Below are 144179 nucleotides of genomic sequence, written 5' to 3' on the forward strand. Positions count from 1 at the left end.
GTTCCATTGGTCAGTCTGCCCAGGACCCAATGACATTGATAGTGCCCTGTCCTGGGCTGGGCCCCAGCAAGCCTTCTTGACTTCAGCCCTATTCCAAGCCTCAGCTATGAGGAGACACACCAGGTCCAGATCTTCTCTCCTGGCTCAGGTCTCTAAGGCTGTGTCAGCCTGGACTCACTGGCATCCATTTTGGTGCTCACTGAGCATCCCTCCATGGCTTTTCCAGGGAGCCGCCCTGGGACATCACAGGATGCCTCACCTGTCCACAGACACAGCTGAAAGTAGTGACCTCACCCAGACCCGCTGTCCTGGTCTGACCTCATTGAGCATTCCAGGGACACAGCAAAGGCAGTCCTCAATGGTCAATTTATAGCAATAGATGCACACATCAAAAAAGAAGAAAGGGACAAAATCAAAACATTATCTACACAACTTGAACAAACAGAAAGAACAGCAAAAGAAGCCCAAAGGTTTTGGTATAATGTGTTTTCATTCTCGCTTGATTCCAGGAATTTTTTTATTCCATCTCTGATTATTATATTATATTATTATTACTTGGTATCACCTTGCCTTCCTCTCCAGTGGAAAGTTCTATACCTACACTGTTTATTCCCTCTTTTATTTTTCTGATGTTGTTGTTGTTTACAGATTAACCTCTCTGGTTCCTAGTGGCAATTATTTTGGTTGGGGGTGATTCAGCCTTGGTCTCCTCTACTCCAAGGAAATAACTTGGGGGAGGGGCCCAGGAAGTGGCATATCCCAAGGAAGGGTGTCTCTTCTTACCTCCCAAACCACATCCTCAGGCTACTCGGTCCCCAGGGAATGTCAGCAACACAGTGAAAGGGAACCTTTAGAGGAATGTGGCCGGCAGACTCCAAACCCACAGAAGAGCCCCAATCACCTCTGACTTGTCTTCTAAGAATGGCGGAGCAGTGGTTGCTGCAAGGGACAGCGCCTCTGTGGTGTGACCCAGCATCCCTAACCCCACCAAAGAGGCCAAAGGAATCTCCCTCAGTCCCTCCCCCTGTCCCCCGCTGGGGTCTCTGTGGCCAAGCTTTTCCCCACCTTTTGCTCCTCCTCTCTTCTTGTCAGAGTCAGTAGGTATGACTCCTGCTCTAGAGTTGGATTTGGAACCCAGACTATTCTAAATGCATTTTCTGTTCTGTGGAAGTGGCTATCCCTGGGACAGGCAATCACTGCTTCAACCTCACACTAATGGCTCTGTGTTACAGGTCTTGTTCTCTGGGGATCCAGATGTGGATTGGCCCTGCCCTGTGACTGGTGCCAGGGAATCCTGGGAATTGCCAGCGGGGGAGATTGAGTTAGGACCCCCCAGGTCTAACTTCCTGTGATGTTAATGTTAAGGTTATGATTCTCAGTCATTTGGCAGACATGTAATCACCTTCTGTTTTGTGATCTGATGTGAGCAGCTGATCAGTTGAAAGGGGAGTTTTCTTGGGGGTGTGGCATGCCTCCAGTATATAAATGGATGTTCTGGCAAAGCTCGCCCTCTTTCTTGATCTTGCACTCTTTCCGGCCTGACCTCTGGTTCTTGGGATATAAGCCTGCAGGAGTCTCTGGCCTGCAGATTTTGGTTTTACCAACCCTGGTAACCCCATAAACCAGCAGAGGCCCCTGCCTGCTACCTGACCTACAGATTTTGGGTTTTTCAGCCCCTGTAACCACGTTTGCCAGCAAAAGCCTTCAGTTTGTTGTCTGATCCATGAATTTGGAACTTGCCAACCACCACAATTGAGTGAGCCATTTCCTTGAAGTAAATTTCTCTCTGTATGTGTCTATACACACTTCTCTAGTTTTGCTCCTGTACAGAACTCAGACTAACACACTTTGTCAAATAACTCACTTCCCCTCAAAGATTCTGGCACCTTCCCATTTTCCCTTCTCTTTACACCTCAGTTCTGTCTCCTCATCACTTAGAAGCATTTTCTGGAAGCACCTGCCTTCTCAGTTGAGCTCACCTTCCATCTTGTCATCTTTGTCTTCTCACAGGGGCGGCTCAGTGATGTTGACTGCCACTGCTGCTGTCTATGTACCTCAGACATTGCCTGGGGGGTCTTTAGCATAGGGTGGTGAAGAGGATGATAGGGTGTGATAGAATGGAATATTGATCCTGTGTGACAATAAAATCCAAGTGCACAGTGTTGTATGCCTGCCTACCTGTCCTGCCCACATTTAAAATCACATTCATTGCCATTATCTCATTTAGTTCCCATATCCCCAGGATTACCGTGCATGGTTGTACACTGCGCAAGGGCACTCAGGACAGGGACAAGTGGGAGTTGAAATCCAGTCTGTTCTCTATTTGCCATGCCATGCACCCTGGCATGGTGCTACATTTGCCTGAAGAAAGGGGGTGGTTTTTACAATTGTCACTAAGACTCCATCCACTCAACAATCCATGCACCAGTGGGGCTTTATCAGCTCAGAGGGGGTTCTTTTTATAAAGTTCACACCAGGGGTCAGCAGGCTATCAGTGTCCATATGACACTCCTGGACTATGAGGAAGTTGAGACCGGGAAATTTTAAGGGACTTGCCCAAAGCCAGCCAGTTCGTGATATAGCATGGTCTGACTTTGGATCTCTTTAGCCCACTTTCTGGACTTGCACCCTAAGCACTTCTCTCTGGGCCAAGCATGGGCAAATATAGCCTCTGGCTCCCTGATTTTCTTTAAGCCCAGGCTTCATTCTGTTCCTGCTCAGATTTTGTTCCTTGGTAATCCCCAGTGGTGGAGTGGAAGAAATGTCTGAGTTTGGACCTAAGAGCAAGCATATCATCCTCCACAGGCCTGCGGGTCCCAGCAAGAGGCCCTCCTCTCATCTCCAGTGTATTTTTTTTCCATTTTATTTTCTTTCTTAGATGCTGGAGGTCTACAATACCAGCAAAACTGCCCTGCTGGAAGTCACCAAGTCCTTGGCTATAGAGCTGGCACCAAAGGGCATCTGGGTGAACTGCCTGTCACCAGGACTCATCAAGATGAACTTCAGCCAAGTGGTGAGGATTCAACAGCTTCCAGCTGCTTCCTACCAAACACGCTTGTGCTTTCCCCAGCCTGGCCAGGCCCCTTGAGACTTGCGTGCTCAGGCCCATCCTTGAGGCCCTAGCCCCTGAGACCACTGGCCTCTCACTTCTCTGCAGGTTCAGGGCTTCATCCTCTGGAAGCAGCCCAGTAGAACCTCCACCCTCAGCACTGGGCAGGGTCCCACAAAGGCATCGGTCTGCATGGCAAGCCTCTCTCTTGTCCCTTCACAATCCATCTAGCACTGACCCTCTGAATTTTTTCAGGTTTGAGATAACATGGCTCTGAAAAATTCTTTTAAAAGTCTCTATGGATGGCAGCAGTAGGTGGTCTTCTCAAGAGGAGATAGGACTCTCTGTATCCTGGTTACTGGCCCTTCCTCTCACTGAGCTAGGTTCTGGAGGGCAGGAGTAGCCCTACCATATCCCCCCATGGAACCCAGTTCATGGGAGTAGCAGGATCCAGGGGTGGAGGGTGTGCTGGGCCCTGTGTCCAGAGCAGCAGGGCCAGGAGTCAGAGTTCTTTAGAGCATGGCTGAAACTTAGCCCTGTTCTCTTTCTGCCCAGGACAGGGAAGCCAGAGGACTGTATGGTGATTGTGTCCCTTCTGTGCTCTCCAGCTCTAGCTGTAACACCAGGGAAAACATCATTGGTAGCCAGCTTCTCCCTGAGGCCCTGATGACTAGAGGCTGTAGCTCTGGGTATAAATACCGCATTTAGCCTTGGAAACTAGATAGTGATTGGATAAGATAATGAAGGCCAGGCCAGGAGATGTCATAGCCATCAGAGTCTAGTTAATGAATAGAATTCTAAGATACATCTGTTGAATAGAATTCTAAGACAGATCCAGTGTAGGTAATGACAGGTGATAGAATCTAATTGCTACCGAGCAGTTACTATGCCTAAGTCTGTGTTTGATCCCTTTTTATTGGCAGTAAACTTGTTTGGAAAATCCCAACCCAGAATTCTTCTGTATGGCTGGCAAATATGACCAGACTTACAGGCTCCATCCCTGAGCCAGTGGCCCATCTCCTCACAACAGCTCCCATTCTCAGGAACTCCTTCTTTCATGTCTGTCATCACCACTGAGCATCCTGAAGGGCAGGAAAAGAGACAGTCTTTGCCTGGGTAACCAGGGCAATGGACAATTAAATGGCATTCTAAAATGGCCAGGAGCATGGGAGCATCCCTTAGAAGGTCAATGACTCTAAGAGGAGATTCAGTCAATCTTCTCCCTCCCTATCTCCCCACCTGGGAGTCATGGAAATAATCTTAGATTCAGAATGGAAGATCTGCTAAGACTTCCTCCTTTGTCACTGAGTGTGTGTGGACAAATCACTTTACTCTCTGGGCCTCAGTTTCCTCAGCTATGAATAAGGAGTTGGAGTAATGCCCCCAACACCCTCCTTCTCTGGCTTTCTGTGAGACACCACTCAGTGTTTCCAGATACTCTGCCCTCCAGGTCCCAATGGTATTAGTGGTTCCAGCTCTCCTCCAGTATGTGCCCGCCTGAGTCTTTTCACTATCGTAAGTCTCCTGGGTAGCAACAATCCTAACCAGGTTCCTACTAGGGAGTAAAGGAAGCTGGGAAAATCTGGGGCCCAAAGGGATGATTGCTTAGACCCCAAACTTCACCCCACATAGGGTGTGACCATCCAGTCCAATCAATTGCTAAAGTCCAATCCTCGTCCACCTCCTTTAAGCTCACACCATCAGCTCCACCATCTTTCATCAACATAACACCATGACCTTTCCCTCACACTCTTCCCTTGGCTGGCCCATTCTCCCACGTCCCTCACCTGTTTTTCCCAATGGCTATTTTAACCTGTTACCTCTCTCCTCTGGCCCCACAGCTTCACTTCTATTCACTCTAAGCAACGATCTTGCCTCACTTTTCACAGAGAAAATAATGGCAAGAAGATGGTTCTCCCTCAATTTTCCCCACTCTGGTCCAAAACTTACTTGTGTTTGCTTCTATTTTTACTTGAAAGCTCAAGTATCAGTGGAAGAGGTGTATCTTGTCCTCTCCAATACAAATCCTCCCATATCTACTTGGGATCTTATCCTCTCCCACTCCTGAGCAGGAGCGGATTATCTAGGCAAGGTAAGCCTAGATTGTTCATCTGTAATGAACAATTTCACATATTTTCACCATATCAAAGATTCTGCTTCTTAGCATACCTGGTATCTCTCTCTCTCCCAACCTCACAGCATCTTCCTTCAGAATCAAAGCCTCTTTTCAAATTTATAATTCCTGACAGGGGCTGATGACCCAGTAAACTAGGTTAGCACGGGCTTCCTTGAGCTTACCAACTAATCAAAGATGTGGTAAAACCCATGTGAAATTGTTCACTACAAATGATCTGGTAAGTAATATAAGTGCATATTTAACCTGCTATCCTCCACATACTCAAATACTTAGTAGGGTCTTCAAGCTTGCTTCCCACCTCACAAAGTAAGCCTCTAAGCCTTTCACTATCTTATTGGTTTTTTTCTGTCTCAGAAATTGGCCATTTCTGCAGTATTCCTGTAATGTGGCTGCTATCATGGGCTTCACTGCCTGCCCAGTCCCCTATCCATCATTTCAGTCCTGCTCCAAGGAGATTTTTTCCTAGGTCTGTGGGAAGTGAAGGGAGGGGGCTATTCTTTTCCAGGTCTGGAAATAAGTCAGTGTCCATAAATGTAGACTTCCAGATGAGCTTCCAGTGCACACTCCTGATCCTTTTCAACAGAACTGGGTAGCCCTCTCTCTGCCTGATCTATTCAGACCCAGTGGTCTACCCTATGACTCTAACCAGTCTAAGTAGTCTCCCCAACTCTTTCCTGGTGGTATCAAGGCACTGCACAGCTCATGAAAGGGCATTCTGTATCCCATGGCCCCAGCTAGGAAGCATTGGGCCACCAAGGTAAGGAGACATACCTGCTCTGAGAAGTGGAAAAGCCTGTCCTAACCAGGGGAACATGAGAATGTACAAAATTAGAACTGTTCAGTAGGGATTCCAAAACATGGATTAGGATTTCCAAGCTATCTACATAGCTGTGTGTAGAAAAAGGGACATAATGAGAGTCACAAATTATAGTGTGATGGATTGCTTTTGTGTGGCCTTTCTCACCATGGTCTTGTAACTCCCAATCAGGAGATTGGGTGAGACTGTGTAGATAGGGTAATTGTAGCCCATCAAATGGATTGGTTCGTTTTGCCATTCTGCTGGGCTTGAAATGAATGACTCCAGAGGCAGGCAGGAAAGAGAGGACCTTATCACCACCAAGGAAGAACAGCAGGAGCAGACAGGACCAGGATTGAACAGGATCAGACAGGTGCAGACCCGGAATCTCTGTGCTGAGAAGCTTCTAGAACCAGGAGATAGACATACAGTGAGCTGTAACCCTGAAAATGGCAAGAAGTGGTAACAAAGAAGAGGTGGCAGGAGAGACTGCACAGTGGGCTTCCTGGGCCACGGAATGAGAAAGCTGAGTGCCTTTGGTCAGAGACCTAGGGCTAGGGAGAGGCGTGCCTGTGAGCATGGCTGGGAAGAGGCTGTCCTGATAGAAGACCTGTATCCTGAGCATTCCTTAACCTGATTTGTAACCTGTTACTTCCCTAATAAACCCCATAATCATGAGTATTGTCCGTGAGTTCGTGCAGACATTGTAATGAATTATCAAACCCAGCAGAGAAGTAGAGAGTGCTGTGGGAGGGACAGTTGATGTCAGAATTGGTAAAGATGGTGGATAGAGGAGGCACGTCTGACCTCTGCCTCATAAGAATCAGCCTTGGGCTGTTGATCTTGATTCTCCTGCCCCATTGTGAAGTGAGAGGTCAGACATCGCCCCCACATTGTTTGTTACACGAATCTTTATTTCTTTGGTTCCACCCCGTCTGTTCCATTTTCATCTCCATTCAGATTTCCACCACTTGGATCTTAAGTCATTAGCTTCAGTTTGTACATGGGCTTCACAGACTTATGCAGAAGGGACCTTTGTGCCCTCGCTCTACCTTCTTGCTTCTGCTCATAAAAGAGGGAAATTTGTGCAACAGTTCGACCCTTTCGGCTGAGGAGCAGGTTTGAAATTATGGAAGATAGGGTCAGCAAAATTGAATACAAACAATTGGATACAACTGTTTGAGGAGAAATCAGAAAAAAGAACAAAGAAAAATGAGGAAACCCTGAGAATTATGCGGGATACAATCTAAAGCAAAAATTTGCAAGTGACTGGAGTTCCAGAATAGGGAGAGAAAACAGAAAACACAGAGAGGATCATTGAAGAATTGCTAACAGAAAACTTTCCTAATATCATGAATGATGAAAAGCTGACCAAAGAGCCCCATACAGGATAGACCCCAAAAGAAAAACACCAAGGCATATCATAATCACACTCTCTTAAAAAATCCTGAGAGCAGCTCGAGAAAAACCAAAAGTCACATACAGAGGAGAAACAATAAGACTAAGCTCTGATTATTTGGCAGAAACCATGCAAGCAAGAAGGCAATGGGATGTCATATATAAAACCTTGAAAGAAAAAAATTGCCAACCACAAATAATATATCCTGAAAAACTTTCATTCAAATATGATGGTGAAATTAGGACATTTCTAGATAAACAGACTCTAAGAGAATATGTAAAAACCAAACCAAACCTACAAGAATTGTTAAAGGGAGTCCTTCAGTCTGAGAACAGACAACATCAGACCACAGCCTGAATCTAGAATGTAAGATTGTAGCAGCCAGTTATCAATGTAGGAAATGAACTCTTAAGGACTATCTGAAATCAAAAGAATTGCCACAAGGAACCAGAGAGGTTAATCGGTAAACAACAACAACATCAGAAAAATAAAAGAGGGAATGAACGGTGTAGGTATAGAACTTTCTACTGGAGAGGAAGGCAAGGTGATACTAAGTAGTAACAGACTGGTTCAAACCTAGGAAGATAAGGGTAAATTTCAAGGTAACCATAAAAAAGTTAACAAACCTACTCATCAAAATAAAGAAGAAAAACAAAGTCTCAATAAAAACAAAATCTACAAAAACAAAAGAAATAAAAAAGAAATCCACAAACAAAAGGAACTCAGCACAAGAGAGTAAGAGGAACAAAGAAAATGTTAGCACCACAAAAAAAAGCACTACAAAATGACAGTAATAAACACACCTATCAATAATTACACCGAATGCAAATGGCTAAATGTACCAATAAGGAGACACAGAGTGACAGAATAGATGAGAAAAACAGGCTCCATCAATATGCTGTCTATAAGAGACACACCTTAGAAACAAAGACATAAATTTATTAAAAAATCAAAGGATAGAAAAAAATATATCAAACAAATAACTATCAAAAAAGAGCAGGAGTGGCAATACTAGTCTCAGATAAAATAGACTTTAGAACAAAATTCCCCATAAAAAAAAGATGAGCACTATATAATAACTAAAGAGATGATCCATCATGAAGACTTAACCATAATAAACATCTACACACCCAATGACAGGGTTCCAAAATACATAAAACAAAATCTAACAGCACTGAAAAGAGAAATTGACAGTTCCACAGTTATAGTATGGGACTTCAACACACCACTCTCAGAAAAGGACAGATCATCTAGAAAGAAACTCAGCAAAGATACAGAAGAGCTAAAGAGCACAATCAGCCAACTTGAGCTCATAGATATATATAGAACACTCCACCCACAGCTCCAATGCACATGGAACATTCTCCAGAATAACCACATCTTAGGCCAGAGAGCAACCCTCAACAAAATCCAAAACATTGAGATAATACGAAGTATCTTCTCTGACCACAAAGCCGTCAAAGTAGAAGTTAACAACAGGAAGAGTAAGGAAAAAAAAAATTACATGGAAACTGAATAACATCCTGCTTAAAAACCACTGGGTAATAGACAAAATCAGAGACAGAATAAAAAAATTCCTAGAATCAAACAAGAATGAAAACACATCATACCAAAACCTACAGGATACAGCAAAGGCAGTCCTCAGAGGTCAATTTATAGCAATAGGTGCACACATCAAAAAAGAAAAAAGGGACAAAATCAAAACATTAGCTACACAACTTGAACAAATAGAAAGAGAACAGCAAAAGAAGCCCATAGCCACCAGAAGAAAGGAAATAATAAAGATCAAAACAGTTCAGCTCTTTCAAAAGTACTGGGGAAGAAACATCCACCTCCAGCCCACCCCATATTTACTTCTCCTTATAGTATGTATGAGTCAGAATCAATTCAATGGAGCACAGGTTTGGTTTTTTTGGTTATATTATGAAGTGATGTAGTGGTTAAGAGCTTGGCTGCTAACCAAAATGTCAGCAGTTCAAATCTACCAGCCACTCCTTGGAATACTATGGGGCAGTTCTACTCTGTCCTATTGGGTTGCTATGAGTCAGAATGGACTCGATGGCACCCAACAACAACAACATAGTATGAGGATGGGTCAGTGATGGTTCAGTGGTAGAATTCTCATCTTCCACACAGCAGACCTGGTTTGATTGCCAGCCAGTGCAACTTATAGGCAGCCACCACTTGACTGTCAGTGAAGATTGCATGTTACCATGATGCTGAATAGATTTCGGTGGTGCTTTCAGACTAAGAAGAACTAGGAAGAAAGGCCTGACCATCTACTTTCAAAAATCAGCCAGTGAAAACCTTATGGAGCAGAACAGTTTGATCTACAACCAATCGTGGGGATGATGCAGGACTGAGCAGCTTTTCCTTTCATTGTATATGGAGTCATCATGAGTCAGGCAGCTAACAACATAGTACAAGGAGTAGCCAATCTACTTCTGTGATTGGTTCACATTGCCAATGGTGACATAAAAGATGGCAGCCATCTCTGTCTCTCTTTTCCGTTGGACCTCCTGCACTTAGGTGTGGAGGATTCAAGTGAAATTTCTAGTCTCTTTGTGATAAATGACCCAAGCAGGACTTGCTTCTACTATGCCCAGCCAGGTCTTTGTTCTGGGTTAAAGATATTTTACCTGAAACTTGGCGGGTATGTCTTGTCAGCCCTACTCTGCCAGTTACCTTCAATTTAGAGAGGAGGTAATGGAAAGTGCCAATTTGACTTCAAGTATAAGCCTCATTCTCCACTTCAGTATTAACAGCATTAAGGTGATCCTGGCTTTTGATTCTCATTCATCCATGCTACTCTTCACTTCTTAGAACTTTTAGGGAAGGAAGTGGTGAGTGATTTGTTCCTTCCAATGACTATACTGTGGTAGGAAACATTTCCTTCCTTTCTACTCCAGTTTGAAGTGGCTCTGCCAATGCTGTGCCCCTCAAAGACGCACCATTTGGCAGCTGATGTTGGGAAATCTGGCTCTAAAAGGGAGTTCAAGGGCCTGGGCATCATTAAGTCTGGTTAACTTCAGAGTATACATCAAGGATTCTAGTTGTCTAGATGTGGCATCATGATCTATAAATGCTGCTCCAAGGAGTCAACAATGAAACCATTGGGGCATGTACTCAGAGCCCCAGAAGAGCAGTGTGTGAACTTGGAAATTTGCTGTGGTATAGCACAGCTGCAAATGTTGATTCAGTTGGTATGGAAAGGATCTCAGGTCCTGTGCTTTCAGACATTCTACCCTGGGATCAAGACAGCTAAGGATGAAGGTAGCAAACCATTTTAAAAAGGTTGCACGATCTAGCGTTCTTGGAAGCATGGGCCTATCTTTTATGTTTCTCTTAAGTGATGAATTAAAGAAAGAAGCTTAAATGCGATGGAGCTGGATATGGAAAGAAAGTGAATTGATCGGGTATAATACTGACCATACATCATCAGGGACCATTGACCAAAAAGAAATTCCTTTGTGTTTTTATTCCGGTCATATCCTGTTTGTATAGTATTTAGTGGAAACTCTGTAAGAGGAAACTCTGGTCAATTGTTTATACATTTTAACTAATGGTCCAGAATAGTTCATATTTCAGTGTGGGAGAGAGTGATAAATAATAACTGTGAGTCCATGGGGGCAGATTAGCTCAAGCAAGTTTATAAACCATTGCATTTATGAGCTATTTTACAAAACCCTAAAATGTGTTCACGGATTCTTCTAAGACAAAAAACCCTGGTGGCATAGTGGTTAAGTGCTGTGGCTGCTAACTAAAAGGTTGGCAGTTCAAATCCACCAGGTGTTCCTTGGAAACTCTATGGGGCAGCTCTACTCTGTCCTATAGGGTCGCTATGAGTCGGAATCTACTCGACGGCAACCGGTTTGGTTTTTTTTTTTTTTTTTTGGTTTAAAACAAAATATCCCGTCTGTACCTAAGCAGTATATACAGTTTTGTACAGTTCCGTTTCTGACCATTCTGATCTGTTAGGTATTTTGCTATAAAATTGAAGTGATGGCAAGCTATGGATAGGGTTTGTAGAATACATTGGCTATATCACCAATGCTGATATTGCTTCCAGAGACGACTTCTGCCCATTTCATTCCTTCTCCCCTGAACTCCCTAAACCATTCTTTCCTGGCTAGGAAGAGACACATGTGCCTCAAATAATTGGTGCATTTAAAAAAAAAATTGTAATTATCTGTACAAGCCTATCTATTTTCATATCTACCTAGCTGTATATATTTCTACTCATCAATCGTATCTATGTTTCCATCTGTCTTTCTAGATAACTGGCAATTTCATATGGTTCCACTAAATATCTAGCCCTCCATCCATCCTGCTATCTGTTCAGGTAAGGGCCTGTCTGCTCCAGGAAGTCACCTCATCCACTTCTTCAAGTCCCATGGAGGGTGAATAGTGAGTGCCCGGTCTGAGTCTGAGCCCCTGTAATCCTGCTCCGTCTGCCTATCTTACAGCTGCCCCTGCCAAGCACATGTGTTTGGCACTGAGATGACAAGTGTTCCATCAGGAGTACCAAGAATGAGCAAGGAGGGATTCATAGGCTGGACGGCTATGGGAAGAGGAAGCTGAAGGTGTGTGTGAAAGGCAAAGTGGTGGGTGGAAGCGTCTTCAAACCTCAATTGTATTCCTTCCTTTTGCTGATTTTGGCTATTCCTGGGGGCAAACAGCCGAATCTCCAATAAAACAAACAAACCAAAAAAAGTTGAAAAACCATTGCCTTCCAGTTGATTCCAACTCGTGGTGACCCCATGTGTTATAGAGTAGAACTGCTCCATAGGGTTTTCTTGGTTGTAGTTTTTACAGAAACAGATCGCCAGGCTTCTTTTGAGCCCTGGTGTCGCCAACGGTTAAGCACCCAGCTGCTAACAGAAAGGCTGGTGGTTCAAACCCACCCAGCTGCTCTGAGGGAGAAAGACCTGGTGATCTCCTTCTGTAAAGATGACAGCCAAGAAAACTCTATGGGACTGTTCTGCCCCGTCACATGGGGTTGCTATTAGACGAAATCAGTGGGAGAGCACTGATAAGTGGGTTTGAACTGCCAAATTTTTAGGTTAGTAGTCAAGCGAATACTGTTTGCACCACACCTAAACCCATTGCTGTCGAATTGATTCCAACTCATAGCGACCCTATAGGATAGAATAGAACTGCTCCATAGGGTTTCCAAGGAGCAGCTGGTGGACTCAAACTGCAGATCTTTTGGTTAACTGTCGTAGCTCTTAACCACTGCACCATCCCTAAAAGCAGCCAGCTAAACAAAACCATAGCTACCGTCTGGCCCTCCCAGAATGACCATCTTCCTATTCCCTGGTCACTAGTCAGGCTGCAAGAGCTCGAACCAGGAGTGTAGGAGTTGAGGCGGGGCTACTTCAGTCTTAAGGCCTACTCCCTATCCTTGATGTTAGAAGTGAGGTTAAAGTTTCCACTGTGATTCTGGGTTATAGGTTTCCATTGTCATTTTTTGGAAAAGAGTAACCCAAGAGCTACTGCTGCTCACCAAAAGGTTGGCAGTTGTAATCCACTAGCCACTCCTTGGAAACCCAATGGGGAAGTTCCACTCTGTCCTATAGGGTTGCTATGAGTCAGAATTGACTCAACAGTAATGGGTTTTGTTTAGTGTTTTTTTTTTTTTTTTGAGCCAAAAGGAGCCCTGGTGTTGCAAATGGTTAAGCACCCAGCTGCTAACAGAACGGTTGGTGGTTCAAACCTACCCAGCTGCTCTGAGGAAGAAATACCTGGTAATCTCCTTCCGTAAAGCTGACAGCCAAGAAAACTCTATGGGACTGTTCTGCTCTGTCACATGGGGTTGCTATCAGCCGAAATCGACTCGAGGGCGCCCAACAACATCTGAGCCAAACTGGCCAAATGCACTGCTGGTTCAAAAGCACTAGATTTAAGAAATGCATTTTACTCATCTTTGCTATTACAACTTTCACAATTGTAGCCAATTTGTATATTCCAAGACGGAGACATAGACTTCTAAAGTTTTAGGTGCTATGACATTTCCACATATTTTCAGTAGGGGTAATTTTTAAAACATGTTTTTAGGTCAGATGCTTGGTTAAAAATAAAGCTGCTTAACAGGAGTCCTGGTGGAACAGTGGTTAAAGCACTCAGCTGCTAACCAAAAGGTTGCTGATTCAAATCCATCAGTTGCTCAGCTGGAGGAAGGCGTGGTAGTCTGCTTCCCTAAAGATTTACAGCCTTGGAAACCCTCTGGAGCAGTTCTACCCTGCCCTGTAGGGTTGCTATGAGTTGGAATCGACTCGATGGCAGTGGGTTTTTTTTTTTTTTTTTTTTTCATGAACTTAACCTACTATTCAATGCTGGAAATGGATATTTAACAAAAATCACATTTTTTTTTTTCAAACAAAGCAGAGACATATGGTCTGAAAATGTATGCTTATTTGTGGCGAAAATGAAACAAAACACTTGGAAATGGGACTTTTCTAAGAAATCTGGGTCATATTATTGTGTACTTTTTTAGAGAATCCATGTGTCAGCGGCAGAACCCAAACAGTGCAAGTGTTGACACTTCTCACTTTGCTTTGTGCCGGCAACTGGGAGCCACTGTCTCTGTTGCTTCCACGGCTCACATAGAACTGAGGATAGTTTGGCTTTAAAGGCAAAAGGAATAGACTGTTCTTCATCTGCTGCTGGGAACGTAAATTCAACATGTTATTGTTACACATGAAACATCATTTTTTTTTTTTAATTTTTATTGAGCTTCAAGTGAACGTTTACAAATCAAGTCAGTCCGTCACATATAAGTTTACATATACCTTACTCCATACTCCCACTTGCTCTCCCCCTAATGAGTCAGCCCTTCCAGTCTCTCCTTTCGTGACAATTTTGCCAGCTTCCAACCCTCTCTACCCTCCCATTCCCCCTCCAGACGGGAGATGCCAATACAGTCTCAAGTGTCCACCTGATACAAATAGCTCACTCTTCATCAGCATTTCTCTCCTACCTACTGTCCAGTCCCTTCCATGTCTGATGAGTTGTCTTCGGGAATGGTTCCTGTCCTGGGCCAACAGAAGGTTTGGGGACCATGACTGCCGGGATTCCTCTAGTTTCAGTCAGACCATTAAGTATGGTCTTTTTATGAGAATTTGGGGTCTGCATCCCACTGATCTCCTGCTCCCTCAGGGGTTCTCTGTTGTGCTCCCTGTCAGGGCAGTCATCGGTTGTGGCCGGGCACCAATTAGTTCTTCTGGTCTCAGGATGATGTAAGTCTCTGGTTCATGTGGCCCTTTCTGTCTCTTGGGCTCTTAGTTATTGTGTGACCTTGGTGTTCTTCATTCTCCTTTGATCCAGGTGAGTTGAGACCAATTGATGCATCTTAGATGGCCGCTTGTTAGCGTTTAAGACCCCAGATGCCACACTTCAAAGTGGGATGCAGAATGTTTTCATAATAGAATTATTTTGCCAATTGACTTAGAAGTCCCCTTAAACCATGGTCCCCAAACCCCCGCCCTTGCTCCGCTGACCTTTGAAGCATTCATTTTATCCCGGAAACTTCTTTGCTTTTGGTCCAGTCCACTTGAGCTGACCTTCCATGTATTGAGTATTGTCCTTCCCTTCACCTAAAGTAGTTCTTATCTACTAACTAATCAGTAAAAAACCCTCTCCCACCCTCCCTCCCTCCCCCCCTCATAACCACAAAAGTATGTGTTCTTCTCAGTTTATACTATTTCTCAAGATCTTATAATAGTGGTCTTATACAATATTTGTCCTTTTCCCTCTGACTACTTTCACTCAGCATAATGCCTTCCAGGTTCCTCCATGTTATGAAATGTTTCACAGATTCGTCACTGTTCTTTATCAATGCGTAGTATTCCATTGCGTGAATATACCACAATTTATTTAACCATTCATCCGTTGATGGACACCTTGGTTGCTTCCAGCTTTTTGCTATTGTAAACAGAGCTGCAATAAACATGGGTGTGCATATATCTGTTCGTGTGAAGGCTCTTATTTCTCTAGGGTATATTCTGAGGAGTGGGATTTCTGGGTTGTATGGTAGTTCTATTTCTAACTGTTTAAGATAACGCCAGATAGATTTCCAAAGTGGTTGTACCATTTTACATTCCCACCAGGAGTGTATAAGAGTTCCAATCTCTCCGCAGCCTCTCCAACATTTATTATTTTGTGTTTTTTGGATTAATGCCAGCCTTGTTGGAGTTAGATGGAATCTCATCATAGTTTTAATTTGCATTTCTCTAATGGCTAATGATCGAGAGCATTTTCTCATGTATCTGTTGGCTGCCTGAATATCTTCTTTAGTGAAATGTGTGTTCATATCCTTTGCCCACTTCTTGATTGGGTTGTTTGTCTTTTTGTGGTTGAGTTTTGACAGAATCATATAGATTTTAGAGATCAGGCACTGGTCGGAGATGTCATAGCTGAAAATTCTTTCCCAGTCTGTAGGTGGTCTTTTTACTCTTTTGGTGAAGTCTTTAGATGAGCATAGGTGTTTGATTTTTAGGAGCTCCCAGTTATCTGGTTTCTCTTTGTCATTTTTGGTAATGTTTTGTATTCTGTTTATGCCTTGTATTAGGACTCCTAATGTTGTCCCTATTTTTTCTTCCATGGTCTTTATCATTTTAGTCTTTATGTTTAGGTCTTTGATCCCCTTGGAGTTAGTTTTTGTGCATGGTGTGAGGTATGGGTCCTGTATGAAACATCATTTTTAGTTGGTAGTATTTTTTGAATCAAATATCTGTAAATACCAACGGAGTAAAACAACTCTTTAGCATACACAGTTGTTGCTGTACTCATTAGGGTTTAGATTCATATTAATTCACTGATTTATTCATCAGACCAATATATTGAGAACCAAATATGTGCCAAGTATTTAATCCCAAAACCAAAAAACCAAACCCGTTGCTATTGAGTCAACTCCAACTCATAGGACAGAGTAGAACTGCCCCGCAGGGTTTCCAAGGAATGGCTGGTGAATCGAACTGGTGACCCTTTAGTTAGTAGCCATAGCACTTAACTACTGCACCACCAGGGTTTCCAGTACTTAATCAGTAGCCCAGTAATCACTGAGTCCTAGGATTTGGGGATATGGAAAACAGATCAGTCCCTGACCTCAGAGTACATGCAGTCTAGTAGACAGACAGGTATATTGACACATCAGAAAGTGTTAAGTGCTGTAACTGAGGAATGAGCTAGGTTTGTAGAATTTTGGAAGATAAGCATGTAGGAGTAGTGGCACCTCTTAGTCTATCAGGGGAACAATAAGAACTGGAAACTGAGATGGCAGGAATTACGCCAGGAGTTATGGATTAAATTGTGTCCTCCCAAAATATGTGTTGAAATCCTAACCCCCGACCCTGTTTGGAAATAAGGATTTTCTTTTGTTATGTCAATGAGGTCATACCAGGGTAGGGTGGCTCCTAAACCTAATCACTCCTGAGCTATAAAAAGACCAGAATAGACACAGAGACACATATAGGTGGAAGACAGACACAAAGGAAATGCAAGGACCTCCCAAGGGTACCAGGAAGGATCCTCCCTTAAAGCCAATGCCCTGGTTTGGACTTCTAGTCTCCAAAACTGTGAGACTATAAATGTCGCTTCTTCAAAGCCAACCACATAGGTATATTTTGTTATGGCAGCACTAGGACACTAAGATACCCTAGGTGGGGGACGAGAGAGAAGCAGAGCAGCTCCCTCCCCTGGTAAAGTCTTCCGTGGTAAAGCAGACTCAAGCTGGTGAGGGAAGAAGCTTTCACTTAGAATAAATTCTAAAATTTTGATTATTGTATCGGATAGGACAAATTAAGTCCTAAAGCAAGACTATTCTTGTGACTGAGAGGAACTAGAGGGCTTTTATCATCTAAGAGCAATTTTATCCAGGAGTGGGAGGGATGGCACAGTGAGTGAGGTGAGGAAAGGGATAAAGCTGTTTTTCTCATTTCATTCTCTGAGTCCTGCTTGTTCACCTTGCCAGTAATATTTGCAAGTACCGGGATCCACAGAGTTAGTTTAAACAGAAAATGAATTTATTAAAATGTTATTAGGGAGCTCATAGAACCTTGGGAAGCTGGAGAATTGGCTGGAGGCTGGAGGGTAAACTTCCGGGGGCATTGCTCCAGACCAAATCACAAAATTGACTCAATAAGGAAACTGTTGCCACCAACAAATCCAAAAGTTTCAGTTTGCATTGCTGCAACAACAGTGCTGTACCCTTGTCAGGAACTCAACCTTGAAACCACCACTGTCTCCAAAGCCAGTTGTCTCTGCAGCCACCATAGCCGGCAAAACAAGGAACCTGTGTAATGCCTGTTTTTTCACATTGTTTACTTCTGGGTCCAAGTCTTGCACAAGATCCTCTGATTGGTGGAGATGATGCCTGTGCACTAGCTGCTAGGGGGGCTGCTAAGGAGAATAGTTTTCTGGCTAGAGACACTGGGGTGTGTGTAGAACAGACTCACTATTCAGGAAATTCTTCAAACATTAGGTTGTCTTCAAAAGTTGCTAGGCAGCCAGAAAGCATTCAACAGTCCAAGTTTTAACACACATTGGAAAAAAAAGAAGAAAGCATTTGTTTGGAATATGTTGGAGACAGTCACTACAATGCAAAGATCCATGATTCTAAACCTGAAGAGCGATGACCTTGGGCAGGTTATTGAACTTCTTTGCACCTCATTCTTCTTACCTATCAAATGAGAGACCGAGCTAAGTAATTTCTAAGCTCCCATCTTTGGAAAGAAAACCAGCCCTTCCATAAGTTTTGAGCATGGGAAGGTGACTTGGAATCAGACATGGAAAGGGGACAACTTCATTAAAGAGCAGTATAATCCCAGACTACACTATGGGACACTGAATTAGAAGGACTCACTGAATTTCAATTTGCACTTCAGGGTAGCAGATGGTAGTGGCTGATAGACTCTAAACAGGCAGACTGGGCTTACTGAGTTTAGTGGTCTCACCATCGTCTCCCCCTGTTCCCAGCTCCCTCACCCTCTCCCACCCTCTAGAAGACAGTTTGTTCCCCCAGGTAATATTAGCTGCTGGTTGCTAGAAACTCAGACATACATGACATCATTACCTTCAAAGATAATTTTAAGACACTACAGGGGTAGTGGGTAAGTGCCCCCATAAATGCTAGTAAAGATCCAGAAAGGGCTAAATATTTGCTTTTGTTTTTTAAATAAAATCACCCTGAACTTTCCTGGTTCTAGAACAGTTCCCTTGGACTAACGTGTACAGTAAAACCTGCAAAAGCCAGAACTTGTGTAAGGTGGAAACCCATCAGAGAAGGAAAACTCAAATAGTTTCCATTAAACAGAGAGCTACAGAAGAGTGGTGATTGTACCCTGTCAAAGACGGAAAACTTTCGAGACCAGGTAAAAACAAAGCAGTCCCTTTGAGTTTCAGCTCTCACAGGCTTCACCGTATTACCCCGATGGTCTCTGAGTTCTCTAGACAGTAGGTAACAACCCAATCCATGTTTCTCAGACAGATGTGGTAAAATGAGTTTCTAATATACAGTCGTCGCCTTCCCTCATGTACCTTCAGTTTCAAACTTTAACTTTGGGTCTAGAGAAGAGAGTGGAATGAATGCCTGAGAGCAAGAGACAAATGACAAAGATCCATTTATTATGGTTAGGAAGAAACTTAATGTCTCGATTGAGGGTAAGACGTCAAAATGGTTTTTCTATCAAATGAGTTACCTAGCAGGTGTGGGAAGCAGCAGAAAAGTAATGACAGAGCATGTAAAAGCCACTTAGGACAGTAGAAGTCTATTAGAAAATGAGTGAATTTGAAAACAGCGCCAAGTGAGGTCCTTAGAATTTTAAATATGTGGCAGTAGACTTAGAAAATGGTCTCCCTTGATGGAAATGGCTGTAGTTACTTTATGTTCAAAGTATTTTGAAGGAGTAGAAACGCAGCAAAACTATCTAAGATCATGTCTGTAGTGAAGTCATGGGAACTGACAATCCAGGGCTACGTAATTCATTGGGTTCAAATTACTTCTACCTTTTCTGTGCTTTAAACGAGAGGCATCTCAGATAAGAAAGATGATCTTGGTGGATTTTGGATTTCTGAAGACCAAAAAACCTGTCGCTGTTCAGTCATTTCTGACTCATACTGACCAAAAGGACAGAGTAGAGTTGCCCCATGGGGTTTAATCCACTCAACAGCAGTGGGTAATCTTTTACTGACGCAGACTGCCACATCTTTCTCCTGTGGAGTGGCTGGTGGGTTTGAACCGCCAACCTTCTGGTTTGCAGCTGAGCGCTTAACCATTGCACCAGGAGGGCTCCTTGGACTTTGCATAAAAAAATAGGATGGAGAAATTTGTGTGTTGGCTTTGAAGAGTGGAGCCTGGGGTCTTCAACACTAGCAAGCAGCCATCTAAGATGCATCAATTGGTCTCGACCCACCTGGATCAAAGGAGAATGAAGAACACCAAGGACACAAGGTGATTATGAGCCCAAGAGACAGAAAGGGCCACGTGAATCAGCGACTACATCATCCTGAGACCAGAAGAACTAGATGGTGCCCAGCTACAACCGATAACTGCCCTGACAGGGAACACAGCAGAGAACCCCTGAGGGAGCAGGAGAGCAGTGGGATGCAGACCCCAAATTCTCATAAGACCAGACTTAATGGTCTGACTGAGACTAGAAGGACCCCGGTGGTCATGGCCCCCAGACCTTCTGTTGGCCCAGAACAGGAACCATTCCCGAAGCCAACTCTTCAGACATGGATTGGACTGGACAATGAGTTGGAGAGGGATGCTGGTGACGAGTGAGCTTCTTGGATCAGGTGGACACTTGAGACTATGTTGGCATCTCCTGCCTGGGGGGAAGATGGGAGGGTGGAGGGGGTTAGAAGCTGGCGAAATGGACACGAAAAGAGAGAGCGGAGGGAGAGAGTGGGCTGTCTCATTGGGGGAGAGTAATTGGGAGTGTGTAGCAAGGTGTATATGGATTTTTATGTGAGAGACTGACTTGATTCGTAAACTTTCACTTAAAGCACAATAAAAATTATTTTTTAAAAAATTTATGTGTTGGGAGGATTGAGAATGTGGTGTAAACAGGACCATAAGGGGCTGGTACTTCCTCTGAATTCATACTTACCTTTGAAAGAATTTGTCATGTGACTCTAACAAACAGAAGAAGGTGTCATTGACAATGTCCTCAACAACATCCCTACAACAAATAGAACATCTGGTCTCATAACCTCCAGTATGTTGGTTGACCATAGGATAGAAGGTCAGATCTCAAGCCTAGACAGAGAAAAAGGGTAACAACATTATAATCACAAAAGGCATTTGTCTAACAAGTCTGGTGGAGAAATAAAGAAGGGAAGATAAGTCCTTCCACAGTTATGAAATGGCTGTCGCCCTCCCAAGGGCTCCTATTACTCAGCTCCCCATGGCAGGAAAAACAGATGTCTCACCTTCAGTCTTTTGTGTGTGTGTGTGAGTGTGTGTGTGTGCTTTAGGTGAAAGTTTACAGAACAAATTAGTTTCAAAACCCTGGTGGCATAGTGGCTAAGTGCTACGGCTGCTAACCAAAAGGTTGGCAGTTCGAATGTGCCAGGCGCTCCTTGGAAACTCTACAGAGCAGTTCTACTCAGTCCTATAGGGTCGCTATGAGTCGGAATTGACTCAATGGCACTGGGTTTGGTTTGGTTTTTGGTTTGAATGGTTAATACACAAATCGTTTTGTTACATTGGTTGCAACCCCGTTCGATGTGTCAACACTCTCCCCTTCTCCACCCTCAGTTCCCTGTTTCCATTCATTCATCTTCTCTTTTGGCTGGTGTGCCCATTAGTCTCCTATACATGATTGAACTAGGAAGCACATTCCTTGTGTGTTATTTTTGGCCCTACGCACCTGGCTAATCTTTGGCTAAAGGGTGAATCTCAGGAGCGACTTCAGTACTGAGTTGAAAGGGTGTCCAGGGGCCATACTCTCAAGGTTTCTCCAGTCTCTATCAGACCAGCAAGGCTGGTTTTTTTGTTTGTTTGTTTGTTTTTAAATATTTGTTCCATGTTTTAATCCTGCTCTGACCAGGACCCTCTATTGTGATCCCTGCCAGAGCAGTTCGTGGTGGTAACTAGACATCATCTAGATGTTCTGGGCTTAGTCTGGTGGAGGCTGTTGTATTTGTGGTCCATTAGGCCTTTGGCCTAATCTTTCCCTGGTTTCTTTGGTTTTATTCATTTTCTTTTGCTCCAGATGGAATGGAACCAGTAGATGTATCTTAGACGGTCACTTGCAGGCTTTTAAGACCCCAAATGCTACTCACCACAGTTGAATGTGGAACATTTTCTTTATAGACTATGTTATTATGATTGAGCTAAATGTCCCCTGAGACCATAGTTTCCAGCCCTTAGCCCAGAAGAAGCTTGGTCCCTCAGGGTGTTTGGATATGTCTGTGAAGTTTCTATGACTTTAACTTGGTCAAGATGTGCTGACTTTCTCAGTACTGTGTACTGTCTTACTTTTCACCAAAGTAACCACTTATCTACTATCTAGTTAGTGTTTTTCCCTCTCCACCCCTCCCCTCTCTCATAACTATCAAAGATTGTTTCTTTCTATATGGAAACAATTTTCATGCATTTTTGTAACAGTGGTCTCATACAGTGTTTGTCTTTTTGTGATTGACTTATTTCACTCAGCATAATGCCCTACAGATTTCATCCACGTTGTGAGATGTTTTGTAGATTCATTGTTCTTTATCATTGCATAGTATTCCATAGTGTGTACGTACCATAGTTTGTTTATCCATTCATCCGTTGATGGATGCTTAGGTTGTTTCCATCTTTTTGCTATTGTGAATGATGCTGCAATGAACGTGTGTTCACATATGTCTATTTGTCCGATGGCTCTTATTTCTCTAGGATATATTTCTAGGAGTGGGATAATTGGATTGTATGGTATTTCTATTTCAAGCTTTTTAAGGAAGCTCCAAATCATTTCCAAAACGGTTATACCATTTTGCATTTCCACCAGCATTGCACAAGAGTTCCAAACTCCCTGAAACCTCTCCAACATTTGTTATTTTCTATTTTTTTAATTAGTGTCAGTAATGTCGGGGTGAGATGGTATCTCATTGTAGTTTTGATTTGCATTTCTCTAATGGCTAGTGATTGCAAGCATTTCCTCCCATGTCTGTTAGCTGCCTGAGTGTCTTCTTTGGTGAAGTGTCTGTTCATATCTTCTGCCCATTTTTTAACTGGATTATTGTCTTTTTATTGTAAAGGTGTTGGATTTTCCTAGAGATTAGACCTTTTGTCAGATATGTCATAGCCAGAATTTTTTCCCCCAGTCTGTAGGTTCTCCCTTTACTCTTTTGGTGAAGTATTTTGATGAGCTTAAGTGTTTAATTTTTAGAAGATCCCATTTATCTAGCTTATCTTCTGGTGTTTGTATGTTGTTAATTATAGGTTGTATCCTATTTATGCTATATATTAGGGCCCCTAGTGTTGACTCTATTTTTTCTTCCATAGTATATTTGGGTCTTTGATCCATTTTGAATTAGTTTTTGTGTATGATGTGAGGTATGCGTCTGATGTCATTTTTTTGCAGACGGACATCCATTTTTGCCAGCACCATTTGTGAAAAACATTGTCTTTTCCGGTTTAATGAACTTTGAGCTTTTGTCAAAAATCAGGTGGCCATGGGTAGGTAGATTTACATCTGGGTCCATCTTCAGTCTTGTACCCACTTCTGTTAATGGATCAGTTCCCATCCAGCAAGTACTATATTAAAAATCTCAGTTCTAACTGATCTTCCCAGACGCAGCTGCAACCACTCTTATTTTACTGCCCATATCTCCACCTTTGCCAATCCATGAGAGCATGTAGCCAGTCCTCCCTCTGCCCTTCCTTCCCTCCAGGTTGGCCTAGCCCATCAGCCAGAGTCTTTGGTTTCTAGGTTTCAAGGTCTAGGCACTGAACAGATCACTGGTCCAGGACCCCAGGGCCATCTAGGCCTAGGGCCTGACCTCAATCCCAAATAAGTGGACAAGATCCTGCTACCCAGGGCAGGTATCCTGGATCACAATCACCTGCCCCATAGAATCCCTGGTCCTGAAAACAACCAGGATAGATATTCCCCCACTGATGTGCTCCTCTCCCTATCCCCAAAATACCTGGCCCACACCTGCGTTTGCCATGTGCTTTGCACTCTTTACTTCACACACTGAGCTGAACTCCCAGAGTCTTCTCTGGGTAGTCTTCTCATGTCAAGAATTTACCTACCCTTGTCTCCTGATTACGTCTGACATAACTGCTCATTACATGAAGAAATTCTCAGACTGTAGACAAACGAGATCTGCTACAGATCCCCCTACCCTACATCTCACTACAGGTGCTCACCATCTACACCAAAGGAAAGAGCCTGTAAATCTATTGCTCTATTTGTAAAGTGGTCAAGAGTGTCCAGCTGCCCGTCATTCCTTATTCAGCCACGCAAGTGTCAACTGGTATTCATTAAAATGAAGCCTCCCTGTTTGATGGTTGTCATTCTGTGTGGTCTCTTTATGTTAACAACAACAACAACAAAACCCTGTTTACTCCCTTTCCTCTTATCCATATTGCAACTGTAATGAATTGAAGTGAATATTACAACATTCAGAATGAACCAGGAATAAAAGGGGTAAGAAAATAATTCAAGAGAAGTTGTAAATTTGGAGATCTAATTTCCAAATAAAAGGAGTTTCTAATGGTGAAAAAAAACAGGCCAAAGGATCAAAATTCATACTCAAAGAAAACATAATACATTTGGAAAAAAAAAAATCACAGACTACTACAAAAGTCTCGAGCAAAATCATTAACGAAAGCAACACCATGACATAGTTTCATAAAAATTTTAAACTATAGGGGAAAAAAAATAAAGAATTCTGCAAGTTTCTAAGCAGAAATAATAGGTCATTTTCAAAGAGCAAGATATCAGACTAGCTTTGGCTTTTTCCACTGCAATGAGCAATGCCCTGATGACAATGTGATGACATTTTCTTTAAGAAGGGATAAACTACAACAGGAATAATGGACTACATTAAGTCATATGTATGGGGAAGGCAAGAGAGCAATTTCTCAGACATGTCCTATCTCAAAAGAGGTGGTAACCAAGGGCCCTTTGCAAAGATTGCTTAAAGCTGCAGTGTTTAGTATGCCATGCTAAAATTAGAGAATAAAAATTGAATGGATAATAGCTAAAAAATAAATCCGTGATAATTATTGATACCAACTATTGTTAAAGAAGTAAGAATAACTGTGGAAGGGTTATTTTTGATACTGATATAATTATTTAAAGAAAAGCAAAATACAAAAGGCAGAAAAGAAATACGAAAAAAGCAAAAGTGAGAAATGCCAAAATTAATTATGAATGGGAAATTAGATGTAGGGAATAAGAGGTACAGACAAAAAGAGAAGTATCCTTTGTCTTCCATAAAGGGGAGTAGAACACACTTTTGACTGGGGCAAGAGAGAGCTAAGAATGTTTATAGAGTTTTCTAAGGTATTCACATGTGGCTTTAAAATAGGTTTTTTTAACCTTCCGAACATTTTAAAATATAAAGGGGAAAAATACAGTCTCTGTAATGGAATAGACAATAAAGATGCCTACTAGCCATCAAAAGGATTAAGACCAAATGTACCAAATACCAGATTTAATATCATTTAAATCCACCATTAAAAGTTCATTTCTAACTAATCAATAAAAATATTAATAGTTAGAAAGGTTGGCCCAAGATAGGCCATTTAAAAGTATAAAAAAAGAAATTAAAGTTGATGAACACTAATATCAAACAAAACAAAATTAATTTAGCATGATATAAAGTTTCAATAATGAAAATTACAGTTACTGCAGTTACTTAAGTCTAACTGTAAAACAATAGACATTGGAAATAAAAGAAATTTTCCATTGCTATATTTTCTTTCATCTTACGGAGACGTGAACTAAGCACAACAAAAGATTATTTTTTACTCTCCAGACTTTTTTTTTTATTCTACAGACAAAAACTGATTATATTTCAAGACGAGTATTCTTGGGTATAAATATTTCTGCAAACTTGCATGCTAACTTAATACTATTGCAAAAATTAGAAGGCAAAAATACATAAAATTTTAATTGGCTACTGTTATGAATAGTGTCCTCCAAAAATGTGTGTCAAGTTGGCTAGGCCATGGTTCCCAGTATTGTGTGGTTGTCTTTCATTTTGTGATCTGATGTAATTATCCTATGTGTTGTAAATCCTAACCTCTATGATGTTAATGAGGCAGGATTAGAGGCAGTTGAGTTAATGAGGCAGGATACAATCTACAGGATTACGTTGTATCTTGAGTCAATATCTTTTGAGATATGAAAGAGAGAAGCAAGCACAGACTGAAAGGGACTTCCTACCACTGAGAAAGAAGAGCCAGGAGAGGAGTGCATCCTTTGGACCTGAAATCCATGCACTGAGAAACCCCTAGACCCAGGGAAAGAATGGACAAGGACCTTACCCCAGGGCTGACAGAGAGAGAAAGCCTTCCCCTAGAGCTAGTGCCCTTAATTTGGATTTCTCACCTCCTAGACTGTGAGAGAATAAATTTCTGTTTGTTAAAGCCATCTACTTGTGGTATTTCCATTATAGCAGCACCGGATGACTAAGACAGGTACATTGACCAGAGATAGTTAATCCAGATATAAACTGTTAAAACATCACTAGATAATGTTTACCAGGTCTTTGGTAAGAATTTCCATGAATTCTAGTTTAGTTGAGTGTAATGGTGAAAATGAACACTAAGTTTGGAAATAGATCTTTGCTATGAATCATTATATAGGTACTAATTGTGTCATTTGATGTAACTGAAAGAAAAGTATCACTTGTTCATGTTTTTTTTCTTTTTGACAGAATAATCTATCCTTATAGAAAAACACACCTTCCTTTTACTGAGATTATAAAAGAATAGAAATTCAGCAGAAGAATTTGACCCTGCCCTTCAAATAAAGAGAAGCTTTCATTTTAAAGGACAGGTAGCTGTGGAACCCACCATTTTTCAAGTCTACATCATCCCTGAGGCATGTTCTGAAGAAGGAGGATGAACAATGGGGACTATACAGGGGCTGCAGTGCTGATGTTACAATCTAGAAAATGTTTCTCCCTATGAATATTAATGTAAGCTCCAATATATCTGAGAATGAGCATCTGGCTTTGGGAGGTGTGTGGCATGAGTGTCTGTGGTCAATAGTCATCCACTAGATGACTAGGATTAATGAAAAGACAATGACAGGGGCCTCCAGAAGAATGGGAGTTGGAGGTTTACCTGGACATTTCCAGTAGACTTCCTGCTGTGGTCCTTGTGATTATTTTAGACAGAATAACACAACCTTTGGGAAGTGGACTGTGAGGTTATTACTATGTCTCACTGATAAGGGTAGGAAGGGAGTCAGGCCCTAGAGCCAGGTCAACCTCTCATTGGCTTTCTAACTAAGACTCAAAATTCAGAGGCAGTAAAAGAAACCAATACTAGAAACCAGGGCTCCTAGCAGAAATGGCTGATTCTAGGGGTGAGACGGAAACATTTTTTGGTGTCAGAACGTAAGAAAGTGCTCAAAAAGGGCTGGGAATGTAAAGGACACAGAAGCTAAACTTAAGGAGCTCCAAATGGCCAAAGCGAAAATAACTTGAGCAAGAAAATGAATGATGATAGTATTGGATTATAACTCATGTTGTTGTTAGGTGCCATCGAGGCAGTTCCTACTCATACAAACACCATGTACAACAGAACAAAACACTGCCTGGTCCTGCACAATGCTCACGATCGTTATGGTTGAGCCCATTGTTGCAGCCACTGGGTCAAACTATCTCGTTGAGGGTCTTCCTCTTTTTCACTGACCCTGTACTTTACCAAGCATGATGTCCTTCTCCAGGGAATGATCTCTCCCGGCAAACATGTCCTAAAAATATAAGATGCAGTCTCAACATCCTTGCTTCTAAGGAGCATCCTGGTTGTACTTCTTCCAAGACAGATTTGTTCATTCTTTTGGCACTCCATGGTACACTCAATATTCTTCACCAACACCACAATTCAAAGGTGTCAATTCTTCTTCCGTCTTCCTTATTCATTGTTCAGCTTTCGCATGCATATGAGGCTACTGAAAATACCTTGGCTTGGATCAGGCGCACCTTAGTCTTCAAGGTGACATCTTTGCTTTTCAGCACTTTAAAGAGGTCCTTTGCAGCAGATTTGCCCAATGCAATGCATCTTTTGATTTCTTGACTGCCGCTTCCATGGGTGTTGATTGTGGATCCAAGTACAATGAAATTCTCGACAACTTCAATCTTCTCTCCATTTATCATGATGTTGCTTATTGGTCCTGTTGTGAGGATTTTTGTTCTCTTTATGTCGAGGTGTAATCCATACCGAAGGCTGTGGTCTTTGACCTTCGTTAGTAAATGCCTCAAGTCCTCTTCATTTTCAGCAAGCAAGGCTGTGTCATCTGCATAATGCAAGTTGTTAATGAGTCTTCCTCCAATCCTGATACCCCATTCTTCTTCATATATGCCAGCTTCTCGGATTATTTGCTCAGCATACAGATTGAATAAGTATGGTGAGAGGATACAACTCTGACGCACACTGTTCCTGACTTTAAATCACGCAGTATTCCCTTGTTCTTCATGAACAACTGCCTTTTGCTCTATGTACAAGTTGCTCATGAGCACAACTAAATGTTCTGGAATTCCTATTCTCTGCAATGTTATCCATTATTTGTTATGATCCACACAGTCAAATGCCTTTGCATGGTCAATAAAACACAGGTAAACATCCTTCTGGTATTCTCTGCTTTCAGCCAGGATCCATCTGACATCAGCAATGATATCCCTGGTTCCACACACTCTTCTGGATCTGGCCTGAATTTCTGGCAGCTCCCTGTTGATATACTGCTGCAGCCACTTTTGAATGGTCTTTAGCAAAAGTTTGGCTGTGTGTCATATTAATGATTTTGTTCAATAATTTCCGCATTCAGTTGGACCACCTTTCTTGGAAATAGGCATAAATGTGGATCTCTTCCAGTGGGTTGATCAGGTAGCTGTCTTCCAAATTTCTTATCATAGACAAATTAGCACTTCCAGAGCTGCATCCGTTTGTTGAAACATCTCAGTTGGTATTCTGCCATTTCCTGGAGCCTTGTTTTTCAACAATGCCTTCAGTGAAGCTTGGACTTCTTCCTTCAGTACCATTGGTTCCTGATCAAACACTACCTCTTGAAATGGTTGAACATCGACCAATTCTTTTTGGTATAATGACTCTGTGTATTCCTTCCATCTTCTGATGCTTCCTGCGTGGTTTAATATTTTCCCCATAGAATCTTTCACTATTGCAACTCGAGGCTTGAATTTTTTCTTCAGTTCTTTCAGCTTGAGAAATGCCAAGTATGTTCTTCCCTTTTGGTTTTCTATCTCCAGCTCTTTGCAACGTCATTATAATACTTTACTTTGTCTTCTCAAGACGCTCTTTGAAATCTTCTGTTCAGTTCTTTTACTTCACCATTTCTTCCTTTTGCTTTAGCTAGATGATGTTCAAGAGCAACTTTCAGAATCTCTTCTGGCATCCATTTTGATCTCTTCTTTCTTTCCTGTCTTTTCAATAACCTCTTACTTTCTTCATGTGTGATGTCCTTCATGTCATTCCACAACTCATCTAGTCTTTGGTCATTAGTGTTCAGCGCATCAAATCTATTCCTGAGAAGGTCTCTAAATTCAGATGGGATATACTCAAGGTCGTATTTTGGCTCTCATTGACTTGTTCAAATTTTCTTCAGTTTCAACTTGAACTTGCATATGAGCAATTGATGGTCTGTTCCACAGTCAGCTCCTGGCTTTGTTCTGACTGATGATATTGAGCTTTTCCATCATCTCTTCCCACAGATGTAAGTCTATTTGATTTCTGTGTGTACCAGCAGAAGCTGATAAAAATCTTCAATTTCTTCATCTTTGACTTTAGTGGCTGGTGCATAAATTTGTATAATAGTTGTACTAACTGGTCTTCACTGTAGATGTATGGATATTGTCCTAACACTGACAGCATTGTACTTCAGGATAAATCTTGAAATGTTCTTTTTGATGATGAATGCAATGCCTTCCTCTTCAAGTTGTCATTCCCGGCATAGTAGACCATATGATTGTCCAATTCAAAATGGCCAATACCAGTCAATTTCAGCTCACAAATGCCTAGATATAGATGTTTATGTGTTCCATTTCATTTTTGACGATTTCCAATTTTCCCAGATTCATACTTCGTACATTCCACGTTCTAATTATTAAGGCATGTTTGCAGCTGTTTCTTCTCATTTTGAGTCCTGCCACATCAGCAAATCAAGGTCCTGAAAACTTGACTCCATCCACATCATTAAGGTCCACTCTACTTTAAGGAGGCAGCTCTTCCCCAGTCTTCTTTTGAGTGCCTTCCAACCTGGGGGGCTCATCAGCCAGCCCTCTATCAGACAATGGTTTGCTTCTATTCATAAGGTTTTCACTTACTAATTCTTTTCAGAACTAGTCTGCCGGGTCCTCCTTTCTAGTCTGTCTTTGCCTAGAAGTTCAGCTGAAGCCTGTCCATCATGTGTGACCCTGCTGGTATCTGAATACTGGGTGGTGATACGCAAGCCACCACAGTACGACAAACTGACAGACGTGGGGGGTTCTTCTGGTAGTCCATGGTATATTCAATATTCTTCCCCAACACCATAATTCAAAGGCATCAATTCTTCTTCAATTTTCCTTATTCATTGTCCAGCTTTCACATATATAGGAGGTGATTGAAAATACCATGGCTTGGTCAGGCACACTGAGATAGTTATGGTTGCCTGTCAACTTGGCTGGGTGATGATTCTCAGTGATTTGGCAGTTATGATGTAGCTTGGCAGTCGTATTTTGATGTAAACACCTCCGTGATGAGATCTGATATAAAGTAATCACCTCCATGATGGGATCTGTTGTGAGTAGCCAATCAGTTGAAAGGGAGTTTCCATGAGGGTGTGGCCTGCCTACAACTTTCTGGCAAGGCTCACAGGCTTTTGCTCACTCTGGACTCTGAAGTGGGCTCCAGTTCATCTGACTTCTGGTTCTTAGGACTTTAGCTCGCAGTCTACCTGCTGTCTTGCCTGCCAATCTTGGGTTTGCTAGTTCCTGCGGCTACGTGAGTCAGGAGAAGCCTCCAGCCCAACCCATGGAGTTGGGACTGTCCAGACTGTACAACCCTGTGAGCCATTTTCTTGATATAAATCTCTCTTTATATATATTTATATGCTTTACTGGTTTTACTTCTCTAGAGAACCCAGCCTAAGACATTTAGTACCAGAGTAATTTCAGAGAAACAAAATCATAAGGATGAGTTTTCTAAATTGGTTCTCAAGTCTACTTAGTCTTAAGATTTTGATGACTCTGCTTCCAGTAGTAAAGAGGGCACTGCTAATCCTTGACGTGAGGTGGCAACAGAAACACACAAAATATCACCACCAATAGATCAGGTATTGGTGAAAGGCAAGGCTCCGGGTGATCACGTTTGATACCTTTCTACAATTTTGTCATAATGAGACATATAAGGAAGCTGGTTGGTTGGTTGGTCCTACTTTCACTAGACAAAGTGAAAGAAAAAGATGAGCTCAGGGCATCAGTGTAAATCTCAAGTGCCACATAAACAGCCCTGAAAGTTTCCATTTGTACCCTAAAAGACAGCCTTATTTCTTGTATTAACAGAGCTGATGTTGCCGAAAACCGAACCCAGAGTCTTACAGTAAGAGTGGCTGAATTACAATGCCAATTGAATTCCGAACCTTGAGTGTTGCTGAAGTTAAAGTTAGGACATTGATCGGGAAGAAATGGGATCCTGAAACATGGGATGGGGATATATGGGGAGATAATCAGGAAGCTGGGGACACTGAGCTCTTAAGTTCTGTTGAATCTCTCCTGCCAACAGAACCAACCCTCTCACTTCCATCTGAAGAGACTACTCCATGTTTGTCTGCTGAGCCACCCTCCCCAGAAAAAGCATGAGCCTCTCCACCCTCATCTGATGAGATTAACTCTGCTGTGCCTGGACAGCCTTTGTCTGAGTCATTACCTGGGGCTTAGCCTGAGGCTTATGCCTTACAAGACAATGCTGAATGTTCTCAAAACACATCCCCACCACCCATTTTGGTTTCTAAACCTATAACCAGGCTTAAGTCCCAGCAAGTGCCAAAAGATGAAGTACAAACTGTGACCAAGGAGGACATACACTACACTCCAAAAGAACTGCTTGACTTTTCTAATATGTACAAACAGAAACCTAGGGAATATGTGTGGGAACGGCAATTAAAGGTGTGAGATAATGGCGCAATGAACATAAAGATGGATTGGTCTGAGTTTATTGATACAGGCTCAGTAAGCACAGATACTTCATTCAACGTTTCAGTTTGAGAGGTAAAGAAAGGGTCTAATAGTTTATTTGGTTGGGTTGTGGAAGCATGGATTATGCAGTGGCCTACACTAAATCAAGTTGAAGTACGAACCTGCCTTGGTATACTATAGAATAAACTATCCAAAGGTTTAGGGAAATTGGCGTATTAGAGATGATTTATAAGGTTAGACCTACAGACCCACAGCTGGAGTGCCCAGAGGACACACTTTCTACCACAACTGTGAGGAACAAATTTGTGAAGGGAGCCCCAGCATCCTTGAAGACTGCTGTGATTGCTATTTTACGTAAGTTAGATTTGACAGTGGAAACTGCACTAACTGAATTAAGACACCTATCTACAATGGGGCTGATTGGACCTCGTGGTAGTAAGGGTCAAGTGGCATCAACCAATTGATAAAGACAAGGTGGGCATGGTTACTGTAATACACAGCAGAGTCAAAGAGGTAATCAGAATAGTCTGACTCATATGGACTTACGGCGTTGTCTACTTAGGCATGGTGTCCCTAGGAATGAAATAGATAGGAAATCAACTAAATATGTATTTGAGCTGTACAAGTGGAATAATTCTAGGCCAAGTGAACGGCAGCCTAATTCGAATTGCCAGAATAGAGAGTTATGGCCCCTCAATCAACTCCCACGCTTGAGTGAGTTTACAGACCCCACAACCCCTTGAATGTTAATGTTTCTCCCAGCCTTCCCCAAAGGGATCTATGGCTTTTTAGGAGAGTGACTGTTCACTGGGAAAAAGGAAATAATCAGACTTTTGGGGGGATTACTGGATACTGGATCTGGACTGACACTAATTTCTGGAGACCCCAAACATCACCAGTCAGAGTGAACCCATCCTGTAGTGACTTCCCCAGTTTCAGAATACATAATTAGAATAGATACACAGCAACTGGTGGAACCCTCACACTGGATCCCTTAAAAGTGGAGTAACGACTATTATGGCAGGAAAAGCCAATAGAAAGGCATTAGAACTGCCCTTACCTAGGAAAATAGTAAGCCAAAAGCAATACCACATTCCTGGAGGGATTGCAGAGATTACTGCCACCATCAAGGACTTGAAGCATGCAGGGGTGGTGATTCCCACCACATCGCCATTCAACTGCCCTATGTGGCCTGTGCAAAAAACAGATGGATCTTGGAGAATTGACAGTGCATCATCAAAAACCAGGTGGTGACTCCAATTGCAGCTGCTGTTTCAGATGTAGTTTCATTGCATAAGCAAATTAATACATCTCCTGGTACCTGGTATGAGCTATTGATTTTGCTAATGCCATCAGAAGCAGTTTGCCTTCAACTTGCAAGGCTAGCAAAACACCTTTACTGTCCTACCTCAGAGGTATATCAACTCTCCAGCCCTATGTCATAATTTAGTGTGACTGCCTTTCTCTTCCACAAGATGTCATGTGAGTCCATTACACTGATGACTTTAGGATGATTGGACCTAGTAAGGAAGAAATGTCAATGACTTTGGAATTAATGGTAAAACATTTCCATGCTATATTTTGCTCATAGAATCCTTAAATATTGCAACTTGAGGCTTGAATTTTTTCTTCAATTCCTTCTGCTTGAGAAATGCCAAGAGCGTTCTACCCTTTTGTTTTTCTAACTCTAGATATTTGCACGTGGAGTTTTTTTTATTTTATATTTTATTCTATAACCCACAGAAGAAAATAACTACCCATGAGTCCACAGTAATATAAATAAATAATTGAGTAAATAAATGGAGAGAAGAAACAACTTTTTCTTATAGAATAATGCAATTAATATGTGTAGAAGAAATGAGGAGAATAAAAAATCACCATTAGGCAAACATTACAGTAACAATTACTATAGGCAAGATCCACTAGAAAAAAAAAAAAAACCACTGATAGATGCTAAAATTAGTGATCAAAAGTTTGCATAGAAATGGGATTTTGGCATAGTCTCAAAGTATCTCTGCACAAGATATTTATAATTACAGACGAGAAATTGTTCTTCTTTACTGTGGGGAAATCTGGCAGACATACTCCTAATCAAGTCAGCAATTATTGGTGAACATCACCAGTACTAAGGCATGTCACCACCACAGACCCCCTGCTATGATGGGGATATCACTTCTATGGTATTCTTGCTAAAAATGAGTAACCTTGATCTAATTACGAAAAACAGCAGACAAGCACAAAGTGAGGGCCATTCTACAAAATAACTGACCTGTAGTCTTTAAAAGTATCAAGGTCATAAAAGAGCAAGAAATGCTGAGGAATTGTTACAGATTGGAGGACTCTAAAGAGATAGGTTAACTAAAGGCAATATAGGACCCTGGATTGGATCCTGGATTGGATTAGTGGAAAAACTAGCAATATTTGAATAAACTATGTAGTCTAGTTAATAGCATTGTATCAATGTAAATTTCCTGGTCTTGATAATTTACTATGGTTATGTAAGATGTTGGAGCCCCTGAGTGGGCAAACAGTTAATGCCCTTGGTTGATAACCAAAAGGTTGAAGGTTTGAGTTCACCCAGAGGTGCCTTGAGAGAAAGGCGTGGTACTCTACTTCTGAAAAACCTGTCATTGAAAACCCTAGAGGTCACACAGTTCTATTCTGATACACACGGGTTCACCATGAGTCAGAATTGACTAAACGGTAACTGGTTACGTAAGATGTTAACATCAGGGAAAGTTAGTTGAAGGGTATATGAAAACACGCTGTATTATTTTTGCAATTTTTCTGAAAATTTGAAATAAGTTCAAAATAAAAAGTAAAAGAAATCAAAAGGAATAAACTCTTCTTCTAATTGGCTTTTTAAAACAATATTAATTTATTAAGCACTTACATAAATAGAAGAACAAGAAATTCGATTCTTAAAAATGCCTTTCTACATCTTATCCTTTAAATATATTGTGCTTTAAGAAATTTTTTTCTTGATACAGCTGTAACAACAACAAAAGGGATTTTAACTGTGAGTTTAATTTGTAGCCTTGGTAACTATGTTACAACAAATAAATATCTTATAGTTTCAAAGTTTTTATATCTGCTATATAATTACATAATTGTACCAGAAAAAAAATCATGTAATAGTTCTAATCAAGATGTCTCTTTGGACAAATTTGACTGATATAAAAATTTTGATTTAAAAACAGCTCTATATCTTCTCCCTGAGTTTCATCATGTAAAAACAATGTTAGCACAATATTCTGGTTTATGAAAACCTTGGGTTTAGTTTCTCATGAAAAGCTTAAATTAATTGGAATTTCCTAAATTTTCTCTACTAGTTTTGCTCATCAAATGAATTAATGTCACTTTAAGCTTATAAAATTCCAGAATTCTGTATTCAACTAAATTAGTTGCTAACACATAATGTCTTTATAAAAAGGGATTAATCTTTATGATCTACAAATAATGATTTAATGCGTCAATTTGAGTTTCTAGATCCTTAGTTAATTTTCAGTCCTTAAACCAATATAAATCTGAATTAACTAATCAGTGATCTTTGGACAACAAAATTTTAATATGCTTGTGATCTTATTGAATTTGTTACACAATAGGGATCGATTAACAGATTAAAAAGGATGGGTTAAAAATACATATTTCTAATTGTACTCTAACCAATTTGAAAACCTAGAAGAAAAGGATGAATTCTTGGAAAAACACTACCTACCTAAACTAACACAATCAGAAGTAGAACAACTAAATAGACCCATAAAAAAAAAAGAGATTGAAAAGGTAATCAAAAAACTCCCAACAAAAAAAAGCCCTGGCCCGGACGGCTTCACTGCAGAGTTCTACCAAACTTTCAGAGAAGAGTTAACACCACTACTACTGAAGGTATTTCAAAGCACAGAAAATGACAGAATACTACCCAACTCATTCTATGAAGCCACCATCTCCCTGATACCAAAACCAGGCAAAGACATTACAAAAAAAAGAAAATTATAGACCTATATCCCTCAAGAACATACATGCAAAAATCTTCAACAAAATTCTAGCCAATAGAATCCAACAACACATCAAAAAAATAATTCACCATGATCAAGTGGGATTTATACCAGGTATGCAAGGCTGGTTTAATATCAGAAAAACCATTAATGTAATCCATCACATAAATAAAACAAAAGACAAAAACCACATGATCTTATCAATTGATGCAGAAAAGGCATTTGACAAAGTCCAACACCCATTTATGATAAAAACTCTTACCAAAATAGGAATTGAAGGAAAATTCCTCAACATAATAAAGGGCATCTATGCAAAGCCAACAGCCAATATCACTCTAAATGGAGAGAACCTGAAAGCATTTCCCTTGAGAAAGGGAACCAGACAAGGATGCCCTTTATCACCACTCTTATTCAACATCGTGCTAAAAGTCCTAGCCAGGGCAATTAGGCTAGACAAAGAAATAAAGGGTATCCGGATTGGCAAGGAGGAAGTAAAGTTATCACTATTTGCAGATGACATGATCTTATACACAGAAAACCCTAAGGAATCCTCCAGAAAACTACTGAAACTAATAGAAGAGTTTGGCAGAGTCTCAGGTTATAAGATAAACATACAAAAATCACTTGGATTCCTCTACATCAACAAAAAGAACACCGAAGAGGAAATCACCAAATCAATACCATTCACAGTAGCCCCCAAGAAGATAAAATACTTAGGAATAAATCTTACCAAGGATGTAAAAGACCTATACAAAGAAAACTACAAAGCTCTACCACAAGAAATTCAAAAGGACATACTTAAGTGGAAAAACATACCTTGCTCATGGATAGGAAGACTTAACATAGTAAAAATGTCTATTCTACCAAAAGCCATCTATACATATAACGCACTTCCGATCCAAATTCCAATGTCATATTTTAAGGGGACAGAGAAACAAATCACCAATTTCATATGGAAGGGAAAGAACCCCCGGATAAGCAAAGCATTACTGAAAAAGAAGAAGAAAGTGGGAGGCCTCACTCTACCTGATTTCAGAAGCTATTATACAGCCACAGTAGTCAAAACAGCCTGGTACTGGTACAACAACAGGCACATAGACCAAGGAACAGAATTGAGAACCCAGATATAAATCCATCCACGTATGAGCAGCTGATATTTGACAAAGGACCAGTGTCAGTTAATTGGGGAAAAGATAGTCTTTTTAACAAATGGTGCTGGCATAACTGGATATCCATTTGCAAAAGAATGAAACAGGACCCATACCTCACACCATGCACAAAAACTAACTCCAAGTGGATCAAAGACCTAAACATAAAGACTAAAATGATAAAGATCATGGAAGAAAAAATAGGGACAACCCTAGGAGCCCTAATACAAGGCATAAACAGAATACAAAACATTACCAAAAATGATGAAGAGAAACCCGATAACTGGGAACTCCTAAGAATCAAACACCTATGCTCATCTAAAGACTTCACCAAAAGAGTAAAAAGACCACCTACAGATTGGGAAAGAATTTTCAGCTATGACATCTCCGACCAGCGCCTGATCTCTAAAATCTACATGATTCTGTCAAAACTCAACCACAAAAAGACAAACAACCCAATCAAGAAGTGGGCAAAGGATATGAACACACATTTCACTAAAGAAGATATTCAGGCAGCCAACAGATACATGAGGAAATGCTCCCGATCATTAGCCATTAGAGAAATGCAAATTAAAACTACGATGAGATTCCATCTCACACCAACAAGGCTGGCATTAATCTAAAAAACATAAAATAATAAATGTTGGAGAGGTTGCGGAGAGATTGGAACTCTTATACACTGCTGGTGGGAATGTCAAATGGTACAACCACTTTGGAAATCTATCTGGCGTTATCTTAAACAGTTAGAAATAGAACTACCATACAACCCAGAAATCCCACTCCTCAGAATATACCCTAGAGATACAAGAGCCTTCACACAAACAGATATATGCACACCCATGTTTATTGCAGCTCTGTTTACAATAGCAAAAAGCTGGAAGCAACCAAGGTGTCCATCAATGGATGAATGGGTAAATAAATTGTGGTATATTCACACAACGGAATACTACGCATCGATAAAGAACAGTGACGAATCTCTGAAACATTTCATAACATGGAGGAACCTGGAAGGCATTATGCTGGGTGAAATTAGTCAGAGGCAAAAGGACAAATATTGTATAAGACCACTATTATAAGATCTTGAGAAACAGTAAAAACTGAGAAGAACACATACTTTTGTGGTTACGAAGGGGGCAGGGAGGGAGGGAGGGAGAGGGTTTTTTATTGATTAATCAGTAGATAAGAACTGCTTTAGGTGAAGGGAAAGACAACACTCAATACATGGAAGGTCAGCTCAACTGGACTGGACCAAAAGCAAAGAAGTTTCCGGGATAAAATGAATGCTTCAAAGGTCAGGGGAGCAGGGGCGGGGGTCTGGGGAACATGGTTTGAGGGCACTTCTAAGTCAATTGGCAAAATAATTCTATTATGAAAACATTCTGCATCCCACTTTGAAATGTGGCATCTGGGGTCTTAAATGCTAACAAGCGGCCATCTAAGATGCATCAATTGGTCTCAACCCACCTGGAGCAAAGGAAAATGAAGAACACCAAGGTCGCATAACAACTAAGAGCCCAAGAGACAGAAAGGGCCACATGAACCAGAGACCTACATCATCCTGAGACCAGAAGAACTAGTTGGTGCCCGGCCACAACCGATGACTGCCCTGACAGGGAGCACAACAGAGAACTCCTGAGGGAACAGGAGATCAGTGGATTACAGACCCCAAATTCTCATAAAAAGACCATACTTAATGGTCTGACTGAGACTGGAGGAATCCCAGCGGCCATGGTCCCCAGACCTTCTGTTGGCACAGGACAGGAACCATCCCCGAAGACAACTCATCAGACATGAAAGGGACTGGTCAGCGGATGGGAGAGAGATGCTGATGAAGAGTGAGCTAATTATATCAGGTGGACACTTGAGAGTGTGTTGGCAGCTCTTGTCTGGAGGGGGGATGGGAGGATAGAGAGAGAGGGAAGCTGGCAAAATTGTCAAGAAAGGAGAGACTGAAAGGGCTGACTCAATAGGGGAAGAGCAGGTGGGAATACGGAGTAAGATGTATGTAAACTTATATGTGACAGACTGATTGGATTTGTAAACGTTCACTTGAAGCTTAACAAAAGTTAATAAAAAAAAATACATATTTCTTTTCATAATGGAGTTCTTTGTCACCCCAAGTATTTGAGAGTAGATCTTTCCTGACATCTTGCATTTATACTCCTATATGGAATATAAAACAATTTATATAACTTGAGCATTTTGGTACATGAATCTTGGATTTTGGAAGGACACTCAAATATTTATAATAGTACCTAATGTCAGGAAGCCTGTATTAACTGATTTGAAATATTCAGAAAGGAAGCATTTTTTGCCTGTATTTTACTTCACAGAATGTCAAAGAAAAGATAAGGCCCCTAGCACGTGAACATCAAAAGCCTCTCCTGAAAACAGGTGGTGCCCACCTTAGCGTGAGGATGGAAATCAGCATAGCATTGATGGTGAGCAATTTGACAATACGTATTCTAACTGGCTCTTGAATTACAGGGTTGGTGAAAAATATTGAATATACCTTGGACTGCCAGAAGAATGAACAAATCTGGCTCGGAAGAAGTACAGCCAGAATGCTCCTTAGAAGGGAGGATGGCAAGAGTTCATCTTATGTACTTTGGACATGCTATCAGGAGAGACCAGTCCCTGGAGACGGACATCATGCTTGGTAAGGTAGAGGGTCAGTGAAAAAGAGGAAGACCCTCAATGAGATGGATTGACACAGTGGCTGCAACAATGGGCTCAAACATAACAATTGTGAGGATGGTGTAGGATCGGGCAGTGTTTCATTCTGTTATACATAGGGTCTCTATGAATTGGAACTAACTCGAGGGCACCTAACAACAACATTCTAAGTGGTTATTGGATACATGTACTGGCCTTAGTGGGGTGCAAACAGCAGGAAAAAAGAGTTATTTATTCGTAACACTACCTTTCTTCCATGGTATGTTGAATCTCCATTCTCTACACTTGGGTAGATCTGAAAGTTTTTCTGGCCAGTTTTCAGTTAATAGTGAATAGTCTCATTTTCCCGGTATTACCAAGTTTGGCTCAGTTTCATATCAAAGCTTTAATCTCATCCAATTTCAACCTTCTCCCTAACTCCTGGCTCAGTCCTGACTCAGGCTCAGAAACCTGAAGCCCAGAACTGGTGTCCTGATGCACTTTTCACTATTTCCTCCTTCCTCTTTTCCTCTATTTTTGGCTTGCTCTGTGACCTCCAGGTCCCTGAGGGCTGGTGCAGGGGAAAGGAGGAGAAGTACAGGGTGGAAAACAACCTTCATGACTGGGACAGTGGTAATCTGGCTTTGATGTCCTCTGGCTGTGGCCAGTGTACAAATGGTTGTCTTTTTATAGGGTGATTTTTGGTTAAGACCATCATCACTCAGGAGTTCCATGTAAATGTTCCCAACCTAGCCAACACCCTTCCTGCCGACCATTTGCAACTCATACACTCAGACCTTGGCACCCTGCGTTCCACCCCACCCCAGCTCCTACAGCCTGTTCTTGGTTGAACTCTTTCCAATTTTAGCCCCTTCCACAGGGCCTACATCAGGCCACAGGAAGCACACGCCTTTGCCCCATCATTGGAGAAGATACAGGTGCCCTCATGGCAGCCTTTTCTCTCTCTGCCACAGAAACAGCTTTGCCAAGATTGTGGGCTTTACCTGCTTTCCCAGCTATGACCCAGGAACTATTCCCTGCATTCCCCAAATTCCAAGGGCAACGTGACAAGCTTTCTGGATGGCTCTTATGAATCCCTTCACTTGGATTAAAGCAAGATTGGAAGCAAGCTCCAGAAAAAGGAGAAGCAATACACTGCCCTGACAACCTTCGGTCTCAAACTCACTCTCTAAAGAAATTCTCTCTGCTAACTTTCCACCTCTCAATGAATTCTTAGCCTTCTCTTATATAACCTGGAAGCAGTAGCACAGCTAAAGGTGGGAAGAAACGAGGTATCACAGTCTCTTTACATGTTTGGTCCTTGGGGCCTTTGCTGAAAATCTAAGACAACAGGAAAAGTCACCTTTGATATCCTATTACTTAATCAACATTTAAAATGTACATTTCCTTGGGCACAGAAATTCTACTTCTATGCATTTATCTAGTAGATATGTTTGTACATGTACAGAAAGACCTAAGTACAAAGATATTCATTGCAGCTTTGTTTATAAAAGCAAGAGTTTGGAAACAATACGAATGTCTATTGAAAGGGTATGTATTTTGGTACATCCATTCAACAGCATACTATGAGGTATTAAAAAGAAAGGGGCAGCTCTAATTTGCCGATGCAGAATGATGTCCAAATACATGTCTGAGTGGAAAAAACAAGGCACTAACATGCAAAAAATTGTACCATAAACAGACTATGCATATGAGTATATGTTAGCAAAAGCACAGAATATCTTTCAAAGGATAAACAAGACTTCGGTAACAGTGTTTGTCATCAAGAATGCAAACTGGGATCAGTGGAAAGGAGATTTATTCTTCACTATATATACCCTGGTGGCATACTGGTTAAGTGCTACGACTGTTAACCAAGACGTCGGCAGTTTGAATCTGCCAGGCGCTCCTTGGAAACTCTATGGGGCAGTTCTACTCTGTCCTATAGGGTCGCTATGAGTCGGAATCAACTCGACGGCAGTGGGTTTGGTTTTTGGCATTGGACACTTCGGTATGATTTGAATTTTTTACCATGTTACATATATATCCTTCCAATATACAAATAAGTAGCTTCCCCTCCTATACCTTGCTGAGATATCCCTTGTAAGGTTCTGTACTGTGTTTAAGAGAAGAGCTTTTTGCTCGCAACCCTTGTCTATTTTCCTACCCTAGTGGCCTGGGCTGAGTAATGGTAGAAGGAAGACCCAAAGTCCATTTTTATCTTCAGCCAAAAGCCTAGGTTCTAGGGACAATTATAATCACTGCTGTTGGGTCCCCCCGGTACCATCTATAGTTTTACAGAGCTGTGGGACCCTAAATTACACCCCCTAAGCCTTATCACTCCAGAAGGCAAAGAGGAGGAAAGAAAGTAGAAATAATCTACTCACTCCAAGAATTTCCAACACTCCCCACTCCAGGCCTGGGCCACTATCCCCTGATGGCTTCGCTGCAGGTTCTTGCTGACAGAGTACTCCTCTTCTCTTCCCCCCAAGAAGGAAGTTGACCTGTGGAGGAATGGAATATGGTGCCAACCCTCCATTCTAGTCCTGGCTCTGCCTCGAGTTAGCTGTAGGACCTTGAGTTAGCAATGCCACTGAAACTCACCCAGTCCAGCCAATATGCCAGGTGTCTTTCGTGCATTACTCAACTAATCCTAACAGTGGCCTCATAAATGGCACCATTATTAATTCTGTTTTGTAGGTAAGTTGACTATCCTGCCACAGCAGAGCTAGGATTCTAAAGCCTAGCTGTCTGATGTCTAAGACAGTTTTCCCAAGCTCTCTTCCCAGGGTTTCCAAGGTCCTTCCCAGCCGGGATTATGCCAAGAGTCCATAATGCTATGACTCTGTAGAACTTGGACCTTGTTTCTCTTTTCTGTCACCAGGGACCTCCCCAAATATTAGACCTGGGGCTTTCCTGCTCAGCCCTGGTACACTAATAGCTCATCCTGAGACTTCACACCTCTAGACCTACTGCCACTTCCCTCTGTGCTAAGTCAGTCAGCCTGGTACTCCACCTCATCTTTTTTGTCAACACTGATGAGCAGTCTTTTCATGTATGTCGGTAAATACTTTTTCCTTTTCCCACAAGGGCTGTAGCATACCTCCACACTCTCTTCAAATCCTCTACTCACCCCACCCCATGGACTCCATCCTTCCCCTGCCCCAGAGTCACAGAGATATTTGAGGCAACCCCACGTGAAGTTCCTCAAGTTTCACTTCCCCTTGACCTTCTCTGTGAATTTCTCTGATTCCCAAGGCAGAATTAGGTGCTCCTTCTTCCATGAAGGAAACCCTGGTGGTGTAGTGCTTAAGAGCTATAGCTGTTAACCAAAAGGTCAGCAGTTCGAATTCACCAGGCACTCTTGGAAACCCTATGGGGCAGTTCTACTCTGTCCTGTGGGGTCACTATGAGTCAGAATCGACTCGATGGCAATGGGGTTTTTTTTGTTGTTGTTCTTCTATGACACTTGGGACCTCAACATTCTAGAAGAAGGACTCTGGGGATTATTCCTTGGATTGGATCACAGTGAACTATAACTGTCTATGAGATAATTGGGATAATTGAGGGTCATATTTATCTTTCTATCACTGGCAAATTAGCATAGAGCCTGACACACAGCACAGCCTCAATAGATGTGGCAGCGTGTTAACCAGGGTAACACTACTTGACACATGTGTTTTAGGAGGATTCCTCTGGTAGCAAGGTGGAGGATGAAATGAGAGAACTGTGAAGAGGCCATAGCGCAAGCCCAAAATGACTGAGATCCAAGTCAGGGCAATGACAGCGAGGAAGAGGAGCAGAGGGTAGATTCGAGAGATTTTTAGAAGGTACACTTGACAATTCATGGAACTAATTTGACATCAGTAGTAAGAGAGGTGGTGCTGATATTTTGGCCCCTGGTTTGGGCAACTGAATGAATGATGTTGCCATTGATTGAGATAAGAAAGAGTAAATCTACAATAAAATATCAAGGTCAGTTTTAGTCAGGTTGATTTTGAGGTATCTACAAAACAGTCATGTGTCCTTTTCAGTAGATAATGAGCTATTTGGAATTTAAACAGAGAAGAGAGGTTTGGGATAAAGACATATGTGGAAGACACCAGGAATATTTCAAGCTGGAAGAAAATAAAGGCACAGAAAGTAAGAAATGACAGTATTTGATGGAAAAAACAAGAGTTTTCTGCACTGCCCTTTTCTTGCTTATTGGACAGGCTTCCATTTTCTACAAGGCTGCAGCATAAACCACCGAAAAACTATGCGAAATACTTGCCTCCTCCTTGAAACGTTTTTTTAAGGACCCACAGTGCAGTGTTCTTAGTTGGACAGAGGATAAAACCAGCTGTCATCGATTCGACTCCAACGCATGAAGACTCGGACTCGTGGTGACCCCGTGTGTGTCAGAGTAGAACTGTGCTCCACAGGATTTTCAACAGCTGACTTTTTGGAAGTAGATCACCAGGCCTTTCTTTCTAGGTCCCATTGGGTGAACTTGAACCTGCAACCTTTAGGTTAGTAGCTGAGCGCATTAAACATTTGCACCACCCCAACAGGGGATACCAGACAGTACACCCAGAGTGCCAATGGGCAAGGCCCTTGCTGCTAGATATTCAAAGAATCTCCCTCACAAAGGGAATGTATAGCTGTTAAACTGAGTCAAGCTATAACACTGAAAGGATTTTTTCTGTCAGATCTGGGGGGGAAAAGAAGGATATTTTAAACAATTTCTGGCAGACAGTATGGTTGCTTTGTAACAATAACACAACTGCGGCAGCCAGCAGGTTGTCCCAGACTTTGTGTGCCCTGGACAGCTACAAGCTTTGTAATTTACCCAAATAATTTAAATTTCACTATTAGCATCCTGTCTAAAATTGGGCCCACGAGTAAAAATTTTCCAAGATGGATGTTTCCATTAGTGGGTGGTATCTTGAGGCAAGAAAGAAAGACTCAGAGAGTATTTGCCTTTGGCCTCAAAGAACCAATGAAGGAAATGTCCGTGACCTCAGGACATTTTCTTGCGTCTGCAGGTAGAACATACACAAGAAGACAATCTGGATTTCCAGGATCTGAAGATAAGGGAGTAGAATAGCTGTGCATATGATCATTTCGGTCTCCACACTAATGCCTATTATCTCTCCATCCTTAACAAGTAGAAGTAGTCAGTTAAGAGGAAAAGGATCCTGATGAACTAAGAAAACTGATAAAATAGAAGAATTTTGAAGGCTAAAGAAAAAGACGAGATTATGGACTCTCTTTGATGAATCATGGATAAACTGTGGAGTACCAAATCATGTCTGGAAGCTGTCTATAAAAAGTTGGAGATAGACACTAATTAAGAAGAATTTATTTAGAACCTTGAACATTCAGTCACCATGTATGGCCTTAATTTATTACTACAATGTCAGTCAAAGCTGCAAAACTTAGAAAAAGGAGACTCTGATATACTAACAGATGATGATTTTGGTAGACAGCAAAAGGTGACAACAAATCCGTATTGTTAAATTAATTTGAGAAGAAATCCCAGAAGGAGATCATCTCACTAAGGTTCAGAGTAGAACAAGCAACAATGCCTGGGAAGAAATGGCAAATATTCTGCTATGGACAAACACTGGATTACACTCCAAAGAATAAAGGCTCTAGGACAACTTTCATTTCTTCTGAATTACAAGTTTCTCTTACAGCCTTATACAGGGCAGGTCATGAACCCTTGGTGCTAGTCAACATGCATGCCACACAGGAACACAGGCAGCCCAGGCTGCCTTATTGAGATAAAAAAAAACAAAACAAAAAGTCTCTCCCTCTAAAAAACTAAAGTGGTCTCCATCTGGTTACATTAGTCTATACATAGAGAATGTTTTTAGTATATTTGACTATCTGCTTCTGAAAGATCACAGCCTTGAAAACCCTATGGAGTGTAGTTTTACTCTGCACATGAGCGGTTGCCGTGATTCAGAATCGTCTTGACTGCAATGGGTTTGGTTTCGGTTTAATTTGAAAAAAAAAAGGATAAAACTAAATATATTGTTTTACAACTCATTTATATTGTACTTGGTTGTATGGGTACCATAAATCACTAAACCTTTCATCCATTGTTAAATTTCCAAGTTGTTTCTACTTTTTGCTATTGCAACAATGATAATGAACATCTTTGTACATATATGGCTGCATATTTCTGTAAATTCTGAGCAGAGCCATTGCTGAGTCATATGATAGTCATATAAATTTAGATGCAATTTTTTTTTCCCAGGTCATCTCACTGCAGTTGAATAATATTTGCTCAACTTTAACTAAGGATTTTGCATTTGAAATATTGTTTGTGAAAGAACTATGCTGCTATAAATAGAAATTGTTTTTTGTCATTCTTACACCCTGATTTTGATTATTAAGGAATTATACACACTCTCTAACAGTGTGCTGATAGATATATAAAATGTAATTTTATTTTATTTTTCTTGAAGAAAAAATAAAAAACCAAGACTATGAGATAATGATGTAGAAATGACTTGTCATTTTGTGTATTAAGTTTTTTGTTTATTTTTTGTTTAAATGTGAGAGACAGAAATGAAATCTTTAATTATAGATGCATTAATTAAATAATTCTCCAGTGAGGCATTACAATAAACCCTAATGATACCTAGGCATGAAACGTTTTTCTCTGACTTTAATTTAAAAAAAAAAAAAAAAATTTTTTTTTTTTTTAAATTTACCAAAGCTGTGTTTTATACACAGATGATGAAAAAATAAATAAATAAGTTCAGGGGAGATACAGGTCTAGAATTACTGGCATTTAATGTTTAAACAAAAGCTAACACTGTGTAAATATTGTTGACTGGTCCTTATAAGTAAGAATGAAATTACTTTCAGTGATTAAAGTATATTATCCTACAGTAAATTTGACATTTTTCTATTTACAGAAAGGTGACTTTTCTGATAGTACCCTTGAAAGAAGATTCAGAAGAAATCATGTAAGCTCTTAGGTAAGTGGCTGTTACATTGATGTAAAAATAGTCAGTTGCTTAATTTAATCTTTGTTTATACATATGAAATCAAATTACATCACACATAAATTTCTGTTATTAAGATAGAGGGGTTAAACTTAAATGGAAGAAATCACATAGTAAATGTTTGACTCTTAATGTATTCAAAACTAGTGCATGTGATAAAACCATAAATAATAAAATACTCTGGCATTGGTGTAGGAACAGAAAAAACAGAACCATCAGAACAGATGAGAGATTCAAGAAACAGACCAAAGCGTACATGGAAATTTAATAAGTGATTAATGTGGCATTTTAAGTAATTTTAAAGAAATGGGTTATTTGTTTGGGGAAATTGACCATCAAATGGGAAATCAACCAAGTTAGATCCTTACCTCACATCATATGAACAAACAAATATAAGTGGGTTAAATATTTAAATGTGAAAATACACAGGAAAAGTAAAAGGACAAATGACTAACTTGCAACACATGTAGAAGCTAGTGTTATCACACAGGGAAGTCAGAGCCCGTTCTCGTTAGTGCTCACAGCAAGTTATAAGGGGAAGTATGAACTTGTTGGGCAAATCTCCTGCAAAAGAGCTCTTGAAAGTTTAAAAAGCAAAGATGTTACTTTGACGACTAAGTTACACCTGACCCAAGCCATGGGCTTTTTAATCACCTCATATTTATGCAAAAGCTGGAGGATGAAAAAGGAAAACAGGAGAAGAATTGATGTAAGAAGAATATTGAATAACCATGGACAGCCAGAAGAATGAACGAATCAGTCTTAGAAGAAATACGAGAATGCTCCTTAGAGGCAAGGATGGCAACACTTTGGCTGGCTTACTTTGGACATGTCATCAGGAAAGACCAATCACTTGAAAAAGACATCATGTTTGGTAAAGCAGAAGGTCAGTGAAAATGAGGGAAGCCCTCAATGAGATGGAGTGACATGATAGTTACAACAACGGACTCGAACATACCAACAATCATGAAGACAGTGCAGGACCAAGAAATGTTTCATTCTGTTGTACATAAGGTTGCATGGGTCAGAGTCAACTCAATGGCCACTAACAACACCACCATGAACTCAGTCCAGTTTTCACTCCACGTCTGTTTATAGTGTGTATGCTAGGTGCCCTCTGTGATCCAAGGCTCTGGGACCATGGAACTGGTGATGTATACCTTGTTAAGACCTTGAACTTTATGGTGAAGGCAGTAGGTTCATGCTCATATTTTAATTTTAGAACAACTGTGCCTGGCTACAGTGTGGAGAACTGATCTGAAGGGTAGCTGATTTGAAGGTAGGAAGGCCCATTGGGAGGCTGTGGCAGTAACTCAGGTGGAGATGATGGTGGCCTGATCTAAGTACAGGAGTGGGGATAGTGAAAGAAAATGGACTGGAGAGCTATTTAAAAGGTACACTAGACAAGACCTTGTGAATTGTATATGGGGATTAAAGTAGGTCCAGGAATAAAGGATGATACACAGGTTCTGGCTTGAGCAACAGGAAGAAAGTGGTGCCATTTCACCACGATAAGGAAGCCGGGTGGAGGAGAGGAGTGCAGAGGAAAGAAAATGAGTTCAGTTGTTGTACACTGAACTTTTGATACCTTGGAATATCCAAGTGGAGATGCAGCTACCCATGCAGCTTAGTAGAAAAATCTGGGCTAGAGAACTATGTATCCCAAATGTCTCGGACTTCACCACCCAGTGAGAATAGACTTAGTTAAGTCACTACTATTCCCCAATTCTCATATGTTCAGATTCCCTCACTTACATGATCCTAGGAATCCTAGTCTCCCCAAGAATTTCCAGAAATCCTCACGGAATGCTTACAAGTGTGCAGGAATTGAATCCAACCTTGCTTTCCAAGGTTGGAACTGTTCCCATCACCCCGGCATTTGAATGTTTAGTCAAGCTGCAAATCTGCAACACCCAATGCTTGGGGAACTGGACACACCAGGGGCCATACCACACCACTGGTCACACTCAGGCTGCAATGGGGTATTTGAGTGTATTTGTTTCACAGGGTCTCTGCCCCTCTTTTTTAGAGTGCATATATGCTGGGAGGGTGATCAGGTTATGAAGAGTCAGCCTCCCCTCTGATCTTAGGCCCAGCACTGATGCTGGTTCTCTTTCCTGACCCTATCCCTGCAACTTGCCTCCTCCAAGGCTCCCTCAGCCACCAGCCTTCAGCTCTAGCTGTTGCCAGGACAGGACTTTCTTATATATTCAACACTACAATGCCTTTGTCTAAGTGTAAGCCCTGCTTAAAAACTTAAAATCCTCCAAAATTCTTATTCAAGGTCCTCCATATTCTGGACTCTATCTTTACAAACTTCCATCCCTTTCACACCCACCTGGTGTCCATCAACACCAAATTCCATACCCTCCCCTATCCCAGTACCCAGTGTGTCTCATATTCCATTGACGTGTCTTTAGTTATTGACAGCACGGTCCTTCCATGTCCATTCCCCGAAGTCTCACGTGCTTGTCTGAAATACTATAGCAGGCAGCCACATATAAAACCAAATTGTCTCATTCCATATGCCTGTAGCACTTTGCTTGAACTTTTAGTATGACCCCCATTGCTTATTCTTGCCACAAATATTCATTGAACAAAATTATGGAGGCATTATAGCATAGTGGTGAAGAGCATTGGAGTGACATTATCTGGGTCCACATCCTAGATTTGTCACTTACTCTGGCAAGTTACTTCATCTCTCTGTGCCTCAGTTTTCTGATATGTCAGAATAAGGAACAGGGAGGATAATTATAGCATCTCCCTCTTGGTCTTATTATGAGAATTAAATCAGTTTATTCATGCAAAGCACTTAAAGTAGTGCCCACACACATGAGTGCTCAATAAGTTTTACTTATTGTTATTATATACTTTATGTTTAAAATATAGCACAGCTCCCAGTACATTAAGTTGCCTCTCCATCACTGCCTCTGGGTCAGCACATAAGACAAATACAAAAGCGTAACACCTGCCTCTGATCACAATTGAAATTTGCAGGCTTTCTGGAAGAATGCCTTCCTGCCTTCATTTTTAACAATTTTTATCCAGCAGAGAATTGTTCCAGGATACGAGATCTAAACACTTTTTTTTTTGTCCTGACTGCATCAATTTTTCTTGCCTTCAATTCTCATTGAATGATAATGAATTGGTGGTACCTAGTATATACCAGGGCTATGCTAGGACTAGATATGCCATCATGAACAAAATAGATGTGATCCTGTCCTCAACGAAACGTAAAGGGAGACAGACACTAAATAAACATGAAAATAAATATATAACACAAAACTGTGATCAGTGCCGTGAAGAAAGACTGATCAGGTGGCAAAATAAGAAGCACCTAATTCACATTGGAAACCCTGGTGGAGTAGTGGGTAAGTGCTACCGCTGCTAACCAAGAGGTTGGCGGTTCAAATCCACCAGGTGCTCCTTGGAAACTCTATGGGGCAGTTCTACTCTGTCCTATAGGGTCGCTATAAGTCGGAATCGACTTGACGGCAACGGGTATTTTTTTTTTTTAATTCACATTGGTGGTCCGGTGGTAAAATTCTTACCTTCCTTGAGGGAGACTGGGGTTCGATTCCTGGTCAATGCAGCTCACGCACAGCCACCACTAGTGGAAGCTTGAGTGCAGCTATGATGCCAGACAGGAGTTTCCAGACTAAGATGGACTAGGAAGGAAGACCTGGCCATCTACTTCTGCAATGTCAGTGAAAACCCTATGGATCACACGGTCTGAGCCGCAACTGATCACGGGGATGGCACAGGACCGCGCAGCGTTTCTTTCCATTGTGCATTGGGTTGCTGTGAGTCGGGGGCTGACCTGATGTCAGCTAAAAAAAAAGCAACAATTACACTGAATGTTTAGTGAAGATCTATTTAAAGAAGTGATACTTAATCTGAGAGTGTGGTATGAGCAGGAATAACCTGCTAAAAATGAAGAGTGGAAGGAAGAAGATTCCAGGGGTATGCAAAGGTCAGAAGGAAGGAAAGAGCTTCTTGAGATCAAGAAAATGGGAGGAGAGTAGTGGTGTGACCTCAGCCTAGGAAGTAGGCGAGGCCCAAGAAGGAAGCAGGGAAGGTCACATGTGGTGAGGTCACAGGTCACACAGGGTGAGGTCATGAAGGGCCTCTTAGGTCACCCTAAACCAAACTAAACCAAGCCATTTGCCATAGAGTGGATTACGGTGACCCCACGTGTTTTGGAGTAGAACTGCACTCTATAGAGTTTTCATGGCTGTGACCGTTGGGAAGCAGATTACCAGGCCTTTCTTCTGAGGTGCCTCTGGGTGGGTTCAAACCACGAACTTTTGGGTTAGTAATCAAACACTTAACCATTTGTGCTACCCAGGGACTCCTTTTGGCCACTCCAGGGGTCTGCAATTTTATTCCAAGAGTATTGGAAAGCCACTGAAGGGTATTACGCAGTGGAGTGATGAATAACTGGACTTATACCTTTAAAAGACTGTTCTGGCTGCAGTGTGAAGTATGAATCGGAAAGCAGTGAAATGAATGAAATACAGCTCCCTGCAACAACATCGATGAATTCCAAAAACATATTACTAAGCAAAAAAAGCAAGTCACAGGACAATGCATGCTGATTGATTCTATTTATATAAAGGTCAAAAAACAGGCAAAACTAAACGAAACACTAAGGATCCACATACATATGTTAAAACTATAAAGGAAACGGTTATCTCAAAATTTCGGATAGTGGTCACTTCTAGAAGGACATGCAGAGTGTGATATATTTCATTGTACACATTTAGGTCACCTAACTCCAAAAAATGTTGCAAAATATTAAGATAAGAAAAAGTTGGATGCATGGGTGTATGTTATATTACTCTTCATATTTTTATATGCTTGAAATATTCCAAAAATAAAAATAAATAAAGGGAAAAACAGATCAGAGGAAGGAGAAAGCAGGAGGGAGACCAGCAGGGCCACTGTGCTGGGAGACCCCCGGGGCACCTAGTCATTGTGACCCATTGTGTGTGTGTAGAGTTGTGTTCCAGAGGCTGTGCTTACCTAGGCTACAATGTAAATGTCACTTCCTGGAACTCTGCAATGCACCTGTCAACCAGTGAGGAAGCAACCGCAGAAGTCTAGGGTACAGATAACAATGACTTGGACTAGGATAGTGGCAGTGGGGTAGAGAAAATTAGGCATATTCAAGTTATATTTAGGATAAAAGGACATGATAATAGACTGGATGTCCCAATGTACCAAAGGGATGGAGCCACACCTGCCCCTATGTCATTGGCTTTTCACAAAATGCTCTTTCCAAGAGCTGAGAACCAGCTGGGTCATAAGTGCATCTTTTTTTCAGATCTGGCAGTTTTTCCAAAGTCACCTCAAAGATCATTGAGTTCTGTTTTCATGCCAGATTGCCCAGTATCCACTGCCAAACCGCATGGAACAGAGAGGGGACGCCTGCTACACCCCAGAGGCTAGATCAGTTCAAAAATACCTCTAGACCCGTGTTTATATGTCCACTCCTGCCAAACACAGCTATTCATACTCACATAAGCAAGTTCCTGAATTCCAGGTTTCACTCAGGAAAACAGCCTTGGCATTTGCCACAATGCCTGGCCCTCTAGAACATGTACCACACAGTCGATTTTCACTTGGTCCTGCTTCTCAGCCACAGTCAGCCAGCCTGCCTGATGCACCTACATCAGCAGTCACCACAGGACAAATCATGGCAGCTGTGATGGCCCTCCCTGGGAAGATGCTGTCTGTTCTGCCCTGGTTAGAGTGGAGGCAGCGCTAGCGAAAGAGGGCCCAGGTATCCCGTCTCACCAGCACAGCTTCTCCTGGAACCAGTTGCCATTGAGTCAGTTCCAACTCATGGCAACCCTATGCGTGTCAGAGTAGCTCCATAGCGTTTTCAACTGCTGATTTTTTTCAGAGGTAGATCACCAAGACTTTCTTCCAAGGCACCTCTGGGTGGACTCGAACCACCAACCATTAAGTTAGCAGGGTAGTGCTTTAAGAGCTTGTGTAACCCATGAATTTTATTTAGTATCATAGTCCAACCTCTTTCCATGAGGGTGGAACTGTGTGGTTCTCAATTATATTCTTGAGCCCCAGTGCTCTGTAGGGTGACATGTGAGCACTCAGGACATCTAAGTGATTATCTGACAGATCAACTGAACGTGTGGAAGGACCCTGAACAATCATCTCTCCATTCATTCAAGGTTTGTCCATTCATTCATTGAACCCGTGCTTGCTGAGGGCTTCTCAGCTGTGAGACACGGGGTTGAAATTGGAACAAAAGATGAACAAGACAGTAAAAAATACCAGCCTTGAAAGCATTTATATCTACTTACAATTTGTGATGGTGTTTTGAGAGCTAATTTAAATGGGCATTGTCTTTCCTACTCACACTAAATTTTTCTGCCTCCCTTAAAAATTCTATTTGAATAACCATCTTTTGTCCATTTTGCTGGGAGGGTTTATATTCAATTAGTTTTTATTTGTAGTAATGGAATACGATTAAGGTGATTTTCAAAAGTCAACTAGATATTTTCTATCAGGTATTTCTACCAGGAGTATCTTAAAGCCTGTGGGCTTAAGCTGATGCTAATAATATTATGGTATTTCTCCTGTCTGGTCTTACCCAGGAGCAAAGAATATTAAAGGTATGTGTTCTTGGAATTCCGTGTGCAAGTGACACAGGGACCCGAGTGTGAAACACCACAACTGGCAGATTCAGTTTAATTCACCAACATGTATTGGTCAACCTATCATGAGAAATATAATGATTTATATTAAGATTTTGATACAAAATCTGACAAAGAAAGTAAATAAAATTGTGGACCAATTTTCCTCATAAATATAGATGGAAATAAATAAAATGCTAGTAAGATTATCCAGTGTTGCCATAACAGAAATACCATAAGTGGGTGGCTTTAACAAACAGAAGTTTATTTTCTCACAGTTTAGGAAGCTGTTAAGTCCGAATTCAAGGGTGCTCGCTCTAGGGAAAGGATTTCTCTCTGCGTTGGCTCTGTAAGAAGGTCCTTGTCTCTTCTGAGCTCCTGCTCCTGAGAAAACTTCATGTGGCTTGGATCTGTCTTCCCCTATCTCTGCATCTCTCATGCTCGTTTAACCTCTTATATCTCAAAAGAGATTAACTCAAGACACACCCTACACTAGTCTTGTCTCATTAACTAAGCACAAACAACTCATCCCCAAACAGGATTATAACCACAGGCATAGAGGTTAGGATTTATAACACATATTTTGGGGGGACACAATTCAATCCATAACAAACATTATGTTGAAGGAATAATATACAGCAGTAAGGAGATTTTATTTTTAAACTGCAAGTATATAGTTTATTGTAAAGAAATGTATCACATTCATAAATTGAAAGAGAAAAAAGACAAATCATTTCCAAATATGTCCAAAATGGACTTAATGTAATTTAACAGGCATTTCTAATTTAAGTAAAAATGATTAGTGTATTATGATACAAAGATTATAACAGAAACCAAAAGCAATATTGGCTTAACAATGAAACACTAGCTGCCATCCCATTAAAGTCAGGAAGAAGACAATGATAGTCACTATGATCACTATTTAATATTGCAGAAGAAATCAATTTAATAAGCAAAGTAAAAAAATAAATTCTAGTAATATCAGTAGAGATAAAATTCTCATTATTTTCAGATGTTATCACTGTCTTTCTAAAAAATGTTTAAGAAAATGTACTGAAAAATTATTAGGAAAACAAAAGATTGTAGCATGGTAACAAATTACAAGACAAATGTTGTGAAATAAACATACTTCCTATATACACTGGCAACAGCCAGTTAGAAATAAGGCTGAGAAGAATTCATTCATAATTGCAACAATAAAATATTCAAGAGCAAATGTAAAAAGAAAAGAAATATATAAGATCTATATGAAGAAAACTGTACAGCATTGCTGAAGGACAGAGACGAAGCCCTGAATATATGGAGTAACATACCATGTTCATAGACAAGAAAACTCAGTATTGTCAAGATGCCAATTTCCCCCCAAATAACTTTTTACATGAATTGACACAGTGGCTGCAGCAATGAGCTAAAACATAGCAATGATTGTGAGGATGGCAAAGGACCTGGCACCCCATTTCACTGTTATTCATAAGGTGGCTATGAGTCAGAACTGACTCGATGGTGCCTAAAAACAACAAAGCTTTTTTCATTTAAGAAAATTCCATTTAATGCACATCCACATTTGAAATTCTAGAAATTTCAAATCCACAGAAAGACTTAAAAATAGTGCAATAAACATTTGTACATGCCTCACTTTAATTCAAGGAGCCCTGGTGGCTCCAGATGAAGTGCTTGATTGACAACAGAAAGATCAGTGGTTCAAATCTAACAGCCACTCCACAGAGAAAGTTGCGGCAATCTGCTTTCTTAAAGATTAATAATAAAAAAAATTACAGCCTTGGAAACCTATGGGGCAGTTCTACTCTGTCCTATAGGGTCACTATGAGTCAGAATCAACTTGATGGCAACAGGCTTTTGGCACTTCATCAGTTGTTAGTATCCTGCCACATTAACTTCATCTCTCTCCTATGCTTTTTTCCTGAACCATTTAAATGAAAATTGCAGATATCATGGCACTTTGCTCCTAAATACTTCAGCATGTCTCCTAAGAATTAAAGCATTTTTGACAGAGCAAAAGTGTCATTTTCACACTTGAGACAATTAACAATAATTACATAATACCATCTAAAACAGTGCTTACCAAACTTTACTGTGTATACAAGTCACCTAGGGATTTTATGAAAATGCAGATTCTGAGCAAATCTGGGCTAGGGCTTGAGGTCCTGAATTTCTAACAGGCCCCCAGATGATGGTGACACTGCTGGCTGCAGACCACACTTTGAGTTGCAAAGGTCAAAACAGTAAATATCTAGTTTTCTCTAATGATCCTCTAGTTTGTTTGTTTGTTTTTAATTCAGGATCAAATCAAGTGCACACATTGCAGTTGATTGCTATATATAAGTCTTAAAATCTAGAACCGTCACACAGGTTTTTTCTGTTTTTGAAGAGTCCAAACCAATTGTTTAGTGTTGTTATTAGGTACCATTGAGTTGGTTCCAACTCATAGTGACCCTGTGTACACCAAAACAAAACACTGTCTAGTCCTGCACCATCCTCACAATCATTGCTACGATTGAGCCCATTCTTGCAGACGCTGCGTCAATACATCTCCCTGAGGGTCTTCCTCTTTTTCTCTGACCCTCTACTTTAACAAGCATGATGTCCTCCAGGGACTGGTCCCTCCTAATAACATGTCCAAAGTATGTGAGACCAAGTCTTGCCATCCTTGCTTCTAAGGAGCATTCTGGCTGTACTTTTTCCAAGACAGATGTGTTCATTCTTCTGGCAGTCCATGGTATATTCAATATTCTTCACCAATGCCATAATTTAAATGCATCAACTCTTCTTTGATCTTCCTTACTCATTGTGCAGTTTTTGCATGCACATGAGGCAATTGAAAACACCATGGCTTGGGTCAGGTGCACCTTAGTCCTTAAAGTGGCATCTTTGCTTTTTAACACTCTAAAGAGGTATTTTGCAGCAGATTTGCCCAATGCAATGCATCGTTTGATTTCTTGACTGCTGCTTCCATGGTGTTGATTATGGTTGCAAGTAAAATGAAATCCTTGACAAATTCAGTATCTTCTCCATTTATCATGAGGTTGCTTACTGGTCCAATTGTAAGGATTTTGTTTTCTTTATGTTGAGGTGTAATCCATACTGAAGGCTGTGGTCTTTGATCTTCATCAATGAGTGCTTCAAGTCCTTTTCACTTTCAGCACGTAAGGTTGTGTCATCTGCATATCGCAGGTTGTTAATGAGCCTTCCTCCAATTCTTCATATGGTTCAACTTCTTGAATTATTTGTTCAGCATACAGATTGAATGAGTATGGTAAAAGGATACAACCCTGATGCATACCTTTCCTGATTTTACATCACACAGTATCCCCTTGTTCTGTTGGAATGACTGCCTCTTGGTCTGCATAGAGGTTCCTCATGAGCACAATTAAGTGTTCTGGAATTCCCATTCCTCACAATGTTATCCATAATTTGTTATGATCCACACAGTCAAATGCCTTTGCATAGTCAATAGAACACAGGTAAACATCTTTCTGGTATTCTCTGGTTTCAGCCAAGATCCATGTGACATCAGGAATGATATCCCTTGTTCCATGTCCTTTTCTGAAACTGGCTTGAATTTCTGGCTTTTCCCTGTTGATGTACTCCTGCAAGCACTTTTGAATGATCTTCAGCAAAATTTTACTTGCATGTGGTACTAATGATATTGTTTGATAATTTCCACATTCTGTTGGATCACCTTTCTTTGGAATGGTCACAAATATGGATCTCTTCCAGTCGGTTGGCTGAGTAGCTGTCTTCCGAATTTCTTGGCATAGACAAGTGAGCACTTCCAGTGCTGCATCCATTTGTTGAAATATCTCAGTTGGTATTCTGTCAATTCCTGGAGCCTTGTTTTTCACCAATGCCTTCAGTGTAGCTTGGACCTCTTCCTTCAGTACCACTGGTTCTTGATCATATGCTACCTCCTGAAATGGTTGAATATCAACCAGCGCTATTTGGTGCAGTGACTGTGTATTCATTCCATCTTCTTTTGATGCTTCCTGTGTCATTTAATATTATTCCCGTAGAATTCTTCATTATTGCAGCTGGAAGCTTGAATTTTTTCTTAAGTTCTTTCAGTTTGAGAAATGCCAAGCATGTTCTTCCCTTTTGTTTTTCTAACTCCAGGTCTTTGCATATATCATTATAATGTTTTACTTTGTCTTCTTGAGCTGCCCTTTGAAATCTTCTGTTTAGCTTTTTTACTCGTTTCTTTCTCTTGCTTTAGCTATTCTATGTTCAAGAGCAACTTTCAGAATCTCTTCTGACATCCATTGTGGACTTATCTTTCTTTCCTGTCTTTTTAATGACCTCTTGCCTTCTTCATCTATGATGTCCTTGATGTCATTTTACAACTTGCCTGGTCTTCGGTCATCAGTGTCCAATATGACAAATCTATTCTTGAGGTGGTCTCTAAATTCAGGTGGAATATACTCAAGGTCATACTTTGGCTCTCATGGACTTGTTCTAATTTTCTTCAGTTTCAACTTGAACTTGCATATGAGCAATTGATGGTCTGTTCTTCAGTCAACCCCTGGCTTGTTCTGACTGATGATATTGAGCTTTTCCATCATCTCTTTTCACAGATATAGTCATCAGTTCTCAGTTCTATTCAGCTTCCGTTTAGGATTAAGCAATGGAAGAATAGCCATATCATGTTCTCTGGGAGCTTAGGGAGCACTATTGCAGCTGTATTTTCCCGAAAACTCTGAGGTTTGAAGGTCTAGTGCTGTAGGATCCTGAGTGCTGGAAGGAAGTGGGCTGGAATACGAGTTTAAAAGACCCTGGACAGTGAAATCAGGGCAAATGGAAAAAGCTGTAGAACTACGTGCAGAGTGGATATAACAACTATCCTAAATTCCCTGTGGTGCTCAAAGTCTCATTAACATCATTTGCAATAGTTGTGTAATTCACATATAATTTGGAATAATTCTGTCATTTCAGAGGAAAATAAACTTAGGTTGAAGGTCCTAGCCCATATTCTGTAGAAATACAAAGCCTATGCCCCAACCCCATCTCTTCAAATTCCTAGTAGCTTGGGTTTACCACAACAGTTTCTGTTCTTGGCCCTAATCAGAGCTCTCCTCGTGAGACTAGCTCATCTTTTTTTCTGCTTTAATGCCTTCCCAGATGTATAACTCAGCCACCATGCTATCATCTAGAGACAAATGCTTTTTAGGGGAAGCTGGGGAAGAAAATTAGAGTAGTCCTGAAGGGAACTCTGAGGGTTTAACCACCAGCTCAAGGGAAATAAGAGGTAAGAGTTTGCCTTTAATCTCTTTTTATGCAGCCTCCTTTTACTCTTCCTCTTCCTCCTTCTTCAAGGGAGTCTCACTGGGTAGGAGTGTGGGCCTCATTGGTGGGAAATAAGCAGGACAACAATCAGCAGGACTTGACATGCATAAATATTTTTGAGTCAGCAGTTCTTGCTTCCTCCTCTTCTTCTTCACCAGATTGTGATATGTTTTTGTCTCCAAAAGCAGAAAAACTTGTTTTGCAAGTGTGTGTCTGAATCTTTCTGTCTTATACATGGACCAAACATTTTTGAAATTAACTTCCAAGTATTTGGTGCCTTTGTCTACTGATTCTGCAGTGGGAGTCTCATTTCTGGCTGTACAAGTTAAAGATAGGGGAGAGTGAGATGAGACTGTTGGGAATTCTAAGTAAAGGAATTCCAGGAGCACTGGCAGGGTGCGGAAAGAGTGGTAAAACAACTAATAAACACTTCAAAACATCACCCCACCACACAGAGATACAAAAGATAGAGTGGATTATTTTTTCTTTCAGTTAAGAGATTATCTCTGCACAAATACATTTTAAAGTATTTATGTAATGGATAATTTTAAATTCAAGCACAATTGAAATTTACAAATTAATTTTACAGTTAAATTTAAATACAAATTTTAAGAAACGAAGTCTAGAAGAGGAAGAATGGGCATATTTGAAAATGGTTCAAAGTGCTATCCCCAGAAGGGTACAAGACTTATAAGGCATAACAGTGTAGGATACTACTCAAGAAGAGCAATAGAACAGAACATAAAGCCCAGAAATGTGTGTGTGTGTGATTTATACATATACATGTATATTTATATGTGCTAAAAATAACATTTCAGATCAGTACTAAAAGGACGAATTAATAAATCATGTGAGACAGCTAATTTATTATTTTTCTAGGGCTGCCATAACAAAACACCACAAACTAGGTGGCTTTTAAGAACAGAAATTTATTCTCACAGTTCTGGAGGCTAGTAGTCCACATTCAGGCTGTCAGCAGAGCCATGTTCTCTGTGCAGGTTCTAGGCAAAATCCTTTCTTATCTCTCTCAGCTTCTGGTAACCCCAGGTGTTCCTGACTTTCAACTACAGCATAACTCAGTACACAGATGGCCGTCATCCTTCTATCTGTCACTCTGTGTCTCTTCTGCTCTTTTATAAAACACTAAAAAAAAAAAAAAAAAAAAAAACTACTCAGATTGAATTAGGACCGATTCTACTCCAGTATGACCTCATGTTAACTTAAATGATACATCTTCAAAGACCATATTTCCAAAAAAAGGTCAGTTATAGTAACAGGGGCTAGGACTTCAACATAAATTTTAGGGGAATACAAGTCAACCCATAATGATTAATTATTAGAAAACAGAGTTTTATCATACAAAATACAACTGAATAAATTCTCGATGGGTTAAATATTCAAAGAAACAAATCCATGTTTTGGCACCCAATAATGGTAGAACTGCTTATACCAGACTGACTCTCCTGCTGATTACAATGATAAACTCTAAATAAAATTTGATACAACTGTTTGAAAACATTGGAGAGGCACCAAAAGTAAGCAGAAACTAAAAGGAATTTGATCTTTGAAAGAAGTACATCATGCTGGGTGAGATTCACATTTATTCGGTGCTTCCTTTGAGGATGCTCCCCAATTCAGTAGTGCACAGGAGATACAGCCAAGGAGACAGCAACAAATTTTCTGGGCTTGGAAGTCAGAGACTGGATTTCAAGACTGCCAGAGTAGCTGGAAATTGAAGGGGGGGTGTCATGGATTGAATTATGTCCCCCCAAAAATGCGAGTATCAATTTGGCTGGGCCATGATTCCTGGTATTATGTGACTTTCCTATATGTTGTAAATCCTGCCTCTGTGATGTTAATGAGGGAGGATGGGCGGCAGTTGTGTTAGTGAGGCAGGACTCAACCTACAAGACTGGATTGTGTACTGAGGCAATCTCTTGAGATATAAAAGAGAGAAGCCAGCAGAGAGACAGGGGGACCTCATACCACCAAGAATGCTGCACTGGGAGCAGATTGTGTCCTTTGGACCCGGGGTTCCTGCGCAGAGAAGGGGTCCTAGTCCAGGGGAAAACTGATGAGAAGGATCCTCCTCCAGAGCCGACAGAGAGAGAAAGCCTTCTCCTGGAGCTGATGCCCTGATTTTGGACTTTCAGCCTATTTTATTGTGAGAAAATAAACCTCTCTTTGTTAAAGCCATCCACTTCTGGTATTTCTGTTATAGCAGCACTAGATGACTAAGACAGGGGTAAAATGTGGAAAGAAGGAAGCTACAGAGGGGAAACCTCCAAATCTGCCCCCCCCAAAAAAAAATTCCTCCAATCCTTGGCTGTCTCTAGAACTGTGCATTCATAGGACAAGAATCTAAGGAACTCAAGGGAAAGAAACAGCTGGAGGTGGCATCAGATACGCCAACAGTTGTCTGATGCTCAGGAGAAGACCTTTCCGTTGACTCCCAGAAGAGCCATGTATTAGGAGTTAGGGTCGTGTGCAAGGACTCTAGGACAAAAGGCAAAACGGAAGTAGGCCACACACTCAAGGAAACTCCCTTTCAGTTGATTGGCTACTCACAGCAGATCCCATCATGGGGGTGATCACATGTCAGATCTCAATATGGAAGTGATCACAACATTTATACAACTGCCAAAACACTGAGAATCATGGCCCTGCCAAGTTGACACACAATCTTAACCATCACGGCAATAAGAGCAACAACAAAATATTTATTAAATATCAGGGTGGCAAAGCCTTAAAAGCAAAGGTGCAAAGACAGAATCCAAGACAGACAGGTCTGACTTTATAAGAATTTAATCTTTGGTACATTAAGAAAAAGAAAACATAGTCAATAACATTGAAAAATTACAAATTAGAAAAAAAATTAATACCTATGAAAAGCAAAAGATCCTGGGCAGAGTCCGGGGACATTATCAAGTCAATTGCTCATTTCAAGAACAGTTTCAAACTGAGGGCCTGTACCTGATCCCATCCCTAGACAGACCATGTGATGACTTCTCCAGTGATAGTACTTGCTTGACCACTATAGAACCATCACAAGATTTGTATCACTTAGCTACCATTCCAAAACTTAGTGGCTTAAAACAACATTTCCTATTTCTTAGGAATGTACAACCCAGCTGGATGGTTCTGCTACTCTGGATTGGGCTTGGCTGATATCAGCGAGGCTCACTCATGGGTCTGCAGTCATGTGGCAGGTAGGGTATAAGCCATCCTGGACCATCCAGCCCAGCCAAGACAGCCAACACACAGAATTGTGAGCTAAATAATAAATGTTTCCTATTTTTTAAACCACTAAGCTTTGGGATGGTTTGTTAAGCAGCAAAAGTTAACTAGTACAATGTTAGAAAAAGCTTTCTGACTCTTCACAAGTTATATGGTTAACAAGATGATATGTTAACATAAGCATATCCCTTCCTTTAAGAACCTTATAGTTTCCTAGCAGAAATAGTAATAATCATGTAATTAGCTGAAATGTTTAATTACAGTCATAACAAAAAGGCATTTTAGGGATAAAATTGAGCCACAGATTCTCTTGGTCACTTGAAGTGTAGGTTAGAATTCATAGAACCATCCATAGCCCTTCAGTATATTTCATGCTGGGCTCTTTTTTCTCCCTCTTTGAAGCCCTACAAACTTTCTTTTAGAATAGGAAGAGCTAACTAAACTCAGGGGAGCCTTAAAATCATCCATTAGAATGTAGGAAAAAAACTATAACTTCTTTTTATATTTATTTTTATTGCATCCTTTAAAAATTTATGTTTTTATTTAAATTTTATTATACACAAAATATATTAGTTCAGTACTATAAACATATAATTTAAAAATTCATAAATGCTCAAAATAACTTTTATCGATAGTATCATAGACATCTGGAGACCCCTAATGTAGGCCTACCTCTAAATTTCTGTATGCCCAGATATTTACCACCAGCACACAGAATATGCTAATTTATCATCTTCGAGGAAATTCTCCTCAGTTATTACAACCATCAGATAGCACTCTTCTGTTTCTCTCCAGAAAGCTTCTTTTTCTTGTGGGTCTTGGAGCTCTTCTTGAAAAATAATAATTAATGGAGAGCTTGCTGTGTGCTGGTGCTAGGCACTAGGCGTAAGTAATAAACAAGAGGCATAGCTCATGGAAATCGCAAGCTCTCTCTTGTCACGGATCCTCATGACTCTTCCTGGAAAAGATGATATATCCATTTTCATAATGCAGAGTGTCTGCTCCTGAATCTGTGTCTGATCCTGTGAGGGAAGAACCCTATATGGTTTCTCTACAGAAAACTCAGATCAGTTCTGATGCTTTGATGAATCAGCAAACAGGATGTGGAGAGAGAGACAAGAGAGAGTCTAAAGGGGTGTTTGCTGAAAGAGGAGGGCAAATAAGGACATTCCTCATTGTTTAAAACATAGGGTGAGTCTGACTATGCTTTGTTCCGTGGTTAGGGCCAGCCTTTCCTAGTCAAAGCTGGCTGAAGAAGGCAGAGAGGGGAGTGCTTCAGGCAAAAGAGGAACAAGAGAAAATGCCTATCTCCTCTACCTTCATCCCTTTCTTCCCTCAGAGTAAGATGGTGCTAAGTACTCTTGATGGTGAAAAAGAACTCTTGCCTACACCCAATCAGGCTGAAAAAAGGAAGGAAAAGAACTTAATGTCATGAAGAAGGGGTGGAGAATGAAGGAGATGAAGTGCCTGTTCTTTTGATGGCATTAATTTTACACTCTTCTTTTGAAGGGTACAAATGGCTCTTGAACCATTCTGTCACCGCCTTCCCTCTCTCTCTCGTTTTTTTTTTTTTTCCTCTGCTACTTTCCTTCTCCTTTGTTTTCCCCCCAGTTTTTTTTTGTTTTGTTTTGTTTTTTTACCAGGGATGGAAGAAAAGCTTATGCTCTGGTAAGATGCACTTGGTGATTGTTGGTAGGAAAAGAGACAACTCGTTTTATTTTGTTTTCTTCCCATATGCCAAGAATAAGTAAAAAGTAGAGCAGGCAACCCACCTGGAGCAAAGGGGAATGAAGAACACCAAAGACACAAGGAAAATATGAGCTCAAGAGAAAGAAAGAGCCACATAAACCAGAGACTTCACCAGCCTGAGACCAGTAGAACCAGACTGCTCTGACAGGGAACACAACAGAAAGTCCCTGTTGGACCAGGAGAAAAATGGGGTGCAGAACTCAAATTCTAGTAAAAAGACCAGACTTAATGGTCTGAGACTGGAGGAACCCCAGAAGACATGGACTCCAGACTCTCTGTTAACCCAGATCTAAAACCATTCCCGAAGTCAACTCTTCAGACAAAGATTAGACTGGACTATAAGACATAAAATGATACTCATGAAGACTGTGCTTCTGAGTTCAAGTAGCGACATGAGACTAAATAGGCAGCTTCTGTCCGGAGGAGAGATGAATAGGCAGAAAGGAGCAGGAGCTGGTTGAATGGACACAGGAAATCCAGTGTGGAAAGGAGTGTGCTGTCATATTACAGAGAGAGCAACTAGGGTCACATAACAATGTGTGTATCAGTTTTTGTATCAGAAACTGACTTGAATTGTAAACTTTTGCTTAAAGCACAATAAAAAAAAAAAAAAGTAGAGCAGGGGTGAAGGAGAGAGGGTTAGGATATATACTCTGGCAACCTCATCTTCACCTCTCCTGGTTTGCTCTCCTGGCCCAGCCCCTTCTCACAGGGAGGATCTCAGTTCTCCCCCTTTCCTCCATCAATGTCAGGAGTGGCAGACGGCATCCAATATCCAGATTCCTATGGCACCAGCTGCCCCCCAAACCCCAGGGCTTTGGTCATAATCCTAGGCCTGCATCTGCCATCTCACAAGCTCTGAAACTGCAATAGAAGTAGGGAGGAAAATTAATCACATGGAGGAAGAAGGTCTCATCCTACACCTGCCCTTTCCTCACCTCTAACCCTTACAGATGTGGCCAGAGCCACAGGACAAATGTGTGATTGGGGAAATGGACTCATCCTCAATACCTGGGCGTGAAGGTCCAATAAAATATAAAACTAGAGCTGCAAATAAGCTCCATGGTTAGTTCATGAAATTCAGCCATTGAGCCAGGCAACCGAGTCTGGATACAGTCCAGATAAAGTTATAAAAAATTTTAAAAAAGGCAAAGATGCTTATAAAGACATGGAATCAGAGAAACTTTCTTCTACCACTGAGCCTCTGCAACCTCTCCAAATTTCTAGCCGCCATCACCATCTCCCAAGAGACAGGGAACTTTGGATAAGCCAATGTTTCTTTAAATCTGGGCCTGGTGCTTTACTTACTTTAAGTAAACATGAGTCTGAATGTCTCAGTGATAACTGAATTCAATTTGGAAAGCAAGAGTTATATAAAGTATATTAAGTACTTAGTCCCAACATGGTCCTTGGAACACAGTGTTTTTGAACTATTCCTTATTCTCAGTTCCACTCCTCCCCAGATACAAGGAACCCTTCTCCACTTATTCTTGGCCCGTGGTCTCCCTGAAAATTCTAGTATTGCTCTGCCTGCCTTTGGAGCCAAGTCTTCCTCACGGTTTAGGTAACACTCACCCTACATGAATTCTCCCAGCAGAGTACACTTTTGCATCTCTTGGGCAGTCTACTAAAGAGTAATGAATTCATCATGTAGAACATGAAAATCCATTAGACAATTTTATGTACATTACTTCATTTAAGCCTCTGAACAATCTACTGGATGAGAAGCACCATCCCCATTTGAAAGATAAGAAAACTGAGGTTCAGAAAGCCAATTACTTAGCCTGGATTCCCAAACAGCAGAGCCTGAAACAGAGGGCTTATGTGCCGTTACTTTTACTTATCAATACAATCCTGGGGAGTAGGCATAAGGGACAAGGGGAGTGAAGCTGAAAAAGAGGGAAACTAATACAGAGATGCAATGTTGAGCTGCAGTGAATTATGACTGACTGCTTGATTCCGTGGGAATGTGTCCTGAAGAAGCTGGAAAACTAAGTCTTCGGGCCATCCACTGCAAGGAGAATGAGGGAGTGCCAAGTTGTGCCTGGAGTTACCGAGTTTGACAGCCTCATATTAGACTAAAATGGCAGTTACTTTTTGTTTCATCTCTTCCTATTCAAGAAACTGCCTGCCCATCCTTGTCCCAAACTTAAATCTGACACACCTGGCAAGGTGCATGAGCAATTTCTGAAAACCCCTAGGCCTAGTCTGCATTAGGTCGTAGGTGCCTACTTACCTTCATTAAACGGAAGGGAAGGAATCCTGGTGGGACAATGGTTAAGCACTCGGTGCTACCCAAAAAGTCAATGGTTTGAAGCCACCAGTGGCTCCACGGAAGAAAAGACCTGGTGATCTGTCCCCATAAAGATTACAGTATAGGAAACCCTATACGGCAGTTTTATGCTGTCTTATAGGGTCACCGTAAGCCTAGGGATCTCATGTAAAAAGGGACAGGATAGTTTGGTTCCCAATTCCATCTGATTTCTGGCTTTGCCAGCCAAATACCAACAAATGATCTGTAAAATAAAGTCTCTTGCTTATCTGTTATTATAATTCCGCCAAGTTTCACAATTCTAGGTCATTTCAGGATGAAAAAGGAATAAATAAAGGTATGAAAACAATTCAGAAGATGTTGTCAACATGGAAATACAACAAAAAGATGCAACCCTCAAACAGCAGAAGTTGTCAAAAAGAATACGCAAGAACAAAAGAAGAATTAATTTTTAAAAAAGGAAAAACTCTAGATTTTGGGGAAAAAAATCACAGATTGAAAATTGTGCCAACAGAGTTTGGAAAAGTTAACATCAAATGAAACTCCAAGATATAGCTTATTCAACGTTTTAAACAACAGGCAAAGATAAATTGGCAAGTTTTCAGGCAGGAAAATACAGGTCATGTTCAAAGGAATAAGCTATCCAGTTTAGCTCTGGATTTCTCGCCTCTCACTAGCAATGCCAGAAGACCATGGGGTGGTATCTTCCACTGGAGACTGAGTGGAAAGGGGTGACTTAAAAGTGATGTGCCAGGGGTTTGGGGACCATGGTTTCAGGGGACACCTAAGTCAATTGGCATAATAAAATCTATTAAGAAAACATTCTGCACCCCACTTTGAAGAGTGGCGTCTGGGGTCTTAAACGTTAGCAAGCGGCCATCTAAGATGCATCAATGAGTCTCAACCCACCTAGATCAAAGGAAAATGAAGAACACCAAGGACACAAGGTCATTACGAGCCCAAGAGACAGAAAGGGCCACATGAACCAGAGATTACGTCGTCCTGAGACCAGAAGAACTAGATGGTGCCCAGCTACAACCAATGACTGCCCTGACAGGGAACACAACAGAGAACCCCTGAGGGAGCAGGAGAGCAGTGGGATAAAAAATGCAGACCCCAAATTCTCATAAAAAGGCCAGACTTAATGGTCTTACTGAGTCTAGAAGGACTCCAGTAGTCATGGCCCCCAGACCTTCTGTGGGCCCAGGACAAGAGCCATTCACAAAGCCAACTCTTCAGACAGGGATTGGACTGAACACTGGGTTGGAAAGAGATGCTGGTGAGGAATGAGCTTCTTGGATCAGGTGGACACTTGAGACTAGGTCGGCATCTCCTGCCTGGAGGGGAGATGAGAGGGTAGAGGGGGTTAGAAGCTGGCGAAATGGACATGAAAAGAGAGAGTGGAGGGAAGGAGCAGGCTGTCTCATTAGAGGGAGAGTGATTGGGAGTATGTAGCAAGGTGTGTATATAAGTTTTTGTGTGAGAGACTGACTTGATTTGTAAACTTTCACTTAAAGCACAATAAAAATTACAAAAAAACAAAAAGTGACGTGCCACATCAAATTTTCTTTTCTGTGGTACGGCAACAGAAAGATTATTCATACTGTCCAAACTCGGAACATTGGTCAACCAAGACACTTTCTGCCAAGAGCGCTCAAAGATACCGAAGATACTATGATTGGATAAAATACACTGGTATAAAACAAAAAAAAACAGTTGCCACCCAAGTCGATTCCGACTCATAGCGACTCTACAGGACAGAGTAGAACTGCCCCATAGGGTTTCCAAGGAGTGGCTGGTGGATTCGAACTGCCGAGCTCTGTGTAATAACTTCCAAATACTATAAGAAAAGCGATTGATTTTGCTTTAAAATTTGAAAGCAGTAATGCCTAAAAGCAAATAAAGCAACCTAAAATAGAAAGGAAAAAAAAGGGAGGAGTGGCCAACTCCTCACATCTTAAATTGTCTAAAGTTAAGGGAAGAAACAAATGGTGTAGGCCAAAGGAGCAATACAGCTTGTCTTCCAAAAATTGGTGCCCCAAACTGCGGTTAATTCAGTAGCTATAAAATTAAGAATGATTGTAAAATATTTTAAGATATTAAACTGAATGTTTAAAAGGATTTTTTTTTCTTCAAGTCTTTTAAAAGGCTAAAGAAGCAAATACAGTTCCTATAACGGAAGACATTTTAAGAGGGCAACATAGGAGTTCAAATATTAAGAAGACTTACATAGAATGATATATAGAATGACAACATATAGTTATGCTGTTATTAATAAATACAACTTAGGCAAATTTATTAAATGATTATTTTTTATTATTTATTTTATTTTACATAAATTATCTAAATATACCCATTTAAAAGTAGAGCTTTTGATTGAAGAAAGAGCTTATGCAAAGGCCCTGACATGGGAAGAAAAGTGGAAAGAAGGCCAGTGCCCTGCTTGGAAGTTAAACAAGTGAGGAGGGAAGGGTGGCCTTAAACCCACTGCTGGGCTTTAAGTAGGGAAGAAAATGATCAGATTTGCATTTTAAAATGTCAAGTTTCGGCATGGGTCCCTCCTATCGCTTCATTTGTGCTCCTGGCTTTCCACTTGAGATTAGACCAGAATATTGAGATTATCGTGTTTCCTAAATCAGAATACACGTGTGTGCTGACAGCATGTCCCCGAAGAAGCACCCTCAGCCAAGACCATGGACAAATTTGGCAGCAAAACTGGACATGAACAAATGTAGGGCAATTTACAGTCTCTATGTTACCCAAGGAAACCCTGCTGGCATAGTAGTTAAGAGCTACAGCTGCTAACCAAAAGGTTGGCATTTCAAATCCACCAGGCGCTCCTTGGAAACTCTATGGGGCGGTTCTACTGTGTCCTATAGGGTCACTATGAGTCGGAATCAACTCAACGGCAATGGGTTTGGTTTTTTGGATTTTACTCAATGAGAATACTCATATGTTTTGTGGTGGAAATGTAATGCGTTTGGTTCCAAAGTATCTTTTGTCTGTATCTATTGAGATGATATGATGTTTGTCCTTTATTATGTTTTATAATGAATTATACTGATTGATCTTTTCAATGTTCAACCCCTTTTTGCTTGCAATGTATTTTCCAACCCTACTGCTGGATTCGTTTCTTGATATTTTGTTTAGAATTTTTACATCTATATTCATGAGATATTAGCCTGCATTTTATTTCTGTAAAGTTCTTGTCAGATTTTGAAATGAAAGTTAATGCTGTTCTCATGAAATAAGTTGAAAAATGCTCCCTCTTCCTTTATTCCATGGGAGAGCCTGTATCAGACTGGCATTTTCTTTAATAAATGTTTGGTAAAATTGACAGGCTTGGAGTTTTCTTTGTGGGATTCTATTTTTTAAAAATAGCTGTGGAGCTATCCATATTGTTCTGTTTCTTTTTCACACCAATTTTCATGGGTTGGTTTTTCTAGGGATTTGCCCAATTTGGCATACAATTATTTATAGTATTCTTTTATTATCTTTTTATTACCATCGGGATCTTAGAGATGCTTCTTTGCATTTCTAATATTGGTTAATAGCATCTTCTTTTCTTTGTCTTGAGTAGTCTTGACAGTCATTTATCACTTTTATGAGTCTTTTCAAAATACCAAATTTTGCCTTGTTGTTGCTCTCATTATACTTATTTCTTATTTCATTAATCTCTTTTACGTATTTTCTTTCAACCAGATTTCCATATAAACTCTTCTTTGAGTTTATATTGTTGTTCTTCTAATATCTTGAAGTGAATCCTCAGTTCATTGATTTTTCAGCTGATCTTCTTTTTTGAATAATTCATTGAAAAGTAATAAATTTCCTTTCAAGAAGAACCTTAGCTGCACCCCACAGATTTTGATTTGTACTGCTTTATTATCATTTGATTGCAATTTTTTTTTCTAATTTCGATTGTAATTTATTCTTTGACCTGAGTTATTTAGGAATGTATATCTTAATTTCCAAACACATGGGGATTTTCTAGCATTTGTTTGTTGAGTTTGTTAACTATTGAGTTCTAGCACAACTAAACTGAGGACAGAAAGCATGCTGTGTACATCAACCCTTTCTCAAAACTTGGTTTATGTTACTTCATTCTTGAAGTATATTTTTGCTAGGTTGACAGTTATTTTCCTTCAGCCCTTTGAAGATATCTTTTCATTGTCTTCTGACTTCCATTGTTTCTGTTGAGAAGACCAACCAGCCATTTGATGGCAAACTGTTTGCATCAGACCTCTCCCACCTGGAATACATTCTGATAGTGATTGACCTGTATTCTGGGTATGTTTACCTTTCTTGCTCACTGCTATATCTGCTAGTGCCGCAGCCAACACCAATAATCAAGGACCCATGGAGTGTCTGATTTACCAATTATAGCATTCCACATAACATCACCTCAGACCAAAAGATCCCACTTTATGAAAAAGAGGATGTGAAAATTGGCACATGCCTTGGATCCACTGGTTCTGCCACATGCCACACCACTCAGAAGCTGCTCATCTAAAAGAGCATTGGACAGTTTTTTGGAGGCATGCTAAGGCAACAGCTTGGAGACAATATTTTATCCTTCAGGATGCAATGTACAACTTAAACCAATGGCTATAAAACCAACAGAATTCATGTGTTCAGGTACAAAATGGGAGTAGCCTCTCTCACCATCATTCCCAGTGACCTACTTGGGAAATTTGTGCTTCTGGTCCTTACAACTTTACTATCTGCAAATCTAGAAGTCCTGGTTCCCAGACTGGAGGTGCTTCCAACAGGAGTCACAGTGAGAGCCTAAAGCTCTGTTTGCTGCCTAGTCATTTTGTCCTCTTCATGCTAGCAGGCAAAGGAAGGAGTTACAGGACTCAGAGGGGTAACCCTGGCCATATTGGAATATAGGGCTACTGTTACAAAAGGAGGCAAAGAGAAATGTGTTTGGAACTCAGGGGATCTAGTAGGGGCATCTCTGGTGCTCCCATGACCAGTTTTAATTATGAATGGCCTGACAAAGACATGGTAAGCCACCTAGATCTGCAGAAATGCTATTTAAAGGTAGCGCTCTTGATTGAAAGAAGAGCATGTGCAAAGGCTCTAACATGGGAGGAAATGTGGCCCCACTAGGGGCCAGAAAGGCCGGTGCCCTGCTTTGGAGTTCAGCAAGTAAGCGGGGAGGTGGTCTTAAAGCACTACAGGGCTATAAGAGAGAGTGTGTATTAAAGCATGACAGGAACTTAACTTTGCTTGGGAAGGTGAGGAGAATGACAGATATTTGGAGATGCTGAGAAATCACTGTTACCTTAGATTTGTGATTGGTTGGTAACTTATTTGAAATGAACTTGAGTATGGACAGTCCTATAGGGTCACTATGAGTTGGAATCAACTCAACAGCAACAGGTTTTTTATGGAGAGTCCTACCCAGTCTTATCAGGAAACACCAGGCCACAGCTCCTTTCTTTAGAAGCTCCATTGTTGACCTATATCTTTCTTCAACCACGTCTACATCCAGGACATCATCCCTTCCCTCTGGATGACCAGGAACAGTCTCAAGCCTGAGGGGGCAGAGGACCTTGTCCCCTACAACCAAAGTGGTCCTTTTGTCTCAGTATAATGTCAATGCCCCTGTCTTGTCTGGTACTACTATAACAGAAATACAAGTGGATGGCTTTAACAAAGAGAAATTTATTTTTGCATAGTCTAGTAGGCATTAGCTCCAGGGAAAGGCTTTCTCTCTCTGTTGGCTCTGGAGGATGGTCCTTCTGATCAATCTTCCCCTGGACTAGGAGCTTCTCCTCGCAGGAACCCTGGGACCAAAGGACGCTTTCTACTCCTGGTGCTGCTTTCTTGGTGGTATGAGGTCCCCCTGTCTCTCTGCTCACTTCTCTCTTTTATATCTCAGAAGAGATTGGCTCAAGACACAATCCAATCTTGTAGATTGAGTCTTGCCTTATTAATGTAACTGCCACCTCTCCCACCTCATTACCATCATAGAGGTAGGATTTACAACACACAGGAAAATCACATCAGATGACAACATGGTGGACAATCACACAATACTGGGAATCATGGCCTAGCCAAATCGGCACACATATTTTTGGGGGACACAATTCAATCCATGACAGCCCCTTTCTTTTTAGCCCTCCATATCCTTTCCTCTCTCTATGTCCGCCTCCAACAGTCAGTCGCATTTATGGAGGGCTTTCATGTGCAATGAAATTTCACACGCATTTTGACATTGAAATTTCCCAATAATTCTTCAAAGTATATATTATCTTCATATTACAGATGATGCTAAATATTTTATCCCAGTTCAAGCATCATGTAAGTAGCAGAAGTCAGATTTAAACCCAGGTCTCTTTATGCCAAGCCCAGGGATCTGATCACTCTTTCACTCTGCGCATTCTTGACCTCTTTCACATCAATCTCATTCCAATCATTATCATCATGGGGTTGCTCCTACCTCTTCTTTGAAGTTCCCTTAAAAATAAAATTCTGGACTAGCCACTGGTTCATCCCTAAGAGCTTTCGAAAGTTGATGCTCATACAGGGCTGAGAACAGGTGAACCCTGTAACCTAATGCTTCTCCTTCTATCTCTTGTGCTGAGATAAATGAATCACAGTAGCTATCCTGGTGCATGGGCAGTAATGACCCTAAGAAATAGTGGGTCAGTACACAACTTCCTTTAATGAAATTTGGCCAGAAACATTCCAGGAAATATCCCTTCTTGGATTGGGGGAGGGGTTCCATAAATTTAGGGTTTGGTACCTGAGATATTAGTCACCTGAATAGACCCCAGGGTTCCTCTTTCCCCTCCAGACCTAAACCAAAAAAAAAAAAAACCCAGTTGCTGAAATCAACACTGCACATTTGCTGGGGCCAGTGTGGCAGACACTGCTGGGAGCAAAAGACAGCTGCTAGTGCCCAGACAAGGAAGTCTGCAGCTCTGGGCTATCATCAGGCTCCAGGGAGGAGGGCACCAACTTACCAGCTCCCCAGGAACTGGCTGGCATGGAAGCTTCTCCTATGGGATATCTTCTGCCCTGAGACAGGTAAAGCCAGATCTGGAATAATGGAGCTTGAGATGGACAAGAATCCAAGAGAGTAGTGCCAGAGGGTTCCCTGGGTGTGGGCCCTCCTCCTTTTTCTGGGTTCTTCCCAGCACCAACTATAAAGGCAGCCCAGGTTTCTAAGTGAACATTCATAGTTCAATAGAAGAATCAGACAAGGGAAGGTAGAGGGGCAGAGTGCAAGAGGGAACTTGTACTGCCTCTGGGAGCCTGGAAGGCTCAGCCTTTCCTCCCTGGCTTTTGCTGCCCCCTTCAGGCCAGGGAAGGAATCAGGTAGCCTCCACATCTCCCCCCAGAGCTCCGTTGCTAGAGGCACACCCTATCTCTCCTGCCATCGTAAATGGGGAAAGTAGCCAGGATATGATCCTTAGGACTCACTTTCCTGGGAACCACACCTCAAGTTGGGAACCCAGCTAGACAGAGCTGAAGGCAGAGGAAAGAGGCTCAATGGCATAGCCTTTGTCAGACTAGAATCTTGTACTCTAAACAGTGGCACCCTTTGGCCAATTCAGGCACTGCTCACAGGGATCATGGTTACAAAATGTACTTTTAAAAGTATCTCATCTATTTCTGGGTGGGAGAACCTGGACAAGTGGAGCAGTACGAACAAAGAGTTGTTATGCCAGCCCAATGTGAAGTCAGAGTCTGTATTTATTTATTCCCTTCAGCTCCCTTTATGCTACCTGTTCTTCCTTCTCCTCTTTCCACAAATTATCTTCCCTTCCCTGCCGGGGCCTTCATTCTGCCCTCTCATATCCAGAGCATCTTCCTACGGAATCTAGGGCCCCAAATACACCATCTTTTTCTTCCTTCCCCAGATTCTGTTTCCCCAGACTGCAATGGGCAGGGTTAGAGCTGTCCCACCATGTTCACTACACAACTCAGTCATTCCACGTGGTAAGGTCTGCTGTCAGAAAGGACACATCTATTTGCCCTCTGTTGTTCACATTTATTTCTAATTGCACGTTCCCTGAACTCAAGGGAAAATTGAGGCTTGTTGAAAAACATAATCAGCTACTATTATCCCAAGTAGCCAAGATGAATTTTTTCCCCTGGCATGAGGAAGTAAATCAAGCTGCTTCCTACTAGACTGTCTAGGGCACCTCCATCCTAGAGGACACACAAGGAAGTGTCACAAATCCCCCACTGAGAGGAGCACCCACATTTCCAGCATCACTCCTCTGCTTTTTCCAAAAACAACAGAAGAAATTGGATTGGCAAAGTCATCTTGAACTCTAGGGTCCTGGGTGGACTTCTCTGGGAAGAGCCTTACTTACAGAGTTCAGCAAGCACCAGGACCACACAGAGCAAAGAGCCAGGGCTGAGCCCCTTCCTGGTTCATCAGCCAGTTGACTGGTACAAGCAATTAGTTGTAGCTGGCAAAGAGTAGGCCTTGCTGGGTTAGACATAGAATGGGGACACTACTTTAGCTAACTCCAGGAAGCTACTTGCTTCCTGACCACACTGCTCTGACCCCTTCTGACCCTTCTTCACTCCTTACTGCTAATAATAGTAGTAGATAGAAAATAAAACTATGTAATGAATCCAACCTACCTTCCTTCTACTGGGCCTGAGATTTTTTTTTTTCTCACTTTTTTTTTAACTGTACTTTAGACGGAGGTTTATAGAACAAACTAGTTTCTTATCAAACAGTTAGTACACACATTGTTCTATGACATTGGTTAACAACCCCACGACATGTCAACACTCTCCCTGCTCAACCCTGGGTTCCCTCTTGCCTTCCAGTCCCTGCCCCAGGGCTGGTACAGCCCTTTAGTTTTGCTTTGTTCCATGGGAGTGTTCAGTCTTTGGCTGAAGGGTGAACCTCAGGAGTGACCTCATTACTGAGCTAAAAGGGTGTCCAGGGCCATAGTCTCAGGGTTTCTCCAGTCTCTGTCAGACCAGCAAGTCTAGCCTTTTTTTTAAGTTAGAATTTTAGTCTATGTTTTTTTCCAGCTCTGCCTGAGACCTTCTATTGTGATCCCTGTCAGAGCAGTCAGTGCTGGTAGCTGGGCACCATTTAGTTGTACTGGACTCAGTCTGGTGGAGGCTGTGGTAGATGTGGTCCATTAGTCCTTTGGACTAATCTTTCCCTTGTGTCTTTAGTTTTCTTCATTCTTCCTTGCTCCTGAAGGGGTGAGACCAGTGGAGTATCCTAGATGGCCGCTCACAGCTTTTAAGACCCCAGACACTATTTACCAAAGTAGAATGCAGAACACTTTCTTTATAAACTATGATATGCCAGTTGAGCTATATGTTCCCTGAGACCATGGTCCCCACAGCCCTCAGTCCAGCAATTCGGTCCGTCAGAGAGTTTGGATGCGTCTATTGAAACCCTGGTGGTGTAGTGGTTAAGTGCTAAGACTGCTAACCAAAGGGATGGCAGTTCAAATCCGCCAGGCGCTCCTTGGAAACTCTATGGGGCAGTTCTACTCTGTCCTATAGGGTCGCTATGAGTCTGAATCAACTCGACGGCACTGGGTTTTTATTGAGCTACCATGGCCTTGCCTTATACAAGTTGTGCTGACTTCCCCAGTATTGTGTACTGTCTTACCTTCACCAAAGTTTCCACTTATCTACTGCCTATTAAGAGTTTTTCCATCCCCACCCCTCCCCTCCCTCATAACCATCAAAGATTGTTTCTTTTTGTATGTAAACCTTTTCATGAGTTTTTACAGTAGTGGTCTCATAGAATATTTGTCCTTTTGTGATTGACTTATTTCACTCAGCATAATGCCCTCCAGATTCATCCATGTTATGAGATGCTTCACAGATTCATCATTGTTCTTGGGCCTGAGATTTTTGAATGCTGCCTCAAAAATCTCTTGATAAATTCTTTTCATTTCTCATTACTGAACAAACACAGACATGTTTCTACAAGGATAAGCAATAATAAAAATGTCACCAGACATATTGAGGCAGGGACTTCTGGTTGTCCTTCAATGCTCTGTCTTCCCTTCTTTCTTATTTATAGAATTTTTATCTGATCACATGGCCACTCACTTCCCACCCTCCCTTGTCCTAGGAAAGCCACGTGGTTAAGTCCTGGCCTATGGTATATAAAACCCAGCCCAGTGCCATTGAGTCGATTCTGACTCATAGCGACCCTATAGGACAGAGTAGAACTGCCCCATAGAATTTCCAAGGAGTGCCTGGCGGATTTGAACTGCCTACCCCTTGGTTAGCAGCCATAGCACTTAATCACTACGCCACATAAACAGGAGTATTGTGGACAGCTTGTGAAAATCACCTCCAGCTAAACAGGCACATATCCTTTGCCCCTATCTTTCTTTTTTTTCTTTTCCCTGCTGGCTAGAATGTGAATGTGATGGCTGGAGCTACTTTTATTTCTGATCTCTATTTCTCCCTCTTGAACCTAATCCTAATGAATACAACATATATTGAGGGTACGGAAGCAAAATTGACAATTTGTCCTAACACTAACAATTTGTCCTAACACTGGAAGTACATCATATTCCATAATCAGGGATAAACAAAAATAATAGTCATCCTGTCTAGTTCTAAAAAAAAAAAAAAAATCTAGTCTACAAAATAAATAAACTTTGAACATTGCCCATAAATTACTGACTCCTTAACAAAAACAACCTTATGCCTGATTTGCAATAGTGATGCCAGAGGGCACGTCACAACCTTTGTGGAGACGATAATTATGAAAAAATTGCTATATTTTTCATAGTGAACAGACTGATGTAAATTTGGTAACCTTTGGGGTTTTTCTTTTTTTTTTTTTTCTCTTTAAATATGTTGTATTTTTTACTTGATGAACCAGTTCTTCTGATGTCTGACTCTCTTGCAACTTCACATTGCAATTTTAAGTACGCTTTTTTTTTTTTTTCTAAGCTTTTTTCCTCTGGTCTTTCCTTTCACAAAAGATACAGCAATTCAAAATATTGGGACCAATCTGGAAGAATGAGAGTATATGCCCCTACACTTACTACAAGAAAAGGGAAAAATTAAGAAACTTTTTAATTTGTCAACAGGATTCAAGAGGACATTGACTTCATGAAAATGCAGCAGATGTTTTTGAAGAAGGGACAATTTGAGATCAGGAAATACGATGTGAACATTAAAAAAAGATAACTTCCAAATTAAAAAAACAACAATAGAAGGGCTGAACAGAAGATTAGGATCGCCAGTAAATGAAGTCACAGTGGAACAGAATAGAAAGTTTAGAGACAGACCCATGTATATAAGGGAACCTAACACAGTCTACGGCAACGCTAAGGGTCAGTGGGAAAAGACAGATTGTGTAGTAGATGGTGCTATGAAAACTAGCACAATGTATGAAGAAAAATAAAACTAGACCTCCACTGTGACAGGTACCATCAGTGTCCACCAAACATTTCCCAGCCTTCCTTGCAATTAGGTTGGGATCCTGTGACAAGTTCTGATCAAAGAAGCATGAGGTAAGTGATGTGTGTCACTTTTGAGCTGAGGCAATTGAGAGTTGGTGCGCTTCCTCCACCTCTCTTTTCCTCTGCCACAATAACCTTGGAAGCTGAGTGGTAAAATGGTAGTATTGTAAGATGGAAGGAGCCTGTATTCCTGAAACAATAGATGGATAAGAACCCCTGCTCTTGCATATTGGACTTTGTATGAGAGAGAAATAAACTTTTTGTGGTAAGTCACTATCTTAGTTATCTAGTGCTGCTATAACAGAAATACCACAAGTGGATGGCTTTAACAAACAAAAATTTATTCTCTTACAGTTTAGGAGGCTAGAAGTCCAAATTCAGGGCACTGGCTCTGGAGGAAGGTTTTCTCTCTCTGGTCACTCTGCGGGGAAGTTCTTGTCATCAATCTTTCCCTGATTCTAGGAGTTTCTCAGTGCAGGGACTCCAAGTCCAAAACATGCACTCTGCTCCTGGCTCTTCTTTCTTGGTTGTAGGAGGTCCCTGTCCTCTCTGCTCAATTCTTTTTTTAATATCTCAAAAGAGACTGACCGAAGATACAATCTAATTCTATAGATTGAGTCATGCCTCATTAACAAAACTGCCTTTAATTCTGCCTCATTACTATCATAGAGGTTAGGATTTACAACACATAGGATAATTACATCAGATCACAAAATGATTACCTAGCCAAATTGACACACATTTTAGGGGGACATGATTCAATCTATACTAGTCATTGAGATTTTGGTGTTTATCTGTTACCATCAAGAGTGGATTATCCAATAGGCAGAGTAAGCATCTGTCGTGAACAATTTCACATGGGATCTTCACCCATATGAAATTGTTCACTGCAGATTAGGAAGTAAGCACAAGTAAATCTGTGTTTACCTGGATTACTCCACCCCTGTCAGGGACTGTAAATGTGAAAAGAGACTTTGATTCTGTAAGAAGGTGCTGTGGGGTTGAGAGAGAGACAGATGCCAGCCATACCTGGAAGCAAAATCTTCGATGTAGTAAAAATAATGTGAAATCATTCCCTACAGATAATCTGGTGAGCAACGTAAGCACTGTCCTTACCTTACCTATTGAATAATCTGCCCCTAATTACCAGATCATAGACTATCTTACCTTGACTAATAAATTTGCCAAAAAAATTGATAAAGAGGTGAACTCTTAAGGATTAAAGAGCTAAATGAGAAAGAAAAGATTCTTGACAGATTAAAGTGTAGGCGGATATGTTTTGACTTAGGGACAGAAAAAGATTTTTAAACAAAACTATAAAACACCACGATCAATTAATAATCACATAAAAATTAAGCATTTATGTTTAATGTACAGGGGATGATAGAATTTTTAAAATAATCATCTGTAAACTCCAATGTAATAAGTGATTCAGGCAAGAATCATCAACAGATACTAAATCCATTAGGTGAAAGGCAATTGGGAACAGGATATTCACACAGTGCCAAAGTGTTATTCCACAGATTATTTATATTACTTCTTTATCATGGAGAGATCACCTTAACCAAATGATGAAACGTAGCAGATGAGAAAACAAGTTACCAATCCAATATGTCTTATCTGTGAGCTATCATTGTAACTTTCTGTGCTTGAGGCAGGTGGGCTGGGGTTAGCTTGGCAAGTATGGGATAGCTATTAAGACACAAGACCCAAATTCTTCATTATTGAATTTGTTTAGGGACCATGTTTATAAGCCAGGCTGAGAAAGATAAAAAGAGGCCAGCCTGGCCACACACTACAGTGGTGACCAGGGTCACTGGCCACAAAACAGAAGGAAATTATCAAAAATTTACTGCCCAGACTTCATTTCTTGCCATAATGATATCAGATTAGCCCTCCTATAAAAACCGACAAAATATATGAGCAATTGTTTTTAGGCATTTGATTAAAAAGTAACTTGTTACCATAAAGATTACAGCAAAGAAAACCCTATGGGGCAGTTCTACTCTGTTACATGGTGTGATCATTAAGATTGTGCGTCAACTTGGCTGGTCCGTGACTCTCAGTGGTTTGGCAGTTATGATATAGTTTGACAGTCATATGATGATGTGATCACCTCCATGATGAGATTTGATATAATGTGATCACCTCCATGATGGAATATGCTCTGAGTAGACAACCAGTTGAAAGGTAGTTTCTTGGGAGTGTGGCCTGCATCCACTATAAATGGATTTTCTCAAAAGGCTCAAGGACTTTCACCTTGCATCTGGCTCCTGTTTGTCTGACCTCCGGTTCTTGGAACTTGAGCTAGCAGCTTACCTGCCATCCTGCCTACCAATCTTGGTATTCATTGATCTTCGCAGCCTGCGAGCAAGAGCCCTGCTGTCTGAGCTGCCAATCAGGAGTTCACCAGCCCCTGTGGCTACATGAATCAGGGGAAATCTCCAGCCTGACCCAATAACTTTGAATGTTCCAGCCTCTACAGCCATTTCCTTGATATAAATCTCTCTATGTATTTATACACTTTACTGGTTTTGCTTCTTTAGAGAACCCAGCCTAAGGCATTTGGTACTGAGAGTGATTCTAGAGAAACAAAATTGTAAGGAAGAGTTTTCTAAATTAGTTCTCAAGTCTAATTAGTCTTAAGATGTTGATGACTCTGCTTCCAGTAGTAAAGAGGGTACTGTCAATCCATGGCATGAGGCGGCAACAGAAACACACAAAATATCACCGCCAATCAATCAGTTATTGGTGAAAGGTGAGGCTCTAGGTGATCACATGTTTGATACCTTTCTACAATTTTGTCATAACGAAGAGTACAAGGAAGCTGGTTGGTTTTGTCCTACTTTTGCTAGACAAAGTGGCAAAAGCAAGAGATGAGCTCAGGGCTTCAGAGTCAAAGCTCAAGCGCCACATAAACAACCTCAAAGTTTCCACTCATGCCTTGAAAGAAAGTCTTATTTCTAGTAACAGAGCTGATAATGCTGAAAGCCAAACCGAGAATCTTATCATAAGAGTGGTTGAATTACCACGTCAACTCAATTCCCAACATCGAGTGGTATCTGAAGTTCAAGTGAGGGCATTGATTAGGAGGAAAATGGATCCTGAAACTTGGGATCAGTACACATGGGTAGATAATGAGGAAGTCTCTAAATTCTGTTGAATCACTCCTGCTAACAGAACCAGCCCTCTCACTCCCATCTGAAGACATTACTCCATCTTTGTATGCTAAGCCACCCTCCCAAGTAAAACCATTAGCCCTTCTGCTCCCATCTGTGAGATTAACCCAGCTGTGTCTAAAGAGCTTCTGTCTGGGTCACTGCCTAGGGTATCACCTGAGGCAGATGCCTTACAAGAAAGACAATGCTGAATGTTCTCAAAACACATCCCTACCATCCATTTTGGCTTCTAGACCTATAACTAGACTTAAGTCCCAGCAAGCCCCATAAGGTGAAATACAAAGTGTGATCCAGGAGGAAGTATGCTACACTCCAAAATTACTGCTTGACTTTTCTAATATGTACAAACAGAAACCTGGGGAATATGTTTGGGAATGGCTATTAAGGGTGTGCGATAATGGTGCAATGAACATAAAGACGGATCAGAATTTATTGATATAGGCCGACTAAGAACAGGTTTTTCATTCAATGTTTCAGCTCGAGAGGTTAGGAAAGGATCTAATGGTTTATTTGGTTGGGTTGCTGAAGCGTGGATTACACGGTGACCTACGCTAAATCAAGTTGAAGTACCAGACCTGGCTTGGTATACAATAGACGAAGGTATCTAAAGACTTAGGGAAACTGCCATGTTAAAGAGGATTTATCACATTAGACCCACACGTGGAGTGCCCAGAGGACATACCTTTTATCACAACAGTGAGGAACAAATTTTTGAAGGGAGCCCCAGCATTCTTGAAGACTTCTGGGATTGCTATTTTATGTAAGTCAGATTTGACAGCAGAAACTACCCTAACTAAATTAAGACACCTAACTACAATGGGGCTGATTGGACTCTGTGGTAGTAGGGGCCAAGTGGCAGTACTCAATCAACAAAGACAAGGTGGGCGTGGTTACTGTAGTGGACAGTGGAATCAAGGCAATAATCAGAATAGTCTGACTCATATGGACTTATGGCATTGGCTATTTAGTCATGGTGTCCCTAGAAGTGAATAGATGGGAAATCTACTGAATATTTACTTAATCTGTACAAGTGGAAGAATTCTAAGTCAAGTGAATGGCAATCTAACTTGAATTGCCAGAAAAGAAAGTCATGGCCCCTCAATCAATTCCCAGACTTGAGTGAATTTACAGACCCACAATCCCTACAATGAAGGGGAAGCCAGGTCCCCTTGAGGAAGGACTCCACTACACTGCCAAAAATGTATACTGTTAATCTTTCTTCCAGCCTTCCCCAAAGAGATCTACAGCCTTTTATAAGAATGACTGTTCATTTGAGAAAAGAAAATAATCAGACTTTTCAGGGATTACTCGATGCTGGCTCTGAACTGACAATAATTCCAGGAGACCCAAAACATTACTGTGGCCCACCAGCCAGAGTAGCGGCATAAGGAAGTCAGTTTATTAATGGAATCTTACCTCATGTCCACCTTGCAGTAGGTCCAGTGGGTCCCTGAACCCATCCTATAGTGATATCCTCAGTTCCAGAATGCATAATTGGAATAAATATACTCAGCAACTGGCAGAACCTTCACATTGGATCCCTAAAAAATGCAATAAGGGCTATTATGGTAGGAAAAGCCAAGTGGAAGCCATTAGAACTGCCCCTACCTAGGAAAATAGTAAACCAAAAGCAATACCACATTCCTGGAGGGATTGCACAGATTACCACCATCACCAAGGACTGAAGGATGCAGGGGTGGTGATTCCCACCACATCGCCATTTGACTCACCTCTTTGGCCTGTGCAAAAAAACAGATCTTGAAGAATAACAGCGGATTACCGAAAACTTAACCAGGTGGTGGCTTCAGTTGCAGCTGTTGTTCCAGATGTGGTTTCATTGCTTGAGAAAATTAATACATCTCCTAGTATAGAGTAAGCAATTATTGATCCAGCTAATGTCTTTTTCACCATACCTGTTTGGAAGGACAACCGAAGCAGTTTGCCTTCAGCTGGCAAGGCCAGCAATACACCTTCAGTGTCCTACCTCAAACTACATCAACTCTCCAGCCCTATGTCATAATTTAGTCCACAGGGACCATGATCACCTTTCCTTTCACACTGGTCCATTAGGTTGGTGAAATTACGCTGATTAGATTGAGTAAGAAAGAAGTGTCAATGACTCTGTAGTTAGTGGTAAAACATTTCTATGCTAAAAAAAAAAAAAAAAATTTTTTTTTTTTTTTTTTTTTTGAGGGTAGGAAATTAATCTGACAAAAATTGTGGCACCTTCCATCTCAGTGAAATTTCTAGAGGTCCAGTGATGCGGGGAATGTTGAGATATTCCTGCTAAAGTGAAGGATCTGGCCCCTCCCACAACTGAAAAGCAGCAACAATGCCTATTGGACCTCTTTGGATTTTGGAGGCAACGTATTCCTCATTTGAGTGTGCTACTCCAGCCTATTTATCAAGTGACTCAAAAAGCTGCTAATTTTGAGTGAGGCCCAGAACCAGAAAAGGCTCTGCAACAGGTTCAGGTTGCACTGCAAGTGACTGTGCCACTTGGGCCATATGATCTGGGTAATCCAATGGTGCTCAAAGTGTGAGTGACAGATAGAGATGCTGTTTGGAGTCTTTGGCAAGCCCCCATTAGTGAATCGCAGCACAGACCTTTATGATTTTGGAGCGAAGCCTGCCATCCTCTGCAGATAACTACTCTCCTTTTGAGAAACAGCTTTTGGCTTGTTACTAGGCCTTTGTAGAGACTGAATGATTAACCATGGGCCACCAAGTCACCATGCCCATCATAAACTGGATGTTGTCTGACTCACAGAGCCATAAAGTTGGACATGCGCAGCAGCACTCCATCATTAAATGGAAGTGGTATACATGAGAGCGTGCCCGAGCAGGACATGAAGGCACAAGTAAGTTGTGTGAGGAAGTGGCCCAAATGTACACGTTCTCCACTCCTGTCACATTACCTTCCATCTTCCAGCCAGCACCTATGGCCTCATGGGGAGTTTCTTATCATCAGATGTCTGAGGAAGAGAAGACTCATGCCTGGTTCACAGATGGCTCTGTACATTATGCAGGCACCACTTGAAAGGAGACAGCAGCAGCACTACATACAGCCCCTTTGTGGGACCTCCCTGAAGGACAGTGGTGAAGGTAAATCCTCCTAATGGGCAGAACTTCGAGCAGTACACCTGGTTGTTCACTTGGTTTGGAAGAACAAGTGGCCAGATGTGTGACTATATACTGATTCATGGTCTGTGGCCAGTGGTTTGCCTGGATGGTCAGGGACTTGGAAGGAACATGATTGGAAAATTGGAGACAAGAAGGTATGGGGAGGAGGTATATGGATAGACCTCTCTGAATGGTCCAAAGAAGTGAAAATATTTGTGTCTCATGTGAATGCTCACCAAAGGGTAAACTCAGCAGAGGAGGATTTTAACAATCAAGTGTATAGGATGATGTGTTCTGTGGAAATCAGTCACTCTCTTTCCCTAGACACTCCTGTCATTGCCCAATGGGCTTATGAAAAAATTTGCTAGGGTGGCAGGGATGGAGTGGGCTCAGCAACATGGACTTCTATTCACCAAGGCTGACCTGGCAACAGCCACTGCTTAGTGCCCAATCTGCCAGCAGCAGAAATCAACACTGAGTCTTCAGTATGGCACCATTTCTTGTGGTAAAACAGCCAGCAATCTGGTGGCAGGTTGATTAAATTGGATCATTTCTATCACAGAATGGACAGCATTTTGCTCTTACTGGAATAGACACGCTGGACACTGGATGCAAATTTGCCTTCCCTGCATAAAAGCTTCTGCCAAAAATACCATCCGTGGGCTTACAGAATGCCTTATCCACCATCATGTGTCCCACACAGCATTGCCGCAGATCAAGAGACTCACTTCACAGCAAATGAAGCACAGCAATGGGCCCATACTCATGGAATTGACTGGTCTTATCATGTTCTCCATGATCCTGAAGCAGCTGGCTTGACAGAATGATGGAAGTGCCTTCTAAAAACACAATTACTGCACTAGCTAAGGGGCAATACCTTGCAGGGTTGGGGCGATGTTCCCCAGGAGGCTGTATATACTCTAAACCAGCATACAGAATATGGTGCTGTTTCTTCTATAATGAGGATGCGTGGGCCCAGGAATTAAGGGGTGGAAATGGGAGTGGCACATTCACTACTACCCCTAGCGACCCATTCACAAAATTTTTGTTTCCTGTCCCCACAACCGTATGCTCTGTGGGTCTAGAGGTCTTAATTCCAAAAGAAGGGGTGTGTCCCCCTGAAGACACATCACTGATTACATTCAACTGGAAGTTAAGAATGCCACCTGGAACCACAAAGGAGACTACTCATCAAAGTAAAATACAAGAAAAAAATAGAGACTTAGCAGAAACAAAATCAACTACAACGAATAAGAGGAAAAGACAATGTATAAAGATAAACTACTCAGCACAAAAAATTAAATGGGAAAAAGAAACTGTCAACAACACACAAAAAAAGACATCAAAACGACAGCACTAAACTCATACATATCCATAATTACGCTGAATGTAAATGGACTAAATGCACCAAAAAAGAGACAGAGAGCGGCAGAATGGGTTAAAAAAAAAAAACACGATCCGTCTATACGCTGCCTACAAGAGTCACACCTTAGACTTAGAGACACAAACAAACTAAAACTCAAAGGATGGAAAAAATATATCAAGCAAACAACAATCAAAAAAGAGCAGGAGTGGCAATATCAATTTCTGGCAAATTAGACTTTAAAGTTAAATCCACCACAAAGGATAAGGAAGGACAATATATAATGATTAAAGGGACAATATAAGATATAACCGTATTAAATATTTATGCACCCAATGACAGGGCTGCAAGGTACATAAAACAAACTCTAACAGCATTATAGTAGAAGACTTCAACGCACCACTTTCAGTGAAAGACAGGACATCCAGAAAGAAGCTCAATAAAGACACGGAAGATCTAAATACCACAATCAGCAACTTGACCTCATAGACATATACAGAACACTCCACCCAACAGCAGCCAAGTATACTTTCTTTTCCACAGCACATGGAACATTCTCTAGAATAGACCACATATTAGGTCATAAAGCAAGCCTTAGCAGAATCCAAAACATCGAAATATTACAAAGGACCTTCTCTGACTATAAGGCCATAAAAGTAGAAATCAATAACAGAAAGAGCAGAGAAAAGAAATCAAACACCTGGAAACTGAACAATACCCTGCTTAGAAATGACTGGGTTATAGAAGGCACCAAGGATGGAATAAAGAAATTCATAGAATCCAATAAGAATGAAAACACTTCCTATCAGAACCTTTGGGACACAGCAAAGGCAGTGCTCAGAGGTCAATTTTTATCAATGAACGCAGACATACAAAAAGAAGAAAGGGACAAAATCAAAAAGAATTATCCCTACAACTTGAACAAACAGAAAGAGAGCAACAAAAGAAATTCTCAGGCACCAGAAGAAAGCAAATAATAAAAATCGGAGCAGAATTAAATGAAATAGAGAACAGAAAAATGATTGAAAGAGTTAACAAGACCAAAGGCTGGTTCTTTGAAAAAATTAACAAAATTGATAAACCATTAGCCAAACTAACAAAAGAAAAACAGGAGAGGAAGCAAATAAACCAAATAAGAAATGAGATGGGCAATATTACAACAGACCCACCTGAAATTTAAAAGAATCATATCGGATTACTAAGAAAAATTGTACTCTAACAAATTTGAAAGCCTAGAAGAAATGGATGAATTTCTAGAAACACGCTACCTACCTAAACTAACACAAACAGAGGTAGAACAACTAAATAGACCCATAACAAAAGAAGAGGTTTAAAGGTAATTTTAAAAAACCCCTACGAAAAAAAGCCCTGGCCTGGACAGATTCACCACAGAGTTCTACCAAACTTTCAGAGAAGAGTTGACACCACTATTACTAAAGGTTTATTTCAGAGCATAGAAAAGGATGAAATACTCCCAAACTCATCCTATGAAGCCAGCATATCCCTGATACCAAAACCAGGTAAAGACGCCACAGAAAAAGAAAATTACAGACCTATATCCCTCATGAACTTAGATCCAATAATCCTCAACAAAATTCTAGCCAATAGAATTCAACAACATATCAAAAAAATAATTCACCGTGGCCAAGTGGGATTCAAACCAGGTATGCAGGGATGGTTCAACATTACAAAAACAATTAATGTAATCCATCATATAAATAAAAAAAAGACAAGAACCACATGATCTTATCAATTGATGCAGAAAAGGCATTCGACAAAATTTAACACCCATTCATGATAAAAACTCTCAGCAAAATAGGAATAGGAGGAAAACTTCTCAGCATAATAAAGGGCATTTATACAAAGCCAAAAGCCAACACTGTCCTAAAGAGAGAGAGTCTAAAAGCATTCCCCTTGAGATCGGGAACCAGACAAGGATGTCCTTTATTCGCCACTCTTACTCAACATTGTGCTGGAGGTCCTAGCTAGAGCAATTAGGCTAGATAAAGAAATAAAGGGCACCCAGATTGGTAAGGAAGAAGTAAAAGTATCTCTATTTGCAGATGACACAATCTTATACACAGAAAACCCTAAAGAATCCTCAAGAAAACTACTGAAACTAATAGAAGAGCTCAGCAGAGTATCAAGATACAAGATAAACATACAAAAATCAGTTGGATTCCTCTACACCAACAAAAAGAATATCGAAGAGGAAATTGCCAAATCAATACCATTTGTGGTAGCCCCCAAGAAGAGAAAATACTTAGGAATAAAACTTACTAGAGATGGAAAAGACCTATACACAGAAAACTACAAGACACTACTGCAAGAAACCAAAAGAGACCTACATAAATGGAAAGACATACCTTGTTCATGGACAGGAAGACTTAACATTGTAAAAATGTCTATTCTACCATCTATAGATACAACGCAATTCCAATCCAAATTCCAGCATTTTTTAATGAGATGGAGAAACAAATCACCAACTTCATATGGAAGGGAAAGAGGCCTGGATAAGTAAAGCCTTACTGAAAAAGAAGAACAAAGTGGGAGGCCTCACTCTACCTGATTTTAAAGAACCTTTTTTTCATTATTATACTGCCACAGTAGTCAAAACAGCCTGGTACTGGTACAACAACAGATACATGGACCAATGGAACAGAATTGAGAATCCAGACATAAATCCATCCACATATGAGTAACTGATATTTGACAAAGGCCCAAAGTCAGTTAAACAGGGAAAAGACAGTCCTTTAAAAAACGGTGCTGGCATAACTGGATACCCCTCTGCAAAAAAAGTATGCAACAAGACCCATACCTCACACCATGCACAAAAACAAACTCAAAATGCATCAAAGCCCTAAATATAAAATCTAAAATGATAAAGATCATGGAAGAAAAAATAGGGACGATGCTAGGAGCCCTAATACATGGCATAAACGGTATACAAAATATTACTAACAATGCAGAAGAGAAACTAGATAACTGGGAGCTCCTAAAAATCAAACACCTATGCTCATCCAAAGACTTCACCAAAAGAGTAAAAAGATTACCTACAGACTAGGAAAAAGTTTTTAGCTATGACATTTCTGATCAGTGCCTGATCTCTAAAATCTACATGAAACTACAAAAACTCAACTACAAAAAGACAAATAATCCAATTAAAAAATGGGCAAAGAATATGAACAGAAACTTCACTAAAGAAGACACTCAGGTAGCTAACAGATACATGAGGAAATGCTCACAATCATTAGCCATTAGAGAAATGCAAATCAAAACTACAATGAGTTTCCATCTCACTCCAACAAGGCTGGCATTAAGCCAAAAAACACAAAATAATAAATGTTGGAGAGGTTGTGGAGAGACTGGAACACTTATACACCACTGGTGGGAATGTAAAATGGTACAACCACTTTGGAAATCAATTTGGCACTTCCTTAAAAAGCTAGAAATAGAACTACCATATGACCCAGCAATCCCACTCCTTGGAATATATCTTAGAGAAATAAGAGCCTTTACACAAACAGATATATGCACACCCATGTTCACTGCAGCATTGTTTACAGTAGGAAAAAGATGGAAGCAACCAAGGTGCCCATCAACGGATGAATGCATAAATAAATTATGATACATTCACACAATGGAATACTATGCACAGATAAAGAACAATGATGAATCCACAAAACATTTCATAACATGGAGGAATCTGGAAGGCATTATGCTGAGTGAAATTAGTCAGTTGCAAAAGGACAAATATTGTATGAGACCACTATTACAACAAAAAAATAGTTTAAATAGAGAAGAAAATATTCTTTGATGGTTATGAGAGCGGGGAGGGAGAGAGGGAGAGATGTATTCACTAATTAAATAGTAGATAAGAACTATTTTAGGTGAAAGGAAAGACAACATACAATACAGGAGAGGCCAGCACAACTGGACTAAACCAAAAGCAGTTTCCTGAATAAACTGAATGCTTTGAAGGCCAGTGTAGCAGGGGCGAGAGTTTGGGGACCATGGTTTCAGAGGGCATCTAAGTCAACTGGTGTAACAAAATCTGCTAAGAAAATATTCTGCATCCCACTTTGGAGTGTGGCATCTGGGGTCTTAAACACTAGCAAGCGGCCATCTAAGATGCATCAGTTGGTCTCAACCCACCTGGACCAAAGGAGAACGGAGAACACCAAAGACACAAGGTAATTATGAGCCCAAGAGACAGAAAGGTTCACATAAACCAGCGACTACATCAGCCTGAGACCAGAAGAACTAGATGGTGCCCAGCTACAACTGATGACTGCCCTGACAGGGAACACAACAGAGAACCCCTGAGGGAGCAAGAGAGCTGTGGGATGAAGACCTCAAATTCTTATAAAAAGACCAGACTTAATGGTCTGACTGAGACTAGATGGACCAGGGAGGTCATGGTCCCCAGGCCTTCTGTTAGCCCAAGACAGGAACCATCCCCAAAGCCAACTCTTCAGACAGAGATTGGACTGGACTATGGGATTTTTTTTTTTTTTTTTTTATGGGATAGAAAATGATACTGGTGAAGAGTGAGCCTCCTGGATCAAGCAGACACACAAGACTATGTGGGCAGCTCCTGTCTGGAGAAGAGATGAGAGGGTAGAGGGGGTCAGAAGCTGGCTGAATGGATAAGAAAATAGACAGTGGTGGGAAGGAGTGTGCTGTCTCATTAGAGGGAGAGCAACTAGGAGTATATAGAAAGGTGTATATAAGTTTTTGTATGACAGGCTGACTTGGTTTTTAAACTTTCACTTAAAGCAAAATAAAACTTACAAAAAAAAAAAAAAAAGAATGCCACCTGGCCATTTTGAGCTCCTTATGCCTCTGGATCAACAGACAAAGAAAGGCGTTACCATGTTGGTTGGTGTGATTGATCCTGATTACCCAGAGGAAATCAGACTGATATTACAGGATGGAGGTAAAGAAAAGTATGTCTAGAATGCAGAAGATCCATTAAGGCGTCTTAGAACTACCATGACCTGTGATTAAAATCACTGGAAACTACAGCAACCCTATTCTGACATGACTGTCATAGATTGAACTGCGTCACCCAAAAATATGCGTCAACGTGGTTAGGCCGTGATTCCCAGTATTGTATGGTTGTCCCCAATTTTGTGACTGATGTAATTTTCCTATATGTTGTAAATTCTAAACTCTGTCTGTGGTTAATGAGGCAAGATTAGATTTTGTTAAAGAGGATTAGGGTGCGATGTAACACCCTTACTCAGGTCACATCCCTGATCCAATGTAAAGGGAGTTTCCCTGGAGTGTGGTGTGTATCACCTTTTATCTTACAAGCAATAAACAGAAAAGGAAGCAAGAAGAGAGTGGAAGACATCATATCCCAAGAAAGCAGCACCAGGGGCAGAGTGCATCCTTTGGACCTGGGGTTCCTGCACAGAGAAGCTCCTAGACCAGGAAAAGAATGATGACAAAGACCTTCCTCCAGAGCCGATAGAGAGAGAAAGCCTTCCCCTGGAGCTGACACCCTCAATTTGGCCTACTAGACTGTGAGAGAATAAATTTCTCTTTATTAAAGCCAACCACTTGTGGTATTTCTGTTATAACAGCAGTAGATAACTAAGACAACTACTAATGGCTCAGATCCTTCTGGAATGAAGGTTTGGGTCACCCAAACAGGCACAGAACCACGACCAGCTCAGCTGCTTGCAAAGAGCAAAGGGAATACAGAATGGATAGTGGGAGAAGGTAGTTCTAAATACCAGTTACAACCATGTGACCAGTTTCAGAAAAGAGGACTGTAACTGTTGAGTATTTCTTCATGTATGTGTGCATCAAGTATTTTTGTTTTCTTTGCTTATAAAATATAAGACGTAAGCAGAGCTGACCAAACAGTTGGCAGCTCGAATCCTCCAGGCGCTCCTTGGAAACTCTGTGGGGCAGTTCTACTCTGTCCTATAGGGTCGCTATGAGTCAGAATCGACTCGACGGCACTGGGTTTTTTTTTTAAGCAGAGCTAGTGCATATTCAGTTGTGTGTTCATTGTATCATGTTAGGTGCAAGTATGACTTCATATTTTCTTTATTTAGAGATTATGTATGGTTTAAGGAGATGCGTACAGGTGCCAAGGTGACAAGAGGTGGACTGTGATCATTAAGGTTGTGCGTTAACTTGGCTGGGCCATGATTCTCAGTGGTTTGGCAGTTATGATATAGTTTCACAGTGGTATGATGATGTAATCACCTCCATGATGAGATTTGATATAATTTGATCACCTCCATGATGGGATCTGTTGTGAATAGCCAATCAGTTGAAAGGAAGTTTCCTTGAGGATGTGACCTGCATGGAATATAAGTAGACTTTCTGGCAAGGCTCACGGGCTTTTGCTTGCTCTGGATCCTATAGCTGGCTCCCGTTTGTCTCACCTCCGGTTCTTGGGACTTGAGTAAGCAGTTTACCTGCCATCTTGCCTATCAATCTTGGGATTCATTGGTTTTTGCAGCCTGTGAGTAAGAGCCGTGTTGTCCGATCTGCCTATCTTGGGTTCGCCAGCCCCTGTGGCTATGTGAATCAGAAGCCTCCAAGCCTGACCCAGGGACTTGAGATGTTCCAGCCTCTACAACCACATAAGCCATTTTCTTGATATAAATCTCTCTCTATATATTTATACACTTTACTGGTTTTGCTTCTCTAGAGACCCCAGCCTAAGACACATGGGGTCACTATGAGTCAGAATTGACGTGATGGCATCCAACAACAACAACAATCTTTGACAGAAGGGAAACTCACAAGGTAAGTCTCATGATTGCTCCAGCTCTCTGCCTGGAAACAATCTCATTTCTTGTGCAGTGAGCCCAAGCTGAGCATGATAGTCTCATTGGGCTGAGAAAGAAGAGATCAGAATTGAGGGTTGTTGAAGTTACCAGAATCTGTAAGGCAGGACATCAGAGAGAAGAGAGCTGTGCAGATGAGGGGTTCTAGAAGTGTCTGTGGGGATGGCTGGGATGGGTATGCACAGAGTGAGACCACACAAGGCTTAGCAGATGGCATGAGAGTAGAACCGAGATACTTGAGGTCAAGTAGTGCTAGGAGGCATTGGAGTACCATTGCACCCAGAGTGGAGAGACTTTGCTAACACCCTGGGCATTCAGTGGTGACACCAGAAATGCCATAACTTAGGAATAAGGACCATGCTCCAGTAAGGTCTACTCTAGACCTAGCCCCCAATAAAGCCTAAAATCCAGCTTCAACAAGATCTGTAAGAAAGACAGACGTTGAAGCTTGAGTCATGCCATGTTATAGGGGGCTGGGAAGTACCTTGAGCTTTCTACAAAACTGCCCTAGCAAAGTGGAAAAACAAGCCGCAAGTTTAAGATGATCAGCTAGTAAATTAATTGCCTGCAGAGCATCTCCTTCCAGTTTTCCCCTATGAATTTCTAGACATAAAAATCACGTACATATATTTTTAAACATAAATGGTGTTATGGAATGAATTGTGTCCTCCAAAAATATGTGTCAACTTGGCTAGGCCGTGTTTCCCAGTATTATGTGATTGTCTGCCATTTTGTCATCTGATGTGATTTTCCTGTTGTTGTAAATCCTGCCTCTATGACATTAATGAGGTAGGATTAGAAGCAGTTCTGTTAATGAGGCAGAACTCAATCTACAAGATTAGGTTTTGTCTGAAGCCAATCTCTTTTGAGATAAAAAAGAGAGAAGCAAGCAGAGAGCCAAGGGGAACCTCATACCACCAAGAAACAAGAGCCAGGAGAACAGCGAGTCCCCTGGACCCGGGCTCCCTGCTCTAAGAAGCTCCTAGGACCGGGGAAGATTAGGGACAAGGGCTTTCCCCCAGAGCTGACTGAGAGAGAAAGTCTGAGGAAGGTAACAGAATCCAGAGCCTTTACATGTGTCATTTACAAGACACAGTATAAAAAATTATTAGACATGTAAAGAAACAGGAAAATACGACCCACAGACAAAATATGAAAGACAATGTTCATGGCTCATGATAGCCCAAATAATAGCGTTAGCTGTCAAAGATTTTAAAGGGTGTGTATTAGATAGCTATTTTTATATAACAAATTACCCCAAAATTTAGGGGCTTAAAACAACAATAAATGCATATATCTCATAGTTCTGTGGGTCACGTATTTCAAAATGGCTTAGCTAGGCAGTTCTGCTTCAAGACCTCTCTTGAGGTTATAATCAGGATGGTGACTTGACTGGAGCTAGAGAATCAGCTTCTTTCAAGATGGCTCAGTCACATGGCTGGCAAGTTGATGCTGCTGTTAGCACAAAGTCTCAACTCTTCCCCACATGGACTTATTCACAGGACTGCTTAAACAGTCCTCATGCCTCAGCACCGGACTTCCTCCAGAGTGAGGATCCAAGAGGGAGCAAGGCAGAAGGCTCAGTGCCTGACTAGGGTGGAGGTGGGGCCCACAATTGCTTTGCATAATAAAATGCTAGGAATTTAAATTTTCACCCTGGAGAGCAAAACAGACAGGGATTAGAGGCTGAGGATTAGGAGTGATCTGTCATATTTTTTTGTTTCCTGATCTGATCCGAGCAGTATTCTCTTTGTATTATTAAAATCTCTTACATGTAAGAGCTTTGTTTTATTATTGATTTGGGGAGAATGAAGTAGGCAGGCAATGGCCATTTGCCCCTCCTCCTCTGAAATAATCCTTAACTAAATTTTGTTAGATTGAGCCACTGAACATTTTCCCCTTTGCGGAATCAATCTCTCTCTTTCCTTTACCATAGTCAAGGGTATTTGAGATGTTTCACATTTGTTTACCTTAACTGTTAATCTGATATGGTATCCTTGACCTCTCTAGCATAAAAAGAGATCTGGGCATTTATTAAAAAGTGTCAACTCATTTTTATTCACCATTTCACTGGAATGGCCTTGGGAGCATAGGCTTTCCAACTGCTGAGAGGCTATATAAGGCTGTAAAAATCTTACAACCTTCTTTTCTGATACGTTGAGACATCAAGTTACCCTTGAAACTATAACACTACCCACATCCCATAATATTGGCTTACTCTCTGTAACATTCGCATCATGCATGCTTAGCTATCCTGTATTATTGACGGATAAGAGTTGCCCAATAAAGGAGAAATCTGGGCATACATAGTAAAAGGTCAATTTAGATCTGAATCTTATACATAATTTATTGAATTTCTGCTGTTATTTCCGGTTCTTGTATTGGCTTTCTTATCAGCATATTCCTCTCTCGCTTTGGGACTATTAACGCATGATCTCCCTCCCAGTTTCTCACCTCCCTACTTCCTCCCTAGAGTCCAACAATTGCAGCAAATATTCCTGAATTAAAGATATAAATGTACCTTTAATTAAGGCTCTCTCCTGTCCCTAAATCAGATGTCGTTTTTGACCAAATATAGCCTGCTTCTAGTGGGGATTGCATCATCGAGAAATAGGACATGACTGTGATTCAGGAAGTCTGGGGAGGGGCCTGAGTATCTCTACATTCATAAACCACCAAGGATATTTCTGACTTGCTCTTCCAGTTGAGAACCACTGTATCAGAGAACTCTGTCCCTGCTGCTTCCTGCATCTCTGCCCCATTCTCTTCTTACTACCAAATGGACATTCCCCACTATGAAGGAAAGGACATAGCAACCATGAGAGTGGGCAAGATTCACAATCCTTGAGAACTGCCTTGGTTGCAGAGTAAGTTCCAGAATAGATGAGACTGTCCTTCGTAATCAAAAGAGCATAAGTAACATAACTAGTATTCATTTCTTGGTTTCTTACCCAGTGTCCTTTTAATTTTGTTAGATTTAATCTCTGTGTGTGCTTATTTGAATTTTCTCCTCTGAGTGTAACCCAGGGGGGAAGATCCTGCTGATTGCGTTGCTGCAGAAAAAAGACAGATCCTGATTCCTGAGCTAGACGAAGCCTGGGGTTAGTTCCCAGGGTAAGCCTGATGTGGGGCCATAGTCTCTGGAGGATCTGAGATAGAGAGACTCAGTGAGACTGGACCCCACAGCTGGACTGCATGTTGGCACTCTCATAACTGTCACGGGACAGGTGTAACACAGAGCACAACAGATAACTTTAAAAAGATGTGCATAAATTTAAAAAGACACTTTATCAATATGAGCAAATTCCTAATTTTGTCTGCCTTTTTTTTTTATTCCCTAGTTCTTGGGGACCCCAAAATTCTGATACATTTAGCTTCTTTCTCACTAGCTTTCTTAGAGTTCACATGAGCAAAAATTGTCACTCCATCTCAGCTATAATGCAGTACTGAAACAAGACTCCCTTTCTTACTTTTTCTTTAAGACTCCATGAGTCTTTCTGTGACCTCCTTGAGTTATGTGGCACAAAAATGTTTCTGAAAATGTGTCAACCTGTGAATCAAGGTAAGAATCTACTCACTACAAGCCAGGTATTTATCCTAGGTGCTTTTCTACAATGCACTCATCACTTTTGTGAGTTCATGCTTTTTTTCATTCTCACTATGCCTCTTCCCAACCAATGCCTGTCCACACTCAACTAAACACAAGGGAATAAGGACCAAACTGATCATTTCTAATGGATTCCTGGTTGAGTCATTCTCCAAGCAAGTAAACAAGGAGTCAAATGACAGCACTTCACTGAAAAGTAAAGTATTATAGAAATCTTTTGATTCATTAGCACCTTGTCTGTTCCCCCAACCTTTTTTTTTTTTTTTTCTTTCCTGTCTTCCTTTGCTTGTCCAGAATCTTAATAAATGCAAGAACTATTCCATTAGCTCTGACACTTTGGCTGCAGGCTATAATGTGGCCCATTGATTCCCAGAATATGTGTGTGTAGGACTTCCTATCTCCAACACTCAGAAACCTTTTCAGGCTCATGTGAACCTTAGAAAAAAGGCTGTTCGGGGAAGGGAGGAACCCGGGTTCTTTCTGTATTCTCCTGTTTCCCACAGATCTCCCTAAAGCTCCCATTGCAGGCAATAACTCTTCTCCCCTACTCTGGGGGTTACCCATTGCCATCGAGTTGATTCCGGCTCATAGCAACCCTACAGGACAGAGTAGAACTGCCCCATAGGGTTCTAAGGAGCGCCTGGTGGATTCGAACTGCTGACCTTTTGGTTAGCAGCCATAATTCTTAACCACTGCACCACTCTGGGGGTTAAGTCCCAATGAATTCCAAATCTAACTGCATGGGGGGCCTTGTTTGTCAGATGTACAAGGAAGACAAACACTTTACATTCTTTATTTCTGCCTGAACAGGATCATAAATGTCCTAACTTCTAGCCTTCCAACCTCTAGCCTTTCTAGTTGAGTACAGTAAGTTGGTATTCTGATGATCTGGGAAGTTCTTTTTGACATAAATCAAGTCAATGACATATTTTCTAGCACCTTCACCACCACACTTTCCAAAAGAGAACATGACATTTCTATGCACTCAACTATTTTGATGCAGCAATGAGGAGACTGTACCTCAAACTTAAAAAAAAAAAAAAAGTCACATAACATAAAAAATAATGTTTACCATCATTCCATTCCTGATTCCAGAATGAGGATCTGGGAGTTGGGTTGTAGTCCTGCAACGTCTATTGCATCTTTACTCGAAAATTTAAAACAAAGGCTTTTTGGAGGAGAGGGTAGATTGGATGGAAGGTTTGGAATGCAGAGAATTTAAAGGAAAGTAGCAATTGTTTAAATTTGTCTTCATAAAGTGGTATCTCTAATCTTGGCTATCTGTCAATGCTTCATTAGTGTTTCAGATTCTTCGGCTATCCTAAATCCCTGATTTGTGTCCATTCACACCAGAGTGGTATTCTTGAGATAGTAGGAAGATGAATCTGCTCGATAAATAATCTATCAATGACAGGACAGAGCTGCCTCTGCATCACTGTGGAAGTGTCAAAAAATTAACCAAGCATCAAATGACCACCATGATGAAGGCTTTCGGAAGCAGTAATCCAAGAACGCTCGAAAGCCAGGATACTTTCCCAGTGTTTCCTTGGCTTTAATCTGGGAGGCAAGTGGGGAATGACATTAGATTCATTAATTCATTCAGGAGATAATTATTGAGCAGCTTTTGTGGTAGATATTGCTCTTCACCCCTGGTTCTAGAGTGGATAAGAGGTGGAAAATGGCACTAATAAATGTTGAAATGTACAAGTCACTGTCATAATCAGAAACAAGGCAGAGATGTGAGCTACCATCAGTCAACATTGTTAAGGTCCAGCTAATGCAATAAAACAAGAAAAACAACAATCATTAGCTTTCAGGCACCTAACAACATAATCCTTAAATCCAAAAAGTATGTTGAGCAAACACATCTCATTACATAATCAAAATACAATATTACTTTTATGTCTCCTCCCTTTAAAATTTATTTAGGAGATAGGCAATCTTTTCTACTAGATGAAAACTTCCTCAGATTGATGACTTCTTTACCCACAGTCCCACAGTCACTTTAAGTCACAAATACGGTATCAATTCTAAAACTAGAATGTCCAGTCCAAGATACTAATCAGAACTTCAGATTTGCTTTGGAGTTAGATCCTTTGCCCTCCTCCCAGGTAGGCCAGCACAAGAAAAAGAGTGACAAGCAAGTCCTTTCTTTCTCTGCTCAACCTCACCTAGCTTGCTAACAGTGGCTCAGGCACCCGTGGGGGAAGTTATGTGTAGAAGGAAGAAGGAAAGGGGGTCAGAGATGTTTGCTCCTTGCTGACAGCTTCATGCCTAGTAGATGGTTAACTTACTCTTTCTCACTCCCTCTCAAGAGCTCTCTTGCCCTCATCGGTGATTCCTTGCTGGGTCCTTCTTCTAGTCCTCTGACCCAGGAGGACACATCTTATTTTAAGTAATCCCTTGGGATCATTTCAGTTTCTGGAAATCTGGCATTCATCTCCAGCTTCTTGTTGTTGGGATCCCTCTACCCCTTTCAGTATCTCTATTGAGCAGGTCCCAAGAGGACCCCACCCCAGTTTTATACCCATCATGCATATATCTGCTCCCTGGGAAATGCCACATATTCTTGCCCTGAGGACTGCCAGGAGCTGGCCAATTCCAGTACGGCACCATTCATTGTCTTCACCACTCTACTCTAGAGCAGGTCAGTGCTTCTCCTGCCCTTCATTTTTCCAGGGCAGCAGTCAGATCTAATCCACTATGCCTCCCAACTACATGGAATACATTTTGAAGCTCTCTGAGGGGTCCTAGAGAAACCCCTGCAGTTGGCTTGAGAAGAAGCACTCCCTTCCTCTCTCCAAGGGTTGGGGCAGGAGTGGGTACTCCAGCAGGGTAACACTCTTCAAAGAAAATCTCATTTACAAATTGAGTACATCCTTCTCCTTACTCGGATTCCTTTTTTATGTCCTTAAAATGGGTGAGGGATTTTAAAAGTCATGGAACAGATTTTTGAATTATTTCCTCTGAATATCTGCATATGGTGATTTGGCTTTGGAATTTCACAACTATAGTATCTTGGTGCCTTGATCAAAAGTTCAGTTTTAACAACCTGTTAGATATAAAATGGACAGAATTACAATGAAAAAAATATAAATCCACAAATACCGAAGAAGATTTTAATACATTTTTTGGAAATTGACATCAAGTAGACAACAGCAGTAAAAAATATAAAATATTCAGAAATAAACCTAACAAAATATGCAAAAACTTTTATAGGAAAAAAATGTAAAACTTTATTGAAAGATATAGAACAAAAGGTGAATGCAAATATATGTTTATGTTTCTGAATGGGAACACTTAACATTGTAAAGATATCAATTCTTCCCCCAAATAAGTCTATAAATTCAGTGCAATCCCAGTTGAGACCCCAGCAGAATTTTCAGGGAACTTGATTAGATCATTCTAAAACTGCAGAGGAAAAATAAATGTATGCCAATAGGTTAGACAACTTTTAACAAGAAAAACAAAGATATGTGCAAGGGAGGCCTGTTTGCCCTACTAGCCAAGACATATTGAAGGCTCCAGAATTTAAAATAGTGCAGTGCCATCACAAGAGAAGAGAAATAGGTCAGTGGAAGAGAGTCAAGAGCCCAGAAACTAATCCATGAACTTGTGGGACCTGATGAACAACAGAGGAGGCATCAAACCTCATCAAGGAAAGGAGAAATTATTCAGAAAAAGGGCTTGAGAAACTCATCTTCTGGAATAAAATAAAATTAGATCACAAACTTTTACCATAGAAAAAGCAGATTTTATCTCAGTTAGAGCAAATAAAACTTTAAAACTGATAGAAAAAAATATATAGAAATGTATCTCTGCAATTTTGGGATGGGCTTGCATTTTTTTTTTTTTTTAATCATTTTCTCTAAGACCTGGATCAAACCTCTTGAACTTAAAGCTAAAAAATGTGATAATTTATTCACTGATCTTTCCCAACCACTCTCACACTGGGTGTTGTGATTTTGAAATATGTTCACAGTTTCATTGACACACCTCCTTCAAGAGGTGGGGCCAAAGTCCTATTCTTTGGGGTATGGGCTGGACTTAATAATTTGCTTTTAATGAATAGAACAAAATGGAAGCAACAGTGTGTATCTAGGTTATTGTGCCACCGACTCGATTTCAACTCAAACTGTCCCCATGTGACAGAGTAGAACTGCCCACAGGGTTTTCCAGGTTGTAATCTTTACAAAAGCAGGTCACCAGGTCTTTCTTCCAAGCAGCAAAGTGACTGGGTGGGTTCAAACTGCCAACCTTCCGGTTAGCAGCTGAGTGCTTAACCATTACACCACCAGGGCTCCTGCATCTAGGTTAGGGATACATAAACATGTGGTCAAACTACAAAAGCATATATGGGAAGGAGAGAAACTGACTTAAAGCAGGAGTTCCCTCTAAAGAGAGAAGAGGAATAGTTTGGGGTGATAAACAAATAATTTCTTTTATGAGGATCAGCACAAAGCTGGTTCCTGTGAGGCAGAGGTGAAAGATGTCCCAAATGCCCAACTTTTCCAAACTGCTGTACCACTCCATCATCTCTAACATCAACTATTCCCCCTCCCCTTAGTACTCTGGTCTTTGGGTTCCGTAATTCACTGCAAAGTCCCACAGAACGCACAAACGGCACTTACAGTTACGTAGTTTATTAGAAAAGTAACAGAGTACATCTCGGGATTAGAAATGACCCAGGCTACAGTTCTTCAGTCAGAACAGCTTCTTCTCAACCATACCCACAGGGAGGCCTCTCTCTGGCCTCTCGCCTCTTGGCGTCACCTTTGCCCTGTGTGGGGAAGTGTTACAAAGCTCCTAACTCTGTGCATCAGCAAGCCCCACAACAGCCATCTCGAACCACTATCGCTTTTGCTACTGCTGGCCACTGTCTCTCACTGTCTTTCATGTTACAGGGCCCCTCTCTCTCTCCGCATCTCCCTTTAAGCCTAACAGGATGGCAAAACTGACCAATCCCCTCGTTAGGGTTCCATACACCTTATTTGCATGGTCCCACCCACACAAGGGTGCCATGCCCATTATTTGCATTATTAGCAAGCTATCCAATCTCTTTGGTGAGCCATAAGAACCTTATTTGCACAGTCTCACCCGTTCATTTGCTGGGAGTTACAAGACCATGGCAAGAAAGGCCATATAAAAGGAATTCCCCACTCTGCAGGTGGATGCAGATTTCCACTGATTCTGAATCATTTTCTCTTTCTTTTTTTCTTGCTTAAGACTCTTAAGGAAACATGGCAGAATGTTAAAATTTATTAAATCTTCAAGGTGAGCACATGAGTGTGTATGATTTTATTCTCAGCACTTTTCAGTACATTTGAACTCAAGCAAAATTTTTTTAAATAAAATCATTTCTTAAAGAATGAGGCTCTAGTACAGGTAAGATGGAGTAAGCACACTTCACCCTCTTGCTCTTCTACTGTATATAACTGTAAAACCTGGGTAGAATGCACAGATCATCTATTTGAGAACTCTAAAAAGTAAATAGCAGCAGGTAGATTGGGAGAAAATACCACAATTTGAAGTACCACCAACCAGTGGTAATTTTACCCTTTTCCCCCTGCCAAGTTCCCCAGCCTGAACCTAATGCAGCCAGAAACCTAAAAATGAGCACTGTGGTTCAGAAAGAGATCCAGGAGAAGCCCTCTAATTCTTGCTTGAAGACTAGAAAGGGGAATCCCTAACACTCAGAAAGAATAAAGAAATCCCACATTTTTCCCCTCTTTTCTTGAAATCCAGGCAATTCTGTGGTGGTGGTGGAAGAAGAAACTTCCTCCCCTTTTATTGGTGCTGTGATCCCAAGAGGGTGGGAGCAAGCCTTGCTGCAATCCAGTTGGGCTCAGATGTGGGCCCAGTCACAGAAGTTCATGGCAGACCAGGACAGCTAAAGCCTCAAGTTTGGGCCTGGAGGACTGAAACAGGGAGCCCCAGGGAACCAGAGAATATCAGCAAAACTGTGGAGAAATAGGAACTCAGGAGAGCCACCTAAAAAAAGTTGTTTATGAACTGCAGGGCTTACCCCAAGCCACACATGTGTGGATCTGACCCTAATTAACATTCTAAAGACTTTGAAAACTGAACACCCCAGTTTCCAGACTCACCAGTGGGTGACACGTATCCCAGAAGATCCAAAAAGTACTAAAAGTCTTTGAAAACTGAACTGACATTGGAACTGCAATCCACAGAAAGCTGGTTGAAACTTGCAGCCTAAACCAAACCAAGTCAACTGGCTGCTAAAAAACACATGGGCATAGGATTTAAACATTCTCTATAAGATTTAAACAAGACCTAGAATCTCATAACATCTTAAATATCCAGGACAGAATCCAAAGTTACTCAGCGTAAGAAAAACTACAAAAATCTCCCCTTGTATTGGAAAAGACAATAAATGCCAATGCCAAGATGACACAAATATTGGAATTATCTGACAATGACTTTAAAGCAGCTAATATGAAAATGCTCAAATAAGCACTCTCACTCTTGAAACACATTATAGAAAGTCTCAGCAAAGAAATAAGAGATATGAACAAGAACAAACGGAAATTTTAGAACTAAAAAATACAGTAACTGGAATAAAAAACTCACGGGATGGACTCAACAACAGAATGGTGATGATAGAGAAAAAAGTAAGTGAACTTCAAGATAGCCACAGAAGGAGATGACAAAGAATGCAGCGGTGAAAAAATTATTTATAGAAACAACGGTTGAAAACTTGACCAAATTAGGCCAAAGACATAAACCTACAGACTTAAGAGAGTGAGATAACTCTCAAATAGGAAAAAGCAAGCAAAGAAATCTATACACACACACCAAAAAACCAAACCTGTTGCTGTCGACTCGATTCCGACTCATAGCGACCACATGAGACAGAGTAGAACTGCCCAGTAGAGTTTCCAAGGAGCACCTGGTAGATTTGAAATGCTGACCTTTGGTTAGCAGCTGTAGCACTTAACCACTACGCCACCAGGGTTTCCAAATAGGAAAAAGCAAACAAAGAAATCTGCACACAGGAACATCATAATCAGACTGCTGAAAACAAGAAAACAATCTTGAAGGCAGCCAGAGAAAAACAATCCATTACCTACAGGGGGCAACAATTCAAACAACTGTGGATTTCTCATCAGAAACTGGAACGGGAAGGAAATGACTTGACATTTTTAAAGGGATCTAAATTTAACCACTTCTGAGTTATAAAAAGAGCAGATTATGCACACATGGTTGTGAAGACAGATGCCATAGGAGGATCGTCTACAAGCCAAGGAACCAAGGAATGCCTGGGGCTACTGACAAGGAAGAAATCAACACAGAAAAGACCGGGATTTGGACTTTTCGCCTCCAGAACCATGAGAAAATAAATTTCTGTTCTTTAAAGCCACCTACTTGTGGTTATTTCTGTTACGGCAGCACTAGATAACTTAGGGTCCCTCCCAGGAAACAGGCTGGCCTCACATAAACCATTCCACTTCCCCACACTTGACTTTTTCTAGACTTATTTACTTTTGTCTCTATAAAAGAAAAACGTCTTTTTCCCTAACTCTTGAGATGCTTGCTGATCTTATGATAGGAGCGTTCTCCCTATGGTTATAGTCCTCCTCCCCCACTACTGCAGTCTTCACTTTCCCTTTTTCCCTCTTCTTTCTGAAAAAAGCTTTTCCCTACCTAAATCTGGATTTTTCTGACCAAAAATTTTAACACTGTCTGATGGGATTTCAGTGTATGTGCAAGTACTCTGTAGGATGACTATAATGTAAAGTGGGGAAGGTTAAGGGCCTTATAACTTGGTAAGGTTTCTACATTCCAATTAAAGTGGTAAAAAATGATTATTCTAAGTAAACGGTAAAAAGTTAAGCATATAATTTTGTTAGACCTAGAGCAACCACTAAAACAACCATATGAAGAAGTTTAATCAAAATCACAACAGACAAATTAAAATGGAATACTAAAAAATATTCAAGTCACCCAAAAGAAGGCAGGAAAAGGGAAACAGAGAACAGAAAACAAAATTGTTATACCTAAATCCAAACATATCAATAAATTACATTTAAAAGAATGAGACACATCTATATGTACTCACAGAAAAATTCCCGACATATGGTAACATAAAAAAATAAGGTACAGAGCAAAATGTCATTATAATGCCACTTAAGTTTTTAATATATGTCTATATGTTCATGTACATTCACATTTTTGATGCACATAAATGTATTAGAAAATGTCTGGAGGTATATTTATATTGAAAACAGTTCTTGAAAGGTCATTAGGATCAGAGAGAAGGAGTCTCAAGAGAAACTTATTTCTTTATAATTATTAATTTTTATGACAAAAAATGTATTTATGTACTACATTGTCATAAAAAATAAATGAAATTGAATTAATTTTAAAAGAACATATTGTTCCACAGTGTGCTGGTGATACCATCTGGGAAGCAGACATTTTTAGGTTCCCTGACTCAGGAGTGCACCCAACTGTTTGCAGCAGAATTTGTCAAAGGAAGTCATTAGTGTTTCAATCTATTTCCTATCTATATCATTTATCTTCTATGCCCATTTTTCTTCTCCTTCCCAAATTTAAATCCCCAGGTCTGGAGCGCTGAAACCCCAAGGTTATGGATCCGATCTCCGTCCACTCATCCAACGTCATACTGCTTGTCTAGAACTTCATATTTTAAAAAACTTTTAAATACTCCTGGGTATGACATATATTAAATATATTAAGCAGTTTCTCCATTGCCATTTTTAAAGTTGTTTAGAGCAGTGTTTTTCAAATTGTGGATGTCAATCATTAGTGCATTGTGAAATTAATGTAATGGGTTTTAATCTGAATTTATTTTTTAGGAAATGAAAGAGAATAGCAAATGTCAGTGTGTCTTGAAACTAGAGTAAAGGCGAAAATTGTTTTGTGAAGTTTTTTGCTTCATTCGTGTGTGTATGTACACATGTGTGCTTCTGGTTTGCAATGGAAATTATGCTCCTTTCTAGGTTGAAGTAAAAGAAAAAAGAGGTAGAGGAGGAGGAGATAAAAAAGGAGGAGAAATGTTGAAAAACACTGCTTCAGTGAAAACATTTAAAAGAAATGAAGACATGCACCTTTTTTCTTTCTGATGCTTTCACAATGCTTGTTTAATGACTAGCCAACAGGTTCTTAGCTATAATTTTTACAAAAAATGCCATTCGGCTTTTCATTCAGCCAATATTTATTTTGCATCTTTTATATGCTAGGCCTCAGTTAAAGAATCTTTGGAAATTTCAGAGGGAAAAAAAAAACTCATTTGCTGGAATGGCACAATGAACAAAAATAAACAAGATGTTTGAACAGGAATTTGAGCTGCTTTTGTAATAATGAACAGAGGGAAGCCTCTGTGGGAGAACAGGGGCAATCAACCAAGGATGCATATGTATATCATGACTCACTGTCTCTGCCTGGGGTAGGGTAGGTGGACAGGATGGGTTACAAGAGCAAAACAGACTGCCTTGATGGTACCCGAGTCCCACCTCAGCATTGGATCCCCTAGGCGTGGATGTGGACTTTATGGGGCCAGAAAATATTCTCTTCACCTGGACAGCTTAACTCTTGCTTACACAACCGGCTCAAAGGTGGGAAACAATGATGACTGTAAATGTCATTTGGAAAGTTAATTTTGAAAAAGAAGGAAGGATGAAGGAAAGAATGACAGGAAGGAGAGAGAAAGGAACAAAGGGAGGGAGGGACTTTGCTAGGGATGTGAAAGAGTTAGTCATCAAGGACAGTCTGTGCCATACCATGTTGTTCATCCATGCTGACCCAAGATGAGCCACTGGGAAGTTGACAAAACATGCCAGTTTATGGCTGAGTTGAAAGGTATACAAGAGGGCAGTCTTGGAATGAATATAAGTTATAAATATTGGGTAGCCATGGTCTATAATAGGCAAAAAAACCTATTTGAACTGGGAGTTGTGAAGCTTGGATCAAGGTCTCCCTCTGTCCCTAAATTACAGGGACTGTGGGCAAAGCATTTTACCTCACTGAGCCTCGGGATCTTCATCTGCAAAAGCTCGAGCATAGAATAGATGGCCTCCAAGATCTCTTTCAGCATCAAGTTTTTTTGATGGCCAGTTGTGCTTGACTGACACTAGGAACAAGTATAAATACTCAGAGAAACACAGCGATTTAAATCCAGATGGGCTGTCATGACAGCTATACAACAACTAAATAGATAAATACATAAAACCAAACCTGTTGCCGTCGAGTTCTGACTCGTAACAACCCTGTAGACAGAGTAGAACTGCCCCATAGCGTTTCCAAGGAGTGGCTGGTGGATTCGAACTGCCAACCTTCTGGTTAGCAGCTGAACTCTTAACCACTGTTCCACCAGGGCTCCATACATATATATATACAACTAATTGGACCATGCACTGTCACACTGCTCTTCCTGCTCCTTAGAAGACTGAAGCACTTGTTAATAAATGTGAATGTGGCCACCAGGTGGAAAATTTTTGTGTCTAGAAGATAGCAGACCCCCAAAATGGTGCCCTCCTCTGACTTCCCTGAGAGACTTGTTTCCAGGAGGTCACCTTTGAGGCCATTTCAAAATATCCTTTCTCTACGGTCTCTTTTTAGTTGTCATAAAAATTGATCTGCCCTCTTATGGGTCAGGCACCAAGACAGGTGTTGGAGATTTAGAACAACAAGGGTCAAAGCAGGGATAGAGTCCCAGGTAACCAGTCAAGGGATTGTGATTACCACAATTTGCTGTGGAATGAAGGGTTAACTTCACTCAACAAATGAATCTTTGTCCTTTGCTCCTAAGTGGTGTCTTTGTTGTTCGTGGAGAACCCCAGTTCACACTCGATAACTTATGCTAATGAGATGACTGGCAGTGGAAGTGATCATGTTACCGCAATTTCTTGAGTTAGAGGCACCTGCCGCAAATAGGCAATTCTTGAGATGGGGTGAGGTGGGTACCAAAAGCTTTATTAGATATACCAGTATATGGAGACAGAGGGGAATGATCTCCTCCTAAAGTCGTCTGTCTCACCAGACCACTGATCAGTTTGGGTTTTTAAGGGAAAAGGGGCCATAAGTTATAGGGACTTGGGGAATGTGCACTCTTTCTTCTGTTTGGTTTTGGTGGTCCTATCTCAAACATGTTGATCTTTTCCTGCCATTATCCCATCACCTTAGGGGTTTAGGTGGGGCCATCCTTTCTCTTATTTGGCAGGCTTAGATCAATATCGCTTGTTTTCCACAGTCTTAGAGGAAACATTGGTTAACACTTAACCATTTGGGAAGCTAACATCAGGATCTTACTTGGAGGCAGGGATGGGCTAGGGGAGGGAAAGGAGAGAAAGAAGAAAGAAGGAAAAAAATTGGCTCAGGTACCAGTCAAGATATGGCTGAGCAGCCCGTTTCAATCCCCCCTTTTTGTTGTAGGTTTCTCAATCTTGGTAAACAGGGCGTCGTATCTCTCCAGCTGCTTCCTGCTGGATGGGGGTGTAGAGGCCTAAGGGTTAGAGAAGTGGAACTCTTTTGTTGTCTGCGTTAAACCATTGTATCTCTCTTGTATCTATGGCCCTTTATTAGGCTGTTGCCTCTCTTCTTGATGGGGGATGGGTTGAAATTTCCGAGCAACCATCATTTGGAGCTGGAAATTTTGAATCACTTGAAATGACTCTACCCTTCTGGGGAGAAGGCACCAACTCATTAAGGCATACACCAAGACACATAAGCTTGTATGGAGAGAGGAACAACACAAGTAAAGGTTAAAATAGAGATTAGTAAAAGGCCTAGAGCAAAAACAATTCTTAATGCTTCTATATTACTTATTTTTATGATACTTATTTACCGGTCATTGTTTTGTCTCTTGAATAGACACTTAAGTCTTTTTACTGGTTCATATTTTTTAAAAAGACAAAAGTGGGAAGCACAACTGATGACGGGCCTGACAGGGAACACAACAGAGAACCCCTGAGGGAGCAGGAGAGCAGTGGGATGCAGACCCCAAATTCTCATAAGACCAGACTTAATGGTCTGACTGAGACTAGAAGGACCCTGGTGGTCATGGCCCCCAGACCTTCTACTGGCCCAGGACGGGAACCATTCCTGAAGCCAACTCTTCAGACAGGGACTGGACTGGACAATGGGTTGGAGAGGGATGCTGGTGAGGAGTGAGCTTCTTGGATCAGGTGGACACTTGAAACTGTGTTGGCATCTCCTGCCTTGAGGGGAGATGAGAGGGTGGAGGGGGTTAGAAGCTGGTGAAGACCACACGAAAAGAGAGAGTGGAGGGAGAGAGCAGGCTGTCTCATTAGGGGGAGAGTAAATGGGAGTGTGTAGCAAGGTGTATATGGGTTTTTGTGTGAGAGACTGACTTGATTTGTAAACTTTCACTTAAAGCACAATAAAAATTATTAAAAAAAAAAAAAGCGGGAAGCAGACAAGCGTGTTGTTGGAGTTGTGTCTTTTCAAGTCTTAAGAATATTACAGAGGCGGGGCCAAGATGGCTGACTAGGTAGAAGCTACCTCGGATCCCTCTTGCAACAAAGACTCAGAAAAACAAGTGAATCGATCACATACATGACAATCTACGAAACCTGACCATCAAACACAGATCTAAAGAGTTGACCTGAGTGACAGAGACTGAGAAAGAGCAACCACGGGGAAGCAACGACTGTTTTTGGAGCCTGGAGCCAGCGTCCCAGTCAGAAAACCTTGGCTCCGGGCTTTGGACTGGGCACAGGGGAGCTGAGCACAGCATCCTGAGATGGTGCAAACACGGGAGGCAGCCCTAGCCCCCAGAAGTGACCTCGGGGGAAGCCCAGCCAGTGCACGTTGGCAGCGCAGCAACGCGGCTGACAGGAGGAGAAGTCACCACGAGGCAGCGACTGGTTTTGGAGCCTGGAGTGTGGCGTCCCAGCCAGGGAACCTTGGCACTGGGCTTTGGATTGGGAGCAGAGGAACTGACCACGGCTTCTGAGACAGCACAAGCAAAGGACTGTGGGCCTGACCCTCGGGAGCAATCTCGACCCAGTCAAGGCACACAGGCTACACACCTCTCAGGAATCTCAGATAAAAAAATCATCACCAAGCAAGATAAGTAACTTTGTCTATATTCCGGGGGTGCTATTCTCTCCTATCTATCTGATAACTCCCCTCCCCTTCCCAGGCGGCTTCATTAACATTGGAATTTCCTGAGCCAGAGAATGAAGTGTTCTGCAGTTTTTTTGTTTGTTTGTTTGTGGGTTTTTTTGTTTTGTTTTGTTTTTTGGTCTTTTCCTAACCCATTCTCCTGGCCTGAGAGAAGCAGCTACAAAAAACCCAGGGACAAAAAACCCTTCCCTGACTTCCCGAAATTGGACTAAAAATACAGAACCACCTCCAGCCAAGCATATGTGATCCACAGTCTTGGGCTTTCATCCCTACAGGGAACAAGGTGGCTATTATAATGCAAAGGCAATTCTGATAGGGATCTGACTGTAATTGTTTTAGCAGATTACTAGAAAGATAAGTTTCCCAGGTCTGATACCTCTGCTTATTAAACAGAGCCCTCACTGACCCACAACAGGGAACTGAGGGCTGAAGCTCCCCCCAGACCACCTAGCCTCCTGCTTTAGGGGTCTGAGGATGGTGACACCTACCAATCTGTAGGGGTTCATGCACTGGGTGCCTAAGGTACAGCTGCAGAGCCCACCCACCAAAGTGCTTTAGGAACAGAGACACACCTACCTCACTGGCATTTGGGGGAAGCCTGTCAGCATCCTGCCTTCCCCCAGCCGGAGTGTGACCCCCTGCTGCTACTAGAATCTGGGCACACAACTATCACCACTACTCCTCTAGGTGGATAGGCGACAGTCTGCACCACATACTTGGTGACCTAAGAATCACGTGGGACTCTACCAAAAAGAATAACTTGCGTGTGATTGGAGTTCCAGAACAGGGAGGGATAACAGAAAATACAGAGAGAATAGTTGAAGATGTACTGACAGAAAACTTCCCTGACATCATGAAAGACGAAAGGATATCTATCCAAGATGCTCATCGAAACCCATTTAAGATTGATCCAAAAAGAAAATCACCAAGACATATTATCATCAAACTTGCCAAAACCAAAGACAAAGAGAAAATTTTAAAAGCAGCCAGGGATAAAAGAAAGCTCTCCTACAAAGGAGAATCAATAAGTTCAGACTACTCAGCAGAAACCATGCAGTCAAGAAGGCACTGGGATGACATATATAGAGCACTGAAGGAGAAAAACTGCCAGCCAAAGATCATATATCCAGCAAAACTCTCTCTCAAATATGAAGGTGAAATTAAAACATTTACAGATAAACACAAGCTTAGAGAATTTGCAAAAACCAAACCAAAGCTACGAGAAATACTAAAGGAAATTGTTTGGTCAGAAAATTAATAATATCAGATACCAGCACAACACGAGGTCACAGAACACAACATCCTGATATCAACTCAAATACGGAAATCAAAGAAAAAATTAAGATTAATTTTTAAAAAGAAAAAAAGGCTCAGAACAGGGAACCATTGAAGTCAATATGTAAAATATCACAATAATCAAAAAGAGAGACTAAACTCAGGAGGCATAGAACTGCCATATGGAGAGGAAAACAAGGTGATATAGGACAATACAAGTTAGGTTTTTGCTTACAAAAATAGGGGTAAATATTAAGGTAACCACAAAGAGGTATAACAATTCCATAACTCAAAAAAAAAAAAACAAGAAAAACATAACAACTCAGCAAACATAAATTCAACTACTATGAAAATGAGGAACACACAATTTACAAAGAAAAATGTCTCAGCACAAAAAAGTAAGTGGAAAAATGAAATTGTCAACAACACACACAAAAAGGCATCAAAATGACAGCACTAAACACATACTTACCTATAATTACACAGAATATAAATGGACTAAATGCACCAATAAAGAGAGAGTCTCAGACTGGATAAACAAACACGATCCGTCTATATGCTGCCTACAAGAGACACACCTTAGACTTAGAGATACAAAAAAACTAAAACTCAAAGGATGGAAAAAAATATACCAAGGAAAAAAGAGCAGGAGTAGCAATATTAATTTCTGACAAAATAGACTTTAAAGTTAAATCCACCACAAAGGATAAAGAAGGACACTACATAATGATAAAATGGACAATTGACCAGGAAGACATAACCGTATTAAATATTTATGCACCAATGACAGGGCTGGAAGATACATAAAACAAACTTTAACAGATCTGAAAAGTGAGATAGACACCTTCACAATTATAGTAGGAGACTTCAACACACCACTTTCGGAGAAGGATATGACTTCCAGTAAGAAGCTCAATAGAGACACGGAAGACCTAATTGCTACAATCAACCAACTTGACCTCATAGACTTATACAGAACACTCCACCCAACAGCTGCAAAGTATACTTTTTTTCTAGCGCACATGGAACATTCTCTAGAATAGACCACATATTAGGTCATAAAACAAACCTTTGCAGAATCCAAAACATTAAAATATTACAAAGCATCTTTTCCAACCACAAGGCCATAAAAGTGGAAATCAATAACAGAAAAATTAGGGAAAAGAAATCAAATACTTGGAAACTGAACAATACCCTGCTCAAAAAAGACTGAGTTATAGAAGACATTAAGGAGGGAATAAAGAAATTGATAGAATGCAACGAGAATAAAAACACTTCCTATCAAAATCTCTGGGACACAGCAAAAGCAGTGCTCAGAGGTCAATTTATATCGATAAATGCACACATACATAAAGAAGAAAGAGCCAAAATCAGAGAACTGTCCCTACAACGTGAACAAATAGAAAGTGAGCAACAAAAGAATCCATCAGGCACCAGAAGAAAACAAAGAATAAAAATTAGAGCTGAACTAAATGAATTAGAGAACAGAAAAACAATTGAAAGAATTAACAAAGCCAAAAGCTGGTTCTTTGAAAAAATTAACAAAATTGATAAACCATTGGCCAGACTAACTAAAGAAATACAGGAAAGGAAACAAATAATCCGAATAAGAAATGAGATGCGCAATATCACAACAGACCCAATTGAAAATAAAAGAATCATATCAGATTATTACGAAAAATTGTACTCCAACAAATTTGCAAACCTAGAAGAAATGGATGAATTCCTAGGAAAACACTACCTGCCTAAACTAACACAATCAGAAGTAGAACAACTAAATAGACCCATAACAAAAAAAGAGATTGAAAAGGTAATCAAAAAACTCCCAACAAAAAAAAAGCCCTGGCCTGGACGGCTTCACTGCAGAGTTCTACCAAACTTTCAGAAAAGAGTTAACACCACTACTACTAAAGGTATTTCAAAGCATAGAAAATGATGGAATACTACCTAACACATTCTATGAAGCCACCATATCCCTGATACCAAAACCAGGTAAAGACATCACAAAAAGAGGAAATTACAGACCTATATCCCTCATGAACATAGACGCAAAAATCCTCAACAAAATTCTAGCCAATAGAATTCAACAACATATCAAAAAAAAATCCACCACGACCAAGTGGGATTTATACAAGGTATACAAGGCCCAAGGCCGGTTTAATATTAGAAAAACCATTAATGTAATCCACCATATAAATAAAACAAAAGACAAAAACCACATGATCTTATCAATTGATGCAGAAAAGGCATTTGACAAAGTCCAACACCCATTCATGATAAAAAACTCTCAGCAAAATAGGAATTGAAGGAAAATTCCTCAACATAATAAAGGGAATCTATGCAAAGCCAACAGCCAATATCACTCTAAATGGAGAGAACCTGAAAGCATTTCCCTTGAGAACGGGAACCAGACAAGGATGCCCTTTATCACCACTCTTATTCAACATTGTGCTAGAGGTCCTAGCCAGAGCAATTAGGCTAGACAAAGAAATAAAGGGCATCCGGATTGGCAAGGAAGAAGTAAAATTATCTCTATTTGCAGATGACATGATCTTATACACAGAAAACCCTAAGGAATCCTCCAGAAAACTACTGAAACTAATAGAAGAGTTTGGCAGAGTCTCAGGTTATAAGATAAACATACAAAAATCGCTTGGATTCCTCTACATCAACAAAAAGAACATCGAAGAGGAAATCACCAAATCAATACCATTCACAGTAGCCCCCAAGAAGATAAAATACTTAGGAATAAATCTTACCAAAGATGTAAAAGACCTATACAAAGAAAACTACAAAGTACTAGTGCAAGAAACTAAAAAGGACCTAGATAAGTGGAAAAACATACCTTGCTCATGGATAGGAAGACTTAACATAGTAAAAATGTCTATCCTACCAAAAGCCTTCTATACATACAATGATGCACTTCTGATCCAAATTCCAATGACATTTTTTAATGTGATGGAGAAACAAATCACCAACTTCATATGCAAGGGAAACAAGCCCCGGATAAGTAAAGCATTACTGAAAAAGAAGAAGAAAGTGGGAGGCCTCACTCTACCTGATTTTAGAACCTATTATACAGCCACAGTAGTCAAAACAGCCTGGTACTGGTACAACAACAGGCACATAGACCAATGGAACAGAATTGAAAATCCAGATATAAATCCATCCACATATGAGCAGCTGATATTTGACAAAGGCCCAGTGTCAGTTAACTGGGGAAAAGATAGTCTTTTTAACAAATGGTGCTGGCATAACTGGATATCCATTTGCAAAAATATGAAACAGGACCCATACCTCACACCATGCACAAAAACTAACTCCAAGGGGATCAAAGACCTAAACATAAAGACTAAAACGATAAAGATCATGGAAGAAAAAATAGGGACAACGTTTATGCCCTAATACAACGCATAAACAGAATACAAAACATTACCAAAAATGACGAAGAGAAACCAGATAACTGGGAGCTCTTAAAAATCAAACACCTATGCTCACCTAAAGACTTCGCCAAAAGAGTAAAAAGACCACTTACAGATTGGGAAAAAATTTTCAGCTATGACATCTCCGACCTGCGCCTGATCTCTAAAATCTATATGATTCTGTTAAAACTCAACCACAGAAAGACAAACAATTCAATCAAAAAGTGGGCAAAGGATATGAACACATGCTTCACTAAAGAAGATATTCAGGCAGCTAACAGATACATGAGAAAATGCTCTCAGTCATTAGCCATTAGAGAAATGCAAATTAAAACTACGATGAGATTCCATCTCATTCCAACAAGGCTGGCATTAATCCAAAAAACACAAAATAATAAATGTTGGAGAGGCTGCGGAGAGATTGGAACTCTTATACACTGCTGGTGGGAATGTCAAATGCTACAACCACTTTGGAAATCTATCTGGCGATATCTTAAAAAGTTAGAAATAGAACTACCATACAACCCAGAAATCCCACTCCTCGGAATATACCCTAGAGAAATAAGAGCGTTCACACGAACAGATATAGGCACACCCATGTTTATTGCAGCTGTGTTTACAATAGCAAAAAGCTGGAAGCAACCAAGGTGTCCATCAGCGGATGAATGGCTAAATAAATTATGGTATATTCACACAGTGGAATACAATGCATCGATAAAGAACAGTGACGAATCTGTGAAACATTTCATAACATGGAGGAACCTGGAAGGCATTATGCTGAGTGAAAGTAGTCAGATGCAAAAGGACAAATATTGTATAAGACCACTATTATAAGATGTTCCGAAATAGTATAAACTGAGAAGAAGACATAGTTTTGCGGTTACGATGGGGGGAGGGAAGGAGGGTGGGACAAGATTGTTTACTGATTAGTTAATAGATAAGAACTACTTTAGGTGAAGGAAAGGACAATACTCAATACATGGAAGGTCAGCTCAACTGGACTGGACAAAAAGCAAAGAAGTTTCCAGGATAAACTGAATGCATCGAAGGTCAGCAGAGCAAGGGCAGGGGTTTGGGGACTATGGCTTAAGGGGACTTCTAAGTCAATTGGCAAAATAATTCTATAGTGAAAAACATTCTGCACCCCACTTTGAATTGTGGCGTCTGGGGTCTTAAATGCTAACAAGCGGCCATCTAAGATGCATCAATTGGTCTCAACCCACCTGGAGCAAAGGAGAATGAAGATCACCAAGGTCACACGATAATTATAAGCCCAAGAAACAGAAAGGGCCACATGAACCAGAGACATACATCATCCTGAGACCAGAAGAACTAGATGGTGCCTGGCCACAACCGATGACTGCCCTGACAGGGAGCACAACAGAGAACCCCTGAGGGAGCAGGGGAACAGTGGGATGCAGACCCCCAAATTCTCATAAAAAGACCAGACTTAATGGTCTGACTGAGACTAGAAGAATCCCGGCAGTCATGGTCCCTAAACCTTCTGTTGGCCCAGGACAGGAACCATTCCCAAAGACAACTCATCAGACATGGAAGGGACTGGACAATGGGTTGGAGAGAGATGCTGATGAAGAGTGAGTTACTTGTATCAGGTGGACACTTGAGACTGTGTTGGCATCTCCTGTCTGGAGGGCAGATGGGAGGGTAGAGAGAGTTAGAAAGTGGCAAAACCATCACGAAAGGAGCGACTGGAAGGAGGGAGCAGGCTGACTCCTTAGGGGGAGAGTAAGTAGGAGTATGGAGTAAGGTGTATATAAGCTTATATGTGACAGACTGACCTGATTTGTAAACTTTCACTTAAAGCACAATAAAAATTATTAAAAAAAAAAAAAAAAAAAAGAATATTACAGGATACAAAAAGGGGCAAAACTGTTGAAAGCTTTACTTTTTCACAAACTGGCTAGAAACTGTGCTCTTGTATCTTGAATTGTCATTCTTAACAATTATTGGTACAGGTTTCAGGAACGACAGTCAGGAGGGTCTTCATTGGTCTAACAAATTTCTATTCATTAGATGTTAATAGAAAAAGATAAGAGTGGGAAATCTTTTGTGTTCTGGCTTATGTGAAAGGTTCTCTAAAAGACATTTTCTGAGATTATCCTATTTATTGTCTTTATACCTCAGGGCCCAGTTGATGTGTCCCTTTGAGTCCTTATAAGCCCAGCTCCAGCTGGGTCACATTCTCTATGCTCAAGGACAAGGAGTAATGACTCTAATATTATTTCTTAAATCATTCCCTCTTTTGGATTGGAGATTGGAGATACCACCTTTGATGATCAATACCTGGACTTAGTCAAGTTCCTAGATGGAGATCATGGCAGATTCTTTAAAGTTAAGGTGCTGGTTTTCCACCGGATAACATCTGGTTCTTCGCCAGGGTCTTAAGAGCAATGTTCTCATCAATCCTATTGTTAAAGTGAGCAAACTCAATGTACATCAACATTTTAGCCCAAAGCCTTCTTTTGTCTTTAGATATGTAAGACAATAGAAGGTTAAGTTTTATTATGTCTAATACTATCAGGATGTAGACTAAGAATATTACTTGTAGTAGTGTAAATAAATCTGGTGTTTATACGGGTGTTACCGTGTGTAACCAAGTAACTTGTTGTCCAATTCTATTTGTATATTTTGTTCTTCTCTTGTGTTATTTATCTAAATGTAACAAGAGGTATTTGCTACAGCACACATCACACTTTTTTGGACCAATAAATAAAATCTAAGCCTATTTTGTTATTTCATGTCACCTTGGCTTAATGAGGTCAGAGATCACTGTTGTGTTTCTATCCCACTAGCAACTTTGTCATTTGTCCCACAGTGATTGATAAATTTCTTAAAATATTTCTCTAATTTGAATATACCATAACTAGGAATTAGGAATTAACGTTACCAACCACACCATGAGTGTTGGACCACTGGTCTTTCTTCTGACTCTCGTTTTACAAAGGATAACAAATTAACATTTTTTTCTAGTATTTACCATGAATATCTGAAGATAATTTTAAAGTTCTCAAAGTGTATTGCCCACACATTCGCCAGGAATCTAAATGAGATTATCCATGTAAATTCACTATTAGTCAGAATTATTTAAATTAGTATAGTTGGATCCACCACACAAAAACACACTTATAAACCACACTAAGTTTGTCTAGAGAAAACAGAAGGTGTAGAAAATTTGCTTGTGACAACCAAGTTTCTATTAAGAACACATGATTAGCAAGATAATACAGGATGGACTTCTGTTGGAGGTTTTTAGTTAATTTGTTTAAAACATACTAAGTGTTCTTCTCGAAGGCAAACTGTCCCTCTTTGGTTTACCTATTAACAGTCATGAGTCACTTTTTTTAGAAGCAGAAGTGAAACCTAAGACAGAATGGAGTCTGAGTCATGAGGTCGATCTCTTCCGAGAGCCTGGTTTTTTTTTTTTTTTAAAGATACACAATTCTTTGTATAGTAAGATGAGAGCTTGATTACAAACATTAAACAGGTATTTCATACAGCATTGTCTTGAAGACTGATAAAACTGACTACTGATTTACCCTAAACATAACTCTATTTACTGATCTTGGGAGTCAGTTTCTCAAAACAGACCGAATTCTTCAAAAAAAAAAAGCAAAACGCTCAGAGCCAAAATGGTCTTGGCTAGTTTATCTGGACAACTGTTTGACTCAAAGTTGCTTCAGGAACCAGTTTTTTTTCTCAAAGCTTGCGGTTCAAAAGGACACCCAAAGGCGATGGCCTATGTAGGCTGCCCCAACCTGTATGAAAGCCAGAAATCTGGATTCCAGGAGAATTATATACACTCTCTCATGGTTCCCTCCTTTGGATCATGATCTTGTTATAGAATCTCTGATCAAAAATGTTCATTAAATGGTAATTGGGCATCATCTGGTTTTTAAGATCCCAGGCACCATACAGCAAATCAGAAGGCAGAATGGAAACATACTAGACCAATTGTCTGAAATAATCAATGAAACCATCACCCTAAGGTCTTTGAACCAAGGAAACAAATCTCATGAGGCATTTGTTTATGCATAAGCAGCATCAGTAACTGTTTTCTATGTGTCTCCGTAGCAGCCACATTCTGTAAAACTTATGACTGTGTATTAATATAAATACAGCAACATTTATCTATTAAGGCACAAACTATTCCTTGAGAGAACTAATAGAAAGTCTAATACTACTCTAATCTGTAGAATCAATCCTAGCTCAAATTTCAGACGCTTTTCTGGTTATGATATTTACAACTTTCTTAAGTTTACCAACCCATAAAAAACCCATTGCCGTTTACCAACAGGAACTTCTAATTCAAGATTTAAAATAACTAAACCCATTAGTTAGATAATTTAGGAGAAAAGAGGAAAATGGTTTCTTATATCTAGAAAGTAGGACCTTAAAGTATTATTTCCAGAAAGAAAGACCTTAAAACATCAGAAATATTCTCACATAAAACCCATAGTATTGTTTCGTTTACTCAGTCTTACGTAGTTACTTCTATTCCAAGTGATCCTGGATCAACTGCAGTCCGTAAAACCATCAGCTTCTACATAGCGGTTCTAGAAACCTTGATTGAGTCTAGTCACAGTCTTTTTCTTAAGTCCAATATGGTCCATCTTTTTTTTTTTTTTTGAGATATTCTGGTCAAATGTTTTCAGAAAATCAGTAAAGTAAAAACTTATCTGGTCAAAAACTCAATATGGTCATGATTAATTTATAAACATAATTCTTTACAGCAAAAGACCGGATAGAAATTAATTACAAGCATAATGTAAAGGCCAAATAAAATCAGTTAAAAAAAAAACTTTAGATAAAAATATTTTCAGTAATACCATTAACCATATTTTTAAAGAACTTCAAATATAACACATAATAATCTTGTGACATAATGCCATATGCTCAGGATACCCCAAGAACATTCTAAGATTATCAAGTCTCTAAATACCTGAAGAGTAATTCTTCATTTAATCTATTGGCTTTGATGTTGCTAGATTCAAAAAAATAAAGTTTTAATCAAGTTAGCAATCATTTGTTGCCTAATGCTAGGCAAAAACAAAAGAGGAAATACCAACATATAAATTTTAACCCAAAGAGAAAGAATCAGGCACTTCTCATGATTTTAACAACGTTCTATCTAATTTAGAACAAGTTAAATAAAATTTTTTAGCACTTTTTTTTAATAAAATTTTGGTCTTCCCAACTTGTCAAGAGTTTATCATAAGTTACTAAGAAACAATACTTTATTTAACTAAAAATCTTAAAGTAATAACCTTAGTGTTTACCTTAGTGTTTTTTTTTTTTTTTAGCCGTGTGGTTTGGTTTCTGACTCAGGAATCTTATTGTAATGACAGACTGAACCTTTTCGTCTTTGAAGCAGATAACAAAGAAGAGATCAACTCTTCAACTCAATAACCAAAGAAAATTTTGTTATTTTAACAGCGAGAAACCTAATTCTTTGTTTTATATGCTATTTAACATTAAAGCTCTTAAAAATCTCATAAATTAAGCTACTAACTTTAGTCAAACAGATAAAAATTTGACCATTATTAAGTAAATTTCTTTTTTTCAATAAACCTCTTAAGTGTTTTTTTGTTGTATGTCTCTTATAGTACATCCCCTTAACTGGTGAAAATGAACTCACTCATTAGCAGACCTAAATACACACACATATGTATTATTCTTTTTGGCTTCTTAAAGTTCTCTTACAACAGAGAGGACTGTTTACAGTTTTTCTTTTTTTTTATGATTGGGATCCACCCAGTTTCTGATAACTACAGTAAAACAGCAATTTTTTAAATCTTTTGTCTTAAAAGAGTTTTTACCTAGTTGAAAGGAATCTTTTAAAAGGTCCTCTGGAGCTATATGACACTTAGACTAGGACTGGGGGCTGAGAAGGCCTGATCTTGCCCCACCCTACCTGCCTTTTAACTCTAGGTAGAAGAAAACATTAGGTCATTCTGATTCATGTTTAAATTGACCTAGGCATTTTGAAAGGCTATTTACCCAGTAAGTACCAAAGTTCTTTAGCAATTTTGTAAATGAATCCTTCACTTTTTAGTTAGGAAGACTGGGGGCTGGAGGGGGTCATCCCAGTTCATTTATATAAGTTTAAGCGCACCTAGGAATTTTGAAAAGCAAAAGATAACAATTTTTTCTCTTTATCTCAGTTAGAGTAAACTTGGCAGGTCAGTTCTATTAGCCAAGAGATTTTTAACCCTATACTTCTTTCAGTTTTTGAAGCCTTTTTTTTTTTTTTAATTGTAAGAAAAGAATTTCAGAATTTCTAATGTTTAAGGATGCACCCTAGGGGTGAATCTCTCAGCACGTTTTCTTGATTTTTCATTCTGTCTAACTAACTATTCTCAAGAACCTAGTTTTTTATTTTTATGGGTAGTTGATTTTTTTTTTTTTTTTTTTTTTGATACCACCAGTTTTTTCTTTTAGACTAATAGGAATTTATTTGTCTCATGCACTGCAGCCAAGAGTTTTCTGAGCTCTGGGAGAGAATCTCTTTTTAAAATCTTAACACTCTGCCCTGAGTGTTCTCTGTATTGTGATTCAAATCCCACTCTAGAGTAATAATCTGATCTCCCCATGCATCTCTCCTTTCTTTTTTTTTAGCCCAATCAACAAATCTTCAGGAGGCGGGGCCAAGATGGCTGACTAGGTAGAAGCTACCTCGGATCCCTCTTGCAACAAAAACTCGGAAAAACAAGTGAATCGGTCACATACAGGACAATCTATGAATCCTGACCATCAAACACAGATCTAAAGAGTTGACCTGAGTGGCAGACACTGAGAACGAACAACCATGGGGAAGCAGCAACTGTCCTCGGAGCCTGGAGCCAGCGTCCCAGTCAGGAAACCTTGGCGCTGGGCTTTGGACTGGGTGCAGGAGAGCTGAGCACGGCATCCTGAGACAGCGCAAACACGGGAGGCAGTCTTAGCCCCCAGAAGTGCCCTCCGCGGAAGCCCACCCAGTGCATGCAGGCAGCGCAGCAACGCGGCTGACAGGAGGAGAAGTCACCACGAGGCAGCTATTGGTTTTAGAGCCTGGAGTGCGGTGTCCCAGCCGGGGAACCTTGGCACTGGGCTTTGGACTGGGACCAGAGGAACTAACCACAGCTTCTGAGACAGCATAAGCACAAGACGCGGGCCTGACCCTCAGGGGCAATCTCTACCCAGCCAAAGCACACAGTCGACGTGACCCTCGGGAATGTCAGATAAAACAGTCATCCTAAGCAAGATAAGTAACTTTGTCTATATTCCGAGGTGCTACTCGCTCCTATTTATCTGAACCCTCCCCTCCCCTTCCCAGGCGGCTTCATTAACATTGGAATTTCCTGAGCCAGAGAGTGAACTGCGTGGCGGTTTTTATTTCTTTTTTTTTTTTCTTTGGGGAGGGGGGCTCTTTTCCTAACCCATTCTCCTGGCCTGAGAGAAGCAGCTACAAAAAACCCAGGGACAAAAAATCCTTCCTTAATTGGACTAAAAACACAGAACCAGCTCCAGCCAAGCATATGTGATCCACAGTCTTGGGCTTTCATCCCTACAGGGAACAAGGTGGCTATTATACTGCAAAGGCATTTCTGATAGGGATCTGACTGTAATAGTTTTAGAGGATTACTGGAAAGACAAGTTTCCCAGGTCTGATATGTCTGCATATTCAACAGAGCCCTCACTGACCCACAACAGGGAACTGAGGGCTGAAGCTCCCCCTACACCACCTAGCCTCCTGCCTTAGGTGTCTAAGGAGGGTGACACCTACCAATCTGTAGAGGTACTTGCATTGGGGGCCTAACGTACAGCTGCTAAGCCCACCCACCAAAGTGCTTTAGGAATAGAGACACACCTACCTCACTGGCACTTGGGGGAAGCCTATCAGCATCCTCGCCCCCCCGGAGTGTGAACCCATGCTGCTACTAGACTCTGGTGCACAAAACTATCACCACTACTTCTCTAGGTGGATAGGTGACAGTCTGCACCACACACTTGATGACCCAAAATCAGATTCTACTCAAGAATAGTGAATGGACTCTTAAGCTTATATATCTGGTAACAGCCCAAATCAGCTGGTAATAGGACATAAGTGATTCGAGGGCTACAACAATCAAGACAGCGCAATCTAGTAGCCCATCTACATATACTGAAAGAAAACAAAACAAGATAAGACTCAGTGAGCAAATATAGAATAAATCACTACAATATCTTAGTGATGGCTCGGAGACAGCAGTCGATATCAAATCACATAAAGAAGCAGACCATGATTGTGTCTACAAATTCCCAAACTAAAGAATCAAAATCTTTCCCAAATGAAGATACAATCCTGGAATTGCCAGATGCAGAATATAAAAAACTAATTTACAGAATGCTTCAAGACATCAGGGATGACCTCATAAATGAAATAAGGCAATCTACAGAAAAAGCCAAGGAACACACTGATAAAGCAGTTGAAGAACTCAAAAAGATTATTCAAGAACACAGTGGAAAAATTAATAAGTTGCAAGAATCCATAGAGAGACAGCATTCAGAAATCCAAAAGATTAAAAATAAAATTGCAGAATTAGAAAATGCAATAGGAGGAGCAGACTCGAGCAATTGGAATGCAGAGTGGGAGATCTGGAGGACCAGGGAATTGACAAAAATATAGATGAAAAAAAAATCACATACAACAATTTAAAAAAATGAAGAAACCCTAATAATTATGTGGGACTCTATCAAGAAGAATACCTTGCGTGTGATTGGAGTCCCAGAACAGGGAGGGATAACAGTAAACACAGACAGAATAGTTGAAGATGTGTTGGCAGAAAACTTCCCTGACATCATGAAAGACGAAAGGATATCTATCCAAGATGCTCATCGAAACCCATTTAAGATTGATCCAAAAAGAAAATCACCAAGACATATTATCATCAAACTTGCCAAAACCAAAGACAAAGAGAAAATTTTAAAAGCAGCCAGGGATAAAAGAAAGGTCTCCTACAAAGGAGAATCAATAAGTTCAGACTACTCAGCAGAAACCATGCAGTCAAGAAGGCACTGGGATGACATATAAAGAGCACTGAAGGAGAAAAACTGCCAGCCAAGGATCATATATCCAGCAAAAATCTCTCTCAAATATAAAGGTGAAATTAAAACATTTACAGATAAACACAAGCTTAGAGAATTTGCAAAAACCAAACCAAAGCTACAAGAAATACTAAAGGAAATTGTTTGGTCAGAAAATTAATAATATCAGATACCAGCACAACACGAGGTCACAGAACAGAACATCCTGATATCAACTCAAATAGGGAAATCACAAAAAAATTAAGATTAATTTTTAAAAAGAAAAAAATGCTCAAAACAGGGAATCATTGAAGTCAATATGTAAAATATCACTATAATCAAAAACAGGGACTAAATATAGGTGGCACAGAACTGCCACATGGAGAGGGATACAAGGCGATATAGGACAATACAAGTTATGTTTTTACTTAGAAAAATAGGGGTAAATATCAAGGTAACCACAAAGACGTATAACACCTCCATAACTCAAAATAAAAACCAAGAAATCATAACGACTCAGCAAACATAAAGTCAAATACTATGAAAATCAGGAACACACAATTTACAGAGAAAAACGTCTCACCACAAAAAAGTAAGTGGAAAAATGAAATGGTCAACAACACACACAAAAAGGCATCAAAATGATAGCACTAAACACATACTTATCTATAATTACGCTGAATGTAAATGGACTAAATGCACCAATAGAGAGACAGAGAGTCTCAGACTGGATAAAGAAACACGATCCATCTATATGCTGCCTACAAGAGACACACCTTAGACTTACAGACACAAACAAACTAAAACTCAAAGGATGGAAAAAATATATCAAGCAAACAATAAGCAAAAAAGAGCAGGAGTAGCAATATTAATTTCTGACAAAATAGACTTTAAAGTTAAATCCACCACAAAGCATAAAGAAGGATATGACTAAAGGGACAATAGACCAGGAACATATACCCATATTAAATATTTATGCACCCAATGACAAGGCTGCAAGATACATAAAACAAACTTTAACAGAACTGAAAAGTGAGATAGACACCTCCACAATTATAGTAGGAGACTTTAACACACCACTTTCGGAGAAGGACAGGACTTCCAGTAAGAAGCTCAATAGAGACACGGAAGACCTAATGGCTACAATCAACCAACTTGACCTCATTGACTTATACAGAACACTCCACCCAACTGCTGCAAAGTATACTTTTTTTTCTAGCACACACGGAACATTCTCTAGAACAGACCACATATTAGGTCATAAAACAAACCTTTGCAGAATCCAAAACATTGAAATATTACAAACCATCTTCTCAGACCCTAAGGCCATAAAAGTGGAAATCAATAACAGAAAAATTAGGGAAAAGAAATCAAATACTTGGAAACTGAACAATACCCTGCTCAAAAAAGACTGAGTTATAGAAGACATTAAGGAGGGAATAAAGAAATTCATAGAATGCAACAAGAATGAAAACACTTCCTATCAAAACCTCTGGGACACAGCAAAAGCAGTGCTCAGAGGTCAATTTATACCGATAAATGCACACATACATAAAGAAGAAAGAGCCAAAATCAGAGAACTGTCCCTACAACGTGAACAAATAGAAAGTGAGCAACAAAAGAATCCATCAGGCACCAGAAGAAAACAAATAATAAAAATTAGAGCTGAACTAAATGAATTAGAGAACAGAAAAACAACTGAAAGAATTAACAAAGCCAAAAGCTGGTTCTTTGAAAAAATTAGCAAAATTGATAAACCATTGGCCAGACTGACTAAAGAAATACAGGAAAGGAAACAAATAACCCGAATAAGAAACGAGAAGGGCCACATCACAACAGACCCAACTGAAATTAAAAGAATCATATCAGATTATTATGAAAAATTGTACTCTAACAAATTTGCAAACCTAGAAGAAATGGATGAATTCCTAGAAAAACTCTACCTACCTAAACTAACACAATCAGAAGTAGAACAACTAAATAGACCCATAACAAAAAAAGAGATTGAAACGGTAATCAAAAAACTCCCAACAAAAAAAAAGCCCTGGCCTGGACGGCTTCACTGCAGAGTTCCACCAAACTTTCAGAAAAGAGTTAACACCACTACTACTAAAGGTATTTCAAAGCATAGAAAATGATGGAATACTACCTAACTCATTCTATGAAGCCACCATATCCGTGATACCAAAACCAGGTAAAGATATCACCAAAAAAAGAAAATCACAGACCTATATCCCTCATGAACATAGATGCAAAAATCCTCAACAAAATTCTAGCCAATAGAATTCAACAACATATCAAAAAAATAATCCACCACGACCAAGTGGGATTTATACCAGTTTTTTTAATGCAAGCCTGGTTTAATATTAGAAAAACCATTAATGTAATCCACCATATAAATAAAACAAAAGACAAAAACCACATGATCTTATCAATTGATGCAGAAAAGGCATTTGACAAAGTCCAACACCCATTCATGATAAAAAACTCTCAGCAAAATAGGAATTGAAGGAATATTCCTCAACATAATAAAGGGCAGCCAACAGCCAACATCACTCTAAATGGAGAGAGCCTGAAAGCATTTTCCTTGAGAACGGGAACCAGACAAGGATGCCCTTTATCACCACTCTTATTCAACATTGTGCTAGAGGTCCTAGCCAGAGCAATTAGGCTAGACAAAGAAATAAAGGGCATCCGGATTGGCAAGGAAGAAGTAAAATTATCTCTATTTGCAGATGACATGATCTTATACACAGAAAACCCTAAGGAATCCTCCAGAAAACTACTGAAACTAATAGAAGAGTTTGGCAGAGTCTCAGGTTATAAGGTAAACATACAAAAATCACTTGGATTCCTCTACATCAACAAAAAGAACATCGAAGAGGAAATCACCAAATCAATACCATTCACAGTAGCCCCCAAGAAGATAAAATACTTAGGAATAAATCTTACCAAAGATGTAAAAGACCTATACAAAGAAAACTACAAAGTACTAGTGCAAGAAACCAAAAAGGACCTAGATAAGTGGAAAACATACCTTGCTCATGGATAGGAAGACTTAACATAGTAAAAATGTCTATTCTACCAAAAGCCATCTATACATACAATGTACTTCTGATTCAAATTCCAATGACATTTTTTAATGTGATGGAGAAACAAATCACCAACTTCATATGGAAGGGAAAGAAGCCTCAGATAAGCAAAGCATTACTGAAAAAGAAGAAAATGGGAGGCCTCACTCTACCTGATTTTAGAACCTATTATACAGCCACAGTAGTCAAAACAGCCTGGTACTGGTACAACAACAGGCACATAGACCAATGGAACAGAATTGAGAACCCACATATAAATCCATCCACATATGAGCAGCTGATATTTGACAAAGGCCCAGTGTCAGTTAATTGGGGAAAAGATAGTCTTTTTAACAAATGGTGCTGGCATAACTGGATATCCATTTGCAAAAATATGAAACAGGACTTATACCTCACACCATGCACAAAAACTAACTCCAAGGGGATCAAAGACCTAAACATAAAGACTAAAACGATAAAGATCATGGAAGAAAAAATAGGGACAACATTAGGAGCCCTAATACAAGGCATAAACAGAATACAAAACATTACCAAAAATGATGAAGAGAAACCAGATAACTGGGAGCTCCTAAAAATCAAACACCTATGCTCATCTAAAGACTTCACCAAAAGAGTAAAAAGACCACCTACAGACTGGGAAAGAATTTTCAGCTATGACATCTCCGACCAGCGCCTGATCTCTAAACTCTACATGATTCTGTTAAAACTCAACCACAAAAAGGCAAACAACCCAATCAAGAAGTGGGCAAAGGATATGAACACACACTTCACTAAAGAAGATATTCAGGCAGCTAACAGATACATGAGAAAATGCTCTCGATCGTTAGCCATTAGAGAAATGCAAATTAAAACTATGATGTGATTCCATCTCACTCCAACAAGGCTGGCATTAAGCCAAAAAACACAAAATAATAAATGTTGGAGAGGTTGCAGAGAGATTGGAACTCTTATACACTGCTGGTGGGAATGTAAAATGGTACAACCACTTTGGAAATCTATCTGGCGTTTTCTTAAACAGTTAGAAATAGAACTACCATACAACCCAGAAATCCCACTCCTCAGAATATACCCTAGAGAAATAAGAGCCTTCACACAAACAGATATATGCACACCCATGTTTACTGCAGCTCTGTTTACAATAGCAAAAAGCTGGAAGCAACCAAGGTGTCCATCAACGGATGAATGGTTAAATAAATTGTGGTATATTCACACAATGGAACACTACGCATCGATAAAGAACAGTGACGAATCTGTGAAACATTTCATAACATGGAGGAACCTGGAAGGCACTATGCTGAGCGAAATTAGTCAGAGGCAAAAGGACAAATATTGTATAAGACCACTATTATAAGATCTTGAGAAATAGTATAAACTGAGAAGAACACATACTTTTGTGGTTATGAGGGGGGGAGGGAGGGAGGATGGGAGACGGTTTTTTACTGATTAATTAGTGCATGGGAACTGCTTTAGGTGAAGGCAAGGACAGTGCTCAATACATGGAAGGTCAGCTCAACTGGACTGGACTGGACCAAAACCAATGAAGTTTTCGGGATGGATTGGATGCTTCGAGGGTCAGCGGAGCGGGGACAGGGGTTTGGGGACTATGGCTTGGGGGGACTTCTAAGTCAACGGGCAGAATAATTCTATTATGAAAACATTCTGCATCCCACTTTGAAATGTGGCATCTGGGATCTTAAATGCTAACAAGCAGCCATCTAAGATGCATCAATTGGTCTCAACCCACCTGGAGCAAAGGAGAATGAAGAACACCAAGGTCACACGACAACTAAGAGCCCAAAAGACAGAAAGGGCCACATGACCCAGAGACCTACATCATCCTGAGACCAGAAGAACTAGATGGTGCCTGGCCACAATCGATGACTGCCCTGACAGGGAGCACAACAGAGAACCCCTGAGGGAGCAGGAGATCAGTGGGATGCAGACCCCCAAATTCTCATAAAAAGACCAGACTTAATGGTCTGACTGAGACTAGAGGAATCCCGGCGGTCATGGTCCCCAAACCTTCTGTTGGCCCAGGACAGGAACCATTCCCGAAGACAACTCATCAGACATGAAAGGGATTGGACAGTGGGTAGGAGAGAGATGCTGATGAAGAGTGAGCTAATTATATCAGGTGGACACTTGAGACTGTGTTGGCATCTCCTGTCTGGAGGGGGGATGGGAGGGTAGAGGGGCTGGAAGCTGGCAAAATTGTCAGCAAAGAAGAGACTGGAAGGGCTGACTCATTGGGGGAGAGCAAGTGGGAGTACGGAGTAAGGTGTGTATAAACTTATATGTGACAGTCTGACTTGATTTGTAAACGTTCACTTGAAGCTCAGTAAAAGTTAGTAAAAAAAAAAGAAAAAAAAAAGAAGTGGGCAAAGGATATGAACTTCACTAAAGAAGATATTCAGGCAGCTAAGAGATACATGAGAAAATGCTCTCGATCATTAGCCATTAGAGAAATGCAAATTAAAACTACGATGAGATTCCATCTCACTCCAACAAGGCTGGCATTAAGCCAAAAAACACAAAATAATAAATGTTGGAGAGGTTGCAGAGAGATTGGAACTCTTATACACTCCTGGTGGGAATGTAAAATGGTACAACCACTTTGGAAATCTATCTGGCGTTTTCTTAAAAAGTTAGAAATAGAACTACCATACAACCCAGAAATCCCACTCCTCAGAATATACCCTATAGAAATAAGAGCCTTCACACAAACAGATATAGGCACACCCATGTTTATTGCAGCTCTGTTTACAATAGCAAAAAGCTGGAAGCAACCAAGGTGTCCATCAACGGATGAATGGTTAAATAAATTGTGGTATATTCACACAATGGAATACTACGCATCAATAAAGAACAGTGACGAATCTGTGAAACATTTCATAACATGGAGGAACCTGGAAGGCATTATGCTGAGTGAAAGTAGTCAGAGGCAAAAGGACAAATATTGTATAAGACCACTATTATAAGATCTTGAGAAATAGTATAAACTGAGAAGAACACATACTTTTGTGGTTACAAGGCGGGGAGGGAGGGAGGGTGGGAGAGAGTTATTTACTGATTAGTTAGTAGATAAGAACTACTTTAGGTGAAGGGAAGGACAATACTCACTACATGGAAGGTCAGCTCAACTGGACTGGACCAAAAGCAAAGAAGTTTTCGGGATAAACTGAATGCTTTGAAGGTCAGCGGAGCAAGGGCGGGGGTTTGGGGACTATGGCTTAAGGGGACTTCTAAGTCAATTGGCAAAATAATTCTATTTTGAAAACATTCTGCATCCCACTTTGAAATGTGGAGTCTGGGGTCTTAAATGCTAACAAGCGGCCATCTATGATGCATCAATTGGTCTCAACCCACCTGGAGCAAAGGAAAATGAAGAACACCAAGGTCACACGATAACTAAGAGCCCAAGAGACAGAAAGAGCCACATGAACTAGAGACTTACATCATCCTGAGACCAGAAGAACTAGATAGTGCCTGGCCACAACCGATGACTGCCCTGACAGGGAGCACAACAGAGAACCCCTGAGGGAGCAGGAGAACAGTGGGATGCAGACCCCAAATTCTCATAAAAAGACCAGACTTAATGGTCTGACTGAGACTAAAGGAATCCTCGTGGTCATGGTCCCCAAACCTTCTGTTGGCCCAGGACAGGAACCATTCCCGAAGACAACTCATCAGACATGGAAGGGACTGAACAATGGGTTGGAGAGAGATGCTGATGAAGAGTGAGCTAATTATATCAGGTGGACACTTGAGACTGTGTTGGCATCTCCTGTCTGGAGGGGAGATAGGAGGGTAGAGAGGGTTAGAAACTGACAAAACCGTCACGAAAGGAGAGACTGGAAGGAGGGAGTGGGCTGACTCATTAGGGGGAGAGTAAGTGGGAGTATGGAGTAAGGTGTATATAAGCTTATGTGTGACAGACTGACTTGATTTGTAAACGTTCATTTAAAGCTCAATAAAAATTATTAAAAAAAAAAAACTTCAGGAGTCTCTATGTTTTAATTCACCCTGAATATATATATTTTTCACTAATTATGTTTTTCACTAATTACTTTCTATGCATCACACATAAATTACACATAAGACACAGACAGAGGAGACAGAGATAATCTTACAGTCTCAACCTCCCAGACAGCCAGCCAGGTTACAGAGGTCATCTTGGCAGCCTCAACCTCCCAGACAGCCCCAGTCACACATAAGATTCACCCATAAGAGGAAAAGACAAACAGAGCACTTGGACCAGACAATCCAGAAAGGAAAGGGGGAATGGGGATAATCTTAGTGAGGTCTAACACATTACTAGGGATGTCTCAATCTCCACTTCAATCCTCCAGATGCCTCCTATCCCCAATGCCAGACAGAGGGGCTTCAATCTCCCAATCTAAACTGATAGAGATGTCTGTACCCACACCCCAAAACCAGGGTGCACCAACCAGAGACAGACAACAATCCAAACACAAAAACCAATGGCCGATACAAACTCATATGCCTGCCCAGCTCTAGAGTCACCAAGAGTCCCTCCTTGCAATCCTACTCGCGGCATGGTCATCCAAGGCGCCACTAGCCTTAGAAACCAAGGGCCCGGGTCCAGTTCCGGAAGCCACACTGGCCCGCCCTATCCGCCCCAGCCCTGAGGGCAACAGGGAGAGGGTCATGGACTCACCTCAGGATCCTGGTTAGTTCTTGCCTTCACCCATCTCTTTGGCATGGTTGGGGGCTGGTGGTGCTGCACAGGAGCCTGGGTCTTGGGACAGCCTCTGGGGACAAACAGAGTCCTCAGCGGCCACTTGGTAGGAGAACTGTCCGTCAGACCCGGGCCCCACCGCAGGGCCACTGCATCTGAAACGGCTGGAGTCCCTTATGGGCCACCAAATTGTTACTGCAATTTCGTGAGTTAGAGCCACCTGCCACCAATAACCAATTCAAAGCACAGGCCCAAGAAAGCAAGGACCAGAAAGAGGAAGGAATTTCCTCTCTCCCATGTCTATGTCTTGCCTGGGGCACCCTGTGGCAGGGCCCAGAGCCTGCCTGATGACTGGCAAGAATATCCATGGCCAGCTGCTTTCGATAACGCCAGAGGGGTATGACATGACCCTACAGCCTCACAGGAAAGCCATGTCATCATTCAAAAGGTGACAATTCACCGTACAAGAGGTAAACACACACAGTATCAGGGAAATCACTGTTACACTCACAGGTATCTGACTGCGGAGCCGGTGGAGTACCAAGTACAGAACAGAAAGGAGATTTTAAGGAGGAAGGTGAATTCAGTTTAAGTTGTCTACAGGAAACTCAGGTTGTTGTTGTTGTTGTTAGGTGCCCTTGAGTTGGTTCTGTAACTGAACGCCACTCGGGTTCTTGTCCTGTCTTACTAGCCGATTGAAATAAGACGGACACTGATTGCAACAGAAACAGAAAGTGGCAAGTTTATTGTCTGCGCATACAAGGAGCTTGTGGGGTCTAGTGACCTTAAGGCCGCGTGCTCGCTGACTAAGGGGGCTGGGGAGCTTTTTGTTTCCAATGGCATCAGGGGGTTGGGTTTGGTACCCAGAATTTTCTGCCTTTAGCCCTCCCATGCCTATATTTAGGGGGGGTCAGTTGAAGGATTTGATTTCAATCTGTGCATGCTTCAAGGTGTAACTAGGGCTGGTCTGTGGACAGAGCCACTACCTGCCACAACTTCCTGCTCAAAAGAAGCTTGTGGTTAGCAAGACAAAGAGAGGGGGAAAGGGGTGTTGATTGGGGTTTTCAATATGGCTGAGCAGCCTGTTTCAGTTAAACTCAGAGCGACCCCACGTACAACAGAGCAAAACGCTGCCCAGTCCTTTGCCATCCTCACAACCATCGCTATGTTTAACCTTATTGTTGCAGCCACTGTGTCAATCCGTGTCATCAAGGGTCTTCCTCTTTCTCGCTGACCCTCTACCTTACCAAGCATGATGTCCTTCTCTAGGGACTGGTCCCTTCTGATACAATGTCCTAAGTGTGTGAGATGAAGTCTCGCCATCCTCACTTCCAAGGAGCACTCTGGCTGTATTTCTTCCAAGACACAGACATGTTCGTTCTTCTGGCAGTCCACAGATTACTCCCTGTTCTTTGTCAACACCGTAATTCAAAGGCATCAATTCTTCAATCTTCCTTACCCATTGCCCAGCTTTTACATATGTATGAGGCAATTGAAAATACCATGGCTTGGGTCAGTCGCACTTTAGTCCTCAAAGGGACATCTTTGCTTCTGAACATGTTAAAGAGGTCTTTTGCAGCAGATTTGCCCGGAGTAGAGGAGTCTTTACATTTGTAGGGTAATGCTATTCAGCTATATGCATCCCCTCCCTAATGGAATCAGCTTTGCTCTTCCTCGAAGCACAATGGGGATGAATTTGGGATGGACCTGGGCTAAAGTACAAGGCCGGAAGGGGCACGACTGGGCCAGCGGCCAAGGCCGAAGAATGCCTTAGCAACAAGAAGGAAAACATCTGCGCCTGGAAGTGAAGTCCCTGGGAACACTGACTGCCCAAGGACATGGCAGAAAAACAAGGAGCCTTGGTCCCAACTGAAATGGTACATGAGTTTGGGTCCCTTGCTAGGTGGTTGCGGAAAATACTCCAGCTGGCCACCACTGGAGACAGCAGCTGCTTGCCCATGTCAGTAAGTTTCCTTGAACGTATGAATCTGGAAAGGGCTATGTGTCAGTTCTTCGGATTATCTGCCAGGACACACAGCGAGGGTCTTTCCTTGCTGGGGCTGTCCCCCAACAACATTCCTCTTGTTGAGAGTACACAACAAAGTTACCACATTGCAAGCTCCCTAGCCCTTCCAGGATTTACTCTTATTCCTCCAGTTGCTTCATGCCCTGCAGGCAATGCTGCTATAGCCTCTTCCCTTAAGCCCCTGCAGATCTCACTCCTTCTCTATCCCCTCTACCTGCATTTTCCCCTCCACATCAACAGCACCTGTTACAAATGCACTCTGTGTATTCTAGGCCTAGGGTACTGTGTGTGATAAACCTTGGCCATCACAGAGCGGTCACTTGATATTTGTTGAATTGAATTCATGGGCAAGGCTGAAGTTGTTTAAATTATTGTACCTTTAACTGTTTCCAAGTCACATTTGATAAGGAGCCAACCAGATAAGGCTGTGCCAAAGGCAACTAGAGTCCAGTTATGCCTGGGGTCCTGGCCCTGTGCCCTCAAAGTCCCCTCTGTGATGCCACAAATTCTAACACACCAGGTAGCTGCTGTGATGCAGAGAAGAGTCCAAGTGACACAAGGATACTGTGGTCAACTGGAGAGGCATGGGGCTCTGGCTTAGAAGGAAATAACGAACTCTTCTGCTTCCAGCCTCACACATTGGCCTGGCCATGCTTTTCCCACATCTGAGACAGTATGTGGTTAATTATCTCGGTCTCCCTGCAGCTTCCCTCTCAATTTGGCTAGAAGGTTACACCTGGGTTTTCTGGGTTTCCCCCCCTGAATATAATCAAGAGAAAAGATCTTTGCTGGCCTTTGTCTCTACTGAAGGAGGGAAAATCCCTGAGGCCTGAGCTCGACTGGGCTGAGTTCCCAATGTGAGCCTGGCCCCTGGGGTGCAGAAACATTGGCCAGCTAGTACCTGCCTCTTCTGAGGGTCTGAAACTCACAGAAGCAAAACCAAACCAAACCCACTGCCGTCAAGTCGATTCCGACTCATAGCGACCCTATAGGGCAGAACTAAATACAGAGGTTCCCGGGCTGTGGAAAATTCCACTGCAGCTTGCTTGGGCAGCCTCACCATTTCCAGCTTCACTGCTTGGCTGTCCTCGTGGTTTGCATCAGAATTGCAGTTCCTTTGCTTGGCCTGCCCCATGAAAATCCTGGTGCCTACATGGTATAATTAAGAAAGTAGCCGGTGTAACTTGTATGAACTCTGCACTTGTAAACTCTTTAAAAATAACTTTTTCCTTGCCCTCTCAAAGCAGTCTTGGTGGCAACAGCCCCAGCTGTTTCCTTCCTTGCACAATTAAATACAGGCACCTTTACACTCTCCCACCTCGATCTCTCGTTTATTGGCCGATAGGGGTTTCCTGGGGTTTCCACCTGGTAACAAACTTTGCATTGTGTTGAGAATTGAACCTCAATCCAACACCAGTTATAGGACTGTGTTTTAGCAGTTTTCTTAGAAATCAGAAGCCAAAGCAAACTTACATCTAGCACTTACTTGTGGGGTACAATTCCAAAACAGCATAAGTAAAGGATAAAGGGCAGTGGGTGAGTAGGGGAAGGAGGGTAAGCAAATACAAGGTGATGTGCTACACAGCTGTCCACAACCTCAGGAAAAACACAGCCAACTGCTCAGTCATGCATGATGTCTGTAAGAGGCTGACTATAAATCACTATGCCTCAGAGCAGTCTGTCTGGGACAAAAAGGACAATGACTTTATCTGTCAGCTCCTCCCCATCTCCTGTCTCACACTGGTCCAAATTCACTCCATGGGGCATGAACTCCCCTATACTTCCTGGGTTTGTTACCAGCTGCTGGGGAGGCAAGAGGTTCCACAGTCCGATAAAGTCAGACCACTTTTTTAGAATCCTTGTCTTCATAGAACATAGGGGAAAGAGCAACATCTCTCACCTCCCTCGGCCTCTATTATATTTTTATGAACTGAGCATAACCTATACAAGGTAGTTTGTTCTCACTTCGTGATTGGAGTCGTGATGATGTTGGAGTCTCTGCCAGTGGTTGCTATATCTAATGTCTCTCTGAAGTATTTCTCAATTACTTGAAATCCAGTTTTAAGAAGCAGGAGGAACATATCCAATAATTTATTTTTAATCCATTTCCGCCCATTGCCGTCGAGTTGATTACAACACATAGCGACTCTATACGACAGAGTAGAACTGCTCCATGGGGTTTCCAAGGAGCAACCGGTGGATTCAAACTGCCAACATTTTGGTTAGCAGCCTGTCTTAGTTATCTAGTGCTGCTATAACAGAAATACCACAAGTGGATGGCTTGACGAAGAGAAATTTATTTCCTCACAGTAGTCTAAAAGTCCAAATTCAGGGCGTCAGCTCCAGAGAAGCCTTTCTCTCTCTGTTGGCTCTGGAGGATGGTCCTTCTCCTCAATCTTCTCCTGGACTAGGAGCTTCTCCTCACAGGAACCCTGAGTCCAAAGAACATGCTCTGCTCCCAGCACTGCTTTCTTCGTGGTATGAGGTCCTCCTGTCTCTCTCCTCACTTCTCTCTTTTATATCCCAAAAGAAACTGGCTCGAGACACAATCCAATCCTGTAGATTGAGTCCTGGCTCATCAACACAACTGCCGCCTATCCCCCTCATTAACATCATAGAGGCAGGATTTACAACACATAGGAAAATCATATCAGATAACTAAATGGTGGACAATCGCACAATACCAGGAATCACAGCCCAGCCAAATTGATACACACATTTTTTGGGGACACAATTCAATCCATGACACAGCCGTAGCTTGCCCTAGCTCTTAACCACTGTGCCACCAGGGCTCCTTTAATCCATTTAGATATTTTTAAATAATATGCATTAGATTTTTTTAATGCAAAAAATATATAAAGAAGATAAACACAAAAGCAGGGAATTTGACACTCTCTCACACGCTCTCAGCTCATCTTTTTTTCCTTCCCATTGCTGCAAAAATAAGCTTCATGCAGGTATAAAATGGCAACACTTTCCCTCAGCTGCACCATGTTTCTCTTGCCCCCTTCACAAGGTTTCTCTAATGCTGGGGCATGGAACACGCTCACACATAAGCAGTTTGAAACTGCAAGAGTTAATCCCTGGGACAACCCTCGATCAATGAGGGATGCTAGCTGGTGGATAAATATCCCCCTGCCAACCATTGAGTGAATATTCCAAGGCACATTCTACATGGCTTCTTATATAGTGGATCCCATGGACTCAAGCCCCAGTCTCCCACGGTGGAGACCAGGTAGATAATGCTCCCTTGCACTGGCTTTCCTTTCTTCTCTGTTTTACTTTCTGTCCTTCTCTCTAAGATCATTCCCAAAGAAATTGCCTAGAGCATGCAAAGATGTAGATCTCTGTGCCTAGATCAATGCCCACCAGAGAGAACCCACCAGAGTAGAGGCATGCAGAAGCCAAGTAGACAGAATGACTCTTTTTTTGGTTACCCAAATGGTTGTGTAATAGGCCAATGGTGGTCAGGGATATAGAGTCTATGCAGAGTACAATAGCGTGGGTTCCCTCTCATTAATGTTGATCTAGCTATCTGCAGTACTGAATTCTCAACATGCCAGAAGCAGAAACTGGCCCTCGAACTCAATATGGTATCATTTTTCAAGGAGAGCAGCTAGCCATTTGAGAGTGGTTAATCATATTGGGAGGGTCCTGGGTGGGACAAATCATTTGCACTCGACTACTAACCTAAAGTTTGGTAGTTGGATGCCACCCAGTGGTGCCTCAGAAGAAAAGCCTGGTGATCTGCTTCTGTAAAGATTACAGCCAAGATGATAGAAAAGTTGCATTGATTAAGAATAAGGTTGCACTTTGGAGAGTGGCATCTGGGGTCTTAAACGCTAGCAAGTGGTCATCGAAGATGCACCAACTGGTCTCGACCCACCTGGACCAAAGGAGAATGAAGAACACCAAGTACACAAGGTAATTATGAGCCCAAGAGACAGAAAGGGCCACATAAACCAGAAGAACTAGATGGTGCCCAGAAAAAACCAATGACTGACCTGACAGGGAACAAAACAGAGAACCCCTGAGGGAGCAAGAGAGTAGTGGGATGCAGACCCCAAATTCTTGTAAAAAAGACCAGACTTAATGACCTGACTGAGACTAGAAGGACCCCGGAGGTCATGGTCCCCAGACCTGCTGTTGGCCCAGGACAAGAACCATTCCCAAAGCCAACTCTTCAGACGGGGATTGGACTGGACAGTGGGATGGAGAGGGATGCTGGTGAGGAGTGAGCTTCTTGGATTAGGTGGACGCTTGAGACTATGTTGGCATCTCCTGTCTGGAGAGGAGATGAGAGGGTAGAGGGGCTTAGAAGCTGGTGGAATGGACAGAAACAGAGAGAGTGGAGGGAGGGAGTGGGCTGTCTCATTAGGGGGAGAGCAATTGGGAGTATGTAGCAAGGTGTATATAAGTTTTTGTGTGAGAGACTGACTTGATTTGTAATCTTTCACTTAAAGCACAATAAAAATTAAAAGAAAAAAAGAATACGGTTGCAAAGCTGCTAAATGTAATTGCTGTCAATAAGTTGTACACCTGTTAAAAACTGAATTGGCAAAAGTTGTGTGAGATATACTTACAACAAAAAAAAAGAAACTACAAGAAAAAAAAGGAGTAAATGCCGAGGCGGCTTATCTACAAACAAACACTTCATGGAATTTGCTTTCTTGGTTTGGAGGTTTAGGGTCATGGTTTCATGAGACATCCCAGTTAATCGGCCTAACAATTATGTTTAGTGCCTCCTAGTTCATTGCATACTGCCTGGGGTCTTAAAAGCCTGTGAGTGACTATCCAAGGTACAACAATTGGTATCTATTCTCCCGGAACAACGGAGTTAAGTATGGGAGGAGGAAATGGAATGTGTGGCTAATTGCCTCCATGAGTAGCTGCCCCCTTTGCCATGAGACCAGAAGAACTGGATGGTGTCTGGCAACCATTAACTTTTTCATCAAAGATGCTACAGAAGAACCCTGATCAAAAGAGGAAATGCAGAAGAGAATTTCAAATTCTCATGGAGTCCGTATTTTCTGGATCCACGAACGCTGGATGAGCCCCTGAAACTATTGCCCTGAGATAATTTTTTAAATAAACAGCACCATGATAAATGGAGAGAATATTGAAGTTGGTAAGGATTTCATTTAACTTGAATCCACAATCAATGCCCATGGAAGCAGCAGTCAAGAAATCAAAGGATGCAGTGCACTGAGCAAGTCTGCTGCAAAAGACCTCTTTAAAGTTATAAAGAGCAAAGGTGTCACTTTGAGGACTAAAGTGTGCCTGACCAAAAAAAATTAGCCATGGTTATTTTCAGTCACCTCATATGCATGCAAAAGCTGGACAATGAATAAGCAAGACCGAAGAAGAATGGATGCATTTGAATTACAATGTTTGTGAAGAGTACTGAATATACTACAGACTGCCAGAAGAAAGAACAAATCCGTCTAGGAAGAAGAACAGCCAGAATGTTTCTTAGAAGCAAGGACAGTAAGACTTCACCTCATTTACTTTGGACATGGTATCAGGAGAGACCAGTCCCTGGAAAAGGACATCATGCTTGGTAGAGGGTTAGCGAGAAAGAGGAAGACCCACAACGAGACCGGTTGACACAGTGGCTGCAACAATGGGCCCAAACACAGCAACAATTTTGAGGATGACATCAGACTGAGCAGTGTTTCATTTTGTTGTACATAGTGTCGCTATGAGTTGGAACCAACTTCACAGCGTCTAACAACAATCTTTAAATCTTAACCAAAAAATGCCCTGAAGTCTTCTTAAAGCCAGACAATAGCTTAGCTTAACTGGTAAAGAATGTCTGCCTTGACATTGTGCTCCTTTAAGATCTATCTATATGGGATCAAACTGACAACAGCAACCTAGAAAACCTAGAGTTTATGTTAATGGGGGAGGAACAACTCAGAAAAGGAGGGTGAGAATGGTTGCACAACTCGAAGAATGTAATCACTGTCACTGAACGGTACATGTAGAAATTGTTGAACTCGTGTATGTTCCACTGTGTATATTCCCAACAACAACAAAAATAAAATAAATTATTTTAAAAAACAGTACAGCCAAGAAAACCCTATAGAGCAATACCCAGCCACACCCATGGTGGAGTCACCATGAGTTGGAATCAGCTACAGAACATGTTTGTTTGTTTGTTTTCTTTTTTTTTAATCATATTGGGTGCCTTCTGCCCTGCAGCAGGCAGCGATCATCCCTGTTGTTGTTAGGTGCTGTCGAGTAAGTTCCAACCAATAGGGACCCTATGTACAACTGAACAAAACACTGCCCAGTCCTGTGCCATCCTCACAATGGTTGCTATGTTTGAGCCCGCTGTTGCCCACTGTGTCAGTCCATCTCATTGAGGGTCTTCCTCTTTCTTACCAACCCTCTACTTTGCCAAGCACGATGTCCTTCTCCAGGGACTGGTTCCTCTTGATAACACGTCCAAAGCATGTGAGATGAAGCATTCTGCCTGTGCTTCTTCCAAGACAGATTTGTTCATTCTTCTAGCAGTCCATAGTGCATTCAATATTTTTTGCCAACACCGTGATTCAAAGGTGTCAATTCTTCTTCAGTCTTCCTTATTCCCTGGCCAGCTTTCGCATGAATAGGAGATGATTGAAAACAACATAGCTTGGATCAGACGCACCTCAGTCCTCAAAGTGACATCTTTGCTTTTCAACACTTTAAAGAGGTTTTTTGCAGCAGATTTGCCCAACACAATATGCTACTTCCATGGGCATTGATTATAGATCCAAGTAAAATGAAGTCCTTGACAACGTCAGTATTTTCTTCAATTATCATGATGTCGCTTATTGGTCCAATTGTAAGGGCATGATTTTGCCTTCCCTGCCTGCATGACTCTGCCAGCACCACCATCTGAAGGTTTGAAGAATGACTGAATTACCAGCATGAGATTCTATACATTACCTCAGACCAAGGACCCATTTCATGGCAAAGAAAGCATAGCAATGAGTGTATGATCATGGGATCCACTGGTCCTTCCATATACTGCATCACCTAGATCACCTAGAAGCCTTCTGTCTAATGTAACAATAACCAAAAAAAAAAAAAAAACCATTGCCGTCGAGTCAATTCCAACTTAGAGCGACTCTATAGAACAGAGTAGAACTGCCCCATAAGATTTCCAAGGAGCAACTGGTGGATTCGAACTGCTGACCTTTTGGTTAGTAGCTGTAGCACTTAACCACTATGGCACCAGGGTTTCCAATAGAATGGCCTATTAAAGGCTCAGGTAGGACACCAACTTACAAACAACACCGTGCAAGATTGCAACTGTCCTCCAGAATGCAGTATATGCACTGAACAAGGCCAATATATGGTGCCGTGACACCAATATCTGGAACACATAAATCTGGAAACCAAGGGATGGAGGTAGTAATAGTCATTCTTACTATCAATCTTAGTGAACCATTTGTGTAATGTTTGCTCCCTGTGCCTGCAAACTTAGGCTCTGCTGGACTAGAGGTGCTAATTCCTGGTCAAAAGAGGGGAAGGGGGTGATACTTTCATCAGGGGCATCAATAAGGGTCCCCTTGAGCTTGAAGCCTTAGGTACTGACCAGTCATTTGGGGCTCTTCATGCCAATGGGTCAGTAGGAAAAGAAAGGATTTACTATGTAATCAAAAAAGAAAAAAACCAAACCCAGTGCCATCGAGTCAATTCCGACTCATAGAGACCCTATAGGACAGACATCAAGGAGCGCCTGGCGGATTCGAACTGCCGACCCTTTGGTTAGCAGCTGTAGCACTTAACCACTACACCACCAGGGTTTCCTTACTATGTAAAAGCAAGAAAATTGACCCTGCTTACATGAAGAGCAGGAGCCCTGGTGGCGCAGTGGTTAAGAGCTTGGCTGCTAACCATAAAGTTTGGCAGTTTGAATCCACCAGCCGCTCCTTGGAAACCCTGAAGCAGTTTAACTCTGTCTTATGGGGTCACTATGAGTCAGAATCGACTTGAAGGCAATGGGTTTGGTTTTTTTGTTGTTGTTTACCATGAAGAGCTAGGTAGCTGCTACACAAAAAGGAAGGAGAATGTTATGATATATAGGTTAGTCAGGGTCTTCCAAGAAGCTGATACCAAAGCAAGGTTAAATATACAAGGAGTTTACTGGGGGAAATGCCTGTGAGAGTAAATAGGGAGGGAACCAGGAGAAGCTCAGAGAGCCATCAGACTGCAATGTAGGTCTGATAACGAGTAACGGAGAGAGGAAAGGAAAAGTTGGGTGGAAGTGCCCTAGACCTCTGCTCAGCAAGGCTGTTAGGGAATCCTCAAGCTAAAGCTGGCTCTCAGAGGAGTCTCGCATCTCCCAGGAATAAGCCTGCCTTAGTATCCCTGCTGTGCTCACTCATTGGCTGGGAGCAGCCCAGGGGAAGCATGGACTCCTAGGAAACACCCACATAGGTTTTAGAGCACAGCAGCTGGGCTGTCAATTAATCACAGCTTCCTGTAGTTTGATGTCTATGAGGCACATTCTCATAGCACCATAATAGATAGGTAGGTAAATAGATAAATGGATGGATGGATGGGAAGAAGGGAGGGGTGGAGGGAAGAAGGAAGGAAGGAAAGTCATATATAATCTCCCTACTTATAGTTCTTTGCTCAGCCCCTGACGAGCAACTGCCTCACAGACTTCCCTTTTCTCCCTTCACTTCAGGTATTTCAATCAGTACTCCCAAGACTAAAAATCTTACCTTCCAAGCCACAAAAAGATTAATTTTACTGTGCAAAATTTTAAAACTTCTGGTTGGTAAGTGACAAAATAGACTGAGAAAGAATATTTGCAACACATATAAGAAAAATACTAATTTCTTTAATTTACAAAAGTGAGGCAAATAAAAAGTGGTAACAACCCAGGAGAAAAATATGTAATCAGTATAAATTGGAGATTAAAAGGTCTTTCTATATGTCACCAAGAAGTGGCAAATCTAAATGCAATCCAAATTATTAAACACAAACTTAAAAAAAAAAAAACTGTTGAGTTGCAAAGTTCTGTTAAAAGACATGGTTGGTAAAGAAAAATGCAAAAGATTCTCAAGCAAGCTACAGAAGAAAGACAATACAAAAACGTGGTCCCCTTGGAAAATTTCTTAGCTGAAATGGGTGACAAATTGGAGTAGAATGTCTCCTAAAATAATCCAGTTCCATTCGTTGAGTCCATATTTTCCAAGCAAATTTCTATAAGAAATGCAGGCAGATTATCCTGCTGGGCAGAAGCAGCTCTAAGTGACATTGTGACATCTTCAACCCTGTATCATACTTTTACACAAAAAATGTGCACCTTCTACTTTTGTTTACCAACTGCACCCTCCCCCCCACGAGGTATTTTCATAAGCGCTGAAATTACCTCACAGGGAAGGGCGAGGTTGGCAAACAAAAGTAGAAGGAGTACATTATTTGTGTAAAAATGTGGTAATTGATAAACTTACAGAAATAGGATGTCCTGCCAAAAATGCCCCTTAGTAAATTCATAAGCCTGAGGCATTTTCCAAGGGCCTGGTCACTCATGAATAAGACGACAGTGAGGATCTAGACCTAATGAGTTGAGGGAAGATTTCTGCTAAGGTGAGATGCTCCTGGAATCTCAGCACCAATGAGAAGCCTGGGGCATGTGTTTATCACTTCTCCTTTCGTGATACTTCATCTCATTCTGTTGCTCTCACAAAGGTAAAAAGGCCTGGAGCACCAATCCTTGGGTCCCAGGGCTCCTCTGTCCACACCAGCTGTGCTGAGGCGGTGAGTTAAAATTCTGTTCTGAGATTGGGGTTGAAGATGGTAGGCAGGATTCAGGAGAGGGTGGGTTTTCAGCAGGGGCCTGAACCACTGATTTCGAGCATGAAGGGAAGCAGGAAACACAGAGGTCTCTTTTCTTCAGTAAAAGCTAAGGCAGGATAAGGGTCTCCTGGAAGGTCTGGCAAATGAATGAAAGGAATCACCCCATCATGAAGAAGTCCAGACCGCCCCCCGCCGCCCCGGAACTCAAACTCATAGTCAGCACTGCCACTCACTCGTATAGCCTAGGTGCCTTCCATTCCAAGAAGGTCCGTGGCAGGGAGAGAATTAGAGGAGGAGGGAAATGCAAGTTGTGAGGGTAAGGCAATGGATGGGAAGGTAAGGGCTCCATGACTACCATACTCCCTCCCGTCTTCCCACCCACATGTCTTTCCCATCAGGTAGATACAGGTTCCTTCCCTCAGAGAACAGTCATCTTGTGGCTCAACAGGGATAAGAATAGTGATAATTGCAGAGATTGTAGTGAGAAGGGACAGGAGGGATAAAACCACTCTGAACCTCTCATTTTAATTGTTTTTTTCATCCTCATTCATACAAACCAAAATATCTGTTTCCAAGTGATTGTGAGAGAGATGTGACGGTAATCCCAAGAGTTTGTGGGTGCCGGTGAACTTGTATGTGTCATACATCTGAATGATTAATTATAATGGTGCCAAAGTTTGCGTGGACTATGGGAAGAGAGTGTCTCTGTACGTGGGGCGTGTATGGAGATAAAGATTAAGTCTAGTGGTGGCTTACAGGTTCCTCTAGAGGGAATTGCTTACTGGGAGTTGAGGCAGTTTGAGACTGGAGGGCAGAGTCACCATGACCATTGGAAAACAGAGAGGGTGCCCAGAATCCAGATCAGACCCAGCTTTCTCTACCCTGTGCTGTGGTATAGAGCTGTCCACCCAGAAGAGACACTTGCTCCTAATTGAACAAAAGTACCATCCAATCACCAGCCTGTGCAGCCACAGTACTATGTCTGCCCAGACATGGGCCCTTTCCTAATTCACACAAAGGCAAACACTAGCTGAGCAATCTCAAAAGCAGCCCAGAATGAGTATGGAAAATGGGTTGGGGAGGCCCACTTACAGTAGGTCTCATTCAGCCTTCTGTCTACACATAGATAGCCTCCTCCTTTCACAGATGTTTTGGGGCTCAGGATTCCAAATTATTTGAGTTTAAATCAGGGCTTCTGAACTGGCTTGTTCCAGGTTCAAATCCCTGCTGAGAATTTGCATTTCTACCCCAGATATACTGAATCAGAATCTACAGTTTACAAGATCCCCCAGGTGATTCTTACCTATAATAAATTTTGAGAGCCACTGCTCTACTAGTGGTTCTCAGAATTGGTCCCTAACCAGCAGCATTAGCATCACCTGGGAACTTGTTAGAAATGCAAATTCTCAGCAGGGGTTAGAATTAGAATGGACTGACGTCTGAAGCCCTGGTTTAAATTCACCTTATTTCATCCACTCATAGGAATAATATAGCATAGACATGAAGAATATGAATTTTTAAGACAAGCAAGACTCAGGGTTTGACAGGTATGATCCATAGGATCTAGGGCAAAATATCATACTTCTCTAAGTCTCAGTATCCTTATTTGCAAAATGGAGTATACCACCATCTCAGTTATCTACTGCAGCTACAACAGAAATACCACAAGTGGATGGCTTTAACGAACAGAAATTTATTCTCTCAGTTCAGGAGGCTAGAAGTCTAAATTCAGGGTGCTGGCTCTAGGGGAAGGCTTTCTCTCTGTTGGATCTGGAAGAAAGTCCTTGTATCTTCTGAGCTTCTGCTCCTGGGCAATCTTCATGTGGCTTGGCATCTCTCTTCCCCCATTTCTGCTTCTCTCATGCTTGTTTAATCTTCTTTATATCTCAAAAGAAATTGACTCAAGACACACCTTACACTAATCCTGCCTTATTAACATAACAAAGACAATCCATTCCCAAATGGAATTACAACCAGAGGCACAGAGGATAGGATTTACAACACATATTTTGGGGAAACACAATTCAATCCAAACACACATCTCATTGAATTATTATAAAGATGAAATGAGAAAATGAAGTAACAGGTCTGAGCTGACCCAAGGCATCTCATCATATGGTTTTCTCCTCTGTGAATCTTACACATATTTCCTCACGATACAATAAAACACTCAGCTGTCCTAGAGAAGACTTCTCTTAAACGACAGATTTATGCTTTGGAGATGGAATCAGGGAACTTACAAGCATTTAATGGGTAGCCACAATTGCAAACCTGGACTCTCTAGGAAAGCCAAAAAAAAGGAAAAAATTAAGATCCTACCCTTAAAGCATTCACTGCCTAACTCAGAAAAAAAAAAAAAAAAGGTGGGGGGGATTAATAAGACAAAG

General features: G+C 41.0%; 1 long non-coding RNA gene across 1 annotated transcript; it reads right to left on the bottom strand.

Moving 5' to 3' along the window:
- Positions 1–48100: 48100 nt before the first annotated feature.
- On the bottom strand, positions 48101–103690 carry LOC111748111 (uncharacterized). The gene is made up of 3 exons (XR_010323143.1): positions 102110–103690; positions 81789–81913; positions 48101–59646 (listed from the first exon to the last, which is right to left on the bottom strand). It is a non-coding gene; the product is annotated as an uncharacterized LOC111748111 (long non-coding RNA).
- Between the last annotated feature and the right edge of the window lie 40489 nt (positions 103691–144179).

Source organism: Loxodonta africana, chromosome 10, assembly GCF_030014295.1.
Source record: "Loxodonta africana isolate mLoxAfr1 chromosome 10, mLoxAfr1.hap2, whole genome shotgun sequence".
Classification (NCBI taxonomy): domain Eukaryota; kingdom Metazoa; phylum Chordata; class Mammalia; order Proboscidea; family Elephantidae; genus Loxodonta; species Loxodonta africana.